Raw genomic sequence first — 140,635 nt, 5'->3', positions numbered from 1 at the left:
AAAACGATCTAAAATGACAGAAAACATCTTTGGAAAATTTTTTATTATAAGTGCAATTTGATTGTGTAGTTTCCATCTCGTCTTCATGGGTAGGCGGGCTTTATGAGCTATACTGGGACCAGCCACCAGGGGGCGATCGAGACGCTTTGGCTTCACTTTTCAGCACTTGTGCGTGCCAAGAGAGGGACTAATGAGATAATTAAAACAGGTGGACTGAATATAATGCTAACAAAGGAACAAACTAGAAACTAGGTCAAAGGACAAGAAGACGAGAAAACAAAGCACACAAGTTACAATGCTGTCATTTTGGTTGTTTAGTTTTTCATTTCATTGTCATTATTATATATTTTTATTATTACTGTTCATTTTTGTATATGTTGTGCCTGTTTGTTTTGTGGTTAATATAAGTTCAAAATGAAAAAGCTTAATGACAAAAAATACTGTATTTTTAATACTCCAAAGGGAGTTATTCCCTATATAAGTAAGCACTGATTCTGTATGGAGCCAGAGCAGCCTAAAAAAGAATACATTTACAAAACAAAATTCATAAATGCACAGCACAATTCATAAATACACAAGTAAAAGCATAAATATTTCCCCAAATGCACACACAAAAGCATCTTACCTAAATAAATTTAAAATGTTAACACAAATATGTATCAAGTTCTTGAATTAATTTTCATCACACATTTATGAATGATGTGACATGTATAATGGATCGTTGAATCTGCATTTGCAAATCATCACAAGTGCGTGGACTGCTTTGAATTTGTGTGTGGTATTTTTGAGACCTTCCTGACAGGTTAAGATTCATAAATATATATTTTTGGAGGATGTCCTGTTTAGCCAATCGCGGTGAGCAAAACGCTCCTTACTGAACAGACTCAAGAAGCTCAACCAGAGGGAGATGAGAGGGTCTGTATCTCTTACCATTAAAGAAAGTGTAACGGCTTGAAAGTGACAACTTACGTTATGAAATGATTCAGTGCCGGAGAGAGTAACAGCATGTGTACTTTAAAAGCATAACATGAAGTGTAAAAATGTTTTCTAAAGGTTATGAAACAAATGAGGATTCAGTCACTGCAGGATAAACGATTTAACCATTCCCCTTTAACCATATTCATTAAAGTGCATAATATCAGCGTCATATCATAATGCATACATGCAGTTATAATAGTTATCACAATTCAAGTCTTATCCTAACTGGTAAAACCTGAAAGCCAAAGAAAGAAAACATTGGTATTTTTTACTTTCTTTAGACAATATACAATATCACTCAATATTACTATTACCGGTAAATACTATGGTAATGCCGTAAATGAGTCCCTGACATTCCCTTCTCTGCCTTCCCTTATAAAACAACCTTTTTATCATAGTAAAATCTACATATCGTTCACAAAAAAAGTATTGTTTCACAGAAAAAAATGTTGAAGAATAACGTACAGGCTTGTCATCTAGTGGCTTTGATACAGACCCTCTCATCTCCCTCTGGTTGAGCTTTCTTCAGTCTGTTCAGTAAGGCCCGTTTTGACTGGTGGATTAAAAGCTCACTGCGATTGGCTAACCAGAACATCCTCCAAACAAAGATATTTATGAATCTTAACCTGTCAGGAAGGTCTCAAAAATACAGCACACAAATTCAAAGCAGTCCACGCACGTGTGATGATTTGCAAATGCAGATTCAACGATCCATGAATACATGTAACATCATTCATAAATGTGTGATGAAAATGAATTCAAGAACTTGATATATACATATTTGTGTACACGTTTTAAATGTATTTAGGTAAGATGCATTTGGGAAAATATTTATGCTTTTACTTGTGTATTTATGAATTGTTTTATGAATTTACGAATCGGATTTTGTAAATGTGAACTGTGCTGCGCATTTATGAATTTTATTTTGTAAATGTATAATTTTTTAGGCTGATCTGACTCTAAAATTCTGAACTCTGTGAAACGCCTCGATTGTAGTCTTGATTTTCTTTCGAGAACGTACACGTCACAATGTTCCTCAATCAAATAAATTCCCACAAAATTTGGTATAGGTATACACAAAAAAGAGGGGGGCTAGGCCGGGTTGAGTTGCATTAGTAGTGTGTTGAAATTTGCAGTTAATGTAAAGGGCGTGAGATTTCCAAAACATGCTCAAAGCAGTTGACAAATCACAACACACTGGTCCAGCCGACCAATCAGAGCACAGTTGAAGCTCTTTGGAAGGAAGAATATTTTTTTCCTAAAACATTATGTTCATTTCTATGTTCAAATTTTGAATCCCAGATTTTCAATGTGCTCTCAGACTTCTGGACCACAACATATAGGTTGATAACAAGCGTTCTTGAGCAAAAGAGAACGAAAAAGGTTAAGATTTGCAGACCCTCAGGGATGGCGGCTACAGCCAGAGCCACGGCGATCTTAAAGTAGTACACAGCTCCACGCAGCCAGCTGCCTCCGTGCACTGGGTCGCTGAAGTGACCGATGTTAATGCCCCACACCGCCACACAGATCACTGTGATCACCTTCAGACAGAGAGAGACAGAAAGAAAGAATGACTCAAAACAGCTACTTCAAACTCAACCTCTGAAACTCGATAATGCTGACAAGTTCTGTTACAGAGTGAATGCTGACTGTTACGTGGCGGATGAGAGGGTCTGTCAATGAAATGCTGCTGTAAAAAACATAAATTAACCTGCTTTAATTCTCCTGTAAATGTATTTTAATGTTCATTTATTTATCACAGACGCTTTTGTAGGGGAATACTAGACATTAGATTACACTAATTCTGATTGTCATTGGGCAAAGTACAAGTACACAGCCAATAAAATGCAGTTATATATTATTCAAATAATGGTGTAAGTGAAAATGGTGTGAGGTATAGATAGCAAGAGATCAGTTCAATGCAAATTACTAGGAATAAAAATAGAGAGGGTGCAATGTACAGTGATAATGTGGTATAAACTATAAACGACAGATGACAATGACAGTGCAAATTACATAGTGTAAATGAAAAAGGTACAGTGAGTTAATGAATAGTAAAAATGTGCAAAAAGGACTGAAATAGTCAAAATAATGAGGTATAAAAATGACAAATGACAAGGTTTAAAAACAAAATGTGCACTGAATTCAAGTATAACAAGAATCAAGAATATTTTATAATGTGGTATTTTTCAATCGGTTGGAAGGGTTTGCATAATTTATAGCTCAGTAGAAAGACAGTTGAAAGGAACACGGTATTTCTACATGCTGCACAGTATATATTAAAGGGGTCATGATGACATGATAAGAAATCAAATTTACCTTAATAAAGCTACATTGTGTAGGATTTTTCTCCCATCTAGCGGTGAAATTGTGTATGACTACCAACTGAATATTACTTTCTAGCCCCTCCCATTCCAATGGCGTTTTAACACCTATAGTGGCCGTATTATTTCAAATCTGCCCGCAGTCGCGAGTAATCTCCCCCTCACATTCGTCACGGTGCAAAAACGCAAAAGGCGAAGCTTGAATTTCCAGGTATGTCCCTCTTTGGCTAATGTATTTTCACTTTGATGCGTCCTGTTTAAACAGCACATTTGCTCATATCTCTAGAGACTTCAGAAGAATGCCAGCATCAAGAACAAGTGGATGGTTTATTTTTAATGTATTTTAAACAAGTGGATGTTTATTGCCGCCCCTTAAAAACAGATCATTTCAGACAGAGGGTCAGAATAAAGGTTGAAAATCCACATATATATTTGGGGTTTTTTTTTTTGCAAAGAAACTATTAACATTATAGGGAAATCTCAAGTAGCATATTAAAATAAAAATAAAAAAGTCCATGTCATGACCCCTTGAAATACTTCCAAACTATTTTTAAAAAGTCATATGCAACATGCAAGAATAAATGTATGCTAAATTGTTCTATGTGGCATATTTCAGAAATAAATATAATTATTTTGTACTTTTTAATTTGTAATTTTTTTTTTAAACTTTGTAATTTGGCAGTTAAATTCAATAATAAATCAAGAAAAAATATGTTTAAAATCCAACTTGTTTCATACATCATCAGATTAAAAAATGGAGAATCATGTTAAGCACATTGCTCTGCTGTATAGGCTACTGCACATTTGCAAATGTACTAGGGTATTGTATATGTATGCACACAAGAAATGTCCATAATGTGCACAGAAAACATAGACAAGGAATATAGTTACTCACCAAAAAAAGGATTAAAGTTCAAATAAAAAAGAGAGAGAACAAAAAAAGAAGAGTGTCCTACCTTAGAGAGTTGCTCTCCAAACTGGTCTAGTTTCTGCTGCAGAGGGGTTCTCTCTGGATCGGTGGCTGCCATCTCATCTCTGATCTTCCCAATCTCTGTGTGTACACCTGTCGCCACCACAACACCAATCGCTCGCCCTGCCGCAATATTCGTCCCCTACATAAACACATTTAAATAATTGTATTTCCATTTTGGAGTAAGGTCACCTACAATGGTTATAACAGGCTTAGTATTTTAACCAGGTCCCAAAATAAACACTCCTCAAGTGCCAAATTGCCTTTGGCAAATGAATAAAACATAGTTACTGGCCAGCTAGAAAGGAATCACGACATTATACATGATTTAAATTTAAATTTATAGATGATAGTTTCATGTAAATTGAACCAGTACAAATGGTCTACTAAAGAGAATTATCTTTTTACCTCAACTTTTACTTCAGTTGGAAATATAATGACATAACTGGCAACATATTTTGTAGCAGATGGCGTTTCTCATGCCATATATGAACGACACAATGGCATGCACTGCTTGACGCATATATACAAAAAAAAATATTATTGTTCGTCGCAGTAGGAACAAATCTATATATTTCAAATAAACAAAATAAAATTTCATAGTGGGCAAGAAAAAAGAAAAATGTATGGCTGGTACTTTAACACACCCACCAATGGCAGCTGAGGCAAAAAGGTCATTTTGTGATATTTAAAGCCATTTAATTTATTGTTTTACTTGATAGAGGCTCCAGGTCACAGTTTTTATTCCTGTCCTTACATGGCCAGACATCCATTAGACCAGGGGTTCTCAACTCTGGCCCTCGAGGTCCACTTTCCTGCAGTGTCTAGCTCCAGCCTTGATCAAACTGACCTTTCTGTAGGTTTCTAGTAATCCTGAAGACTAAACTCTGCAGGAAAGTGGACTCGAGGGCCAGAGTTGAGAACCCCTGCATTAGACTTTCTCAGCAGGAAAAAAAGTAATGAAGGCTTTAGCGTGTGTGGTTGTGGGGGTGGAGTCTTTGAGGCTGGTACTCTCTGGTCATTATCCATCTAAGAGCTCAAAGCCTGTGTGATGTGATGACTCAGTCCATAGCCATGTGGGAGCAAACAATATGAGTGATGTTTTATTCAACACACAGGCTCGCCACTGCCGGACATAATCCACTACACAAACAACAATACACATTCACATCTTGCTGTGTTTTATCTAATGCCTAATCATGTCAAGTGACAAAAACAAAACCTGAAATTCATAAAGAACAGCCAGACAGATGACAAACATTATCTTACAGAAAAGAGCATGTTTTTCTTATCCTGGTTGACGGCACGGGGGTCAGGCACTGGGTCTGTGTGTTTTATTACAGATACAGACTCCCCTGTCAGGATGGACTGGTCCACTCTCAGAGTAGTAGAGCGTATGGAGGTCAGTCGGATATCTGCTGGGACTTTATCACCAACTGGAGAAAAGGAAGGTAAAAAAAGGGAAACATGTAATTTTTGTCAAGGATGTAATGCGATAACCATTTAAGATGTACAGATAACAAGCATAAACGATGTGCATATTTTACATAAACGCAACAAATGAGAAATCAACACTAATGCTTAGAAAATGTATAAAAACACAAGTTGATTAATTAAAACATATTTAGTTATATATCGCTTTTTCATCTTTAATCCTCTTTCTTTGGTATATTATAATATATTTCCCCTTTTCCTGCTTTTTTTGGTGTCACAGATTGGAAAATGTTGCAATAATACTTAATGAGGTAAGAAATGTAAGGTAACAGCATTAAAAAAAAGTGAGGGGTAAATCACATTATGAAATAAATGCTTTTCTCCAAAACACCCTGGTCATAATTATTGGCTCCTTGTTATTAAATACTTTTTGCAATCCTTTTACCAAGATAACAGCTGCGAGTTTTCTTCTATAATTCCTGATGAGTTTGTAGAACAACTGACAAGAGATCAGAGAGCATTCCTCCATACAGAATCTCTCCAGATCCTTCAGATTCACAAGTTCATGATGGTGCTTCTTCTCTTCAGTTCACCCCACTCATTTTCTATAGGGTTCAGTTTAGGGGACATGGCAGAAGCTTCATTTTGTGCTCAGTTACACATTTTTGTGTTGATTATGATGTTTGTTTTGGACCGCTGTCCTGATGGAAGCCCATTTTAAGATTTATAGCAGAGGTAGTCAGGTTTTGATTTTTTTATCTGTTGGTATTTGCTAGAATCCATAATACCATGTATCTGAAAAAGATGTCCAGGACCTTCAGCAAAGAAATAGGCCCACAACAGATCCAGCAGTATATTTAACCGTAGGCATGGGGTACTTTTACAAGCCTCAAGTAATCTCTGCAATTCTCCATCTGTGATCCCTGGAGAGTCTTTGGCCACTCAAACTTTCATCCTCACCGTCCATTAAGGCAATATAGACACGCATCCTCTTCCTGGCAGATTCGTAACATCTTTAGTTGATTGAAACTTCTTAATTATTGCCCTGATGGTCAAAATGGGGATTTTCAATTCTTTAGCTATTTTCTTACAGCTATTTTCTTATTTTGTGATGCTCAAAAATCTTTTGATGCACATCAGAACTGTATTCTTTGGTTTTACTCATTGTGATGGATGATTAAGGGAATTTGGCCTGTGAAACAAGAAGTCATAGCTAGGCAATTTCATGTTCCTAGTCACCCTGGTGTGCAAAAAAAAGGTAAATATTAATGGGAATATACTTCAGAGATATTTTACTCGTAAAAAATGCTAGGGGTGCCAATAATTGTGGCCAACGTGTTTAGGAGAATTTTTTTTATTTCATAATGTGATTTCCCCCCACTTTCAATTATTTTACTTCAATCAAAGGTTAGATTTTTGCTATTTTTTCTTTAATGAAAGATCAAAAGGATAAACAATGCAGATAAATTTTTTTAAAGCCATTTTTGATCATATTTAGCAGGGGTATCATTAATTCTGACCACAGCTGTATCTTTAGAAAACAATGTCAGTCAAGATACAGATCGACACACAAAAGGACCTCAACCTTATTTTTATTCATTAGCTTTGGGACTCTTAGAATAGAACTTTGAGTGGCAGGCCAAGAAAATTCTGAGACTGGGTCTTAACCCTTTCTGTCAAATCTGAAACTAAAGATCCCAAAAAAACAGAAATGGCTTCATATAAAAATACACAGAGTGGGATAAGAAGTCTGAGACCCCTAAAGAAAATGATCCTATTTTTCTAATTTAGTATTTTTTTCCAGTTCAACTTAAAGTTCACATTGTCAATGTCACAAATTTGCTTATTTGATTATTGACATACTTTTATTTATGTAAAAACTGTTTCAAATCCCTGCGACCCTACATTGGATAAGCGCTTTGGAGAATGGATGGATGGATGTTTTTGAATCCCAGATTTTCAATGGGATCTCAGACTTTTGGCCGTCCCTGTGCATGTACATTTATTTAAATGAATAATAGATTTACTTTGAAGTGACCAAATCATAATTACAAATGTAGCTGCAAAGGAGAGCCAAATTAGGTTGATTGCCAATTAGCAACAAGCATCAGCTATAAATGGGGTCAGACAAGTAGGACTTTGATCATGTGAGTTTTCAAAGCAACCGAGTTCCAAAGACATCCCGATTGCAGGTGCATCAGTTAAACAGAACGCAACACAATTCAATGTGTCCAGGGAAATAGTCTACAAAAATAACATTCGAAAATAAATCTGTGAAAACGCAATTGACGGAAAAGGAACAGTGACAGCAAGTCAAAGCACACCAACAATAATGGTAGGACAGCTCTCACAGCACAACTGGCCTAAAGCCCAAGCACATTTTCAAAAATGTAAACAGTATTTGATCAACACAAACTTTATAAACCTGGAATTGGTGGCAGTGCTTTCGATTAGAAACTGTTTTAGTAATGCACAAGGGACCTATAAAACGCTATAAAAAATTTAACCCCTGATTAATGAAAAAAGTTAAATAATCTGATGAGTCATTTTTCATAAAGTTGGGGGAAACCCAACTTTACCACATCTCACGGGAGTCATTACTTCAGATAATCACTCTGCATGATTTTTGGAAAGAATCAAACTATGCCAAAACCGTATTGGACAATCCTTTGCTTAACTGTGGGAACAGTCTGCTATTTTCTTGAGAAACATCCTTACTGCATGTCTGCATCCGTCTGCAGCAGACTGTTCTGGGCAGTTTTCATTGGCTTATCCAAACAATCAAAATAGCCATCTCTATTCAGCAATGTCCTATAATTATCTCCAGGCATATCCTTTGAAAGTGGACCTCTTTTTTCCCCCGGAAACACTGCCACCATTTTATTTTTGACAACTCCAGCTTCTGAGAAACGAATTAGTTGCACACAAATGACTAGGACATAAATTAAATACATCAGTGTACAGATGTACAAACTTCAGAAACCTATCATTAAATGCATTTTACTGTGGCACAAAAAAAAAAAAGATGTAGAAATTTAATTGTCATTCTTACCAGCCACCTCCACAATGTCTCCAGGCACAATGTCCCTGGCTTTGACCCTCTGTACACTCTTCCTGTCCTGTCTGTACACCTTCCCCATCTCCGGCTCATACTGTTTAAGGGCTTCGATGGCATTTTCTGCATTACGCTCCTACAACGCACAGAAACACACACAGACAGTGAGATGTAATTTCTAGTACAACAGAACGGCATTACTGCTTTATCCGCAGGCTTAACATAATTTAATTGATATCCATGTTTTTTAAAAACATTTCACAGGCTATACCTGCCACACTCCTACAATGGCATTGGCAATAAGAATGAGGAGAATGACAAATGGCTCTACGAAGGCTGTGATGGTTCCTTCACCTTCCTCAAACCAGGCCAGAGTCTGTGAGAGAGAGAGAATGTGACGCAAAATATGGTCAGTGCAAACGTTTGTCAAAGCTTTGGTAACAATATAATGTAAATGTTTTTGATTTCTCATTCGTTAATAACTGTGTACAAGTGTACTTTCTTTTGTGGGCAGAAAAGGTTACCATGCAAAATTTCCACCAGATTCACAAAAGATGCATGGAGATACATTGTAACATAAAGATTCAAATGATTCTAAATGAAGCTTTGAGTTGGTTCTAAATTTTAGCTTAAATTTAGTGCAAACATACTTATGAATGATGATTTATGCATGACAACGTTTGTATGCAGGTTAAGCACAAATATGGGTCACACTTTACATAATATATTAAGTGTCTTTAACTACTATGTACTTACATATAGAAAAAAATATATTGTTACTGTATGTACACTTTTGCTGCTGCTATTGACAATGTATACATATTGGTATGAATATGTACAGTAAGTATATATATATATATATACTGTACATGTTGTTGAATGCTTTTCAGAATAACTACATTTGGCAAGTAGTATTTGTATAAATGGAGTTTTGGGATTCTTTGATTGTTCGCTGTAGCTAGAGTTTTATAGCGTTGTCACATGTTTATTTTGAATATGTGAAAAGCTTGTGCTATTGTCCTGTGCCAGCACTACTCTTAATTAGCTACAGTATAAGAGTAAACGCGGCATTTGATTTATACTTACAAAGGAAATACAGGCCGCAAGAAGGAGAATCCGAACTAGCAGATCTTCAAACTGCTCCAGAACAAGTTCCCATAGTGACTTGCCTGTAAACACATGCACAAACAAAGATTATACAGACTTACGGCAGACACAAAGTTTCAAGATCCCTTTCCATTAAGTGACAAATAACTCGTAAAATGTGTAACACGTAAACAATTGAAAACCTTTACAAAAACAACATCTCTAAGAAACATTCAATCAAGATCTGTTCAGCTACAAAGAGAGTGCAAACCTCATCCAACCTCCTCAAGGGAATCCAATAATAACTCTAATTAACTACACAACCAGCATCCCCCATGCAACAAAGAATATGATGAAAGACCTGCTAATAATTACGCAAACCCAAGGGAAGAGCTCACCTTCTTCTGCAGGTAACTCTGTGGCAAAGGTTACAGCAAAATAAAACAAAAATGGGCAGAAGAAAAAATAGATTTATGGTTAAATGGGTATAAGTATAAAGTTAAATGGCATCATGAAATTACGTCTTGTTCATATTGCACAAACACTTGTTTTGCAAGTGATGTAGTACCATTGGGGCCCCATCTTTCCCTGCTTTTCCTTAATTGCTCAGAGCTCAGTCCTGTTGTCTCATTGACACCGAAGTATCCCAGTACCTCCTCAACCGTCTTAGTATGGGCATTGTCCATCCCTGCGAGAGAAGAATATATCTTTAAGGTGCTTTTAAAGGGCCAGCACCATCAAATTAAATTTTTGTCATCATTAACTCAACCTCATGTATGTGTTACCATATCAAGTATGACTTAATTTCTTATGTGAAAAAGTGTGAGATAGATGTCTCAGTCAGCTTTCACATTCACTGTATGGTCAAAATGCGCAATGGAAGTGAACGGTGACTGAGTCTTACTATCTAACATCTTCTACAAATTTGGACCAACATGAGGGTTAAATAATTACAATAATGACTATCCCTTTTATTTTCAATAACTAGAGGGAACTTTCAATATTCACAAAAAACAGTATCCTAACGTAAACGTGATTTACATGCGTTACGTGTACTTACTATAGTAATAACAGTAAATGATGCATAATTAAGTAACTTACCCTAAACCAAACCACCTGGTAAGTGCATGTTGTTAATTAATATTAGGCTACTCAGTAACGTACTTAATTATATTATTATTACACTGTAACAGGCGCACCTTAAAATAAATATTTTCATGTAACGTTACGTTGGCTGTATTGAAACTAGAGCGCACCTGTTACTGTAACGTTACCTGCAAGTTCGGCTATTATGGTGACTTTTGAAGAAAACAATTCAAAATAATTGCATTCAAGAACACTATGAGAAAACGTTTCAGAAAACTATTCACACAGACATTATTATTCAAACACCCGAGACTAAATGTTTCAGCTGCGTAGTTCATTTGATGCCCAAGCAAATGACGATGCAAATGTAAATAATAGCGACTTATTAAAAGCTGTGAATCGTTTATCTTGCTGTCAAGTTTGTCTTTTAGCTGACTGAACAAAATCCGCGCGCACATCAGATTCCCTCTATGACTGATCATGCAGTACAGTGATCGATATTCCCTCAATCTATTGTATTATCAGTTACTTACCAGGTTAACTTTAATTCAGTCCTCTGCGAAACCAACAACTTCCGTTACACTAAACCGTTATACTTAACCGCGACAAGAGAGAATATGCCAGTTATAATAACCCAATGCGGTGAGGTATTGTAGATCGATCTGCTGTTGAAATCCAGTACGACAGACGCAGAGTGATGGCACTGCAGCGCTGCTCAAGGCAAATGATGATTTTCTGCTATGCGTTTTCCTTCTGATTTCAGCATGATCCGGGAAATTATACAAAAGAAATACACTGCAAGATGAATGATTGACTTCTTAAGTGGATTTTTCGACGCTGTCGATTCTTGCTGAATGTGCCGGTAGTATTTAAAATGGCAAAGCCGATGCTATAATCCGCGCTACCACCTAGCTATAACCGTCGCTTTATTTAATACTAGGTCACTGAGCGACATTATTACCGTAGGTGCTTCCAGTCCTAGACATCGATGGGCAGCGCTGCAGCCAATGAGCGACCAAAACATCATCCTGACGGCTGGACTGGACAAATCATCTTTGTTCCTCTACTGATAACCCCGCCTTCTCGTTCTTGCTGCAGGAGGGCGGGGCTTCCACCCGCATTGTGCCTTCTGTTTAACCAGTGACCGTTGCGTGCGACAGTATACGCCACACAATTTAATATTACATTAGCCAATCAGACTAAGTAAATGTTAAGTGACGCAATTGGGAACCAGTGAGAAAGAACTCTAGCTGAAGAGACGGAACAACGTCGTTCGTTCGGGTCAATAATCCAGCCCCTCCCCCGCACCCATCTGTCACTCAGGGGAGGTTTATTGTAGTGTCATGACGCACTAGTGGACAGTGGGGCCACAAGTGTACGAGGTCGAGATGACGAACCTGCACATTTGTTTAAACTGATAATACATACCGACTTGAAGCTATTATAAGGGTATTCCAGTCAAACAAGAAGGCTGATGGGGAAGAAAGGGATCTGACCTATTTCAATTGTTGCCATAATTATCTGCCCCTAATTAATACCATTCTCTAGAGGAGCTGCTGTAATTCATGTAGGGATATATTTTACATATACAGAAGCGTTACTGTAAAACCCCTTTTAACTGTGAGAAATGCTTAAAGTTGTTAATCTCAGTTATTTCTGTGCAAACTATTGAGTGCTCACTATAATGTGTACCATTGAAGTTAAATCAAGGTGGAGTTAAAAAAAAGGAAATATTAGGAAATATTGCAGCTCACAGCACAGGGAGGTATTTAGCCACAAAAGATGCTCTCCGAGCATTACACAAACAAGTGAATGTATGTATTAGAATAAAGTATAAACAATGCATTTGTGTAGCTTACATATTTTCAATTGAAAATAAATTACATTAAAGTCCCCAGTAAAGGCCATTTACATGATCGATAAATTATGCTTCCAACTCTAGAAGCTTCTTTAAAATTGTACAGTTATGTGCATCCCCTTACATATCTTTGAACACCACTGCATACCTGAATGCTAAACTACTCCAGACATTTGCAATGTTGTCAGATGATAATAATTTGTGAGTCTCTACTAATAATATACTAATAAGATGGATTAAATTGAAAAAGTTGAGGATATGAGGACCTGATAGTGTATGCATATGTAGCAGGTGCACTGTAAAATCATGATTGTTTTATAAATGCCCGAGACTCATAGCTTTTGCGTAGAAAAATGTTTAATAAAATGTAGTGTGGTAAACAGCAAAGCAAACATAGTAGAACATATCAAACACTATAAAAGTTTTTTCTTCTTTTCACCCCTTTCTGTCTTTTCTCTATCAATTTTTCAGAGGGGATAGTCACGCCAGAGACTGAAACAGAGGAGGGGAAAGTGAGTGTTAGCGATAAAGGCTTTGGTTTGTGTGGTTTCTGCATGTGTAAAAGGAAGAGAGAATGTGTGAGTAATACCTCTGTGTGTACTCTGGGTCAGTGTACTCTTTCAGAACAATGTCTTTAATCTCATGCGGGGGATTCAGCCCATGCAGTGCTGCCCTCTCCCATCTCTGCAGTCGACTGATCCCTAACACACACACACACGCGCACATACACATAGGGTCACACACACTTTATTTTACAGTACATGCATTTTCAATGAACTTACAGTCTATTTACCCAAGAAAGTGCTAAGTGAGAAGCCCCCCATAAGATGATGCATCAGCCAATGTGTTATTAAAGGAAATAAATATCAACATTTTATATTTATATATATATATTTTTAAAGTGTCATTAATGTAAAATACTAAATCAACTATTCTATTTAACATTTTATTTTGACAATTTAGTTTTTAATTCAAATGATTGAATAACGGATGACAGACAAAGCAGAATCCCAGTAAAAGAGATTCATCTGAAAGGTAAAATGATCCTATGACTTATATACAGGTATATGAATATTTACATATTTAATTGCCCATATTTTATAGGTTTGTCATAATAGAAACACTGTAAAATCAAATTTAATGATTTCACTCAATTAACCTATAGGTTTAAATGAAGGCGAAGAAGATGTCTGAAATGTCTAATTCATAGAAATATTAAATTACCCTATTAATAACAATAAGTATTACGTTTAAAAACAAAAACACTTGTAAAAACATGCCACTCTGGGCCTTCTGTGCCAATTCTGGGGGGTTCATCTTACCCCAAGGGTCTCATTTTATCTTTTTACTTTAAAATAAAAATGATACATTTTACTCCACAAATCCAAAAACATTGATGTGTCCACAAATACCTCATTAACAAATACACACACACAAAAATGTCCGACAAAGCAGACAGGAGAGTTAGTAGATTAACATGGGAGGATTTGAACTTGAAAAGCGGAGTGTACTGACGCCTTTCCACTTTCGTCTTTGCAAACGGTCAATTGCAGGCGCCTCCTAAAGGTAACTTAACTACATGGGTTAAGGGGTATAGGTTCAGGACTACTAGTACCTAGTTTTATTTTTTAAGTAAAGACACTTTAAAATGTGAACAACAAGATACAGACAAAGCTTGCGACAGAAGAATTCAAGACCTTAAAGTGATAAAACCGACAGTTTTCAGGGTTGTATATTAGTGTGCTTCAGAATACAGACGCTACAAAATACAGACATACACAGTATAATAATGTAACGGTCAAATATATTGGTTAATTAAACTGATGTATGTACCTGTGCATGGTCCAAAACTCCAGTCCAGATCAAACTTCTTTAGTTCTTGTAGATCTTTTTCTCTTTCACTCGATTGTGGGGGCTCAGGCTCTGATCAGTAATAACATGTTATAAATACTGTTATTCTACTGGTGCATTTAGATGCTCCTTTAAATAATTTGCATAGTTTAGGACAATGACATTGCAGATCTCTGCTTTTATTTAAATATACACATACACACAGATAAACAAACTGTCCTCCTACCTGCTTTTGGCGGGGAAGGAGACTTGTTTCTCTTGACCCCTCTCTTTGCCTTCTTTACAACCTTAAAGGTGTCGGTGATGAGGCCACGCTTAGGTGTCATATCTAAAATTAAAGATTTTACACCGTAAGGTCCCATTATTAAACGTTGTGAAATGTTGACAGTATGTATTAATTTTTGTTAACGTTAGTTAATCAAAAAACAACTGTTGGTAACACTTTATTTTAAAGTGTCCTTGTTACAGGTTACATGCGTTTATTAGTAATAATTATAAATAACATGCAACTCACCCTAAACCAAACCCTAATCCTACCCTAACCCTATAGTGAGTACATGCAGTTACTTAATATGTATAATTTTATATGTAGATTGAGTGTTTCAAAAAATAGTATTATTAGGGTCTTAAATGACATTACATTGAGTGATACAAGGTATTTTTCTTGTTTTTGGAAGCATTGGAAAGAAAGCTTGTATGTCTTTTAAATTGTATTTGGTGTTTGTTTGTTAATTTATGATGTATGTTTATATGGACCCATGGGTCTGGAATAAAGACATAATAAATAATAATAATTATATTACTCAGTACTTAAATGTATTATTACACTGCAACAGTGACACATGTAACCCAACTTTTCATTTCACGTTCATATGTTAGAGCACAGTGCTTATTGAGGTGATGATTGATATTCAATTTATTTCAACAAGCTAATTCGATAAGTAGTGTTAAAGGCATAATGTTGTTTTGTGAATAACATTGGGGTTTTATAAAAAAAAATTAATAACACTATATCGAATGCTCTAGCCCATTCGACCAAGAAACCAATGTATGCATTATAAGTAAGTATAAACAATCTATTTTTGTGTAGCATTCCAATTTTCGATTAAGAAATGCATTAAACGCGATGTTTATTTATCGATCGATTGAACAACAATGCTTCCATCTCGAGTATAAAGCTTCTGCAAAAGTGCATGTGCATCCCCATATATTTGAAATTTACGGCATACCTGAATGCTGCTATAACGTTGTTAGATGATTAAATATTTGCTAATGTTGACAGCTGTATCTCCGTCAAATCCTTTTAACTTTCGCTTTGTGGTTCGGTCGTTTACAAAACAGACTGACATTCAATAGGAAGGGCGGGGCCACGCACAGAGCGTGATGGCGTCACGATGACGAACGCGTGGCTCTGCGCTCCGCACATCTACGCACACAGGACTCGAGTCGGCCTTGATCCTCTCGCCGAATTACAGTAATACTGATTAAAATATCTTACGTTTCATTTTCTGTGCAATAAAATTGTTTGAAATAAACTATTAGTGCTTGAAATTTACTGTACATTTAAAATTAGTCGTTCGTAACAAAACAGAAAAAAACACTAGCCGCTATTGTATGGTCGAATATGGTTGCTTTGCTAGCTCTGTTTATTTGTTTATAGTTAGAAAACAATTTACAGTGTGCACCTGCAAAATATTTAGTTTCGCAAAGTTTTATTTTACAGCTCAAAGCTAACTGTTTACATCCAAATCAACCTGCAAGAAAAAGTTGTCATTTAGGAGCTTTCCTTTATTGCTGAATTCATAATGCCACAGGCAGTGAAAAACAAAGAAGCAATATGAATACGGGATTATGTTTGTATTTATGATTTTACCCCTGCTGTCGCAGCTTTTTAACGTCACAGGTCCACTCTGTCTAAGCTGGAGTGGCTGACATGAGTGACACTCTGGAATTCAATGAAATTTATCAGGAGGTCAAGGGCACCTGGGTGAGTAGAGGCTCCAGCAGTTTGGTGTCTAATCTGAGATGTTATTCTATCAAACACTGGGCAAAAACGACTGACTTACCTCTCTCTGTAGAACGATGGCCGTCTGCGCTTCAGTAAGCAGACAGTGGTGTTTAAAAACAGTAAGACTGGGAAGGTGGACAGCATTGGGGTCTCCGAGCTCACTCAGGCCCAGTGGAGGAGAGTCTGTCTGGGTCACGGCATCAAACTGTGCACCACCACTGGTCACATCTACAAATATGATGGCTTCAAAGACACTGTGAGTCAGAGATACAAAATTCAATCAATCGAAATACCTCCCACCCTCCACCCTTTCATTCCACGCCTTAAATTTTCATCCATCTCTTTATGTACAGGACCTTGACAAGATCTCAGAGTACTTCAAAGCCAACTACAAAGTGGAGCTGATGGAGAAAGATATGTGTGTGAAGGGCTGGAATTGGGGCACTGCTAAATTTAATGGTCAGTCCACTCCTGATGCAACACTATTTCTAAGATATGTACAGTAGCATCTTGTATAGTGACCTTAAATTCAACACTCTTAAAAATAAAGGTTCCAAATAGGGTATTTTGCAGCAATGCCTTCGAAAAAAAGAAAAGTTGGTTCCTAAAAGAACCTTTCTGTGAACAGTGTGTTTTTAACCTTTCTTAAAAAAGTGTGAAAAACATTTTAATAATCTAAAGAACTATAAAGAACCTTTTGTGCAATGAAAACGTTCCATGGATGTTAAATGTTCTTCATGGAACAATAGATGCCAAAAAAGAACCTTTATTTTTAAGAATGAAGTTTCTATGGTCTATAATAGAAAGATAGATTAATAGTATATATATCATACAGGCAGATATTTGCCATTGTTTAATCATCAGCATCGGGCGATAAGTTTTTCTTTATGACTAATTGCCGGAAGCAATTAGTTTTCATTAGTTTACTTTGTTTAACAATTCTGTCTAATAGATTATTAGAACTGTTAAACAAAGAATGTAAATGGTACATCAAAAGTATTACAGTGTTATTAATGTATTATTAGCGAAATAGAAAGGCAAATACTATGATACTTTCTCATACACCAACTTTAAATCCTTGATTTCAAAATGTGCTGTGCAATATTAATTTAGCTGCTGTCATATTCACTGTGTACTTTGTCACAAATTGCACTTTGACCAGTGCTACCTGGTCTTTATTTGAGAAAATATGATTCCCAGTGCACACAGACTTACCAGATGACTGAGTGCACTGTTGGTTACAGTGTTTACTTCCTTTTTATTTTTTAACTATTTATTTGTGAAAAAAATATATACCGGTAATAGGATTATAGAATCATGCACTAACTAAGTATAAATCTTTTTATTTTATAGGTTATTATTTTTTCATATTGATTAATTAATTTCCAAATTATTTGTTTTTATTTAGTAATTATTATTTAAAATAAATATAAATATCATTACAGCATGGGTTATTTACAATCTTTAAATACAATTCTGTGATATCATAAAAAAATAGATATCAGTCAACTGCTATAAATAATGAAAAAACTGTTGAAATCTAAACCAACTGCATGTTCCAGCATTGCATTTTTAATAAACTCAGCTTGAAAATGTCTTTTCACTGCCATTTCAAGGTATTAAACTCTTTGCCCCTCTGTGGCTTTACAGGGCCGTTGCTTTCATTTGAGGTGAATGACAGTTCTGCATTTGAGATTCCACTCTCCAGTGTATCCCAGTGTGCAACGGGAAAGAATGAGGTCACTGTGGAGTTTCATCAGAATGATGACACAGAGGTATCCCTCATGGAGGTGCGCTTCTACGTCCCCCCCAGCACAGGAGATGAGGGTTCAGACCCTGTGGAGGTAAGTGTGTGTGTGTGTGTGTGTGTGTGTGTGTGTGTGTGTGTGTGTGTGTGTGTGTGTGTGTGTGTGTGTGTCCACCCCTACCTAACACTGACCAGCAGATGGCGTAGTTTACCAAGCAACAATCATAACATGCCCCTAAACAAAGGGTTTCAATCTTTTAGATGCCATGACGGACCCCCAAATATGATCATCCTCATGCAAGGTACCCCAATCCTAAAATTTAAAAGACAGCTATACATTTTTGTGTAGAAAAACCCAATTTATACTGTAAAAAATTAATACTATAAATATGTGTAAAACATTATTTGGAAAAAATGTAGTTTTCTTTCATGTTTAAAATGGTTTTAAAAAATGGTTTTAGTACTATTCAATTTAATTCACGTATATTTGTTTAGCGCTTTTCACAATGCGTATCATTTCAGCAGCTTTGTGTTTGTACATTACAATTTTAGAGGGATCTGTTTTCAGACATGACTGTCAAAGTAATGTCCATATTTAAAAAATATACAGTTCTAAGATAATATAAATCAATCAGTTAGCTAATAGTATGTAATAATTTAGGCAGAAACAATGATCTCATTTAAGCAAATATTACAAGTTGTGATCATAATGATTCCAATATAGAGAAAATTCATACTATTGTAAGCTGAATAATTATACTTTATAAATAATGTATTGTTAGATGTATTATTTATAATTTAGAATGTATTTATTTAACTATTTATTTGAATCATTTTATTATTTGTTTAGTTTAATCTTTTATTATTATTATGCATTTATTTTTATATTTTTACATGGGTTTTTCTCTCTCTTCATTCCTTTGTGGCCCCCTGGGGTTCCCCAGATCCCAGTTTAAAAACCCCTAACCTAAAGTACAACATTTACATCCTTAAAGCCAACTTAAACTGAAATGCTAATCGAGGTCACATTACTCCTCTCCGCTGTTTAGGCATTTGCTCAGAACGTTCTGTCCAAAGCAGATGTCATCCAGGCCACAGGAGATGCTGTGTGTATCTTCAGAGAGTTGCAGTGCCTCACACCTAGGGGCAGGTACATACACCTACACACCAAGATATTTACCTCACAATTTTTCAGGTTTCCTCTTTAAAATAAAAAAGTGTAAAGTAGCAGAACATGATTTTTATTCTCTCTCTCTCTCTCTCTAGGTACGATATCCGTATTTATCCGTCATTCCTCCATCTGCATGGTAAGACGTTTGACTACAAGATCCCGTACACCACAGTGCTCCGCCTTTTCCTGTTGCCTCATAAAGACCAGCGGCAGATGTTTTTTGTGGTAAGTGGGGCATCATAGTCTCTGATCCATCTTTAGGGCTAGTATTAGAGAGTTTTGCTGTGTCTGATTGTCTGATATAAGACCTGCAACCTCCCTTCTCTTTCAGATCAGTCTGGACCCGCCCATTAAACAGGGTCAAACCCGCTACCATTTTCTCATTCTTCTGTTCTCCAAGGAAGAGGACATCAGCCTCACTCTCAACATGAACGAGTGAGTGAGAGCAAGAGAGACAGAGAATGAGTAAGACCGGTGAAGGGTGTGATGAGTGTCAGAAATAAACTGTTTACATTTTCTGCCAAGACTAAAGGGAGAAACCAAAGATAAATTAATTTTGTGTGTGCAGTTATGTTTAGCTATATATGTCAGGGAAAAAAAACTCTTCCGTAGCAGCTGTTTCACTTCAACAAGGTCGATTACACTATTTCATTTAGCAGATGTTTTATCCTAGGCAATTTACACTTATTACAGGAACTTAAACCTTGGAGCAACATGGAGTTAAAGGAATTGTTCACTTGAACAATTGAAAAATGAAAATATTGCTGTCGTTTGCTAATTCATTCACTATGTGTTGCCATCCTGCAGTATTATTTCTCTCTCTTATTTTCTGCAGGGAAGAGGTGGAGAGACGTTTTGAAGGGAAACTTAATAAAAACATGTCTGGCTCTCTCTATGAGATGGTAAGCAGAGTCATGAAGGCCCTGGTCAACAGGAAGATCACAGTGCCGGGAAATTTCCAAGGGTAAAGCACATATACAAAACATATAAATATTAATATACCAAAATTAACTACAGTAAATGACTGTAAAATAAAATTATATTATATTTTAAAAAACGTGTAATTTTATTATAATATTAATAAAATGAACATTATTTTATAAATAAATGTATGAATTATCAAAATTTACGTTGACAGTTTTATCTAACAAAACAATATATAGCTTCTTTTACACAGTAAGTTTAAAGAGTATAGAAAATGCATAAATATAATGAAATATACACCTAAAGGCCCTTCCTGAATGACCGAAACATTGCCATTGAACCAAATCTTTCTGATTAATTTCTTATTTTTAATATTAATTTGATAAAAATACTGTAAAAATGGCAATATTGTGATATATTATTTCAATAAAAAGATATCTGATTTCTATTTTAATATATTTGAATTTATTCTCGTGATGTAAAGCAGAATTTTAGCAGCAATTACGCCGATGTTCAGTGTCACATGATCCTTCAGAAATCATTCTAACATGCTGATGAATAAAAAAATATATTTTTTTTTTACTATTTAAATACTAATCTTTTGTAACATTATAAATGTCTTTACTGTCACTTTTGGTCAATTTAATGCATATTTGCTGCATAAAAATGTATGAATTTCTTTTTTTTTTTAATCTTACTGACCCCAAGGTTTTCAACATTACTGTATGTCGTACAACATAATATCAATACAAATTTTGTGAAGTCTGATCACTTCCAGTATCATTATGTCTCCCTCTCTTCTCTGTAGTCACTCAGGAGCTCAATGTATAACATGTTCATATAAGGCCACTTCAGGGCTGTTGTATCCTTTGGAAAGAGGCTTTATCTATGTGCACAAGCCCCCGGTGCACCTGCGCTTCGAAGAGATCGCCTGCGTGAACTTCGCCCGTGGAACCACCACCACTCGCTCTTTCGATTTTGAGATTGAGACCAAGCAGGGCAATCAGTACACCTTCAGCAGCATCGAGAGGTACCCATAAGCCCAATGTTATTCTTGTCCACTTGTCGGGAACATAGCTTTGTGGGAACTAGACCACACCAGTAATGAAAAGACCAGTGTCCAATATCCTCTTTAAGGCACTTCCTGCCATTATGTCCTTGAGCACTTAACCCCCATCTGCCATAGAAAGTCTATGCTGCTTCTTTGTGGTGATTCTTTCTGCTTTGTCTTATACTGGACTACACTCTTTTAGTGACCTGACCCCTTCTACATTAGATGTTAAGGGGAAAAAACAAAGCTACTTTAGGCACATTACAGTATTTTCAGTCGGGTCCATATTATGACTGAATCAATACACCAACACATCACATGAATGTGGCAGAAGCAACAGTTTCTTGAAAACGGTTCATCCTCGTGTCGTTCAAAACCTGTTTGACTTTCTGTTTCATGCAAGTCCAAAACACTTTACATTTTTCAAATGATCTTCTTCCATGTTCCACAGAAGAAAGTCATACAGGTTTGGACTGACATGAGAGTGAGTAAATGATGACAGAAATGTCATTCTTTGAGTGAACTATCCCTTTAACACATTCTTCAACCATTCTGGTACGTTCTTTTTGTAAAAACGATACACACAACAAACATACTGCGCTTCAAATCTAAAACACACAATGAGCTAATATAGAAAAACATATCTCACTTAACAAGCTTTCCCTATTTAACATAATAAAGATACTTTTTCAATTGACAAATACTGCACCAGGCCGTTTACACCAATGACAATAACTGTAACTATAAAGTTTTCATTTTCGCTCTAGTTTTATATGAATAGGGAAGTCCACACCAGGCTATAATGATAATGACACAGAGAAATTATTTCCAGCTGATGAATGATAAAAACATCGACAGCCAATCAGAATCCACCCAACTTTAAAGAGCTTGAGCATTTTAAGGTGCAGTAAGCAATTTCTGAGAAACACTTGGTATTTGAAATTAACACCCAAACAAACACACCCCTACCCTCATTGCTCCACCCCCAAAAATAACAAACACGCTATGCAACACATGCAATGACTAACAGCTGGCGCATCCGATTGCCCCGTTACTATAGCTAATATTACAAAAACAGCATATCTTGGAAACCTATCAAAACCAATGTTACTCACATATCGAGCAGGAAAAATGCGACCTCAATGTCCGTTCTCAGGCCTTCATGCTCTCTAACGCAACTCCAGCACTGGAAAGCTTTTCCAATATTAACTTGGGTGCCTAATCGTAACCTTTCTTCAATTATATTCCTCTGCGGTAATATATCAGCCATCTCTTTCTCTACAGTCTTTCAAATGTCCCGCTTGCTCACTCTCTCTCCTCCCCCATCACGAGTGTATACACCCCCTACTGCTGATTGGCTACAAGAGTATTGTGGTGCTCAGTCTGATCCACTTTTTTCTCCTATTTACACAGCCAGGACTATGTACAAACACAATTTTCTGTTTTGCAGAAATTGCTTACTCCACCTATAAAGCAACAGACAACATAACTGCAGTGCTCTTAGAAAAAAACAATGTTATCGTCCATTGTTGTGGACGCTAATATAGTTATTGTTGTAGTTATCGTTCTTGGTGTGAACGGGCCTTAACTCATAAAAGAGCCTTCATCCTCTCTTTGTTTTTATATATTATTCAATCTATCTCTACCTTCTTCTTCAGGGAAGAATATGGGAAACTCTTTGACTTCGTCAATGCTAAGAAGTTAAGCATCAAGAACAGAGGCTTTAAAGAGGTACACCTACAGTCCTTTTCTGTCCTATCAAGCACCACATAATTTTCATCTGCATAGACATGTCCATATAGAGCCCTCACACAGTGGACGGACACTTATTCTACTCTTTGTGTTTGTGCTGTATGTCTGTATTGTGTTCATGTAGAAAAAGGTTGGTATTGTCCTGCGGTTTGGTGTCGGTGCTCCAATAACTTGCTTGCATGGTGTTTGTTTGCGTGTCACAATCACAACCCGAGTGTCGAAAGCGTTCTCTTATATCTTTGAAGGCTTAAAGCAGATGTCTCATCCACCAAAAGGTGGCAAGGCTCACTGGTTTATGATTTGACCAGGTGAACGCTGTGTTCAGATCACTCAGACATCATTATAAGACTGCAACAGTATTTCATCTGAAATCTGTATTTAATGTTGTGGTCACTTTACAAAAAAACATGTGTTCTAGACAATTCTGTGTGCTATGAACACAGCGTTGCTCAAGGGCGTGCTTTTGAATGAGTTAACACTGATTGCTTATATGAAAGTACTGTATGTGTGTGTGTGAGAGAGAGAGAGAGGCCGGTGAGGATGGGAAATCTATGCTTGGAGAGGGTTTCCTGTGTCCGCTTTGTTACAAATACTAACTTTGCAATGACATGATGTTGATATTGCATTGATATCATTTTGATTTGTATTCTATCAGGGTATGAAAGGCAATGACAACATGTACAGCGACTCGGACGACGACCAGCATGATGCGTACCTGGAGCGCATGAAAGAAGAGGGCAAGATCCGTGAGGAGGCCAATGACAGTGACGACTCAGAGGGCGAGAGTGGTGAGTGGCAGTTCTCTGAGCCAATCATTCTTATTTTATTAATGACTGTTTACTTGTTTTCTATAAGCTTGACGACTTATGCTAGTTAGGCTGGAATTGTTTTTTGCTGTGATATCGAAATTGGTGTGGAGAATTGTGAAATGTCAGTAGTATCTAAAATGTTGGTATCAAAACAACCTTATTTCCAGGAAAATAACTATATTGCGATATATATTGTTCTCATGAAATAAAATTACTCACATTCAGATAAGAATTTGTTCATATTAGCCACACCTCGCTGCAACTGTATTTGGGTGTCAATAACAACAACTGTCTTGGCTGAAAAGAATATATGTTGAGTGAGATAAATTAACATTTGAATTGACATTTTTCTCCCCCCAGATGAATCTTTTAATCCTGGAGAAGAAGATGATGATATTGCAGAGGAGTAAGAGGCTTTGCATTGATCTGTTTGCGACAGCTTCAATTAGTGGTGCTTGCTAAGGAAAACATCACTATTACTACACTATTACCTATAAAAGTACCTTAGTATCAATGACATTTGATACTAAAAACCACACATAACGCCTAGTGTTAAGGGGGCAAACACACTTACACTTTCTTCATAAAATACCTAAAAAAGTCATATTTGTATGTGTCAGGTACGACAGTAAGGCGTCTGCCAGTGAAAGCAGCGCTGATGGCGGGGACAGTGATGAAGACCGAAAGAAGAAACCAGCCAAGAAAGCTAAAATTGTAAAAGAAAGAAAACCACGCAAGAAAGAGGTGAGAAAAGAGAGAAGAGTGAATGATAAAATGACCGTTAGGGTTTCTATAAACTGTTTACCTAGCATTTATTGCAAGTACAAGTACTTACAAATTCAGTGCTACTTTGTGTGTTCTCGTGTGTAGAAAAAGGTAAAGGATGTTAACGCCCCCAAGAGGCCAATGAGTGCCTACATGCTCTGGCTGAACTCTAGCAGAGACCGCATTAAATCAGAGAACCCAGGCATCTCTGTCACAGAGATCTCGAAAAAAGCTGGGGAAATGTGGAAACAAATCAGCAAAGAAAAGAAAGAGGTGACTCTCCCACATTCACTTGGATCTTCCACAATGTTAAAGGGATAGTTCACCCAAAAATGAAAATTAGCTCATGATTTACTCACCCTCAAGTCATCCTTGGTGTATATGACTTTCTTCTTTTAGACGAGTACAATCGGAGTTATATTAAAAATGTCCTGGTTCTTCCAAGCTTTATAATGGCAGTGAATGGCTGTTTCTGTTTTGAAATCCATAAAAGTGCATCTATCCATCATAAAAGTGCTCCACACGGCTATTCACTGCCATTATAAAGCTTGGAAGAGCCAGAACATTTTTTAATATAACTCTGATTGTATTCGTCTGAAAGAAGAAAGTCATATACACCTATGATGACTTGACGGTGAGTAAATCATGGGCTAATTTTCATTTTTGGGTGAACCATCCCTTTCATCCCTCAGATTGTTTTCTCCGTCTAACTGTCTTGGTATACTTTAAACTTGAACTGATACCTGTGTCTTGTTCTTTCCACCAGGAGTGGGAAGGAAAAGCAGAGGAAGCAAAGAAAGACTATGAGCGAGCGATGAGAGAGTACAAGGAGAGTGGTGGAGGATCCTCAAGCAACTCAAAAAAGTACTCAAAATGTTCAAATAGCCTAGTCCTGCGGTTTACTGCTTCAGCCAAAAAAATTTATTCTGTCATTTACTAATTCGCAATCACCATTGTTCCAAACTATGATGTCAGCATTAATAATTGGCTATGTCTCACTCTTTCCCCACATTTTATTCCTGAAGGGAGAAGAAAAAGAAAGGAGGGAAGAATGAAGAAAAGAAGAAAAAGAAGTCAGGTGGCGGGAAGGAGAAAGAGAAGGAACGAGCAACAGGCAACGACAGCTTTAAGAGTCGAGAGTTCATATCCAGTGAAGAGAGCTCGTCAGAGTCAGAAAAAGGGAAGGGACGCAAGCGCAAGGTAACACTAACACACACTTAACAAAATTGTCTATGCAATGGAAACAGTTTCACTCAACAACATAGTTACAACAGCGTAACATAGTACATAGTTTAGAAGGTGGGTAACTTAATAGTTCAGAAATGTACGTTTTTAAAACCACATCATGTTATGTACATCACATCCTGAGAAGTAAGGTTGTCAAACAAACAACTTCAAAGTATTGCCCAAATGTCAGGAATTATGTCATAAATATATACACACAATTTTAGTTTTGTTTCAGCAGACCTAAAAAACTACAAACTAAAACAAAGTCCTACAAACAGCAAATAACAAATTATCAAGCCATTAAAAAAAAAATCAGTCACCTTTCATTACTATGAGCTGTTGAATAAAAAATAAAGCATAAAGCAAATGATGTCCAATTTTTAGGAACAAAACTAATTAATTATTTCAAGATTTACCTCAAGAAGAATAAAAAAATAGAGCAGTATGACTTTTAATAGTAAAAGTTTACAATGAGGTTGATGTTCCATTAGTTAACATTGGTTAATGTAGTAGCTAACATTAACTAACAATGAGCTATGTTATAGTATTTATTCATCTTTGTTAAATTTAGTTCATAAATATGCAACTGTTTATTGTTATTTCAAGTTAGCTCAGGCACCTTAAATAATATAAACAGATAATACTTTTTGATTTGAATAATGTATTAGTAAATGTTCAAATGAACCAACTTAGATTAATAAATGCTTTAGAAGTGTTCTTCATTACTTCATAACTAACATAGGTAACTAATGGTAACAAATGGAACATTATTGTAAAGCGTTACCAATTTAATAAATAAAATAAAATGTTTTTAAATGCTAAATTTATTAATTATTAATTCTAAATTTAGTTTGCTATTAAAATAAAATGATTCATTTAAATTTTGATTTAAACTTTTACAATCAAAATTTTGATTTATATTTATTTATTAAAACTAGTTTTAGTCTTAATACGAAACATACATATGTGTCCCTCTGTGTCCAATTGAACAATTTGTTTGGATTTATCTGTGACACTGATTTTTTTGTTGTTGTCATTTTGTTTTTGATGACCGCTTTGATGCTCTCTTCTCTGCTATGATCAATTCTAAATTTGGTCCCATACATATTCTGATTTATGCTGTGCCTGGTTTATGCGTCCAGAATTCCTGACACTTTTTTGAATTATATCATTTTATAGATTTTATTTTCCTTTTTTAGATTTGATCTTATACCAGTGGGTATTAGGGGGAAAATGTATTCACTGTATTCATTGCCTCCCTGACGTTCTCTGTTCCTGCTACTTTTTATACAGGGGTCTGATGATGAAGAGGAAGCGGTCAGCACACCGCCAAGCTCTGAGGAGTCCGGCTCAGACTGAAAGACACTAATGAAAGACATAAAGAAAAGTGGAATAAAACCCTTTCTTATACTTCTTTCATCATTTCAGTGTACATGACCTGATGAAATCCGGATAGTACATGCATTCAAAAACACTTGTGTATTTACCTTTGGTATTGTTGACTTCGGAGGAATAGCTCACAAAAAAATGAAAATTCTGTCATTTACTGACCCTTATGTCATTTTAAACCTGTATGACTTTTTCTTCCTGAATGAAGACTGGAGATTTCAAAGATGCCATAAAAGTATAATTAAAGTAGCCCATGCAACCAGAACATTATATTCCAATCTTGCAGAGCAATACAATAGCTTTGTGTGAGGAACAGAGAAAATGTTGTTCACTGAATTCCCCCTAGCTTTGGCTCATTCAGGAGAATTCAACAAATCATTCTTTTGAGCTATTTTTAATAAATCGGTCGATCCAGTTCATAAATAGGTTTTGTGAATCGGAATTGGCATTTCATACATGTTTGGAACAACACAAGGGTAAACTATTCCTTTAAATTAGAGTGTATTAACTTTATCTTGTCCTGTACTTGTTTTGATCACTATGTTTATCTGTTTTGTACAGAGATATTTTACATTGCTGCTTTCCAAACAGAATAGAAATTGCATCTTTGACACATCTATTGAGCTTGCTCTATGTATTTGCATTGAATTACAGTTATGAAACACAAAAAATACCTTAAATGTAAAAAAAAATGTTTTTTTACATTTGTATTCAATCACCTTGAAACATACCGGTATTTGATTTTGATCAGAGCTCAACATTTATTTTATACAGTATTTTGAAAAGTTGTTTAGCGCACACATTACTAATTGTGCACATATGTTGATGAATTAAATAATCTACATTTTAAAAAATATTTTATTGTTACGAATTTTTTTCTAATCATCTATAAGTAATCATATTAATTTATGACATATATCATGAAAACAACAACCATTTTCTCATTCACGTGCTCATCATCCTCTGAAATGTAAGCGGAAATATTGTGGTTTTTAAGATAATGTGTTTGTAGAGCCAGTAAAAGGATTTAAGACTAGTAAAAGCCAACAAACCCATCAACTGGCAGCCTGCAATGTAAAAATTTCTGGAAAGTGTTTTCCTTTCACTTTCAGTGAGTTGTAAAGCATAAGAATTACTATGTGAATATCAACATCAGCACAACATGTTCACATGCATATTTTGTGATGTAACTGAGTAAAAAGAAAACAACAAATTGATTAATGGTCAGACAACCCATTAGGCGACTACCAAGGGCGCCACCTTTTTGTGGGAGCAAATTGTCCAAGCTAATTTCACTTGGGAATCATTAAATCAATGCCCTTTTTCAACATTTACTCAACGTTGCCACCATTATGTATCGAATTTGATGTTGTTTAGAAAGAATCAGAAGTGATGTCTGAGGCCTGTTGCATAAATTACTTTTATTATTATTATTAAGAATGAGTCATATGACTTTTATTTAATTAGTTGCATAAAAACTTTGGTTTGAGTTTGTTCTTTTTTGAGAACGAAAAGTAAGACTTTAATGAATATCTCTTTGCTATGCTGTTTGGTCAGATTAAAAAATGAAATACAGTCAGTATTTGTTTATAACCGGAACCTAATTCTTGAATGAATCACCTGAGTCGGTTCTTTTCCATGAATTTGTCAAAAAGGTCTGAGTTTATTTACTCAGAACGGTGAATCGTTTAGGTCGGTTTCTCAACTAACAAAACAGAAAGAACGCTGAAATAAGTGAATATGAACATACAGCCAAATCAAACATGCGAAAATGCTCTAGCACAAGCAGCTTGTGAACGACTCTACTGCAGGTAAAGACCGTTTCTGAATCCGTGATAAAACATGAAAACACTAAAACTACAGAAGTAGGGGTGCGTCTCGTCAAGGATTCTATTTAGATTTATATTAGATTTTTTTTTTTTATCATATTCTTTCCTTAGGATGTATATATTCCCAGGCCAAGGTAACAACATTCTAAGAATGTTTTGCTAATGTTTCCATTAAGTTATGAAAACAATATTTCTGAACGTTCTTGACTTACCTTTTGTTTTAGATAGACGTATAGCCTATACCGTTTTTTCAGGAAGCATTCAATTTTATAATTCTGCAGACATTTTTGGAACAAAACTTTTAAATGTTCTCTGAATATTCTGAGACAAGTAAAACTTAGAACATTTCAGATAAACAAACATTTCTGTAATATTTTGAGAGCCCTATTACAGACAAGAGAACTTTGAACAAACATTCTATTAACACCATAAATATTTGCTGATTACTTTGAGAGAATCATGACAGAACGTTAGCCAAAGTTCTGAAAACGATCATGTTAGCTGGGAGACCGATTTAATGTCTATGCTGTTCATATAGAAGAAATATTCTATAAACATTTCTTTAGGATCTACTTCTTTCTTCCGCTTTTGAGGGAACTCACGCTGTGATGATGGCGCTTTAGAAACGCCTCCGCGTGTTTGCTCTGAAGCACGGATGTCAACTAGTCCAATGGCGAGAGGGAATGTCACGGGCGGGTGACGTCACGACCAGGAAAGGATAAAAGCACATCCGTAATGACCGGAGTTAGCTTCTGTACCTCAGCCAGTGCTCTATGTCAAACTGTGTGTCTTAGTTATTGTTGTCTGTCCCGAGATTTTGCAGTCACTAGGCCTATATCACATACGGTGAACCAAACATTCAAGCAGTGTGCTTCTCCCTGCCCGCACTTGTCCGCCACGGCGTCAAAATAAAAGTCACAACAACAAGCACGGCTTACGTCACTTCAGAGTTCCTACTGGCCGTGCGAATGCAACCAGTAAAAATGTTCCTATAGGGGAACCATTAGTTCTCGAGGAACCACTCTGGTGGCTAGTTCCTAGAACTAAGTTCCTAGAACTACCCTGTGTGAAAACCCCTAATGCAAACTGGCGCGTCAGATCCTCCTGTGGTCCCCAGGGAAGATGCTCTCCCTGAGAGCAGTATACATCCCGGGGTACCAAAACATTGGAGCAGACATCCTGTCGAGACGGGCTGAGGCCAGGGGATTGGAGAATTCACCCCGAGGCAGTGGAGCAGCCCTTTTGAGCTGAAAGCTATGGTACAGACGTGGCCGAGGTTACACCTGTATGCTTTTCCCCCAATTGCTCTGCTCCCAGGAGTTCGACAAAATAAGTTTACTGATAGTAGCACCATACTGGCCAAGCCAGATTTGGTTCTCTGGCCTAGTCTCCCTCCTCGGCAGGTCTCCCTCCTCGGCAGGTCTCCCTTGGAGATTCCACTATCTCAGGCAGGAGGAGCGATTTTTCACCCTCGCCCGGAAATATGGAACCTGTGGATTTGGCCTCTGAGGGGGCCCATAGACGCTGGTCTCTCAACCGAGGTTGTAGATGCCATACCTTACTCCAGAGCTCCGTCCACAAGGAAACTTTACGCCCTGAAGTGGAAAGAATTCACTTCTTGGTGCAGTATGCGAAATAGCAATAGGATCCAGTTAACTGCCCGGTTGGTTTCTACAAGATCGTTTTTTGGCAGGGCTATCCCCTTCTACCTTAAAGGGTTATGTGGCAGGCATAGCAGCTTACCTTGCCCCTGTGGATAAGGCATCTTAGGGGAGGAACCCTCTAATAACTTGGTACTTTGAGGCTGAGGCCAGCAATTCGAACCAGGGTTCCTACATGGGACCTGGCTGTTATTTTAGAAGGCTTATCTGTGGCTCCATTCGAGCCCCTTACAGTTTCAGAAAAGTTTCTGACGTTAAAAACAGTTTTCCTTCTAGCTATTTCTTCTCTAGGAGATCTTCAGGCCTTATCGGTATCCCCCACTTGCCTTGACTTTGGAATGGTCAAGGCATTTCTTTACCCTAAACCGGGCTATGCCCCTAAGGTGCCGACCAATGTACCACGGCCTACGGTTTTGCAAGCCTTCTGCCGTCCTCCTTTCAGAGATCAGGACCAGTAAAAGCTGAACCTTCTCTGTCCAGTAAGAGCGCTGGATACATATATCCAGAACTGACCCTGTGGAGGAATTCGGATCAGCTGTTTGTCTGTTTTGGAACACCTAAGAAAGGTCTTCCTGCTTCTAAGCAGACAGTCAGCAAGTGGATAGTCGAGGCTATCTCTCTTGCTTATGAGGTCTCTGGTCACCTTTGGCTGTCAGAACTTATTCTACCAGGAGTATGGCGGCATCTAAGGCCTTAATTTCGGGTGTATCCCTTCAAGAGGTTTGTGATGTGGCGGGTTGGTCTTCCTCACTCACATTCGTGAGGTTTTATAGCCTGGACCTGGACGCTACCCCGGTTCTCAGGTGCTTATGTCTTAGTTGTGCCACAGTTTCACACAGACAGGCACTTGTAAGTACAGCGTTTGGGTATTATCGTTCCCAAAGCGCCATCGACGCAGGGCGAGTTCCCTCGTAAGGGAACTTTTCAGGTTACGACTGTAACCCTAGTTCGCTGAGAAGGGAACGAGACGCTGCGTTGCCCTGCCATACTTCCTTAATCCCTGTGATAGACTTGCTTCGGCTAATAGAAGCTAACACCTGTCATCCCTGATGTGCTTTAATCCTTTCTTGGTCATGACGTCACCTGCCCGTGACGTTCCCTCTCGCCATTGGATTAGTGGACATCTGACGCAATCACGCGGAGGTTCCCCTCTCATGGAACTAGGGTTACAGTCGTAACCTGAAAATTTGTGTTACTTATCCAATTATTTTGATCTTGTTTCTCCCTTACAAAAATTAACCATGGTTTTACTAAAAATACAACCAAAACACCATATTCTAGTTAAACCATGCAATTTAACCATGTTTTTTTTTTTGAAAACTTAAAACTGTGGTTATACAATTGGTAATCAATCCGGCAAAAAACATGGTTACTACACTTTTACTATAATAAAACCATGGTTAACTTTCATAAGGGCTGGTTACTGGTATATGCATGTAACGTTAATTCCAATATCTCTCCCCTTCTCTTTCCTCGTGCTATCATTTCCATTTTGTCTGCTTTTTTTGTATCACTCCCCCTATTCATATCTGTTACGTTTCTGTGAATTTTGTCTCTCTCTCAATCATGGCTCTCAAACCACTTTGCTCATTATTGCATTTGGTGCATTGATGACTTTGTTCACCAATTTGTATTGAGTCCCATCCATTTCCTCACTCTCTCCTCAGTCTCTTTCTCTCTCCCCCCCTTTTCACTATGTACCTTCCCTTCATCTCAAGATCCTGTTTCAAGACAATCAAATCAGCTTGAGACATCTAACACTTAACATTATCCTTGACTGATAGACATCTTCATATACTCCAGCAGTGCTTGAGCGTAGCCCCACTCTGCTGCCTCTCATTCGATTTGGACCTCTGTCATGCGTTACTCCTTCATTGTGTGTGTTTTTGTGGGGAAGCAAGTCCCAGATGTAGAGAGAGAGAGAACCGCAGATTAATGTTTCCACTCTCGACCCTGTCAAGAAATGTTGCCTCTTAGTTGTGGTTAAAGTGTATGTGTTAGTAAGTGCTGGTTGTGGGATGCAGCCTAAATTTTTTCTATTTGCATAATTGAGATTGGAGTTAATGGTAGTCTGGCAGGGCACCCTCATCCACTTGGACGCTTCAGTGTTAATGACTGATAAATTGAAATATTAATTATAATATAAAATAAATAAATAAAAAGTTCAGCTTGCCAAAGGGTTGTTTTTGTTTTGCTTTAATTTTGGGAAATAATAAATTAATACTTTTATTCAGCAATCAAAAGTTAGTTTTATGATGTTACAGGGGTGGGAGGGGGGTTAACGTATCATGTTTTCCACAAAAATATTAAGCAGCACAACTGTTTTCAGCATTGATATTAATAATTTAATAAGGATCATGTGAAACTATGGCTGCTGAAAATTCAGCTTTGCCATCGCAGGAATAAATTGCATTTTAACATTGTAAAACAGTTACTTAATTGACTTAAATATGATTAATTGTCATTGCTGTTTTTATTGTTATTTTGATTAAATAAATGCAACCTTTGTGAGCATAAGAGATGTTACAATGTTAAAAACTACTAATAACTTTTGAATGGTAAAAGAGTAAAGGTTAATAAAAACATTTATATAATATTAGTTAAAAAACAACTAATGATAATAGTAATAGTGTACCTTGAAATGCAATGTTAGTCGCTTTGGATAAAAGCGTCTGCCAAAAGCTTAAATGTAAATTAATACAACTAATATTATTTCTGATAATATTATTCATATTATTTTTTACACAAACAACATTAGGGATTCTGGGCCTCCAAGCATAAAATTGTCTGTTAAATGCATAAATGTAAAAAACATCCAGCCAATCTTATTAGAACATGAGAGTTTAAATAACTAACTGATATTTCTAATGACTATATGGTCCATCAGCTGGGAAAAGATCGCAAAGATGTAATCTTTAATGCTACTCTAATGAGATGCCATTTACTGCATGGAGCTTTCAAGGTGACATGATATAATGGTAAGAGAACATCTGCTAAGAATGTCAAATGTATTTTATATCTGGATAACGGACAGAATAATTGAAGGACCAAGAAAAAGAAAAGAGGGAGGAGAGAGGGAGGGACTAGGAGGAAGAGAAATATGTTTCTTCTGTGAAAGCATCTGATCTCAAGATGTGGAGACTTTTTATCAGGGAAACAAATAAGGAACATTACTGAAGAGTTTTTTTTTTACTTTTATTGACAAAACGCAGGATAAAGCATTTGGACAGAATTATCACCAGCGTTAACTAAACATTCATGCAAATACGTTGATACACTTGAAGTGTAATTTTTGTGAATGCAGCAGTGTTCTGGAAAAATGTGGACCTGTGTAACAGATTTCTTTACCTATGAGACGACCAAGTCCGTGGTGGTAAAGAGCTGGACCATCGGCATCATCAACCGTGTTGTCCAACTCCTCATCATAACGTACTTCATTGGGTGAGTGTTCTGACTCGTTTTTACAATGGTAGCCTAAAAAACAAAAACAAAAACAAAAACATGTTTGTGTTTAAGAACTTTGTTAAAAATGTATTAAGTATTTATTCATCTTAATGTTGATTTCAACATTTACAAATACATTATCTGTTCTTATTTAATGGACCTGAGCAAACATGAACAACGAACAGGTGTATTATAATTAACTAACATAAACAAAGATTAATAAAGACTGTAACAAATAAAATGCTGATTGATAGTTAATGGTAGTTAATGCATTAACTAAGGGGACCTTATAAGTGTTAAAGAAATGTATTGCAGTTAATTTGAATAATTATTTTTGGACAATTAAATTATTTGTTTTTTAGTCTTTTGACTTGGTGACATAATTGATGTAAAGTACAACGCAGTTGTATGAGACTAAAAAATTTTGTTCTTAGTATATACGTGCATGAAAGTTTTACATTTTAAATGCAGTTTTATATATATATATATGTGAGCATTTTACATTAAATAAAGCAAAAATGGCTCTGTATTTCCTGTTTTCCTAACTCTCTATCTCCCCCTCCCTCAGCTGGGTGTTTTTGTATGAGAAAGCATATCAAGTGCGAGACACATCTATCGAGTCATCAGTGATGACTAAAGTGAAAGGTTTCGGAGAGTATAACAACCGGATCATGGATGTAGCCGATTATGTCACACCAACTCAAGTAAATCTCAAGTTTCATAATACTTAAAAGAATATGTATACTTTAGTGAACAATTTTTATTACAAGTGTGTGTGATCTATAACATAGCATGTTATGCGTGTTACAGTTTGATGTCAAAATTGTAAACATAATTAAATCTCCCTTTGGAGACATGTGAGGACCCAGCAAAAAAAAAAAAAAAAAGTTCTAAGAGTGTTTTGCTAATGTTCTCATAAAGTTATAAAAACGTTATTTCTGAATGTTCTCTGATCATTCAAAATGTCCCGTTTTTCAAAAACTTTTTTCTTTTTTTTTATGCAAACATTTTATAGTTTTCCAAACATTAAAGAGATTGTTCACTCAAAAATCAAAATTATGTCATTAATTAGGATTACTTACCCTCATGTCATTCGAAAACCGTAAGACTTGTGTTCATCTTCAGAACACCAATTAAGATCTTTTTGAGGAAATCTGAGACCTTTCTGGCCCTCCATAGACAGCTACATAATTACATTAACGCTTCAAAAAGTTTATAAAGAGATCGTCAAACTAATCCATATTAATTGAGCGGGTTTAGTCCAAATTTTCTGAAGAGACAAGATTACTTTATATGATGAACAGATTGAGTTTAGTCTTTTATTCAAATATACATTCATCGCCTCACACATTGGTTGTGGTAAACGGAAGATCAAGCATGTTCGCTTGATGTGCGAGAACCAATGAGGTTCATTCTCCTGTTACGCAGCACGTTTGAGTTTCAGCAAGAACCAATTAAATGTATTCTCGTGTTACGCAGCACATTTGAGCTTTACACATTCGGATGAGCTTCTGTTTATGTTTGCTGATCAATGTTTATATGCGAATAAAAGCCTAAATTAAATCTGTTCATCATATGAAGAGATCGAGTCTCTTCAGTAAATTTGGACTAAACCGCACAATTAGTATATTTTTTAAGCATTAAGGTTGCAGTTGAGTCGCTGTCAATGGAGGGACAGAAATCTCTCAGACTTAATCAATAAGACCTTAATTTGTGTTAGAAGATGAACGGAAGTCTTACGGGTTTGGAACGACATGCGGGTAATTAATAACAGAATTTTTATTTTTGGGTGAACTATCCCTTAAACATTATTTAATGTTCTCTGAATGTTCTGAAGCAAGTACTAAGATTTTAAAATGCTAAAATGTTTTAAAACTAAAATGTTTCAGAAAAAAAGTTCCACAAATGATGTATAATGTTTTTGGGCTAATGTTTTGAGAAAACATGAAACAAAGTAATCATTTACTCACCCTGGTGTTGTTCGAATGCTGTATGCCCTTCTTTCTTTTTCGAACCACAAAGAAATGAAAGTTAAAAAATATTTTCCTGCTTGCACTCGCATATATATTGGCAGTGAATAGAGTGGCGCCCGGGATGACTTCAGAAACCAGAAGACTTAATTCTAACTTGACGATACCATCGTTTTACCATATAAACTGCACACACTCACATCCCAAACAGTCTTATCTTAGAAACACTTTCAAAAATAAACATAACTGCTTCAAAATTTGCGTTTTCAGTATAGGTGTTTATCAGTTTACACTGTAAAAACAAAATGTCAAAGTATCATCAAGTTATGTTTACCACAGTCTTTTTAAAACTCCAAAGGAGCATCTTAAGGGAACCCGCGGCGAATTAGTCTTTCAGGTTTTGATGTCATCCCTGCACCACTTGACCACCATTAAACTTTAAAAAAGACACAAAATTATCACAGAATGGTCCAGTCAAGCCTTGATTAGTCTTAATTTCTCACAACTTTTGCACTTTTTCTGGCCGAACTGCGGCACAGAGTATCACGAATGGGCCGTGCACAGAAGTTCAATGGCCAAAGTCAGGATTTTGGTTAAATAATACATTACTTCCAGAACACTTGGAATATACGACACGTTATGCATTGGACCATTCTGGGATACGTTTGCATCTTTTTTAAAAGCTTGATCCTGGACACTATTCACTATGGAAGCTTGTTTCCGCCACTGAATAAAACCTTTTAAAAGACTTTTTATCTCACCAATGCGAGTTTACATTCATGCAATTCTGACTTTATTTCTCAGAATTGCGAGATATAAAGTCAGAATTGCGAGATATAAACTCACAATTGCGAGAAATAAACTCACAATTCTGAGAAGAAAAAATCTTGCAATTGCAAGTTTATATCTGTCACAGGTCTGGTTGCAGCAAAGGAGAAACAGGATCTATATGCAGCAGTCTTTATTAATCATAAACTCAAACTTACAGAGATCGTCAAGATACTTAGGACAGAACAACCATGCCAACAGCGATGACGACAGACAACTAGACAGCTCGAAACTCTTAAATACACAGAAAAACAAGAGGAACTAATTAGACTGATTAACAAGACACACCTGAACTCAACTAACACAATCAGTAACCATAGAAACAAACAGGGAGAAACTTAAACATTAACAGAACTCAAAATGTGACAATATAATCACAATTCTGGCTTTATAACACTTGCGACTTTATATCACTCAATATATATATTTATATTGTGAGATAAAAAGTCCCAATTACCTTTTTAATGTTTTATTATGTGGCGGAAACAAGCTTTCATAATTCACTGCCATTATACACTGCAAAAAAAATTTTTTTTTGCAAATTGTGGTAGCTGACAATTACATATTGGCTCAATAAATGACTTCCAAATAATTATCCCCATGCAAAAAGATGCATTGTATTAATCATAGCTTGAGGTCTTCACTTAAAATAAAAAATATATATTCACAAACATATTTAATTGTGTTCATTCAATCTATCAAGTCAAAGTGAAAAACTGTGTTGGCTGAACAAGTCCTAGAATTCAAACGTAGACACGTGGGAGAGCGAGCAGAGCCGAACCAGCCAGTGCAGTGCCAGTGAAGACCGAAACAAACATTCCCAAGATAATACAAATATTCATTGTCAAAAGTTTCAAGTCGTTATGGACAAACGCGGGTGGGTCATTTTAAAAACAAAATTGCCTTTTGTGGTCCGAAAAAGAAAGAAGGGCATACGGCATTAGATCAACACCAGGGTGAGTAAATGATGACTTAATTGTCGTTTTAGGGTGACAGGATATCTCTGAATGGACATTATATTAACATTACTGAAAGAATACTTGCTCATGACTTTGAGAGAACCTTGCCAGAACGTCGTTGGACAAAGTTCTGAGAACGTTCCTTGTTGGGATGTTCTTACATGGAAAATCTATTCATAAAAACAGTAAATACTTTATACTAATTTCAATTCTAAAAAAGCTCATTAAGGGTGTGGGTTAGTTTATAGTAATTGTGAATAAAAACAATAGCAGTTTATTATTATACAGTATGTCTTTTTTACGTGCATGTGTCCACCAGGGGGCGTCAGTTTTCTGCATCATAACAAAGCTCATCACAACCGAGAACCAAGTTCAAGGAAACTGTCCAGAGGTGAGTTGTCCAGAGAAACACTGCTTTGAATTATGTTAGTTTTTTTTTTTTTTTGAAGTACTGAAATGTGTCAAAGGTTATACACTAATTTCATTGATTCTTTTGTGTGTGTGTGTGTGTCTATGTAACTCTTCAGAGTGAGATGAAATTCAAATGTGACAATGACAGTACTTGTAAGAAGCTGATGTCAAAACCATCAAGCAATGGTAAAATTCTAATGTTCTTTATATCCTTTGTGAGATAAATATTTTTTATTGAAGGATCAGGTTATTGGTTTTTCCTTGATCATTTCAAGATAACAAAAAATCCACAATGAAACACTCAAACTGTTAGAGTTCCCCTGCCGTCAAAAATTTTATCCCTTAAAACGCATCTTTGATAATCACAATGACATATTAAACGTTTTCCTGTAAAACTGTTTTTGAAATGTTGAAGCCTTGAAATGTAACTTTACACCCTTTCTTCATTTAGCATACTCGGAGCCATGAATATGCCTCCACTCAAGAGCACCCTCAGTTGACACAGTAATAATATCATATTGACGAAACCGATTTAGTAAATGCTCAGACATGTTTGTATTGAACGCAGTGGCCAATCAGGGGCATCTAATTTAGTCAGAATTCACACACCGGTTAAAACGTGCACACTCATAAATAAATCTCTCAAGTGGATCAAGTACATCGCATGATGTAAATAAGAGACTCATTGTGCAATGTAGACAACTTTATTGATTATAACGTAACTTTGTGAAATCAGATGAGTGACAGGATTTTAGTTATTCTAAAGGGATTATAAAAGGGTCTTTGCGTGCTTTCTAGACTATATAATCCATTCAGAATTGTAATAAAAGTTGACACATAATGGTAACTGATATGTTTAGCTTTTGGCTTATACGTTTTTGTGGACAAATAATGTGTTGCTAACACAAATTATGTTCCCGTTCGCCATCTCAAAGTCAGACATCTGACTTCTAACGATCAGCATCCCTAGAAATAATAGGTGTGTTTGACTTGAAGCGGCACTGCGCTATGGAAGCTCGTTTCAGCCACTGAATAAAAAAATAAAAAAGGTATTTGCGACTTTTTATTTCACAATTCTGCCTTTTACTCTCAATTATGAGATTAAATCGATTTTGACTTTTTTTCCACAATCGAGTTAAACTTAAAGCCGCAATTGTGAGTTATAAAGTCAGAATTGTGAGATATAAACTTGCAATTCTGAGAAAAAAAGTGGAATAAAAATTTGCGACTTTTTGTAATTTACAGTCTATACAGTCTTGTGACTTTTTATCTCACAATTTCCGACAATAACTCACAATTCTGACTTTTCTCCTCTTAATTGCGTGATATAAAGTCAGAATTGTGAGATATAAACGTGCAATTCTGAGAAAAAAGGTCCATTACCATTATTTTTCCCCTCAGAGTTAGACTTTCTAGTGAGTTAGTCAAAATAGCGAGTTTATATCCCTCTATTCTGACTTTTTAACTCGCAATTGTGAAAAACTCATATCTTATATCTTGCAATTCTGACATAACTTTAAAAAAGTCAAAATTGTTAGATAAAAAGTCACAATTATCTGTTAGTGTTACAATTTTTTATTCTGTGGTGGAAACAAGCTTCCATACTGCGTAAACCGATAACATCAAAGTACCGCGAGAGTAATTCGTACAAAGTACTCGCGGTACTTTGAGGTCATAGACCGATCGGTCTGCAGCACCGAGTCAATTTGAACACACCTATGATAGAAAAATCTCCGCCCCACACATTGACGGGATTGGTTACAGAGGGGCAGTTTCAAACTGCATATTTTAGACTGTCTTTGGTACACTGCCGTTTTAAAATACTCAGCATTGGCGTTGACTGATGAATTTGCCCATGGTTTGTCTTAAAGTAGGCTATATTAAAAACACCACATATACATTAACATTAAAAACGTCATTTTCACCACAGGGGATCTAACCAATTTTAACCTTAACCTTTATTATTATTCATTATTTGTTGTAAAAAAAAAAAAATATTCTTCTTACTAACATTATAACAAATTTTACTGTCTATATGTTATGCTTTGATCTACTGGTTGTATCTCGAAGGGTTGCTGACAGGACGATGTGTGAACTTCAATACTACCCATAAAACCTGTGAGATCAAAGGATGGTGTCCTGCAGAGATTGATGAAATTCAACCGTGAGTCCACTTTTGAATAAACAAATTAATAGATGTGTGAATTTTGAATAAAAAAAGGACTGATTGAGTGTTTTTTTCTTATTAAGAAACCCCATGATGGAGGTGGAGAACTTTACCATTTTCATCAAGAACAGCATTCGCTTCCCACGTTTTAACTTCACAAAGTAAATGCAATCAAAATCTCATCATTATCATATTTTTTTTTTAACACAATCTACTAGTAAACCTTTTTGGATTATTATTATTTTAAATAATGACCCTCATTGTTTCATAATTAGATCTCATATTCTGTAAATTATGGTTTTCATTAAATATTTCTCTTTTCCTTTCAGGGGAAACTTTTTGCCCAACATCAATAGTACCTATATAAAGAAATGTAACTTTGACTCTGAGAGTAACATGTATTGTCCAATATTCAAAGTGGGTGATGTGATCCGATTTGCACAACAAAACTTCACCACTCTTGCTATAAAAGTGAGTGTTTATTTAATTATGTTTAATATTTGCCTTTTTTGTTACTTTGTTACTACCTTGCTTTCTTCCTTTTATCATCTAGTTTTACATATGTAAGAAATATTTCACAAGCACAACTTTGTTCAACAGTTCTATATATAAGTATAAATATATAAACTAATGCAATTAACTCATATTAACAAATAAACCTTATTGTAAAATGTGTTACAACTAAATTAATATCAATAAACAGAAGTAGTTTGGCCACTTAGTTCAAATGTTTTCATCCACCAATGGAAATAGTTTCAAAAGAGGCCAAAGAAATACCTGTTGTATAAAATAACAACCGTTTCATAAAAGTATCTAATAACTGTTAGCAAACATTACATTAGTAAACATTACATTTCAGACTCTTTTTTTTTAAATTCTCAACACTGTAAAAAGTGATCAGATGACTTAAAAAAGTGAGGATACCCATTGCCTTAAAATTATTAAGTTAATAAATTTCATGCATAATTGAAAAAAATAAGTTGTCATGTTCACATAACTTAATTTTTTCAATTATACATGAAGTTTATTACTTATTCATTTTAAGGCAACTGGTTTCCTCACTTTGGTTAAGTCAACTGATCACTTTTTACAGTGAAAAGAAAATGGCACCATCGTTATTTCTCTTTAAGTGCAAAGTCAAATTGGATTTGTGTAAGTAATCTCTGTCTCTTTCTCTCAGGGAGGAGTGATAGGGATAAAAATAGCGTGGGTATGTGATTTAGACAAGGCAGATGATGAGTGTAAGCCCGCCTACTCCTTCACTCGTCTGGACGCCATGTCAGAGAAGACGACTGTGTCTCCGGGATACAACTTCAGGTTCTAGAACCTTTTCTTTCCACCTTAAAGTTTAATCAAGAGTGTTGCAGTCTGCAGGCCTCTAATGATATGCACATGTAAATGCATCTGTCCACATACTTCATCCACATGTTTATCAGACTTTTTGTAGTGGCCACATACTATAAAACATTACAAAAAGGCACCAAATCATTCGAAGTTGATAGCTCGGATAATCCTTTTTGAAACTGTATCAGCTAAAATGCCTAAATCTTTGTCCTTAGGTACGCAAAGTATTTTCAAATGGAGAACGGAACTGAGTATCGCACTCTGCTGAAAGCCTACGCCATCAGATTCGATGTGCTGGTTAATGGAGATGTGAGTTCATTTTAAATTGTTTGTGTGTTTTTTCGAGCATTTTCTGCATCTGGACATATAGTTGCTCATTACATTTTCTCTTTAAAGGCTGGGAAATTTGACATGATACCAACTCTAATCAACATGGTTGCCGCCTTCACCTCTGTTGGTGTGGTATGTGTCTTCATTAATTTGCATAAACATAAAACGGCTCATTTTTCACAAAATGGATAATATAAATGGGTCACTTTTTGGGTAATTCTTAGTTGAAAATCAACTCTACATGTCAGTTAAAACATAATAACAACAACAAACTAGAAAATAGTAAAATGGTGCAACCATAATAATTAGAGATCCGTTATTATGTGTGTGACACTAGCACCAAACATAAACAGTGGCTTACTCAAAATCACCATTTGCTTCAACTATTTAAGATGTAATTTGTTATTTAATATTAAAGCATAATTCCGGTATTTAACACCTTGAGTCTATATTGTAGTTTGTTTTGGATGAACAAGAGTGGTGGACAACATTTTTTTGACAATGGTTCCTCTCTCTCGAGTTTTTGACTATAGTAGAATTGGCCATGGACCCATTTAACATCGGAGTCAATGGGCATGTCCGAAAATGTCATTAAAACAGCCAATAATGTTCGTTTACAAAACTGTTAAACTCACCGAGTGGTTAGTGGTGTTCGTTGATGATTATAAACAATATATCGTCGCAATATATGATTCCAATCCGTTTATTTTGCTATAGTGGAACTATTTTTTCAGACACTTTACAACTGTGTAACTTCCGCTCAATATTTGAATCTGAAGCGTTAGCACGCCACACTCCCGACCACTTGATGGCGATAACTGATGTTTATGTCTCGCGGGACACTCACGGTCACAGTCGAGTTCAACTTCATATTACAAGAAACAATTAATGAAGGTTTTGTTTGTTTATTTCGCTTACTCTCCCGGAGCACAGTTGCTCTGCTCGCTAGCCTTATGAGAAACGGAAGCGAGCAAAAAGACTACATCGACCAAATGTAAACAGCCCCCTTTCCGTTTCCGGTAGCGCATTTATATTAACGAGCACTCAGTCCTTCAACAGAATTCAATGGGATTTTACAAAATGACGAATAAAACACGACAGAAACTGTATTTCGCAACACTTTTTGTTTCTGGAACATCAACTAACATCACTAATCACTCGGTGAGTTGCACAGTTTTGAAAACTAATGTTAAAGGTTGTTTTAATGACATTTTCGGACATGCCCATTTACTCCAATGTTAAATGGGTCCATGGCCAATTCTATTATAGTCAAAAACTCGAGAGAGGAACCATTGTCAAAAAAAATTTGTCCACCACTCTTGTTCATCCAAAACAAACTACAATATAAACTCAAGGTGTTAAATACCGGAATTATCCTTTAATGAGATGGTCACTTCACATTGCATTGCACAAAAACATTCATTCCATATTGTCTTAAAGTTAAGATTATACTTGATAGTTATATCTGTGAACTTTATTAAAATCTGCAAATAAATGTAAATGTTTATAACATATATTTATATCTGAATCAATACACGACTCATTGTAAATATAATGAACAATCCAAAGTAATATAAGTATCAGTTATATCTTTGATTTCTACTTGGATGAATCAAGTACAAATGTAATATTTGTTACATATTTTTAAGTTCACGTTTAGCCAGGCAAGTTTTTTTATATAGCATATTTCATGGCAATTCAAAGTGCTTTACACAGAAAGGCATTAAAATAATCACAAAATAAAAGCAAGGAAAATTAAAACAGTTATAAAAGGAATTAAAAAAGTAAAAAGGTGATACATAGATACATTTTTCATCTGGTAAAACACCGGAGTATCATATTTTTCACAACTCCCAGTTTTACTCTTGAGATTTTTAGATTTTAGTTAAACTTACAAGTTAACTAACTTATTCAATGTAGAAAGTGCTTTTTTGCTTTATTTACTATAATACTGAAATATACTATAATTTAGCTATATATATATTATATATTTATTAAAATAATTGTGTACAACGTTCTAAAAAATCATTAAGATATCATTAAATTCAAGCAAAACGCTTTCACTCATTGTCTGTCCTGGCCTGTCCTGCCACTAAGCACAAAACTTTTACCATAGTTCTGACCAGTGTAAGTCAAATAATGAAGATTTGTTTATTTTAAGTATGTGAAATATGACCCAAGTGAGAAGTGAGCAAACCGCCCGGCTGGCCCCAGAACGATCGATCAGTATAGACATAATATACCCCTGTAAAAAAAATAATATAATCAACTTGTATGTTTAAGTCGTTTCAACTTAAATTACATTAAACTGACTTAAAAAAAATGGTTGAATCTTGTAAAAACATATGTTAACTTATTGATCACATTATTTTAACATAATTTTTGTGCAATATATATTTACCTTTGTACATGCATGTAACTATTTTGTCTCCATCCTCATCTTGAACTTGGACTGTTTAATCATTAATCAGTGCCAGACAGAAACTTTCTTCTTAATATAATATTTTAAAGCATTAGCATCTAAAGCTTGGCAGCATGGATGCATATGTATTCGTAATGTATTCATAATTTATTGTTTATTTATTGTTCATGTTTAATAATGAAATTAATTCATAGTAGAAAATAATGAATACCTGTTAACCTCTTCAAGTAGACAAAACTGAGACTTTTCCTTTATTTTAGGGTACAGTGCTTTGTGATATAATTCTGCTGAACTTCTTGAAAGGAGCTGACCAGTACAAGGCCAAGAAATTCGAAGAGGTTTGCAAGTCGCCAACAAGATTACATCTATCCAGTTTTGATGACAATGAATGCCTCACTGCCTCTCTCTTGCTCTGTTTCTAGGTATCAGATTCACATATGCAGAGCACTAGTTCATTCTACAGGTCCAGAGACCACAGCCTGCATTCAATCAAACCTGAGGAGAAGTTCTCAACCGACTCCGGAGCATTTTCCATTGAACGCTATAGTTAATAGTGCCCACCACAGCGCTTGGGAAGGATGGCAAAAAAGCATTACATTTTTTTTCCCATTAATTCAGTAATTTTTTATATATATACACATATTTAAATTTCCCCCCATTAGCCATTAGGAATATTTTAGAATCATCTTCAAATCAAATTAAACTTCAAAATTTGCCTGACTGATCAAAAACCAAAAATATTAGTATTTTTTGTAAATAATAGTATTAAGTAAATACTCAAAGTAAGTCAAATGTATGCTCACAGTGTTAGCATGGCCTTTACACAACTATTAATAAGTTAAAAATATGTAATAATTCATGTGATTGTTTAGTAGACTCCCAAAATGTAGCTATGCAACTGTATGTGTTTTTTATTTTGTGAATATAAAGTTATTGTAAAAGAGCATCACCCTCACTTTTGGCCAAGTGTAGATGAAAATGTTTTTGCTTGATCAAATGTTTCTGAACTTTTCCAACACTGTCAGGAGTATTTTTGGTTCATCCTGTTCCCTGTTACGGTTTGCACGACACAGTTTTCAATAAAAACTGAAAACTTTAAGCGTTTTGGCTGATCCATTTACATGGCAACAGCGTTTTGGGGGCCTAAAAATACAAACTTTTGAAAACGAATTTTAAAGTGCAAGTTTTTGCAAGCAATACCGTTATCTCTGTGTAAACTACAAAAATGCTAAATTGTGAAAAAGGTGAATTCATGTGTATTACGTGTTCAGCTTATAGGCGCGTAGTTTTTCTTTACAAAGTGACCTCGCCAACTACTGGCCAGTCATTCATAATACACCATTTTTAAACAACATTGTCGCCTGTGCGCAAAAAAATGCAAAGGGAAAACGTTTCCATTTTTAGTTCATCAGTGTCGTGTAGATGTACCCTGATTTCATTCTGCTAGCTTGTTTCCATGGTTAATCATTAGCACACCTGTTCTTAGTTCTGTAAATGTTTCTGTATATTTTAGCCCTTAGTTCTCCTCAGTTCTGTGTTCGGTCTCATTTTTGTATTATATGGTTGTTTTCCATTTTGATGCCTGAGTTCTCCTGCATTTTCGGAGTTATATTGTAATAAATAGTTTTTCTCTTATTTTCCTATCGTTATGCACACATTGTTAATACTTTATTTATACCACCAATTCTAATTTGCTTGTAAATATTGATGCTCATGGGGAGGCTCAGGGCAATAAAAATTTAATTTTTCTGATATAAATTGTCTTATCTGAACTAATGGTTTACGACAGAGAAACGAGACTGACAAGATATCACCATCAATGACTGAAAATCGGATTTAAAAGTAAAATAATGTCCCTGGTTAACTTTACTACAAGGTACCTTAACATTTCTTTTTTTTTTTGACAGCATAAGTTACCAAGCAAATGTTCTTAAGAGCGTGTTTGGTTTTTGCATGTGAAGACTGCTGAATAAGTATTACAGTTTAAAAGCAGCAACAAAAAGTGAGAAGTAGGAGTTGTAAAAAAAAAAAAAAAAAGTGTTATACCACTAGCACTTTATTTTACAGTCCTGTTCCACATGTACATACTATGTACTTATTATTGTGATGACAATAACAGTAATAACTAGGCATTAACCCTGAACCTACTCTTAACCAATGTAGTTGTATATTACCCAGTACTTTAGTTAAGAATGCTGTAAGTGCATGTACTTTAAAATAAAGTGTAACCGTTATACTAATATTGTCATGTGTGGCTGCACAAAGCGCACGACAACAAAAGAGATCAGCAAAAACAGTCTTTAAATCCAACAGGCAAGGAAAACTCAGGAAATAATACTGCAACCACGTAAAACTGACAAGACAGGACAAAGAACTGAACAAAACAGGGAATATACCAGACAAAATGAGGGAACTGATGAGCTAATTAATTGAATAAAAGGTGAATAGAATAATTAATCAAGGGAACAAACTGGAAAAGAGAACTAAAACACACAAAACATAATACTGATATATATATAAGGAGAAACGTTTACTACGCTAAAAAAGAATATAATATGCTTTGCATTCATTTTCTTTCATAACATTATAGTCTTGAGTCAGACTAACAGTACAGCCATTCAGCATGTGATTTCCATCATCTGTAGCTGCAATGTGAAATGTAGAAGTTCAAATTTAAAGAGATCAGCAACAGTTTCTGTAACCACATGGCACAGTGGTATAACGGTCTATAGTGTGCTAAAGGAGCAAGCTAGTTAGTAGATCAGAAGCATTAGGCCCATTCAAGTTGGGATCAGATGTTTGAGCCAACTGCATTTTGATTGCAACTTCAACAAACACAAAGTTTTTATCTTTCACAATTATGTTGCATATTATATGTTAAAGGTGCTTTCCCAAACCAAAATAATGCATCCCCATATTTGGTCAATCTGCTCCACAGATCATTTGTAGGCTATTCATGTTGGCATAAAACGAAAGTTGCGATCGTCTATCCCTATTGTGACGTGTATCTGAGTGAAACGGCTTCTCAAACTAGAAAAAATGTAGGGTGGGACTTGATTTTGTCCATAGGGAATTGGTTGGATGTTTGTGGTTTTCTATTGCTGTGACCTCCTGTGAACTAAAGTAAAATCATCAGAGAAGAGATGTCATTGCAAGAGGGAGGGAAAGTTATTCTGAGTAAAGATTTGGAGGGAACAAGTTTTTTTTTTATATATATAATGATGTACACCGATAAATCATTTATAATAAATACTGCAATATTCCATAAAAAGGAAAATTCAAATTTGATTTCATGGTGACAAATCATTCTTTTTTTTTTTATTCAACAAAACTCATGCTATGAGCTTTCATGTGGAACTCCATATAAACACACTGAATGCTGATGAAGAGAAAGGGAGGAGTTGTAAAGAAAAAAAGTGACGGATTTTAAGACAGACTAAATGTTATGAGGAGACACGGAAGACGAGTGGAAGGAGTGGTAAGTCCATTTTAGTACCATTTGGTAACCATGTGTTATTTTTAAATGATTAAAAAAAGGAAAAAAAGGAATTTTTCTTTTAAATTACCATTTTATAAAAACATTATTGTACGCTTCCACCGATCATGTTCTCTCCTTCACAGTGTGCAGCAGGAATGGAGATTTTTAGCTTTTTGTTGATGACTTTTCTTTTTGGAAGTGGTAGCTTCCTAACCATGGAGAGAGGTGCTGTTTAAAATTAGGCTATTTCATTTATTTAAATATTTCATGCATACAAAGAGTATTTTTAAAAGAAAGTTTTTAACCCCCAAGGGTAAATTGTAGTGTGATGTTCACATTTAGATGAGGCTGCCGGCCGTATAAATCCCTCATTTGGCTGTATTTTGCCTAAAGCCTGTCCAATGACTGGCTATGAGAGTTGGTTCAGAGTGGGATCACGCTGTGTCAAATACTTTGGCAATGCTCTCAACTTCACTTCAGCTGAGGTAAGTAGTGTCAGTGTGGGACAAAATAGACAACACATATTAAAAAGAAACTGACTTATGTAATTCTCCAAATGATTCTTTCCTCATTTTCTATTTCTTATTGATGTTGTTCATCTTTCCCGCACACAGTTCAGCTGCAGAAGCAAAGCCCCTGGTGGACACCTGGTGTCAATGCACAACACAAAGGCTAATGGTGACGTGCTCTGCATTGTGATCAAGTATAGTCCCCATAACCTGCGCATCTGGATCGGAGCCTTTGAGTTTTATCAGGTAAATGAGACAGAAGTGATTTAAAAAGTAAATATATAATTTACCTATAACCTTTACCCTAAAATGTTTGATCTTTCTCAGTCTGGTAGATTTGTCTGGACTGACGGTTCCTCTTGGAACTATCAAATCTGGACACCTGGTGAGCCTAACCACAAATTCAGTTACAGGGAGGACTGCGTGGAAATGAACTGGAATCGTAAGCAAAAGGGTTTCTTTTTTAAAATATGCAATTTTAAAAAGCCTAAAATTCACTTTTCATTATATCAAGTAACTTTGCATATCAGGAAGATACCACTGTCCCAATAATTGTTTCTATTTATTGGTAAAATCACATAAGTTGCATGATTGGTATAAAATGTAACTTAGAATCTATCATGATTATTTTATTCTCACATTCTATGTTGGTTTGACCTTTTTCTGATTTCTTTTAGATGTTGGCAAGTGGAATGATGATGCTTGTTATGTGCAGAAAAACTACGTGTGCGCCTTCAAAGTGATGACAGCTTTGACTTAGACTTGCAGAAGGCTTAGACTGAACTGTTGTATCTGTCAATGAACCTTAAACATAACTTTGTGTTCAAAATTGTGAAAACAACATATTTTCAAATTAATAATAAAAAAGATATAATATAAATGAGTTATTTCGAGTTTTTTAATTGTATTGCATGGACTGTACCAGTGGAGATTGTCTTCAAATACAGTATAAATATATTTGGGGTACCGGTACATAATTTGGTGCAAGGATGATGTTAAAACCCTGAAGACAAATTTGCCACCTTGAGATTTTCCTATTAGGTTTTATAACGTTTTTTTTTTTTAATTATTAGTAAAATAAGGTCTGTGGTAAACATAACGTGATACTTGGAAGTTTTGTTCTACAATATAAATTGCACACACTTACACCCCAAACGTTATTTTGTTTTTAATAATATAATAGCTTCACAATTCATGTTTTCAATATGGGTGTGTGTAAGTTATGTTGTAGAGCAAAAATTCAAGTATTGTCAAGTTATGTTCCAACTTATGTTTAGCACCAGAGACCTTAGCCTATTTTACTATTAAAGGTTGTATCAGCAATTTCAGGTCCAAAAATAAATGATCACATTCATCTAATCTTTCCTAACGATCCGCTAGCTGCCCGCCCCATAAGCAGGCCGTCAAAAAAAAACGCTTCTCTTTAGGCAGCCTAGGCTCTGAGATCTGCACACAAAAACAATTGGTTTCACCAACCACTCAAAACCAAAATAAATAGTGTTCCAACCTACTTTTTTACAGTCTATGGATCCAACCAATCACCGACAGGGGCTGGGTGTTTTGAGGTTTTGCGCTCGTGCACGGCTGTACGCGAAGTCGGAGCTGAAGAAGTGTCACCTGTCGGTGATTGGTTGGAACCATAGACTGTAAAAAAGTAGGTTGGAACACTATTTATTTGGGTTTTTAGTGGTTGGTGAAACCAATTGTTTTTGTGTGCAGATCTCAGAGCCTAGGATTCACTCCTCCCCTCACTGTGATCGGATTTGAATCCGATCACTCAAACCACTTCAGGAGGAGATCTGGGCCGCATTCCAGACGAAACTGGACAAGTGTAAATGATATGCACATATGTCCATTTTACTCCTCCCAAAAACGCTTAAAAAATAAACGTGTGAGAGCATGTTATAGGCTATATGTCATGTTATAGTCAGATATGACGACGCTACTGCAGCACACATCGCCGCAGATGAGCATCTATTCATCAAATCAACGCGCAAACTATCACAAATCAAAGTGAAAGTAAGTCGCAGAGGCTTAACACAATCATCTTCATTAAAAGTAGAGAACCGAAATGATCTTACCAGGGCTGTTGCCGCTCTCTCCTATCGCGATCTTTGATTCAGAAATTTTAGCTGATGATCAATAAAATGCAGCTCATAACTGTTGTTTAACTTGCTTTTGGTGACGTGGACTCCATTAAATCTAGCATGGCTCCGCCCTCCTACGTACTTCTGCTCAATTTTCATTTTTCTTCAGTACTACGTCTGGGATTGTGGTATGTTCTTGGGTTTTCTCCGATCAATTTTTTACCGGTCCAATCAGCGAACAGAGGGATTGGTTGAGAACGATGACGTTGAGGTTGTGCGCTAGTTTGAGTCGTCATACGTCACGACCAAACGTTAGCGATTGGTTATGGCAGATCCAGAGTGACTCTGGGCATATCCAATAGTGTACCGCCTTCAAGGAAGTTAACGCGTGTCTATAGGCCCTATGCACAGCTGCACTACTTCCTGAACTTGTGCAGGTTCCTTTGTTTCCTGTCTGCCAGGATTGGCCAAACTGATTAATCCAGGTGTGTCTGATTATTGTTGTTGGTCAGACACACCTGGATTAATCAGTTTGGCCAATCCTGGCAGACAGGAAACAAAGGAGCCTGCACAAGTTCAGGAAGTAGTGCAGCTGTGCATAGGGCCTATGGAGAGAGGCCAGACTCTCTGTATGAAATGTACGAGAGTCTGGTAGAACCATAGACAGTATATAAACGGGTAGAACCAGGCTACATTCAATCTGCATATAGCGCGGGAATTGAAGATCGGATTTATATCCGTTTTGCACAAACACATGTGACCAGGTGTAAATGAAATCGTTTTGATAAATCAGATAGCTATCCGATCTGAGAAAACGCATGAAGTGGTGTAAACAGAAGCTAATAAAACAATTTCAACTCAAATTAATGTTTCATTTATTTGACAAGTAATTTTCTATTGTAATTGATCAATGACCAATAATGATAACACATTTTAGCATCTAAGCACATCTAGGCACTTTTTACATCTGTAAACTATGACACATATACGTATACAAAAACCAAACATATCCACAAATCAACTTAGGCAGTCATCTGAAAATGTGTTTATGATAATCTTCTCTAACATTATCATGTATTCATAAAAGCTCTTCTGCGTTTTTTGTGATTCCTTGCAAGCACATCAACAAATATATCAAGATTATTTGAGTGAATTTTTAATTTTGATAAGGTTATTCCTTTAAATCTAAATTCTGGACTTATAAAACCTCATTCATTGAGTGATTGACAAATCATTTGTAATTAATAAATAGTTTTATAAAGTCTAATATAAGCAACAGCGGACACTTGGATAGTTTAATAGTATTTCTCACTACGTGAACATGACTGAAAGTTAATATTTTCATTACTAGTATCTTTTTTTTTTGGTGTAACGTTAGCTTGCCTCTGATGAGCATGTGAAGCTCCTTCTCGACTAAAGTGCGCGATCTCGCGTTGAGTAATTTCTTCTTGACATAAAACTAAAAGTTACGGCACAACTAATTATTTTCCCATTACTGCCACCCACAGGACAAATTGCGCATTGCACCTAACGTATGTTTTGAACTGCTGTAGGCCTACAGCTGTGTTTTGCTGTGTGTTTGTTATGAAAATCAAAAATGTGTTAATTTTTATATGTAAAAGTTAATAATTGTATTTTATTGAGAAAATATTTTAGTTTGTCTTGTATATTTTTGGATTAAATCAGATAACATTTTAAGATGTCACATGGTCATGTTACAATGTGCCCCATATGGTGTATGTTGTCACATTTCACTTCCATTCTTTCGGGGTAAATAAAAAAAAAAAGTATGCACTGTATTAAGACGTGTGAAATTAATGTGGAAAAATACTCTGAACCCCAAGTGAATTTACACGAACTGAGAAAGTCAAAAAGTGTTAGGTTGTCACCCGCTCTCCCCTACAACATGGTCTAACATGTTTTAACTTGCTCTGCCTAAATACATTATTGATGCATCTGCAAACGACATAAATAAGAGGGGTTTTTTTGTAATTTTTTGTCTATTTTTTGTCTACCTTATAGTGAATGAGAAATATGATGAACAAATTCTTCTTGCAGCATAATGATGTATAATAAAAGCAGCTATTTGTTATCATGAGAGTGCATTTGTTTTAAAGGAGTTTCATGTGTGAAAAAGTTAAATGTGTGATTAAAACTTAAAAAAATGTGAGAGAGGAGTTGTGAAAATAAAAAAGATACAGAGTGACTGGCATAAAGTGAAAAATTAACAAAATGTATGTTAAAAATTAAGTTAAAAGAAACATTTTCACTGGCCGTTTTATCATGCCTTTCATGTAATTTGAGTCTTAAGTCATTAGGATGCAGTGAATTACTTTAGTCATGCTTAATGTCTCTTATAGGGGCTATTTACAATTTATACATGATAATCGATCGGATTGCTTAAATGACTCTCATACAGTGCATTCAGAATGTATTCAGACCCCTTCATTTTTTAACATTTTGCTATATTGCTGCCTTGTGCTAAAAGGCAGCAAATCTGAATTTACCCTCCTGAACAAATCCAGTGGTCAAAGTATAAGGCATGTTTTGCATGCTGGGACCAGCATGGGAAGCGGGAAAGCTGGTGGACATGGGATTCACACGGGTTAATGCTGGATTTTTCAGCAGGGTAAAACCCCATAATGACAAGAAAACCAATTTATGTAGCTAACTGATTAGTATAAATGTAAAAAGGGACCACGTGAAGCATTCACACACTGTGAGCTGCAGCAACTTTGACTGGCAGAGTTAAGTTGAGGTTGACACTGAGAGATCACAACTGTATCCGTGACTAAGATCTAGCTGTTTTATTATTTATACAAGACAATCCAACTTAGATTACAGTTATACCGTTTTAGATACATCATTTTATACAATGCTATTTTGAACCAATAATCGGAACAAAAAGCAGTTGAAGTATTTATAATTCAAGTATTTATCTTACTCCAATATAATTAATCTGACTCTATTAAAGTTTGTATAGTCTTTAACCTCTTATTCTTTAAAGGTAAAACGTCTTCATTAGAACTGATTGGAAAACATAAGATTTAACCTGAACATTTAGATAACGAAAGTTATACAATCACTTTCAACATTTATCAGTGATAAAGGAAAGATTCTCAAAGCCTTTATTAAAGTAGTCAATGTTATTTATTAAGTTACATGTTTAACTATAGCTTAAAGACAATAAGGAACATACTATAGAGAAAAACTTATCTGTAACAAATAATGCACTGCTGTGCAGAAGAGGCCATACAAGCCTTTCTTGTAGTATGAGTTACACACTGGTGTGTGTTAAGGGTTAAAGCCTTTCTCACAGATCAACCATTGCCTTTCCTTCCTATACCCTGAGCAAAGCATTGTTAAACATGAGTGGAATACCAACACAAAAACCAACAGGAAACCAAAAGCTATTGCAAATGGGTGGTGATCAAGAGGGGGAGAAGTACATTAACATATTCTCCTCAATGCATGTTTGAACATTAGTACCTAGATTGTACATTAGGATACTTTAATATCACTATCAAGTTCACCACCTTTCAGTTCAGTTTATAAGCTGTCAGATGCAGTGGAAACATGCAGTGGAAAGCAGATGTGTCCTGTGATGTGAAGGGTGTAAACGACACTATCTCGCCAGATAGAACCATCCTGTGCCAGGAGTGTCCCAACAGTCCTTAATAAGTATGAATGCCTTGCACTAGAGCATTAGCATACTGTGATGATGAAGGACATTGTGCCAAGTTTCATTCACATGTATACTTTTAAAGGGATTTCTTCCTAAGTATTAGGCCAGGGCAGTAAAGGGTACTACCCATATTCACTCAGCCCTATATTCAACCAAAATGAAAGTCGCTTTTTTTTCACAAGAGCTCATGTGCTAAAAAAACACATAAATGGTAATTAGATAAATAGTCCACAAGGGTAGATAACACAAGGTAACTGGTGTAAACAAAGGTACACAGAACACAAGATGATCCAGGAAACGTACATACAACGACTGACAAACAAACTAGTGACAACCAGGGCTATAAATGCTGAGCAAAACCAATGAACCAATGCGTTTCTATGGAAACTGATAAGGAGATGGGTGTGGTCAAATGAGTGTCCTTGGCAACAAACAAGGGAACAGAGAAGCAGTGAAACATGAGAAGAACAAAGCAATAATGAAAACACAGAACTTTAAAATAAGAGGCCATGATAACAATCACAGGAAACACAGGCAAGGATCGTGACAGCAGAGCCGACAGGACTGGTGACAACTACAGGGGAGCTGGTGGGACTGAAGACCACCAAAGTGTAGCTAAAGACCACCATGTCGGAGCCGGCACAACTGGTAACCACCAGGGCAGATTACGTGGCTCAGATTAGCTCACAGGCGACCTCCGTGGTCGTAACTAGGCAGACAGGAAATTCGGGGACAACCTCCGTGGTCGTATAAGGGCAGAGAGGGAGCACACAGACTGGACCCAACACAAGACTGAGCTCTGGGACAGGAGCGGGCCCTGGAGTGGACTCATAGGCTGGAGAGTAGTGTGCGGCTCAAACACACAAAATGGCTGTTGCAGTTACAGAGAGTACTGAGGACAAGGGGACGACCTCTGGGATAGGCAGTGCAGAAACCGGTGTTGGCCATGACGGCTGGAGACTCTGGTGTGTCGGCCCTGACGCGAACAGGCTCTGGCATGGCGGCCATGACGTGAAGAGGCTTAATGTACTTAACATACATCCCCCTCCCAAAAAAAAAGCCACTCAGCATTAATGCATTGTCCAGAAATTCAACCAGTGGCCCTCGAGAACCATCACAGAGGAGTTTGGATTGGAAAATATTATTAAGTCTATAGTAGTAAAAGTCAACTAGAGCGAGGTCCGGGAAGTCTGTGAGACATACAATGTCCACAAAGTCACTGGTGTTGTCCTGGAAGGCACGGTTGCCCAGACGGAGCTGGATTAGCTAGTCTGACGCCAGGCCTAATACTCGTAAGTACACCCAATGGTTGACCCCTGTGCTAGGTTAGGTGCCATATTTTGTGATCCTTACGGTGATACCATGTGTATTCTACCATGGTACGGCTCCCAGACACAGCCTGTGTCTTTCCCTTGGCAGAGTCCACTCTGCCGTCCCTGCTGGTGTTGACTCCAAGGCCGGAGACATTCCATATGTTTCACTGCCCTAATGGTCTGTCCTTATGTGTAATTTCCATATGATACCTCCGTACGAGCAGGATATTCCGCAACGTCCCTTTCTGCCTGGAAAAGGCATGCATTCCCATGTTATACAATAATCTACCTGGTCATGTGGAACAGCATTGATCGACTTTCTCTGCATAAAGCCCCGTCCCATCTTCCACCCCAGTAGGTGCGGGGGCATCAGGTGGCTTATATGTGAGGTGGAAGGGTCAGCAATAGGGGCGCTCTGATCCCAATTCGTCAGATCACGTCTGACGTAATGGCGAACGTTACTGACTAGGGAATGCCTCAGTGTTACTATGTAACCCTCATTCCCTGAAGGAGTGAATGGAGATCTTAGGTCCCGTCGCCACAATTATTCTACCACCGCTGGTGGCCGGGTCACTGCCTCGGCTCGGCTCGTCAGCGAAAACCTGAATGTGCTTTACATCCACTTCTGTATTTATCCCCCCACTACTGGGCGGAGATGCAAATCTTGCACACCAATGTGCATTGGCTCGTTTAGTTTACACTCGAAGGTTATTGTGCTTTTAGGCGAGATACCAATTCGTAAGATGACGTCTGACGTAACGTCTCCGTTCCCTCTTTTAAGCGAGACGTTCTATGTCTTGTTTAGTAAATTCAAAACTGCATTATGACCCAGATTGCAATGAGAAGCTTGCATATTATCAAGTCTTGAGGAAATAATACGAGTAATCATGTTTGAACCCAATGGGACACTTATCCTTTCTTCTCAATCATTGCATTATTTGTTTATTCATTGAAACTTGGATGCACAGGTTGATCTGTTAAGTTTACAGACATTTTACTTTAACTCTAAAAAACACAACGCAATACACGGTAACACAAATGGAAAATCTGTATAAAAATGCCCTGGTTAACATCCTTTTAGTTCGGCATCTCTTGAGTGCAAGTTTTAAATTAATTATTATAATTAACATAATAGACAATACTATTATTGTTCAAGGTTAACATTTAGATGTAATGGAGGTACTTTGTAGCAATGCACCAGTAAATTAATTAGTAATTTGGGCACTATAAATGTGTGAAACGCTTTCTTGTGTGATGATGAAGAATAAAAAAACTGAAGATGTTAAGATTGACAGAAGGGGAGGAGTTGTGAAAATGAATGGAATAATATAAAATAAGGTGAGACAATGATTACTGTGAGGACAGAAGACAAAAGTGCAAGAACAACAATGGTAAGTAATGACCTTATTAACACTTTTGATCCAATATAGGATAACATGGGGTAAGATGACCCTCTCCCACCACATAATTTTTTTCTCCTGACCATCATCTCAGCACTTTTGATGAATTGCTACGCTATTTTTCATTTTGTTATTTCATCTGAATATCGACATTTGTGAGATTTAGTCAGCCGAAACAGTTTTGAGGTTAACTGATTTTGTGTCCCTGGAAAATAGTGACCTATAACAGAGTATTTTGTTGAATATCAAAGTTTTTCTGTCTATTTGTTAATGAGGGACTTGTGGACACAACAATGTTTTTGGATTTGTGTTGTAGTTAAAGTGATTTTATTTATTCAGTTTTTATTTTGAAGTGAAAATATAAATGTATTTATTTAAATAAATATATATTTGACCTTTGGAGTAAGATATTACACATATATCAAAAAAAGCTGTTATAGGTTATGCTCATTTCCCTTATTATGTTGTTGTTTTTTCGCAGTGGAAATCGGGATTTGTTAGCTTTCTGTTGATGTCTCTTCTTTTTGGGGGTGGTAACTTCTTAACATTGGAGAGAGGTAACATATGATTTAATTCATACAATAATATATTTATGTTGAAATTTCCGAATTCTACCTTACTTAAAACCCATTAAGAAAGTCTCATATGAAACATGAATAGTTAACAAGTTAAGTGTTAACTTGCATGTGCAAAATTCTTATTTAAATGAATGTGCAATTTGTACAAATAGAGAAATTGTTTGTGAATACAAATGTTTTATTTTCTAATAGTGTATCATTCGCTTTGGATTTTAAGACTTTATTTTTGCGGTTTCACAAAGCATTTCACAACCCACACAAAAACAATTACAAAATATAGCTGCAAGCAGCAATCACCGGGGCCAAGCGCAAGCAAGACGACAACACATGCCAAAGTGGCTAGGAGCGTGAGACCAACTGCAGCAAGAAGCAATTGAAGACATTTAAAGATGAATTTTGGCAAAATTGTTGAAAAATCACATACAGTAACTAAAAATATGATTTAATGGATTATCACTTTCGACCAATAGGTGGCGCAATTACGAAACTAATGTGATGTGGTCAGAGTGAAGTGACAATGACACTTACAAAGTTTGGTGTCAATATGTCAAGGCATTGCAGATATAAAGCCTGAATAGTCATTTTGGCATCATGCCTCAAATTTGCCACTGCGGTATACGAAAACGGTTTCGTCTATCGACACGAAATCCATAACTTTCACTCGGCACGGTCTGGAGATGACACGATCCGATTTTGGTGAAAATCGGACGTTCGGTCTAGGAGGAGTTCGAAAAAGTAGGTTTTAAAAGAAAATAAAGATGGCGGACAGGAAGTTTGGCTGACTATGGCAAAATTGGTATCTATGTTTTCAGCATAACCCAAGGAATCTATTGAGACCAGTGTCATTACTATAGGCAAATTTATTCAAAAGTTATTAGCATTTTTGGAAATTTCATTATAACTTTTGACCAAAAGGTGGCGCTGTCTCATAAATTTTTGAGTACCTTTAGGGCGTTGTACTGATGACCCATACTGAGTTTCGTAACAATACGTTCATGCGTTCATAAAATACAGCATTTTAGCACATAATTCAAAATGGCCGACAGACAAAATGGCCGATATGGGAAAATTGGATATCAGTCAACTCAACACGACGCCCTGAATCTAACGAGACCACTTTTGTGATTTTTGGACAAACCGTTCAGAAGTTATAAGCAAAAACATAAATTCTTCATATCTCCGGACCAGTAGGTGGCGCTGCGCCGAAACGCAGCATGTAGCCTCAGGTCATGCTTGTGATGACATGTACCAAATTTGGTCTGAATCCGATAAAGCGTTGTGGAGATACGGCCTTACGTCTGTTTTCGCAAGCGCTACGTAAAATTTATTTGCGCGGTATTCGAGAACGGTAATTCGAATCGACTTGAATTCCATAACTTTTGGTCGTCAAGGTCTGGAGATGATCTGGTTCATTTTTCGTGAAATTCGGAGCAACGGCCTAGGAGGAGTTCGAAAAAGTAGTTTTTTCGGAAAATTCAAAATGGCGGGAAAACTATTATGACGGAAAATGACGTCATAGGGTGCAGTCGAATCGTCGTGAGCTCAGGAATCAGAGGAAAAAAGAATTTTGTTTCTAGCCCTTGTGGTTCAAAAGTTATTAGCATAAACATGAGTGAAACTTTGGACAGCTGGTGGCGCTAGAGGGAATGAGTTGGAGACTCTACATTCGCTATGGTGATAGTTCAGGCTGTCCTCTATCACTGTGCCAATTTGTATAAGTTTCCCGCAAACGGTTCTATAGGCTGCCATAGACGCCCAGTCGGAAGAAAAAGAAAAAGAAAAAGAAAAAGAAGAATATAGCTGCAAGCAGCAATCACCGGGGCCAAGCGCAAGCAAGACGACAAGACATGCCAAAGTGGCTGGGAGTGTGAGACCCACTGCAGCAAGGAGCAATTAAAGACATTTGAAGATGAATTTGGGCAAAATGGTTGAAAAATCACATACAATAACTAAAAATATGATTATCACTTTCGACCAATAGGTGGCGCAGTTACGAAACTGATGTGATGTGGTCAGAGTGAAGTGACAATGACACATACAAAGTTTGGTGTCAATATGTCAAGGCATTGCAGATATAAAGCCTGAATAGTCATTTTGGCATCATGCCTCAATTTTGCCACTGCGGTATACGAAAACGGTTTCGTCTATCGACACGAAATCCATAACTTTTACTCGGCACGGTCTGGAGATGACACGATCCGATTTTGGTGAAAATCGGACGTTCGGTCTAGGAGGAGTTCGAAAAAGTAGGTTTTAAAAGAAAATAAAGATGGCGGACAGGAAGTTTGGCTGACTATGGCAAAATTGGTATCTATGTTTTCAGCATAACCCAAGGAATCTATTGAGATCAGTGTCATTACTATAGGCAAATTTATTCAAAAGTTATTAGCATTTTTGGAAATTTCATTATAACTTTTGACCAAAAGGTGGCGCTGTCTCATAATCTTTTGAGTACCTTTAGGGCTTTGTACTGATGACCCATACTGAGTTTCGTAACGATACGTTCATGCGTTCATAAAATACAGCATTTTAGCACATAATTCAAAATGGCCGACAGCCAAAATGGCCGATATGGAAAAATTGGATATCAGTCAACTCAACATGACGCCCTGAATCTATCGAGACCACTTTTGTGATTTTTGGACAAACCGTTCAGAAGTTATAAGCAAAAATAGCCTTTTTTCATATCTCCAGACCAGTAGGTGGCGCTGCGCCGAAACGCAGCATGTAGCCTCAGGTCATGCTTGTGATGACATGTAGGAAGTTTGGTTTGAATACGATTAAGCGATGCGGAGATACAGCCTTATGTCTGTTTTCGCAAGCGCTACGTAAAATTTGTTTGCGCGTTTATCGAAAACGGTTTGACGAATCAACTTGAATTCCATAACTTTTTGTCCCCACAGCCTGAAGATGATCTGGTGCAATTTTGGTGCAAATCGGACAAACCGTCTAGGACGAGTTCGCAAAAGAAGGTTTTTTGGACAATTCAAAATGGCGGCCATATTTTTATGACGGAAAATGACGTCATAGGGTCCAGTCGAATCGCCGTGAGCTCAGGAATCAGAGGAAAAAAGAATTTTGTTGATAGGCCTTACGGTTTAAAAGTTATTAGCATAATATAAGTGAAACTTTGGACAGGTGGTGGCGCTAGAGGGAATGAGTTAGAGACACCAAAATTGGTGCAATTACTGTTGGGAATGTCCTCTATCAGAATGTCAAACCGGAACAACTTTCCCGCATACGCTTCTATGGGCTGCCATAGACGCCCAGTCGGAAGAAGCAGAATAATAATAATAATAATAATAATAATAAGAACCGGAACGAAAACAATAGGTGCCTCCGCACTTTCAGTGCTTGGCCCCTAAATAAGAACGGGAACAGATACAATAGGTGCCCGCACCTTCAGTGCTTGGCCCCTAATGAATAGGCCTGGGGCTAGTTCCCATTCAAAAGGGAAACACATTTTTGAAGGATTGATGATGGATTGCCTCATTATTATAGTGATATCATATCAGAAATAATGATGCAAAAAAATTATAAAGTTTTGATATAAAGTTTCATAATTAAGCTAAATTCAGTTGCGACGATTCAGTTCACTTCAAAAAATGAACAACTACTTTAACAACTTCAATGACTGTGTAAATTCATTGTCTGCTTTACATTTACTTGGCACTCGCAATACGTTTGCAGTCTTGTTCATACTTAGTGCACTGCAGAATAAAGCATTCATTTATAATTTCACACGCCTCCCACTCAATTCTGATTCTTCAATCACGCCATCTAGTGGTATGTTATTCCATGATAACAAACTCTACAACTGATAACAAATTGCTCAAGCAGAGTCATTTTCAGGTAATAAAATAAATGTCAAATTAATATTTTGTGTTCAATTATTTAGGCTACTTATGTGGCAAGTAGCCACATAAGCTGGATACTTTTGCAATGGGGTCATTAGGGATTTGCATGACAATGATGACACTATCCCTTAGCTTTGCCCCACCATCTTTTAATAACTCCTTTCTATTACAGTCAATAACTCACTGTAAGGCAGATATTGTTTGAAAAAAAAAACATGTGACCACTACATATTTTGTGTATATTGTTTTTAAAGTATTTTCGATGCTCACTGATATGACCTGTTTTGATTAGGCCTATCGATAGCATCGTTTTAACAGAGTGATATATTAAGTTTACCCTTCAAATAGACAAATAAAAAATACCAACCTATGTTTTTAAAATGCCATGACCTCAAAGTAATAGTCATGTGTGTGTCAAATTTAGGTTTTGATGTTGACCATACTAATGTCACTTCGTGGTGCAGTATGCCTAAAGCCTGTGATGTGGATGGCTTCACTGATTGGTTCAAAGTGGGCCGCTTTTGTGTCAAATACTTCTACGGCCGTACTAACTTCACTGAAGCCGAGGTAGGTTATAGCACTGTTAAAACATTTTTTTTTATTTATTTAAATTTATATTCTATTATAATTTAAAATTATATTGTATTAATCTCCACATTATTACCTGCCCCATAAAAAAAAAAAAAAAAACGTTCACGTTCACGTAAATGTTCTTGTTTCATACCCAGTTCAGGTGTAGGATCAAAGCCCCTGGTGCACATCTGGTGTCACTGCATAGTAAAGAGGATAATAATTACTTGCTCTGCCTTGTGAAAAAAATGAACCCAAGTAACCTGCGCTTCTGGCTCGGAGGCTTTGAATTCTTCAAGGTAAAAAGACAGAAGTCTGAAGAGGTTCACAAATGGGCAGAGCAAAATGAAATGATTAAGTTGTTATTTTCATGTGGGATTGACAGGCATCCACTAGTTTCTTACTACCCAAACAAACAACTTCTGACTTTCTTTCTTCAGTTTTCTTTTTGTTTTGAACTTCTTTCTCACTTTTTCAGTCTGGTAAATTTCTTTGGGTTGATGGTTCCTACTGGAATTATCAAATTTGGACAAGTGGTGAACCCAACCACATGTACACCGGCACAGAGGAATGCGTGGAGATGAACTGGAAAGGTAAGATGGAAAACAGAGGAATCCTATAATGGGTTATGGGATAATCACATTTGATGTTTGGCTAAATGATTTATTATAGTGATATTGATGCTGTGATGACAATAGGATGTTTGGTAAAACACAATGATAGGTCAAGGTACATTTCACTTTCCCTCACATTTTCAGAGGTTGGCAGGTGGAACGACGACTCTTGTAGTGTCAAGAAAAACTACATCTGTGCCTTCAAACGACATGCCATGCTGAAAGTAGACCAGGAGTAGATGGAGCAGTTTTATCTGAGCATCATCCCATAAAACTTTCTGAATAAAATGATTTTCTCTGCATCAAAAAAATAAAAATAAAAATCTTAAAATGATAATAAAAACTTTTGCAATCAAAGCAAGCCCTTGATTTTATTTATTTAGTGTTTGACAATAAATAAGTCTGATTAAGAACCGCTAATTAAGAATACTTGAATACTTCAAAGTCATCACCTTTAGCCAGGTTTTAAATACTGCAGAATTTTATTAGGTTTCTCACATTAAGCAAAAAAACTGAATTCAGGAAGTATATAAAAGGTATGGATGGGGGAAAAAACAATCATAGTTGATTTACAGTTCATGAGCGAAATCGAAAAGCAAGCAAAGCACACACAAAATCTAAAATGACATGATATTTCATATAATAAATCACATTATAATATGGAAAAATTATATTTACTGTGCTTTGAAAAATTATATGTGCTTTACAGTTCATCAGTAGTTATGAATGAACAGTTGTATTACTAACATCAATAATACAAAAGTCCATTTTGCCTATATTAACATGATAAATCAATTATCTAATTATCAAAATGAAATAATGGAATTGTTTTAATACAAAATGGTCTTTCTCTATTTGTGCTTTGCTGTGGTTTTTATAGATTAATGTCTACTGTATGCATTCATTGACCCGACAACAGCAGATGATAGAGCAGTCATGGAGTGACTGTTCAGGTGTGATCTAGAAACAGTGGTGAATGAGGAGGAGACTTGGGAAAGGGGATGCTGTTAAATGGTAGAGATGCACGAACAGGGGATTCATTTAGGAGGACTCCGGGAATCTCGTAGAATTTGGTCTTTGACTTTTCTTCTTTTACTGAGAGAAAAAACGAGAGCAACATATCTGTCAGAGGTTTGCCCATGTTCATTTCTCTCATTTAGTACATTCACTCCACCCAATCCCTCCAGAGCGTTTTCTCACCTTTTTTGGGTGGTTTGTGGCCTCTCTTATTGCTGAGACGAATTCGACTTTTGAGAGCAGAGTTGTCCAGCAATTCAAGTGACTGAGAGAGAAAAAATCGTATTTGTAATTTATTCCACTTTATAACAGTTAAAATCCAGGTAAAATAATTAACAGTCTCTCACAACATAACCTAGTTATTTTAATGACAGAAATACAGAAGTATTCCCCACCTTGACTGCTGAAAAGTCCATCGGCAGAGCATCCCATGACTTTCTTTTCATTAATAATAAATCCTTTTTGGGTATAATAAACAAGTTCAAACAGTCATAGATGTCATTTGGTTTCTTTGACATACAGTCTATCCCAGATGCCATTTGTTTTACTGCATTACTTTGTAGCAGTGCCTTAGGAATAGCAAAAGTATTTGCTTCCTGCAAATTCAAGTCACTGTTTACTTCTGCTACATTGTCCTGTTGAGCATCACTAACATCATCTTGACTGTTCTTTATGTCCTCTGATTTGTCCAGTGGAATATTGAGCTGAGTATCTTTTTCCGTTTGGAGAACATCATATGTCATTGGTTGATCACTAGTGTCTTTCTCTGCTGGACTGGTTTTGCTGGGCAGGTAATTGAGCCATTCGATTCCTGTGAATATCTCCTCCATTAAGTTGATCGGTTCAAGATTGAGTTTGAAGTCCTTTAAGGTAAATGTTCTGCTCAGAAAGACAAGAGATATTAGATTGTATTTTTATTATCTAAAGTTAACAAAGATTAATGCAACATATATATTTTTCATTGCATGTTAATTAATGCATTAACGATATCATTAACAAATGGGACCGCATTGTAAAGTGTTACCAAACCTTTGTTGGGTTACACTTTATTTTGATCAAGCTCGCATCAGCTGACTCTTAGCTGATCCACGTCTACCTATAGGAATATGACGCCTATCACCGTATAAATATATAAGCTCCTTCAGTATTATCAGCAGCTGTCGCGTTTCTCAGGAGCTAATTACCCTCCTCCGTCCCCAGCTCCTCCTCTCATCAGTCAGGATTTGGCATTCTGATTCCCCTTGAATCAGAATAAATTCTCGAATTATGTTGTACTTAAAATCTTGAGTCAATGCTATCTGCAATACATTCATGTTGGTTCTGTTCTGTTTACCCTAAGGGGGGTTATTTCTGCTCTCCTTGCTCCATGCGCAGGGAGTTCTCGCCCAGAACGAAACCATACCACCAATCCTAACTATATGCTAATTGTCAATCGTATTTGACGATAGTGGTCCTGACAGAAATGAATTCGGGCACTGGTAAGGACAGTATAAGGACCCTGCACTCACTACACATTGGGACACTGATAACTCTATTTCTGGTGACATGACAACGTCCGCATTGTACAACATCACTATGAACAATTGCAGAACTGATATATGAAATTATTTTTTAATGTAAAGTACATTATTATAAAAACTTTGCTTGTTACATATTAGTGCAAGTGCAGCATTTCAGCCATAAATTATTTATAAATGTTAGCTATTTTGTTCATTACCTGTGATGTATGTTTATGCTGAAATAAATTTAAATAATGGTTCTTAAAAAACATCAGTCGCGTGTCATTATGTGTTGTGAGTTGGCTCACCCGTGTGATTTATGTTTTTTAAAATTTGCGATTGAGACAGACAGACTAAACCCTAAAACAACTTGTTTTAGTTAATGATCTGTAAGACTGGGGCTTTAATGCTGTTCATTGATTCAAGTACATTTTTTGACATTTGGGTATAAAGTGTTTTAATTCTACAATATATGGTGTAAAAACGTCTGAGTGCTGCCCTCTTCAGGTTGAACGATGGCTACTGCAGTTGATTTTTCCTATTGGATGTTGTGGTACTGCGTGACATAAGCAGGTACCAGCTCACCACACCCTTGCCTACAGAGAGACTTTGCAACGCCTCCCCCCTTTTTTTAAGGATACAACAAACGTCTGGTAGGGACTACACGACATTCCTCTCAGGTTAGTGGCATCACCAACCCTAAAATTTACATAAACCCCGCCCCCGGGAACGCGATTTATAGATTATAATGACAGAATATGCTAATCAATGACTAGAAGATAGTTAACTCTACATCAGCTACATAAATTCTTCAACTAGAAATGTCCTGTTGCTTTCTACATCTTATCACCTCTTCTTGAATCTCTCCATCATTGTCTGACTTGGTTTGAACATAAAAGGCTAAAAGTTTTGACATTTTCAGTGCATGTCTGTGTGAGGTAAAAGGACACAAGCTGTTGAAGCTCTGCCCTCTGTTCCAGGAGCAGCAGCTCATTTGCATTTAAAAGGCCAGACACAAAAAACGGTGCGTTTTTGCTCACCCTCAAAAAGTGACAATTTTACCATGCTATATAAAAATATTTGTGGGGCATTTTGAGCTTAAACTTCACATACACACTCTGGGGACATCAAAGACTTATTTTACATCTTGTGAAAAAGGCATTATACCACCCCTTTAAAATGGCAGACTCCCTGAAAAGTTCCCTGACTACTGACCTAGGGAGCTGATTGAAATTGACTATCGAAATAAAGTGTTACCATTTGTTGTTCCCTTACAATATGATACAGTGATTTTAACTAACAGTGGACTTAGTGTGCAACTTGAGGTATTACCAGTGGCTATGTATTTCCACCATTTATCCTTTAAGATGTTTTTTTCCTGTACATTTTTAAAGGTTTTTCATGTTTAGGAGGTTCTATTTATGTGGACTTAGTCATTCAGCAGTTTTTAAGGGGCAGCCGTAGCAGATCTATAGTACAATGAACATACCGGTACATGTTTTGTGTTTGATTTGTACCATCACTTCACAAAAAAGGAATGTCACAGAACTAGAAATGAGTTATAAATAGGTACACTTGATAATGCTACACAATAAGGAAGTGCTTTAAAAAAAAGAAAAGAAAAAAAAGTTTCAATTGGGAAAAAAAAGGAACGTGCATATAACATTTAAACAAGTAGGGTTCTCAACTCTGGCCCTTGAGGTCCACTTTCCTGCAGAGTTTATGCAGCATTCACTCCATGTCGTAATTACCGTAGTCTCAAGATGACAACATGCAACGTTATATTCTGGACTGGGCATTATGCATTTCTATGGCACCACTATCAATGCCTAAATTAATATTATGCAGTTAGTAGATCTCGAAAAATTCACATCTTACAAGCAGTATGAGCTCTACAAGGATGACGACATGGCCTAAAAGCACCTTTTGTTAAACTCTAATCAAAAACACCTGAACAAGTTAATCAAGGTTTTCAGGGTTACTAGAAAGATACAGGCAGGTGATTTTGATCAAGGTTGGAACTAAACTCTGCAGGAAGGTGGACCTAGAGGGCCAGAGTTGCGAACCCCGGGTCTATATGTGTCAAACTCAGCTCCTGGAAGGCCACTGTCATAGTTTAGCTCCAAAATACCTGGACGTTTCTAGTAATCCTGAAGTCCTTGATTACCTGGTTCAGGTGTGTTTAATTGGGGTTAGAGCTCAACTCTGCAGGACAGTGGCCCGAACTGAGGTTGAGAGTGAGACCCTTGCACTGAAAAAAAGGTGTGTTGGATTTACACGATTTAACCATGTACATCGGTCCCACATGAATCATAAGGGTTCACTCAAAAATGAAAATTCTGTTATTAAAGGTTCTTAAACTGTGTTCCGAAGATGAACGGAGGTCTTACGGGCTTAGAACGACATGAGGGTGAGTCATTAATGACATTATTTTCATTTTTGGGTGAACTAACCCTTTAAGCTATTATTTCACAAATCATCGGAACAGTGTACTGTGATGATGTTTTTATTACCTTTATGGACATGGACAGTATACTGTATTTACATTTTTAATGGAGGGACAGAAAGCTCTCGGACTAAATCTAAAATATCTTAAACTGTGTTCCGAAGATGAACGGAGGTCTTACGGGCTTAGAACGACATGAGGGTGAGTCATTAATGACATTATTTTCATTTTTGGGTGAACTAACCCTTTAATTACACTCATGTCGTTCCAAACCCGTAAGACTTTCATTCATCTTTGGAACACAAATAAGGATCTTTTTGATAAAATTTGAGAAATTTCTGCCCCACCGTTGACAGCTACACAACTGACACTTTAACGCTTCAAAAAGTTCATAAAGAGATCGTAAAAATAATCCATATGAATTGAGGGGTTTAGTCCAAATTTTCCGAAAAGACTATTAGCCTATTTTATATGATGAACAGATTGAATTTAGGCTTTTATTTTCATATATTCAGAGGCGACAGAGTACTCAGCTTCATTACTTGAGTAAAAGTACAGATACCCCTTGCTAAATTTTACTCAAGTACAAGTAAAAGTACTACAGTCAGATGTCTACTTAAGTAAAAGTACTGAAGTACTTGTTTTTAAAAGTACTTGAGTATCAAGAGTACAAAAGTACATAAATCTAAATATTGCATTACTACTGCCACAGTGCTTACATTTATGTGCAGAAACGTCCTACATGGAGTTATGAAAAATGTTAATGTTAATACTGGAGAATGTAAAAGGAATTGAAAGTAAAATCAAGTAATTTTAATATTTTTACCATGTTACTTTATTTAACATTAATATTATTATTTAACATTAACAAGGCAATATCACAATGCAACGCTCTGACAAACCTCTGCTCGAGTTTTAATGGGTTTTTTGCACCCACATTTGAACCTGACTGTGTTAAACACACCGCATACTCAAGAACATCAAAGCAAATGCTCAGCTTACATTAATGTGTAATATCAGAAAAGAAAATTCAGCTAACAATTGTGTGTACATGTGTTTCTCTGTTTTTTCATCAATCGAATCAATGAACCTAAACCAGCAAAGAAAGGCAATATAGCAATGTTCTGAGTCTGACACACCTCTAAACCTGAACCTGAAAGGTGATTGCTGATAGGCTGTCCCAATCAGTGGCGCCTGCAGAATCCAGTCACGTTTTAGAGGGAAACAACAAATTGATGGAGTCCGAGATTTTTTTTTTTTAGAAGAAGTAACGGGTACTCAGTACTCACGGTTATGGATAGAAATGTAGTGGAGTAAAGAGTACAATATTTGTAGAGTACATATAGTCATGAGTAAAAGTCTTGAGTATCCCCAAAAATGATACTCAAGTAAAGTACAGATCCCTCAAAATTGTACTTAAGTACTGTACTCAAGTAAATGTACTCCGTTACTGTCCGGCTCTGCATATATTATATCATATATTTCAACATTCATCAACTCGCACATCAGATCTGGTAACGGACGCTCAAGCATGTAAGATTAAAATTAAAACCTAAACATCAATAAAAGTGAATTCACAAAATATGAATAAATACAATAGTACATAAACAATATAAAAATAACACTGTTAAATATGTTTAGCATATCCCACCTGTGTAAGAAAACATATTTCCCCTTTTTGGGTGGAAGTGGTGGTGGAACCTCAACCTCCATCTCCATGGAATGGCGCTGCATGGTGATTCATTGCGATTTAAGTTTGAAAAAAGAGCACAGGGGAAAGTTAAATAGTTAAAACGCAGCTACCAAAAAAGTTAATTATCAGTTCCAACATTCATTGAAATTAAAGATCTGTCATACTTTAAGATGTATGAATAGAAGTATGATAAAGAAAACATACACATTGTGCCTCTTGTTCCCCACTGTCTTGGATGCTCTTGCTGTCGGCGTGCTCAAAATCGCGTTTTTCTTTCAACTTTGCCATCAATTTATGAGTAAGATCCTTCATCTTGTTTTTAACTCCCTTCTTTTGCATTTTGACAAGAGAGTTCTCCTGTTCCATCCCACCGGAACTCATATCTGAATCCTCCCTTCCCAAAATATTAGCAGCATTGCTGAACTCTTTCATTATATCTGCAATGTTTTCATATTCCTGGAGGTTTGGCATACTTGGATCTGAGAGGGTTTTATTCTCCCTGCGCTTCTGGGCTACTGGATCTGAAGCGGATCTTGCTGTCCTTCTTGTAACGTTCACAGCAGTTTGATAGGTTAGAACACTGCTTGTGTCAATACCAACTGCTTTTGAGGGACCACCACAAGCCTCATTTAGTTGTTCATGCTTAAACTCCATCTGTGCAGTGTCACATCTCTCTGAGGAAATCGAGAGGAGAGACATGTATGCAGATGATTGTTGAGACGGATTGTTCAGCGGTGATGCAGCTCCAGCCATGTCATCCTCCACGCTTGGCTCTTTGTTGTTGTTGTCCTCCAACAAATCACTTTCTTTTGGCCCCTGACTTGATTCTTCTGCCTGTGTTTGTATGGATAAAGAGATAGGAGGAAAACTCTTTCTCTCGCATTCATGAAACTCATCTGGAGGCCCGCTGAACTCTTCAACCCCTTCATTTCCAGCTTCTGTTTTAGAACTCATTGTTGGTTGTTTCTCCTCACCACCAGATCTGACTGTGGTATCCAAATCGTTCCTGTCTTCATTTGCTATACGTTCTTCCGACTCCAGAGATCGGCAAAACACACTTTGGGAGGTTGTATCTGGATATGTATCTGATTTAAAAGAACTTCTATTTGGATGGTCAACACGATTTTCTGGACTCATAAGTTTCAGCAGCATAGACTCCAGCAATGGGATGTCATTCTGATGACCATCCCTCACATCACTCTGCATGGGAAAAGAAAATTAATGATTTTATGTGACTATTTACCTTTTGAAGCACTATTTCTTTAAACGTACTACTGGTACTAAAATATTGTACAATAGCGACAGAGCATATTTACTCTAATATATTATACAAACCTTATAACATATTTTATATTTTTGCGCTCTTTAAGAACTTAAATGCGTTTTTGCAAATCTTATCTTCTTTAACAATCTTGTCATACCTTTGCTGTTTGTTCCTCCATAGTCTCTCATTTTTGGTTATCCTTTACATATCCTGCATTGCTTAATCATTTTAAAGAGTGTAAGACATTTTCTCTTTTCTTTAATCCAGAATCTAAACAGTTGTGCAACCTGTGCAGCACCTTGTTTCTGTGCTTCCCTCTTAGTCACTGCCTTCTCTGTCTTTGAACTTCCTTTTATAGTCTAGCATTTCTGTACTGCCAAAACCTGTTTTCTAAATCTTCTTAAAATAACCACCCTCCCTCCCTCCCTCCCTCCCTTTAATCTTTACTGGACTGCATGTAAGCAGGAATTTTTTATTTATTTTTTCAAGAAAAATATCCTGACTGGAAATGTTACAGATTATTTCTGTATTTGGAGGAGGATCTTGCCAGCTAGGATGCACATTGATCAGACAAACTAGACAAACAGGAAAGTCTAGTGATCTGAGAAATTCCTTCCGGGACTTTCCACTTCATCTTTGAAAAACATCACTGATTGTAAATGATGTCCCTAATTAATGACTTCCACACATAGATATGTGCTCAATCATACACACACCCACACCAGTGAAAACACATGCTTGCAAAGTAAACTGCAGAGGTTCTCAACCTTTTTGACACCAAAGTCCCCCATTGTCCACAACAATATTCAAAGGCCCAATGACTTTTGTTGTGATTTATAAGGATTTAAAAATTATTTTGTGTTTTTGTACATTTCAACTTTATTAAGATATTTATGAGTTTGTCAATATTATAAAAATGTATCTTCATCACAATTTTAAAATAGGCTTCCTTGTTCAAGACCGTTTTGACAGTTTTAATTAAAAGTCACCTTGAGACCCCCTGGGAATGGAAAACTGTTCTATGCAATTTTGTCATGACCACATCAACTGGGATGTGTAATTTCAGAGATAAACATGATTTCACCAAGTACAACGTTCTGGAACAACTTTCCAATCAACCAAAAATAAAGAGGATAGACGCTCATTTCCATTTTCAATCCAAATTTTTGTAAATGTCTTTATCATCTTTTTGGAAAGTATACCTGGAATATAGGCTACTACAGTGTTCTTGGCTGCATATTTTGGCAAATGCAGTAAGTCAGACTAATCAGAGTAAAGGCGAAAATGTGCATTCTGTGTGTACACAGTAGCCTATAGCCCATATACATAATAAATACATTTATTTATTATGTATAGAGCCTACATGAAAAATAGTAGAATGGTTGTATGCTAATTCAGAGAGTTCCAAGGTCACTGTGGCAACCAATGAAAGCCTACAGTGGTCGTCACGTGATCTAGATTGCGGAAAACAACCACTGTTTTGTACTTTGCACACAATATATCCCACATGTTTTCTTGTCGTCGCTTTAAACGGAATTGTATTTCTTTTAAAAAATGACGATGTCAGCGGTCGCCCACCTTCTCGTGCCCTTCCTGCTTTGCATAGCGCTTGCAAACACTCACATTTTCGACAAAGTTTTGGTGGATGTCACTTATGATCACTATGCGGAGAAGAAAGTTGACGATCTCCCTGCCTTCTTGGCCATGCCGTTTAACTGTCTGATAAATTCAGGATACACAATATTGGGAATCTATTGGATCTTGCAACGGATGTCAGACAGTAAAAACAGCAGTGGAGCCGCTTACACCAAAGACGTGTTTGCGCTCATGGCAGTCGCATATGGACCGGTGCAGTGGGTCCGCTTGGCCACCTTGCGGCGCGCGCCCTCTGTTTTGGACCAGTGGTTCACTTTACCTATTTTTGCGTGGGTACTGGTGTGGTGTAATGTCATTGAGCAAGGCTGGTCATCTCGTTACGCTTTAATGGTCGAATCGTGCTCTATCCTCAGCTATGGCCTGGCGCTCTTTCACGACCGAGGGTTTGAGGTAGCTCTGGGTTTTCACGTCTCCTGCGCCGTGTTCAAAGGGGTCCGAGCGCAGATGAGCCATGGAGATACGCAGTCCATGCGCTACCTGTGGTTGGCGGTGCTGTCCTGCGCTGGTTTCGTGGTTCTGAAGCTTTTGGATCATTCTCTTGCAGAGTACTGGGTGTTTCAAAATCTCACGGGACATTTCTGGTCCAAAGTTTGCGACATTCTGCAGTTTCATTACAGTTTTTGTTTTCTCACTCGCCTTAGTGAAAATGCACAAAAACGCTCTTTATAAATGCTCATACATGTCATTTAATAAGTAGAATAGGCTACTGTGAACACAATACAACCGAATAATAAGACATATGCTATATTTTGTTGTAACATATCACACTGACAGCCTACAGATTGTACCAATGTCTAATGATTTTAATGTGATCAACGATTTTGTGAATGCACACTGATGATCTTCTTTGACCAGTTTCATCCTCCTGAATCATTTTAGCAATCTTTTTTTTTTGTGGCGGCACATTTTTCCTAACATATAAAAACATGAGCCATTTTATGTATAGGCTATTTTGACTGAATCCCTATAAAACAGTATTTTATTACCAAATCTCTCTCTCTCTCTCTCTCTCTATATATATATATATAGGTTATACATTTTGGTAACACTTTGACTTTGTGTTAAGGTTGAATTATCCGCAATACATTTGTTACTGTATTTGTCCATCTTTCTTTGTTAACGTTAGTTAAGCTGTTCATTATTTGTTAGTTACTTAAGTGCATTAACTAACAAATACAACTTTTAATTTTAATAATGTATTAGTAAATGATTAACAAAGATTAATCAATGCTGTAGAAGTACAATTAATGTTAAAGTAGAAGTGTTATCAATGTCAACTAATTTAGGCCTTTACGTTAACTAATGAAACCTTATTTAAAAGTGTCTATATAGTTAATTTCTATTTATATATATATATTTAGTAACTATCTCTTCATATATATATATATATATATATATATACAGTACGTCTTACTGCTAAAAGTTTATGTTAGTTCCTAATATCCTTAAGTCTCATTTTCCAGTTTTTAAGATGAAGACTAAAAATGTATGTAAATGCACAATATACAAATGAACAGTATTATATACTATATATACAATAATATAAACAATAATAAGCCAAGTATTATTATTGTCTTAACTTAACTTGACTTAAAACAACGAGCAAAAACACTGCAATATTGGTGTCTCAGCACATGTAGTCATAGAAAAGTGTCATTTGTTACAATTAAAAATCATAATATGATGCATTACAAAGTGTTGCAGAAGAAACTTTCTTATCATCTTTTTGCTTTAAATGAATCTTCATATTTCAAGCCTTGTAATCCCAGTCAGAACTGGCTCTGAAAAAGTTGATCTCCTTTTATTCCAAAACAGTATGAATACTGCTTCTCGGAAGTCTTTATTTGTGCAGTAGATGAATGGGTTTAAACAACAGTCCAGATACGCCATTACTGATGATAGTGATCTCAGCCATTCAGGAGAAGGGGACAGATCAAGCCTTCCAAGGAGAACCAACTATAGGACAACAAGAATGAGCAGAATTTTTATCATGGACAAACACATTCAAATCGATCCATCCTTTGACAGAGAGGCCAGTGAAAAACACACAGAACAGAAGATTTTTCCATTCTTTTCTCACCTCAGATGCAGCAAATGGAGCATAGCAGAACAGATAACAGATCACCAGTAGTGGCGTGATAGAGGACAGGTCATCCTGGCTATACAAACAGATAAAACGTGCAAACTGATATCACAGGAAATTACCTTAAAACCCTTATGAAAACCTCTGTGTTCACCACTTCCAACTCTACAAACCTGGAACACTCTTTCCCAAAGCCTACATAAGTCAGGATGGAGCAGCAGAGTATGAGGAGGAATGGGATGGCGATGGAGATGAAGAAGGCACAGAGGATGTAAACCAGCATGTCAGAGTAACTGCTCTCCCAGAACACTGCACACAGCATTTCAGCTGAATCATACCTGAACATGGGACGCAGAGTGAGAAGTTATGCAGATGCATATACAGTATTTGGAGTATCTCTGAGCATCTTTACCCACCTTATCCAGTCATAGACTACTGGCACTGCTCCAAATATAACTCCAATGCACCATGATGCCACACACGCAACTGCCATGACAATAGACAGTCTTTTACCTTTGGAAGGAATGCCCATACATCTCTGAACACAGAGAATAGCTGTGGACAAAGAAGAAAAGAATGCTATAATTGTGACATAACACTTTTTTTTATAGATAACTTGGAGTTTAGCTCTCAGAATATTCACCTTAATTAAAAATATAAATATTTTGAAAACTTTGAAATTTAAAGTTAAAATACTTGCTTCAATCATATTACATTTTTTATCCCTTTTAAATAACTAAATATTTAAATAATAATTAAACATTTTATTATTAATTATAACAAATGAAGAAAAATTCCAAGCTAAGGACAAAGAACTGTTGTAATTTTGACATTATTTTTTTTTATAGATAATTTAGATTTTTTTAAAGGCTAAAACAATGAGTTTAGTTCTTAGAATAACTTCAGTTTCTAATTCAATTTAATTTTTTTCATATTTGAAAATAAAGGTCAAAGACTTGCCTTAATCATTTAAGAATTTTACCCTTTTTAAATAACCAAATAAATAACAATGAAAGAAGAAACAATCCCAAGCCGAGGACAGAGGAAAATAATTTAATAAATGTAACATAACTGTTTTATAAAGATAATTAAATCAAATGTAAAGTCTCAAACAAGGAGTTTAGTTCTCAGAATAATTTTGTTTTCTATGTTCTTCTAAGAATTTTACCCTTTTAACATCTCTAGCATAACTCTTTTTATAGAAAACTTGTTTTAATAGATATAGATGAAAGAAAATAAGGCTCAAACAGGAGTTTAGTTCCCAGAACAACTCTAATTTGTTTTAATTTAAACAATTTTCTTTGAAACTAAAGTACCCTTTAAATAACCAAATAATAATAATAAACATTTTATTATTAATTATAATGAAAGAAGAAAAATCTCAAACACTGGTATTGCTAGAAATTAAAACATCAACTTTTCTTAGATAAAAGGTCACACGACTTTTGTTAGATAAATACTTGGTTTCATGAAAGCTATGGTTGTGTGCAAGATTATTTCTTCTTTCCACATAATATATCCTGTGTCCAACGCACCTGTCTGCACCCATTCAGATGCACAAAGGGCTGTTTATATATTGTCCTTTATTACTAATGACAATGGAAGCAGTATTTGTAAAGATACCCCATAGAGCTATAATTAACTCCATCAATTGTTCAATGTCAGCCATACCTACACTTCCAATGGAAGAGGTGATGAAGGTGAACTTTAGCAGGCTCACCACCTCACACCACGGTGAAATCTGACCATCGCCCAGTACAGCTAAGAGGGAGCCACCGATTATGAGGATGGAGCAGAACAAATCTGACAGCGTGAGACTGAAAAGTGGCAGCCAGTAAAGACACTGATAATGGTCTTTACACTGTGAGAAAATAAATGGCATGAGATAGGTCATTGTATTTTAAAAGGTTATAGATTAAAAATAAAAAACATAAAATGATACATTATTCTTACCACTATTTTAACTATTAAAACCAGTCCATTTCCCAAAACACCCAGTATCATCTCAGTTGTGAGAATGGGAGCGAGAACAGACTTCTCAATTCTGGACCAATAATTCTCCTCTGATTCCGTTATATTATTTGAAGTGTTCACTGAAAGGAATAAGATACATATTTTCACATATTCTAGGAGTCAAGAATCAATTTAGCAATAAAAATGACACTTATATCCAGGGCTTGACATTAACTTTTTTGCTCACCAACGACTGTGGCTATAGTTGTTTTCCAAAGTTATTTGCCACTCTGCATTTTCACTGGCCACAATTTTGACGTCGATACAATGTGGGGAAACTACCATATATATATTTTTAATATTGTCTGGGACTATTTGGCAGTAGGTATAAGCTGCTGTCACTTTAAGACCTGATACACAGACCCATTATACTGTTACACATGCGTTTTCTTTCTCAACTGTTTACATTCACTTGAAAGTTGAAACGCAACTGACTGAATACTCGCCAAAACTGGCATTTTGTTGTTCTTTTGTGAGTATTTGGACTGTTTGAATGCAATAAGTAGCAAAAAATAAAACAAAAATGTTATTATTACTCAGAAGGTACCTTTACGTGCACACACAAAATCTGCGGGAATTATAAATATTATGTGCTATCCCACACAGAAATTCAAGCCATGTAACACCAGCAATATTAATCTGGAGCACATTAAACGAGTGAGTAAAGGGACACAGGTTTGTGTGTTAACTTGTCCGGGAGATGATAGAGCATCTATTCTGTGGGAAACTAGTATTGGAAGTAGCTCAGATATTTCAGGATGGATAGATATTTATATTTCTGTATCACATTTTTTTGACAACACTATACATTGCACTTAGTTTATTATTACAGATGCCTTTTAAAAAGACTACAATTGAAAAAAGTATATTATATTTAAAATTCAACCCGCCAAGGTGGCTAGCCGAAGTGACTGCTGTCCCACTTTGGCTGAATGTGGTGTAGGTATGACTCAAAAACGAAGATAAAAGTGAACAGACTTTAAAGAGAAATACACCAAACTGAACATACCGGTATAAGCAAGAACACGACAAATGAGAACTAAAACACAGGCATATGCTAAGTGAAGATAAAGATGTTTGATTAACACAGATGATACAAATGAGGGAACTGATGAATATAGAAATAAACTAGAATGCGATAAGTAACCTAGGAGACAAACAATTGGCGGGAAACTGAGAACAAATGAGGCATGTGACTGAAGGATACAATCTAAAAGTCCATGAGAGTGAAACTACCGTAATAATCACGACAACTACAACTGTTACACGCCACTGCTGACATCCACCCTCATTTAGCCATTTAGCAGGTGTTGTTGTTAAAAGTCAAGCCCTGCTTATATAGTCTACATCAACCTGAGTAGGCTAAATAAAAATAAAAGTTTCAAAATGAGACTTTCACAGTGATTTTGAGTTTGCCAAAGAAACTTAAAAGCTTCTTTAAAAAAAAAAAAAAAAGCTTAGTGTGAAGAACATTTTATAATCTAAATAAACTTTTTTAACGCTAAATAACATTTTGTGCAATAGGTTGGATGTTATGCTAATAAAAAAAAAAAGTTTATTTTTAAGTGTATAAAACAGCATAATTTGTATTTATCCTTCACAGAACATTAGGGTACAGATAAGCTAATTTTGTTTAAAGGTGGTTGACTTACTTTGTCATCGAAGCAGAGACCTGTAGGCTACGGATAAACCCAACAATTAGCCTAGAAAAAGGAAAGCTTCACACTCGGCTGTTTTCTGGATGTGATACGAGAGCACTGAACACCGTGATTAGGCTTCATGAGGACAGACGTCACAGCTTTCTTTAATTAAACTTAGCCTGCTTCATTAAGCTTTTACCATTGAACACTTATTCAGCCGTTTTCACAGTGACAGCACTAATGGATGTGTGCAACAGAGCATTATAAGATAAATCGTTCAATCCTTAGACAGAAATCTTAATTTTAGGACTTTAAACACCTGCAGAACCCAAAATGTAGTGTAGCCTAACTCGTCTGTCTGATCTGAACATATTTTCAAAACTATAGTCATTATCATTGTGCAATGCTGAAACAATGTTGACCAAAAACATTTATAATGTTTGAGTGAAGGATGGATCTGTTAAGACATTTTACTAAAATATCATATATTTTTTTTAAATATGACAAATCCTGAACTACATTATTGCATACTTTTATGATAGTGGAACAATACAAATCTGATTATAAATGCCGTTTTATTGATTGTATTATTTTTTATTTAATATAATATTTTAATTTTGTATCCTGTAATTTGTAATTCTGTTCTGTCTTGTATTATGTAAGAAAAGCTCACTTCCGGCGTTCTCCGTGTGCATTTCCTCAATCGTCCGCTGTTCTGGTTGAGAAGGCCAAATAGCGACTGTCCGGTGAGTACGAACCGATTTTCAACCTCGACTGTATTTTTTTGTCTTTTTTGAGTGAGCACGCAAAGCATTTTGTGCAACCGATATAATTAATTAAGTACCACGAAGTCAAATATTGGTTTAAAGGTTATACGAATAATAACAGTATTATAGTCATTGAAAGTCCTTGAGAAATCAGCGTGTGGTTAAGCTAACTTACTGCAAACACTGCACGGGCAACATTTGCCTTCGAATAAATAACACACAGTTACAGATAATTATGGAAAGAATAAATATGTTAATACACATTGATGTCTTAATGAAACTGTGACGTTAAATGTGTCGAAAGCTAGTCTGCTTGACTTGCTTGAGTTTGCTGCAGTCCAAACAGTGCTTAATGCATTATTATGGACGTATTACATGCTGTCTAAAGTTTAATTAGTGACAATTGATGTGTGGTTCTCAAATTAACCATATTTATGTAACTTATCCACTGCCTCGCGATATGAGCGGAACCAATGGTCTTGGGTTTTTGTTTACGTTCTGTAAGGGGAAGTAAATCATGGCACACTATTTTGTGTAACAGCCAAATTGTTATACATTTTTTACTTAGATGTTTAAAAATTGTCAGTAAATGTTCGCCAGAATGTTTAGTGCTGTCAGCTGAGCAAATACACATGACAAACCCGATTCTACCTCATTATTGTCCCTATTACCCACAGTGCACTTCACTGAGATGTCTGCTGCGTTACGTGTGGTCTACACCGTATCAAGGCCAGGTGGGGTTATGAAATAGAAGCATACGAATACAGTGGCATTTATGTATATCTTAATATGTGGTGATCAAAATAAAGTCTTGTCTCACAACATAACCGTGTGATGTTATGCTTATGTATTTATTCCTTAGGGTCATTTCTGGCCAGTCAATGTCTTGCACGTCCTCTCAGCCTATCTGCACACAGAGCAGGGATAAGTAAGTATCTCATAGTACAAAAACATGAGCCACTCTAATATGTTATTAATAATAAAACATTTTCCTATCACATCACGGTTTTATGGAACCATGTTTCCGCATAAAATAAAAAAAGTTAATAGTGACTTTTTCACATTTTTTTTTTCCTCACAGTTGCGAGTTTATATCTCATAATTTAAATTGTATCACTCACCTTTTCTATATGCAGAGTATGTCAATAATCAGGAAGATGCCACAGATATGAGGTCCATCACGGACCGTGCAGCACAGACTCTTCTGTGGACAGAGCTGTTCAGAGGTCAGTAACAACATAAGCCTTTTATCTTCCATAAAGTCTTCATACAAATTATCCCCATAACTCGAAAAAGTAGGAACCACCTGATATTTGTGTGGATGCAGGTTTGGGAATGACCATGAGCTATCTTTTCCGTGAACCTGCCACAATCAACTACCCATTTGAGAAGGGACCTCTGTCTCCCCGTTTCCGTGGCGAACATGCTCTGCGCAGGTACCCCTCTGGAGAGGAGCGATGCATTGCATGTAAACTTTGTGAGGCCATTTGCCCAGCCCAGGTACACTCTCTTTCCAACTGCCCTTGTTCATCCTGATATATCATGACACTGTAACGAGCAGTAATTGCATGCATTTTTATTTATTTGCACATGTGAATAGGAAGAGTAATTACAGGAAAATAAAAGTAATGTATGCAAGGGGACACCCTAATTCTCTCACTCAGGCTATTACAATTGAGGCAGAACCTCGTGCTGACGGCAGCAGGAGAACAACGCGCTATGACATAGACATGACCAAATGCATCTACTGTGGCTTTTGCCAGGAGGCCTGTCCTGTGGATGCTATTGTAGAGGTGAGCATCTAGCAGCACATATTTCAACTGCTCATCCTGTCACTTAGTTGGTGGTTTAATGGGTTTTCAGACAACATGCCTTAAAGCAGAAGTGTTCAAACTGGTTTCTAGGAGATCTGTGGAAAAAAGTTTACAAAATGTATTTTTAGAGCTGTCAGAGAGATACTACAGCACAGCACAATATAAAAAATAAAGTAAGAAAAAACTAATAGGATATACATTACCATTCAGAAGTTTAGGGTCAGTAAGATTTTTGTAATGTGATCTCTTGTGTTCACCATGGGCGTTTATTTGATCAAAAATACAGTGAAAACAGTATTGTGAAATACTATTACAATTGAAATTACTTTCTATTTGGATATATTTTAAAATCTAATTTATTCCTTTGATGTTAAAGCAGAATTTTCAGCAGACTTTTTCCAGTCTTCAGTGTCACATGATTCTTCAGAAATTATTATAATATGCTAATTTGCTGCTCAAGAAACATTTCTTAATTATTCAATTAAGAATTTCTTAATTATTCAAATTATTTACTCAATTATTTGGAGAAGTATTGTGCAAATATTGCAGAAAATAAGCAGTGTACATGCTTAGGATGAAGCATGAATTAATTTGACTTATTACATTGTACATGACCAGATTCAGTGTTGGGGTAGTTACTCAAAAAAAGTAACTAGTTACTAGTTACTAGTTACTTCTGTAAATTGTAATGAGATTACTTTACTAGTTACTGCATTTGAAAAGTAACTTCACTACTTATTACTTTACTTTCCCGTTTCTTAATTTACCGTGTAGATACATGGACAAACATCATAGCCCTATCATCATTTAGCCTGCATGTCCGCATAGTGTTTATAAATGTAGCCGATAAAAATGGCATGTAAAACCATATAAAATAACAATATCCCTGTCTGCACAAAGAAATATGCCTCACTGTAAAATCTACAAACAACAGGATTATGTCCGTGGTGGTAGACACATGATCAGGGCTGGACAGAGATAAACGTTATATTTTATTTTGACGGAAACTGCAAAACTGAAACTTTCTTCTCCATCTGTATTTTGACCATAGACCGTATATAAGAGATTTTGACAGATACACTGACACTGCACGCTCGCTCAAAGCCCAAAGGGGGAGGCATTTAAAGATGTGATTGGGCCAGTCCAGTGTCAATCAAGAAAATAACCAATGGGCCAATCTACGTGTTTCATGGGCCGGTCTGTCAGAAAAAAAACTAACGCTGACTTTCTTTAACCAATGCATTACACCGGCACTTACCCAGCGCCGCCAATTAAGCAAAACAAAACGAATGGGCCGCCGATGTACGAGTTTTATGAGCCGTTAAGACAAACGAACAAAACAGTTTTAGATGCATCGGATCGGCCCTAAAAGCCGTGAATCTCCCGGTAGTCCCGATGGCCAGTACTTGCCTGCCAGGGCATAGAGTGAATTTCTGGCAAATATTTTTGTCCTTTCGAGCAATAAACTGAAAGTAATGTGAATATCGCCACTGGCCGAAACTCGCGTCTCCGTCTCCATCTCCATTCCTCTCTGTCCTTCGCACCAGCAGCTACGTCACTCAAATCGATCTCTATGGCAACGGTGCCCAGGCAAGCACACACACACACAGGCGTGCACGCACCACTTCGACAGATCAGAGCTTTACACACATGAAAACACGGCTTGGGTAACGCAGGAAAGCGCGTTCCTATAGTCTAGTAAAGTAGTATAGTTACTGATATTTTTAGTGTAATGCGTTACTTTACTTCGTTACCCAAAAAAGTAATATCGTTACTGTAATCCGTTATTTTGTAACTCGTTACCCCCAACACTGACCAGATTCCCTGAAGTTAATGTTTACCTCTTCTCCTCTGTCTTTTCAGGGCCCCAACTTTGAGTTCTCCACAGAGACTCATGAGGAACTGCTTTATAATAAGGAGAAGCTCCTCAACAATGGAGATAAGTGGGAGGCTGAGATCGCTGCCAACATTCAAGCAGACTATCTCTACAGATAAACATGCTTCATGGACTGTCTCATCTCAACACAGTGACAATATAGTCTTCAACATGCTCTCTTACCAATAATCACAGTTTCAATTGCATAAGGAAGAATTGGTTTTAGACCGTTACAGTTGTGCTAAGTGCACCTTTTCAATGCCCAGGGTCTGAATTCTGTTTTGAAGATGCACATACTTTTTCGATTTCTTTCAATTTGGGCATACATATAGATGCTCAGTTCTGATACTATTCAGTTCACACATTCAAAAATAATAATACAGCAGCCTTGAAGTGGTGCCTCACATTAAAACATTTCTCTGTTCATCTACAGCTGTCATTTTGTACATCTACAGTTGTCATTTTGACATTGAACATGTGCCGTGTGCACAACCTCACACAGAACCTGAGGTCAGTTGTGTAATAAAGTAATAAAGTGTCTAATGGCAGGAGAACCAAGTTGTTCTCGAACACCACAAAGGATGACGCACTACTTTGAGGCCAATGTTATGTTCTCATTTTGCAGCAGTCGACCTATCCTCCCCATTTTCTTCCTCCTCCTTTTCATATTTTTACCATCCAGTGGGTTTAAATGACGAAGGAGTTGTAACAAACAAAAGCACTTCAGCAAGTGTTGAGTTTCTCACATTGTATCCTTACAGGTAAAACATTTTATTTGTCCTTGTGAGAACTGTACAAAGACTAAATACTTGTGTACCGTATATAATAAATTAATGCTCTGTCCAAAATCTTTCACAATCTCCTGCCTCTTCTTATATTGCAATGTTTTGGACAGCTTCATAAAAAGTATGCATATTTAAGATGGAAGTTTTCATATATCTTTATTTTGCTTCTTTGAATGTCTTTTTAAAGGGATGTGAACTCTTTGTTGTTGTCTTATAAAACCATAAAAAAAATGGTTATTTATATGTAGTAACAGTTCTATTTAGAGCCATGTCATCTTGAAGAACCGTTTGATAATAAATAGAGTTTAGGGTTCTTGATTCCGCCGTTTTCTTTTCAAATCATTAACTGTCAAAGCCACCTCATTACTGGTTTTCTGGAGCTCAAAGATCCAACTATACACAGTTAACACAGTCTCAACAGGTAAATTATTTATTTCATTAAATGTCTATAGATTTTAACTTTCAAATTGTAACTTGTTTCCTTCCAATAATGACTTTTTCTCTTTTTAGTTAAACAGAACATGTGGCCAGCTCTGTTTAGTTAGTGGAGAGAAGTGAGTAAGAGGTGTCGTGTGTAAACATGATGGTTACTGTAGTTCTAGACTAAATGTGGGAAGTACCACTTTATGTTTCAGCATTGTAACTCACTGGATTTTTGAGCTTGAGTGCTCAAACTTTCATAAAAAGTACAGACATTTGTTCACCATAAAAGGCGCCAATGTGTGAGTGAGTTTGTGTCTATGGTGGATATTATCAATCAGAGCCACAAAAATGATCACGAATGCCAGGGTGGTGTGTCCTGCATAAGGCACATTTTACCCACACTTCCTTTGGCTTTTAGCTACCAAATGTCTCCATACAGACATTCAGCAGGCCTACTTCAAAAGTCCCTCAACTTGCCCCAACCCACCTCGACTTTTTTGTTGGATGGAATTAAATAGTTGTATTTAATTAATATATTAAGTTTTTGTTCAATTAGAAAAAGATTTAGACTTATTTAACTACGTTTTAAAACCTGAATTAAACCGTTAATATATTATTTGTTAAAAAAAAGTATTCATTTATTTATATTTTTATGTTTGAATTGATAACTCGATTGATAATTTTATTTTTAAGTGTCAGTCTGCTTGCGACCTGAGTGTCAAGCGCTGTTTGCATCGCTCTGTGTTAATGGAGATACTGAAGCACCTCAGCAGAGGAAGATTAGCTACCCGGCATACAACTGTTGCTCTAATCCGCTTTGAGAGGATAGACTTAGGACAACTACAAGACAGAAGCTATACTGCCATATTGTTAGTTTTTTTTGCAATAAAAAAAAGAATATTTTTGAGTTAAAATAGGATATTTTTTTGTCTATATCACTAATTCCTAACGATTCTATTGGAACTCTTAACTGGGAGTAGGCTATTCATGCTGTAGTTAACATGTTTCCTAGTTGTCCAGTCTGAAAACAGCGTCGCTGGAATCTTTTAGCTTCTATATTGACCATTACAGCTATTTGAAGTCTAATATTACATTGAACCGAAGATGAAGGATCGACTGGAACAACTAAAATCGGTAAGAGGATTTTTTTTATGAGTTATTATTTCAAACGGCGGTCTGGGGACTGAATTGCTACTGTTTGACCTTTACCTGGGAGGTCCTGAGCTCAATATTGACTAACTGGGTCTTTGTAGGAGTTATGGTTAATTAGGCGTAGATTATCTAGCTGCCAGTAATTACACTCGTGATGATAAATAGGTTAAAAGGGTAAAGAACATATTAACTGCCATCACGATAAATTTAAACCGCGTCTGACGTTGATAGTTGAGATTCGCTAGCATCCACGTCATCCTGACTTGTCATAGGTGCCAAATCTGTTTAAAATATCTGTGGATATGTCAAATTTTGTAATGTTCCCTTTCTGTTGAAATTTTGAAGATAAGCTGCAATGGATTCTATCTATAAGTTTACTGACACAAAATAAAGGTTGCTGAAAAAAACCTTAAACCAGACTAATGTAGTTTGCTAATCTAAGTCGGTCTCCCATCTGACTTGACCAGCCTGGAAGACCAGCTTAAACCATTTAAGACCATCCTTAACTGGTTTAATGTTTTTACACAGAGAAAACACTGTTTCTGCCAAGTTAATAAACGTTCTGCTTTGTTCCTCTTTGTCAAAATAGAAGTCGGATCAAGCTCCTGATGATGTGGAAATTCCAATGGAAAATAAAGAATTTATGGATGAGTTCTTCACTCAGGTATATGTGAATCAACTCCATTGTAAGAAAATGAAATCGGACATTTGAAGGTCACATTTGGGTAATTTCTGTATATGTTCTACAGATTGAGGATATCCGCAGCAGTATAGACAAGATTGATGAAAATATAGGCGAGATAAAGCGACTGTATTCTGTCATCCTCTCTGCACCTACATCAGACCAGAGTTAGTCTAATAATTTTTTACCTTTTGTTTTTAAGATATTTATAATTTTTCGCTGTCGTCTCCCCACCATGTTCAGGTTTTAAATATCTCTCATCTCATTTTTCAACTAGAGACGCAGGACGAATTGGAGGCAGTTACTAATGAGATCAAGAAACTGGCCAACAATGCTCGCAACAAACTCAAAAGTCATTTTTCAGCTCTTACGTTGCTTGTTCATCATAATTGGACAATAGGTTACAGCACTCTTGTCTATAAATTCTGATCTTTTGACAGGTATTGAGCAGAACTTGGCCTCTAACACCGAGGAGAGGGCTTCAGCAGATATACGGATAAAGAAATCTCAGGTAACCACTAGCTCCACCACAAGCCCACAAGGATTTCAACTAGTTCGTTTTTTATTCATACAGTGTTTATCTCCTACATTTTAGCATGCCATTCTTGCTAAGAAGTTTGTAGAAGTGATGACCAAATACAATGAAGCCCAAATGGAGTTTAAAGACAAGAGCAAAGGGCGCATCCAAAGACAGCTGGAGATCAGTGAGTGACAAGCAGATACACAAATCTTTTTTTTTCTTTTCTTTTCTTTTTAAAAATCAGTGTTTGCAATGTTATATGCATGTTTAAGGCTAATGTTGGCTTCTGTCTTACAGCTGGCAAAGTCACTACTGATGAGGAACTGGAGGAAATGCTGGAAGGAGGTAACGCTGCAGTATTCACAGCAGGAGTGAGTGCTATTCTATATACTTCTCTGTGATGTTTTGTTTAAAGAACATAACTTGTCTGTATGTTTTTGAGCTAAAATATACATTTCTTACACTGCCGTTTAAAAAAGGGTTGGGTTGAATAAAAGTAAATTAATACTTTTATTCAACAAGGATGCATTAAAGAGGTGGTATAATTCCCTTTTCGCAAGATTTAAAATAAGTCTCTGATGTCCCCAGGGTGTGTATGTGAAGTTTTAGCTTAAAATGCCCCACAAATATTTTATATAGCATGTTAAAATTGTCACTTTTTGAGGGTGAGCAAAAACGGACCGTTTTTGTGTCTGTCCCTTTAAATGCAAATGACCCGGCACAGAGGGCTGAGCTACAACAGCTTGTGTCCTTTTACCTCATACAGACATGCACTGAAAATTTCAAAAACTTTTAGCCTTTTATGTTCAAACCGGAGTCAGACAAAGATGGAGAGACTCAAGAAGAAGTGACGACATGTAGACAACATTTCTGAATGGTTAGTTGATGAATTTATGTAGCTTATGTGTAGTTATCTTCTAGTCATTGATTAGCATATTCTGTCTTGATAATCTATAAATCGTGTTCCCCGGGGGCGGGGTTTATGTAAATTTTAGGGTTTGTGATGTCACTAACCCGGGAGGAAGCTCGTGTAGTCCCTACCAGCCATTTGTTGTAGTCCTTAAAAAAATTATTTCTGTAAAAGCAAATATCTCCCTTTGTTTTGAACTTTGAGCGTTGTAACTTTACAGATTTTGTTTATGCTCAAACAGCAACATTACACACTAACTAAAGTTAGAAAAGTGAAATCATAATCAGCCACCCCTTTAAATTGATCAAAAGTGGCAGTAAAGACAAGAAATATCTATTTCAAATAAATGTTGTTCTTTTGAACTTTCCATTCATAAAATAATACTGAAAAACTATATTACGTTTTCCAAAAAAACATTAAGCAGCACAACTGTTTTCAAAATTTAAAATAAAAAGAAATGTTTCTTGAGCATCAAATCAGCATATCAGAATGATTTCTGAAGGATCATGTGACACTGAAGACTGGAGTAATGATGCTGAAAATTCTACTTTGCCATCACAGGAATAAATTACATTTTAAAATATAGAAATATTGAAACAACTTTCTCCTTTTCTATAGATTATGGACTCTGGAATATCAAAACAGGCTCTAAGTGAGATTGAGGCGCGACACAAAGATATTATGCGACTGGAGAGCAGCATAAAAGAGTTGCATGACATGTTCGTGGACATTGCAATGCTGGTGGAGAATCAGGTACATGCGTTTGTCTTTTCTGGAGAATAAAGCAGAGATATAGCCCCATTTCAGAGGCCTTATGATCACAGCTGCTGTTTGATTCAGGTTGAACACCGGTCTATTATATATCCTCAGCATTTTATTCTAATCTGTCAACAGGGAACTATGATTGACAGAATTGAGAGCAACATGGACCAGTCAGTGGGTTTTGTGGAAAGAGCTGTGGCTGACACTAAAAAGGCTGCCAAGTTCCAACAGGAAGCACGCAGGGTGAGCTTGGAAATTATGAGCTTGGAAACAACACTTTCACTTTATAGTTTATTTTCATTTTTTAAAATGCAGACTACCATTTGTATGATTCTCAAATAGTGTTTTATGTTTCTTGCAGCAATTTTTTTTATGTTCAGCAGGTTTTGTTTTTCATCATCCTTTGAGTTTCTTCTGTTTTCCTTCTCTCTATACTTCTTTTGGGATTCTCCCTCATCCCCATCTCTATATGTCTGTTCTCTACACCTTCTAAACCTCTCCTTCCCAATCATCCTTTCCCCTGCTTTCCTCTGATATTATTATATCATTATCATGCTGTCACTGTCCACTCACTTCCAACTTTGTAGAAGAAGATGATGATCATGCTGTGCTGCACGATTCTTGCGGTCATCGGTGGTTCTGTGGTGTATAGCTGGCTGACATAAACTTCAAGGTAAGCATTCATAAACTTCAAGGTTAGCATTCATAAAGCTAAATTCATAAAACTCTATGTTAACCAATTTTGAGTAACATCCTGCCTTTTCCAGGTGAAGACGTTGTCTAATCTACCAAGTCCAGAGTCTCTATCAAGAATCAAGAGAAGCATCTTAGTGTCAGCGAACCATAAGCATCTCTACTGACACATAACATGTTTTCCCGTGCTGGTTTATCTTATATGGTCTTTTACATTCTTCCTGTCTTATCAGTTGGCCTTGCATTGTTAGAGGCATCATAGTATAATGTGATGTAAAAAATGTTTAGGGCTGTGGTATGAAAAATAGCTATAAAGGGACAGTGCACCCAAAAATGTTGTCGTCATTTACTCACCCTCCTGTTGTTCCAAACCTGTATGAATTTCTTTCTTCTGTTGAACACAAAAGAAGATATTTTTGAAGAGGGTTGGTAACAAGACAGTTGATGGTAGGCATTGACTTCCATAGTATTTTTCCTACTATGGAAGTTATGGAAGTCAACTGTCTTGTTACCAACATTCTTCAAAATCATCTTCTTTTGTGTTGAAAGAAATTAGTACAGGTTTGGAACAACACAAGGGTGAGTAAATTACACATTTTTAATTTTTGGGCAAACCATCCCTTTAATTTATTTAATTGTTTTATGGGAATTTATGATAAAGCCTATTTATGATGATAAAAGATAAATAAGAGGTTACGTTTTGTTTTTGAGGCCTCAATTTTTTTTAAACTGACAGGTGAAACATTTTACACTACCAATGTCAAATATGTTGTGCCCAATTAGTCCTTACTAGAAAAAATCTTAAACATTTAAATCATGTTTTTAATTTAGTATTTGTCAAAATATTTGTGAGATTTTCAATGAGAGTGGTTGTTACTGACCATTTACTTATTTAATGCAGATGAGTAGCACTTAGTTTATTTCTTCAGTTTAGTAAGTATTTTTCTTATATGTAAGTAATAATAGTACTATTGTATATTTTGGAGACACCTGAGTTTAATTATACAGTAGTCTTAATTGAGTTATTGTCTAGACTGAGTAGTCGTGATTAAAAGACAGAGGTGTCTAAAAGTATGTGTTGTTCGTTCTTTCATCAAGGCTTAAAAACAATAAATGATTAGTAATGTTTATTTATGCGATAAACTTTTCTGGAGTTGATTGTGACGTTGTGGTTATCGACAGACGTTTAGTCCAATGAGTCGCTGCGCGTAAGATGACTGCTGACCAATCAGCAACTACTTCCTGATCGATTGGGTTAAACGAAAAGTTTTACCATGCGGAGTTACCTGGGGTCGATTACGGAGGAAAATTCAATGTTTACAATTATTCAGAGTATTTCAAAACGGTTTATTGGACTCAAAGGAATGTCGAGGACTTCATGATGACCTTATGTGAAGTTACACTGGGCTAATTCGACAGAAAATGTAGATTTATTTCACCAGACACCACAACCCAGAGCTTGTTATATGCAGTCATGGACTGGACGTCCGCCGGCGATGGGACGCCAAGCCACGTAAGATCTAAGGTACTTAAACGCTATGAATTACTAATCACATTACGCATATAAAAAAAAAACAATTTGGTAGCAGACATTTTGCTAAGACGGAATGAGTGTGTTGATATTTTCTATTTGATTGGTTGGCAACGCGAAGCTTACAGCACATGTAAGCCAATCTTTGTGTAGCTGTTTTGATCGGCGTGCAACTCCAGCCAATGAGAGCATGGCTCGTCTAGTTTCTTGTACTATTATTTGTCTCTTAGTACCGCCTCCCTGTGAAGTGACAGCGGCATTAACCAATGGGAGTCAAATCGATGGCGTCGCATGTGTCTGTGATTGGATGCCAAGTCTGTAGCGGGCGGGGCTTACTTCGTGGTGTTTTTGTGACGATGTGAAAATGGCGGCGAATGATCTATTCTACTACATTAACTTTGTCCTGAATTCACACAGTGGAGCTGTCTGAATAAGGCTTACTTTCACTTAACGTTAGAATATAAAAGTTTCTAGACGAGTCTAGTCGGAGTGCACATTTTATAAGTAAACAATATACGAGGAATATTTTGACCGCTGGATTTACCCCACTGTGAGCCCGAGTTTAAATTTTGTGGAAATGTGTTTTTATTTTAAACATGAACCGAGATTAGCGTATGTTAACGTTACTCGATAAATATACGCTCTTAATTTCTCGCCTCACTCTTCATGGGTGACTGCAATAGTATACGTTGTACATATAAGCCGTATGTATAAGCAAACCCCATATCTCTTTGTATTTTAAACAATTTGTACCACCCGCGTAACGTTAATGTTTGTAGGCTGGTTAACGTTAGCTGGTGCTGATGCTCGTCCACTCTTCCCTCAGCAGCGCTTAGCTTGACAACCTAGCTTTCATGATTTTATTATGACCTGCTGTTTTATTCTTTTTGGTGTAAAACATAATACAATAATTTTGTAGCGTGATGGTCCGTTTTTATGTGAAAAAAGCTGCGGACGAGTTTTCAACTATTTGAAAACAGTGATTCTTTTATCTAGGCAGTATTCATGTAAAGTGTCGTTATTTCGATTAGACGGACACTAACAAAGTGTCCACCGAGAACATTTGAACTTGTGGCAGTTAATTCTAACGGGATAAACTGACAGAAGCGCGCTCGCGACTTGCCCGTTCACTTGCGGGCTGCGCGTGAATCTTTATTCTGACAATGGACGATCCCAAACCGCGTTACAGCAAGCGACTGGTAAGTACAGCACAGTAGATATAAAATGTTTTGCTGCTCTGGATGGTAGTCTACAATGGAGTTTCTGAATTGAGAGCAGTTGGCTAATAAATTCCATTGCTGTTGAAATGTTTGCAGCAATGCTCACTAGTGCTGTCATTTGAGTGGGAAAAAGAACCTGCAAGGTGTGACTGAAGAAGACTTTTATTTTCATTTTATGTTCTCCGTATCGTCCAGATGTTTGGACATAGCAGATGTTATAACGTCATTTAAATATTTCTTGAAAGCTTTGACAAGTTTTGCACTTTCATGGAAAGGATGCATTCAGTAGAATTCTTGGCTGGCTTCTGACAGAAGGTCCACGTGACCAGCAAATATGCAAGCAACCACTGACCATTACAGGTGCATGATCTGTAAACATTTCCATTTTTACATAACAAAATCTGTAAAATTAACAGAATAATCTGAGTAAATTCACAAAGTGTACTTGCAATAAATGATGGTGATTAAAAACACCTAGAGCTTTACTAGTTGACACGGCTATTTCGTTGGAGATCTTGCACATATCTAAATTTCCTTTGCCTCATCAAGAAGTTAAATATATTTATTCTCTAGACTATATTCTTATGCATTAAAGTCCTTATGGAGTTTACTTGTGATTAAACCTGCCAGTTATGAATGCCAGCAGCTTGCTGCTGATTGTGTAATCGTCATGATTGTGTAAAACTTGTTTTTTTTCCTTCTACACCACAAAATAATAAAATTGTTTATTAATTCTATGTTCTTATACATTTTTTTTTTTACCCATCTTATCTTCAATTAAAGTGGTTTATTTCTCTCGATCCAAACTGACATGTCGCTTTAGCGTTTAGCTCCATACACTTTTTAATATTCATTTATGTTTTGGATTACCCCAACAATACCCCAGTTGTAAAGATTCTGAATGTTAAATGTTGATAGGATGGTTGCATACTCTATTGAGTAGATACTTATTTTACTGCTAAAAAGTATGTTCTTTATAGTATGAGTGTGTGTAGTATGAATGTAATCCGGACGTACCACATTCGCCATGTTGTCATTCTCACATGTGACCTACCAATGCTTCACTGCCATTCACAAATCCTCTCCCGTGGCTTCATGAGATAGTAAAGTGTTCATCGTATGCATCCACACTTCAGATTCTAGCCGAAAGAAGTAGGTCATCCAGGTATTTTTCGCCTACTCTTGAGTAATGTGAAATCGGACATACTTATTTTGTCACATACTGTTTTTTGCCTACTATATAGTAGGGAAGGATGCAATTTCGGATGGAGCCAGACACGTGTGCACGCAGAACATGATTAATGTGCAGTTGGTGCTATTATTTAAGGTTGGGATTTAGAGAATTTGTAGCACATAAATTAAAATATCTCGATCAATGCGTTAGAATTGATCTCTATAAGATTAAAATGGTCTGAAATCATATTGGTGGTTTGGTTGTAACACTTGCCCACGATAGCTTTCTGAAGAGCAGGATGGAGAAGTGAGCAGGATTTGAGAGATGGTTGTGTGCAGACTGTTTTTGTAGAGACTGGTGAAGTGGAGGACGAATGATTAGATTGGTTTAGCAGACCATGTGATCAGACATGCGGAAACGGGGGGAGGAGTGGGCGGGGGCACTGCAGAGGCGAAAGGATGACAGAGGAGAACAGACAGCAGATTTTCTCATTTTGAAAGAAGGGAAGAAATGCTGGGATGGAGAACGGACAGGAGATCCTTACGCTTGTTGACGGAGGGATGTTGTTGATGAGACGGAGAGGCAGGAAGAGGAAAAGCCAGCAGGAAGATGTGACACTGAAGGTGCGAGGTGTGTAGTGTCTCATTGCCCTCCACAAGGGCTTCCTCCTAGCGCACTGCGGTCTAGGGAAAGCTGCATGTGGAAGGGCACAGAAAAGGTTTTAATTCTGCCATCAGTTGCATTTTTTTTTTTCATTCCTCTCCTTTTATACTCCACTTCATCTTGATTGATTTCATCTCCCTCCAGTGTGGGGACACGTTGCTGTACAGGTTGTACTGTTTCACCGTGGCGTAAATTCATATTTGCTGCTTTCGTCACTGACAGTTTCTAGATCTTTGTTGTGAATGGAAGAGATTGAAAGGTGCAACGACGCAGCGTAAGAGAGTGACAGATTGGCAGGGTTTGCCCTCAGGCCCAGAAAACTGGGAAGACTGCAGCATCATTGACTAGGGATGGGCACAAGTGCCTACTACGTACTCGGAAATGACAGCATTGATTGATCTTGATGACAATTGCATCTTTAAAAATGTCTGTTCTTAATATTGTGATGGTTTACAATTGCATTTTGAGCAGTACCACACCATCTGATTGGTTAGAATAGGAACATTGTGTACATGGTGACATTTGTTTGTGACAGCAATTTTCAAAAGCGACTGGACAGGACATAATTGATGTACTGGAACAGAATACAGGTCCTGAGGCACGGTTTTAAGAGTTGAACTGTTTTTAACTTGATACAGTGCCTTAAAGTAGAGTTATGAGACCAATAATTGGCTGGTGTGTTTGGACTTTTGTGTGCTATTACAAAGGGTCTTGATTGCATGTTCATAGAGGTGCACATGGTTCAATCAGGATATGTGAATGGTTTGGACTTTGGAGAAAATGTCCTAAGATATTGCACAGTCATGCCCAATTCATTTAATTGATTTTCTTTCTACCCCCTCTTTTTTTTCTTCTTCTTGTCGTTGAGAGGGTGTGATGAAAGGGCTTTAGGAAGCGTGTGATTGGCTCGTGGTTCCACATCACCATAGAGACATTGAGGGCAGATGCAAGGGCGAGCAGAGGAGGGTCTTATTGTTTTGTTCATTGTGTGCCCTCCTGTATGTGTTAGTCAGTCACCTGCTCTTGGTGAGCAGTCGTGCATCACAGCATCATTAAAACTGCAAACTACTGTTCAAAAGTTTGGGGTTAGTAAGATTTTAAAAAATAAATTATAATATAATATAATATATAATATAATATAATCATATTATCATATATAGTATTATTCATATTAATATTATTGATATATTATAAATATAATAATATTATAGTAAGATGCATTAAATGTATCCAAACTAAGTAGGCTAAACATAAAGGTTTCTATTTAGAATAGAAATAAAGATGTATGTAAGAGGTGTGCAAATTTGACAAAAAAGATATCTCTATTTACTGGGATTTTGTCAATAATGATATTTAGATGATATTTTGCATTTTTTCTTAATTAAATGTAACCTATGCATCATTTACTATGTCAAATTATTACATTTAATCAAACTAAATTAGAACAATAAGATACTAAAGGGCTGTTACCAATCAAATGAAATCCGTATCAACTCAATCTGTCATTGCAAAGGAAGAAGCAGCTGCATCTGAAGTGGCATTTAGATGTATTTACATCTATGACTGTTTAATGCAGCTCGGATGTGATATAAATGCATAAATGTTTTTGTTTTAAAAATAAAATGTTGATATATTAAATTATTTTAAAAATGAATGCTTTAAAGGGTACATAAAACACAGTTTCTGCCAATCTCATGTTAATCTTGAGTACCTAGTATAGAGAGTCTTTAGTTCTTTATTTTTCAGACAGATACTGCTGTACTTTCCGGAAACAGTCAAGCTCCTGGAAGGCGTACCGTGGGCGGAGATAAAGAGTCACAAGCACAGAGTGGTTTTAGAATAAACAAATGGACACTTATGGTGGTCAGCTAAACAAATGTATTTAAACATACACAATACATCATTGCATTATCACTGGATAACTTTTGATTCACTACACGTTCGTGTTAAATTATATGCACTTGCATGCCATTTGCCAACAGAACTCAGACATTTGCTGCAGCTTTACTTACTGCCTACTTACTACTTTACTTACTTTTTATTAATTGACTTTCAGTTTCAATTGATCTGCAAATCCAGCGTCGAACTAGGCCTTGTTTATAAAACATTCGTCACCAAAATGCTGGGAACACAAACAAACCCACTTGCACAACTCTGTTGATTCCCTGGAAAAGCAGTTACCAAATCAGCATATTAGAATGATATCTGAAGGATCGTGTGACACTGATTCACTATATTACTATATTTCTGGATCAAGTAAATTTATTTTATTTTTTTACATTTATTTTATAAATGTATTATTTATTACATTTATTTGTGCTGCAGTGCCATTCTTGAAAACATCACTTCTTGTTTTAAATACAATCCTAAATGCAACTTCCTTAACTGTGAAGGATACATTTTTTGAACAGAGCTTGTTAAAGAAACTTCCTGAACTGTACTGCAACTCACCTGTACTCTAAAGCCGGGGACACACTTAACGAATAACTGAAACATTCTAAGACTACATTTACATTTATACATTTGGCAGACGCTTTTATCCAAAGTGACTTGCATTGCATTTCAAGGTACACATTTACATTCTTATCAGTTCTGTAAGTACAGAACACACTCACAGACTGTTTCCAATGACTGGCGCAGATTTTAAACACCAACTATCGCTGACTCGGTGCGTTTGGGCATGATCAGTTGTAAATATCAAATTACATTCATAATCGGCAGCACAGTTGTTAAGTGTGTCTCCGGCTTAAGGATATAAACATGCTATATTATACAGAAAGAGAATGTGGCCAAACTGGCCATTAGATGTTTTCTGCTGAAACCACACCAGCAGTTCTGCTCCAAGACTTTCAACAGTGAATCCTTGTGCATCAGCATGATTTATGATATTGTATTAATAGTTGCTGTGTGTGGGCTAGCGCTAATGATGGAAGTGAGTTATTTAGTGTACCGTAGTATATGTATGTGTGAGATTGTGGGCAAGTGCATCTCTGTCAGCCCAGTGTAGGTGTGTGCTCACATAGCCCAACAATTTGATGCTGTGGTGATTTATATAATATTTCAACAGTTGGAGGGAAATAGTGTTGTTCTGGCAACGGTTTTTCATTGTTTGATTCTCTTGTCTTACAGCGGTCTGGCACACGGCGGCGTTACCAAGACGATGGCATTTCCGACGACGAGATCGATGGAAAGAGGACTTTCGATCTGGAGGAGAAGCTGCACAGCAGCCGCTTCAGCTCTGACCGAGTCAAACGCATGGAGGGCAAAGGTGATAAAGAGTTGCAGTTCTTATGGAACTCATCAAAGATACACATCTTTATGGAGTGTGCAATTTAACTTTGCCTGTTTTTTGTTTTTTTTAGACCTCTCATACGAGTACGTGCAGAGATGTGGGCTCCGGGACCCCATCATCTTTGAGAGACCTGATGGACTTGGTATTAAGTAAGAGATTGTCCTTTTTAATAACATTTTTAATGTAATTTGCTTTACTCTCTTATTTAAAAACCTCCCTTTTGTGTTTCACTTATGACTTTGTTTTTACTGTTGCTGTTTTGTGTCTTTTTCCTTTTCATATTTCAGGATCTTTATTTGAATCTAATCTACATTTGCTATGTTTCCTTTTCAGAATGCCGGATTCAGACTTCAGTGTGAATGATGTGAAGTTGTTTGTAGGTAAGTGTTTTTGTGTTGGAAATGCTGAATGTGCTGATAAGGTGAATGAATCAGTGGTGCTGCTTTGGGATGCTTCAGCCTCTCCTCCCTGCTCATCTTTGTTAACAGGAAGTCGGCGTATGATTGACGTGATGGATGTGTCTACTCAAAAGGGCACAGAGATGTCAATGGCCCAGTGGAGGCGCTACTATGAGACTCCTCCCTCTCAGAGAGAGAAGCTTTATAATGTTATCAGCCTTGAATTTAGCCACACTAAACTAGAGAGCCTCGTCAAAAGACCTACCACGGTAGGTACCTTAACGCTTAGACGTGCCAAAAAAAAAATATATATAGACCAGTCTTTGATAGACAAATGTTTTTCCTTGTCACAGGTGGACATGATTGACTGGGTGGACAACATGTGGCCAAGGCACTTAAAAGAAAGGCAAAGAGATGCCACAAACTCGATCATGGAGATGCAATACCCCAAAGTGCAGAAGTGAGCATTTCTTAGATCTTTCAATATCTTTCAATATTTATTCATGCTTGATTTCATTTCACACAGCTTGTGAAGGCTTTATAACAAAAAGGGTCTGTTCACCTATGGAGTTACCTTTATGTCTTTTTTTTGTATGCAATCAAACATAATGTTTGAGAGCAAAAATAATTATGTAATTAAAATAACTAAATCTTTGTTTTTCTTTGTGCAGTTTTCATCACGCATGCACAAATTTGCTTCCTATTCTGCTGGCATTGTTTTCGTGTCTAAAAACTACTAGCGAGTTGAAAAGTTTTGAATTCAGGTGAAGCTGAATTCCAGTGGGCGGTATCTAAGCACCAGAATGAAAGACCTGTTTCTATTGGTCTCTCTCGTTTAGCGCAGTAATTCGGCCACACCCACTACCCTATCCCTCTGAGAGTGAGAACAGGATTATGTCAGCCATCTGGCATCACAGTGCATTAGATATAACTCGGGGTCTTAATATACATTGTAAGGCCGGTGACACACTGGATGCGTGGCGTGAGCGTGGCGTTTCTGTTGCGTGTCAGCTGCGTGGCGGCTGCGTCGCATTTTCTCTGTCTTTACACACCAGAACCGTGCTTGACGCGGAGCTGCTGTAGGTGACAGAGAGGGACAGAGTAGGTGACAGAGTTTCTCCACCTCTTCAATTAACCTGCCGTCGTCCATCGTTGCAAACTCGAAGTGTAGCCTACTTGAAAGTGTCAAGTCGCGTGATTTGGATCACCCTTGTTCACATATGGGGAGAGAGTTGTGGAAAGCTATACTTCATGTTAAGCATACATACATATAAAGCCTACTGATAAAGGACACCGTCAGCAGTATTGACGGCAAAATAGACTATGTTTGACAGGTGCAATATTTGAAAATCGATAATAATTATTTTTATTTTTTTTAAATTACATTTAGATCTGAATTTATGTCAACCTATAGACTTTCAAACATCAAAATGTCATTAATTAATATGTATTTGTGTACAAAATGACATGTAAACATATTTTCCTATTATATTTTGCATGGAAACGCTTCCAACACGCTTGCGTGTCGCGTGAAAAATAGCCGTTGGTTCTATTTCTAGCATGCACGCGTTTTGTCACGCAAGCAGTGTGCAAGCTCTAACCTGTTAACATGGGAGCCGAAATAAAAACGGACACGCCACGCAGCTGAGACGCTTCACTGTGTCACCGGCCTAATGCTCTAACGAAAAATACATTTTGATCATTTACAGTAACAATTTAATGGAACTTTTATATAACTTAGCATAATGCAGCTGAATGAGCCAAGTCATTTCGGAGCAGTCTTTCTCAGCCATGTTCAAGGTAGCGTTAAATATGGCAGTGGCTGATGACACACTAATGGCCTAACAAAATCCAAAGTTTTATTATATTTGACTGTACCAAGCTGTTTCTATGAGTTCTTGAACTCTACACAGGTGATGGTATAATCAGCTGCTATATTGCACTTTCTGCCCAGTAGGCGCAGACTTTCTCAGCCGTGTCCGTTTGATCCTAATATACATTTGCCCACATTATTAAATGTATTTCTCCAAAACAAAACTTTTTTTGTTATGACCTGAATTTATTTTTTCAAATTTCATCATGTAATATAATTGCACCTGGTAACAAATTCAAAACTCACTTTAAAACATCTAAGAGGTTTTTAGAGCTTTGCAATAACGTCCGTTTTTGATCTGAAGTGGAGTTAGAATGAAATGAGCAGAAATATATTAGAGCCTTTTGTACTGGCTATTAAACCAAAGATCATAACACTGGACCTTCAGCATTTCTCATAAGCATTATTTATTCTTATAAAAATACCCCAAATCACATGGAGAAAAAAAGCATTTTTGTAATCGTCTATTAGCTTCATGTTTAACCTGTACAAACGTTTCTTTCTGGTATTTATGTATAGAGACAGAATTTAGAGGTTTACAAGATTTTTGTCATAAAAGGGTTACGCTATGACCACATAAAATGAGTGGAAGATCAGTAGTGAATCCTCATTTGACCCGGAACAGATTCAGAGCGAGTGAGCGCTCATCAGATCTAGTGATGATCTGGTAATCAAATTAATAGAAATTACATTTAATTTTAAATGCATATCAAGGAAACCTAGGAATGCATGAATATTTTTACCCAAATGTGCACACTTTTGGACTAAATAATCAAATAAAATTCACAAATAAAATGGAGCAGATGCAATTGAATATTTAGGTTATTTCCTTTGAAATGACAATAACCAGTGGTTTGGTTTTGCATGTTTGATGTGCTCTTCAGACAGTGAATAAAATTAATGTCACTAACTTTTTTTTTTTCTTTTCTTCTTCATAAATCAAGGTCAATATGGAGTCTAAAGTAAACAGGCCAAGAATAAAAAAGATTGTCATAGTAATAGCCTGAATGTAAACAACAACAATTGTTTAAAAGTTATCTGGGTGTCTAGCTACATGCACTTCAGAGTGTTTTTACATGGTTCATGGTATTGGGCAATGAATTGTTGTCCTCCACGACACAACCCTGCTATGTCAGACTCGCAGTGGGACCCGTTAGTGGGTGTGGCCAAAATATTGCACCAAGTGAGAGAGACTGGTGCTAAGATACTGCCCACTGGAATGATTGTAAATTGAACACCTTTTAGCAAAGCTGTTAGACTCCCAATGAATGACAGCAGAACAGATGGCAAATTTGTGCATGAGGATAAACTGCACAAAGAAAAACAAAGATTTACTCGCACAGCGAAAAGTTAAGAAGCCTTTTTATTTGTAATCTATGTTTTTAATTGCAATTTAGTCATTTTTTCTTTCAAAATCATTTTGTTTTATTGCATAAAAGACACAAAGGTAATTCTATATTCACCAGGAAATTAAGTCCTCTGTGTTGTTCCATTTTCTATCCTAATTATCTTCACGTCCCATTTCTCACACAGCTCTCTTTGTTCATTATTATATTTTAACAAAACAGTCCTCTTCCCCTATTTCAAATTTGCCTGTTCTGTGTGCAGGTACTGCCTAATGAGTGTGCAGGGCTGTTACACAGATTTCCACATAGACTTTGGAGGCACATCTGTGTGGTACCACATACTGCGGGGCTGCAAGGTCAGAAAACTGTGCACATACACTACTGTTTAAAAGTTTGGGGTCAGTAAGATTTTAAAAATATTTTTAAAAGAATTGTATTATACTCATTAAGGCTGAATTTATTTGATTCAATAAAATAGCTGTTTTCTATTATAAAATGTCATTTATTTACTCCAGTCTTCAGTCACATGATCCTTCAGAAATCATTCTAATATGCTGATTTGCTGCTCAATAAACATTTCCTATTATCATCATTGAAAACAGTTGTGCTGCTTAATATATGTGGAAAAGGTGATAGTTTTTTTTCAGGATTCTTTGATGAATAGAACGTTCAACTGCATTTATTTGATGAATGGAACATTTTGTAACAGTGTGAAAGTCGTTACTGTCACTTTTGCTCGAATGTATGCTTCCTTGCTGAATAAAATAATTAATGGTAAAATCTTACAATAAGGTTCTGTTTACTTATTTAGTTATTTTTTTTTACATGAACTAACATTGATAAATACCGGCACTTTCACCTAAATGTTAATTTCAACTTTTTCTATTTATTAAAATCAAAAGTTGTATATGTTTTATATGAAGTAAAATGAATTGGTCCTGAACTAAAAAACTTAAAACTAGAAACTTGTGTTCTTGCAAGTGAACGGCGCCTTGTGGTGCCATCCCAAAGAGGCAAAAAATCACTTTCACGGACCTTTACCTTGATTGTTCCCTGCTGGTGGAATGACCTGCCTATCTCAACCCGAGCCGCCATCTATGCTATATCAATTATATATAAAAAATCCTTGCTACGTGTGCTGCGCTGGTCTAGCTGGGACTGGTCTCTACATTTGCATATTGTTGATTTGACTGCTTCTATTGCTCTCTTCATTTGTAAGTCGCTTTGGATAAAAGTAATCTGCCAAATGATTCAATGTAAATGTAACACGAACTAACAATAAACAGTTGTATTTGATTAACTAACATTAACAAAGATTAATAAATAACTGTTTCAAATTATTGGTCATTGTTAATGCATTAACTAATGTTAACTAATGGGAACTTATTGTGAAGTTATTGAATTATTATTATTTATTTTTTTATAAATAAATCTCACTGACCCCAATGGTAGTGTACATGTGGAAATCATTGGGATACGAGTTTAGCGTAGACACTTCAGCTCATTGATAATGCCAAATGAACTGTTGCGCTTTTATATCTGATAATCAGTTTGCTGTCAAAATGCCCAAAATGTTTTTGTGTCTTCTACAGGTGTTTTGGCTAATCCCCCCAACGCCACAAAACCTGGAGCTTTATGAGAACTGGGTGTTGTCAGGGAAACAAGGCGACATCTTCCTTGGTGACAAGGCCACTGATTGTCAGAGGATTGAGCTCAAGCAGGGCTACACGTTCATTATTCCATCGGGTAAGCATGCACGCGCACGCACGCACGCACGCACGCACGCACACACACACACACACACACACGTGGCTTGGGCGTGACCTCGTAGGGCTGCGAAGCAAGTGCATTCTGGGAGTTGTTGTCTTTCATCCACATGAGCCACAGATACATTTTCTGGCTTTTCTCAGTCTAGAAGGCTCCAAATTCAAAAATAATTCCACATTTCTACTACATAAATTACCCATTTTAAATACACACTCATCTCTATTATGCTAACAAAGGTGGAGTGTTTATTAATAAATTAGGATATTTCCCGGTAGTGAGGTAAAAACATAGTCTAATAATTTGTGTATCTGACTCTTGAGTATTCCATTTATTATGTCTGTCCATCCATCCATCTTCTTCCGCTTATCCGGAGCCGGGTCGCGGGGGCAGCAGTCTAAGCAGAGACAACCAAACTTCCCTCTCCCTAGACACTTCCTCCAGCTCTTCCGGGGGGACACCGAGGCGTTCCCAGGCCAGCCGGGAGACATAGTCTCTCCAGCGTGTCCTAGGTCTTCCTCGGGGTCTCCTCCCGGTGGGACGTGCCCGGAACACCTTCCCAGGAAGGCGTTCAGGAGGCATCCGGAACAGATGCCCGAGCCACCTCAGCTGACCCCTCTCGATGTGGAGGAGCAGCGACTCTACTCTGAGCTCCTCCCGAGTGACCGAGCTCCTCACCCTATCTCTAAGGGATCGCCCAGCCACTCTGCGGAGAAAGCTCATTTCGGCCGCCTGTATCCGGGATCTTGTTCTTTCGGTCATGACCCAAAGCTCATGACCATAGGTGAGAGTAGGAACGTAGATTGACCGGTAAATCGAGAGCTTCGCCTTGCGGCTCAGCTCTTTCTTCACCACGACAGACCGGTACAACGACCGCATTACTGCAGCAGCTGCACCGATCCGTCTGTCAATCTCCCGTTCCATCCTTCCCTCACTCGTGAACAAGACCCCAAGATACTTAAACTCCTCCACTTGAGGCAGGAACTCTCCACCAACCTGAAGTGAGCAAGCCACCCTTTTCCGACTGAGGACCATGGCCTCGGATTTGGAGGTGCTGATTCTCATCCCAGCCGCTTCACACTCGGCTGCAAACCGTCCCAGTGCATGCTGAAGGTCCTGGTCTGTAGGGGCCAACACGACAACATCATCCGCAAAGAGCAGAGATGAAATCGTGTGGTCCCCGAACCTGACACCCTCCGGCCCCTGGCTGCGCCTAGAAATTCTGTCCATAAATATTATGAACAGAACCGGCGACAAAGGGCAGCCCTGCCGAAGTCCAACATGCACCGGGAACAAGTCTGACTTACTGCCGGCAATGCGAACCAAGCTCCTGCTCCGGTCGTATAGGGACCGGACAGCCCTTAGCAAAGGACCCCGGACCCCATACTCCCGGAGCACCCTCCACAGGCCGCCTCGAGGGACACAGTCGAATGCCTTCTCCAAATCCACAAAGCACATGTGGATTGGTTGGGCAAACTCCCATGAACCCTCCAGCACCCTGTAGAGGGTATAGAGCTGGTCCAGTGTTCCACGGCCGGGACGAAAACCGCACTGTTCCTCCTGAATCCGAGGTTCTACTATCGGCCGTAATCTCCTCTCCAGTACCCTAGCATAGACTTTCCCGGGGAGGCTGAGAAGTGTGATCCCCCTGTAGTTGGAACACACTCTCCGGTCCCCCTTCTTAAAAAGAGGGACCACCACCCCAGTCTGCCATCCCAGAGGTACTGTCCCCGACCGCCACGCGATGCTGCAGAGGCGTGTCAGCCAAGACAGCCCCGCAACATCCAGAGACTTGAGGTACTCAGGGCGGATCTCATCCACCCCCGGTGCCTTGCCACCGAGGAGTTTCTTGACTACCTCGGTGACTTCAGCTTGGGAGATGGACGAGTCAACCTCCGAGCCCTCAGCCTCTGCTTCCTCAATGGAAGACGTGACGGCGGGATTGAGGAGATCCTCGAAGTATTCCTTCCACCGTCCGACGACATCCCCAGTTGAGGTCAACAGCTGCCCACCTCCACTGTAAACAGGGTTGGTGGGGCACTGCTTCCCTCTCCTGAGTCGCCGGACGGTTTGCCAGAATCTCTTCGAGGCCAGCCGATAGTCATTTTCCATGGCCTCTCCGAACTCCTCCCAGGCCCGAGTTTTTGCCTCCACAACCACCCGGGCTGCAGTTCGCTTGGCCTGCCGGTACCCGTCAGCTGCCTCAGGAGTCCCACAAGCCAACCAGGCCTGATAGGACTCCTTCTTCAGCTTGACGGCATCCCTTACTTCCGGTGTCCACCACCGGGTTCGGGGATTGCCGCCTCGACAGGCACCGGAGACCTTACGGCCACAGCTCCGAGTGGCTGCTTCGACAATGGAGGTGGAGAACATGGTCCACTCGGACTCAATATCTCCAGCCTCCCTCGGGATCCGGTCGAAGCTCCGCCGGAGGTGGGAGTTGAAGATCTCTCTGACAGGAGACTCGGCCAAACGTTCCCAGCAGACCCTTACAGTACGCTTGGGTCTGCCGAGTCTGTCCAGCTTCCTCTTCCGCCATCGGATCCAACTCACCACCAGGTGGTGATCAGTTGACAGCTCCGCCCCTCTCTTTACCCGAGTGTCCAAGACATACGGCCGCAGGTCAGATGAAACGACCACAAAGTCGATCATCGACCTACGGCCTAGGGTGTCCTGGTGCCACGTGTACTGATGGACACCCTTATGCTTGAACATGGTGTTCGTTATGGACAAACTGTAACTAGCACAGAAGTCCAATAACTGAACACCGCTCGGGTTCAGATCAGGGGGGCCGTTCCTCCCAATCACGCCCCTCCAGGTTACACTGTCGTTGCCCACGTGAGCATTGAAGTCCCCCAGTAGAACGACGGAGTCTCCAGTCGGAGCACTTTCTAGCACCCCTCCCAGAGACTCCAAGAAGGCCGGGTACTCTGCACTGCCGTTTGGCCCGTAGGCACACACAACAGTGAGAGACCTATCCCCGACCCGTAGGCGCAGGGAAACGACCCTCTCGTTCACCGGGGTAAACTCCAACACATGGGGGCTGAGCTGGGGGGCTATAAGCAAACCCACACCAGCCCGCCGCCTCTCACCATGGGCAACTCCAGAGTGGTGAAGAGTCCATCCTCTATCAAGGAGTGTGGTTCCAGAGCCTAAGCCGTGCGTAGAGGTGATACCAACTATCTCTAGTTGGAACCTCTCAACCTCACGCACAATCTCAGGCTCCTTCCCCGCCAGCGAGGTGACGTTCCACGTCCCTAGAGCTAGTTTCCGTGTCCAGGGATCGGGTTGTCGAGGCCCCCGCCTTCGACTGCCGCCCGATCCTCTCAGCACCGGCCCCTTATGGCCCCTCCTGCAGATGGTGAGCCCACGGGAAGTATTATGTCTGTTGTGATGTTAAATAAAGCATTAAAAAACTGAAGAGTATAAAGCCTATCACATATGCCCTCTTCATTAATCCAAAAGATCACAGGTTAATATGTTTAGATGCCGGGAGAAATCAGGGTAAAGGGCAGAAACTTAGCGAAGTCGATCAGTTTATGCTTAAGCAGTTTACGACTTTACTCCAAAAAAAGGAAAATGGGTTAATGCGTTTACAAGACCACATGCATTGTCGGGTTAAGAACGAGCATGTGAACGAGCTCACTTATTCCCTGAAATCGAAAGCAAAAAAAAACTGACCGAGCTCAACAAAAGCTGATAACGGTAACCTATATCAACATTTTCATTTAAGATAAACATCAATATTTCTTGTTGAATTTTTTTAAGTCTTTGTTTGAAGCTGCTTTTGATTTTCACATATGACTGATGTCTGGACTTAAAGACTGTTATTAGGCCTATATAATTTTAGTGATATTATTATTATTAATTTGTAATTGTATGGAAACCCAAACAAACTGCACATTCAGAGCCTGAGTTCATGTAAAGCAGCTATTACTGTGAACAGAGCCGCTCTGATCCACTGGATGAAACGTGTAACCTGCACGCATGTAAACAGCCTTAGTGATTTCATAATAGCACTATGCTATATTATGATTTTGAAATAGTGTAATATATCGAGCAGTCTAATAATGCGGGTTCATGGATTCTCATACGTGGAATGCGTCACTTCCGGTATTTTGCTGGTTAATCAATCTGGGTAAACTGCAATCAAGGATTTTTTTTTAAATCGAGTACTTGAATTTAATCAAGGAATCATGACAGCCCTAGTTTGTTTTCTTAAATTACTTTTGTTTTGTATCAGGTTGGATTCATGCAGTGTACACACCAGTGGACGCGCTTGTGTTTGGTGGGAATTTTCTTCATAGTTTTAACATCCCCACGCAACTGCACATCTCCAGCATTGAGGACAGGACAAGGGTGAGCCCGACATTTCACTGCAGTGGTTGCCATTTTTCAGTTCTTTTATCATCTCAAAAAGAACACGTCTGGGTCATATTTGATCCCAAATTTAAAAGGTTAATAAGAAAATACATAATGCATTAGAAAAATTAAGCTGCATTTTTGCATTATTTTGCTTTGTTAAATTATCTTGATAACAGTAATCACTAATTTCCTCAATTATCATTATAAAAAGGGAAAATGCATAATTTTGTTTCTTCAATCAAATTAATTGATATATTTAAATACTACAAATAATCATGGCAGTATTTCTTGTACTGAAGTTTTTTTTTTTTTTTTTTTCTGATTTTAATAAAAACAAAACCTTTGTGTCCGGACAGGATGATTTTCCTTACTGCTTTACGGTAATGAGAATGTGATGTTTTTCTCATAATTATTGGAAATTTGGTAGGAATATATGTAAAATTTTGATGAAAATAATGAAACTGAAAATTGTAATGGTCTCTGGTTGTCCTCAGGTGCCTGCTAAGTTCCGGTATCCATTCTATTATGAGATGGGCTGGTACGTGTTGGAGCGTTATCTGTACAGCATGACCAACACCTCACACCTCATCCCTGAGTTCCAGAAATACTCTTTGGGCATCGGTCAGTACATTAACAACATATTCACATCCACATAGATTTGCTTGTAATGAGCACAGGTAAGTTAAACTCTTTCTCTCTGATACTAATACACAGGTTTGAAGCAGGAAAGCTCTGGCTCCGAGGTACTAAACGGCCACACTAAAGAGGAAAGAGATGACAACAATGCCCCCTCTCCACCTAGTGGGCCAGGGGTGAAGCTTCACTTGACTCCCTTTGAGCTGGAGGGGTTGTGGAACCTGATAGGGAAGTTGGAGTCACTGCCTTCACATAAGAAGTGTGTGCCTTCAGGAATACACAATGCTGCTGCCCTGCTACACGACATACGGGTCAGAACTCACGCTCATAGTTTATTATGCTTTTGTTTTTTGAAATGGTTGGTTATACTAATGCACTTGCTCCCAGTGTTATTTGTAAAGCTGTATCACACGATAGTTTATAAAAGTGACTTTAGATACAGGATGTTATTGGAATTAGTTAATTTTAGGTATTGTTGCTATAAGCTGCATTCACACTGCTACTTTGTCACTGCATGTCGCCAGTGGCTGGCAGTTAGGTCTCCAGTGGGCGTTCCCACTACTGGTTGCCTAGTAAAATGTATGAATGACAGTCATGGAAGTTATTCCATGTTTAGTTTTAGCTGCAAAAAAACTGATTCCTTTTTTACAACATTTTGGAGGCATATAAATGAGTGGCTATTTATCTTTGGGGAAATCACAAGCGCCAGTCTAACAGAGTTCACGAAGTTCACCATTCATATCAACGTATGTACACAGAGACATATCATAAATTATAGGAAAGTTGCTGACAGCTAAATTAACTTTCCATAAGTAATGTTAAATAATGGAACCTTAATGTAAAGTGTGACAGAACAATAAAGAATCAGAACATATTCAAACAATATCTAGGGCATGTAGTAGTCCAGATTAAAATATTAAAAGGTTTAAGTTTGAAAATCTTTTAAGTCTTTGGTGCTGTGATGAACAACATAGCAAATACCAAAATCTGAATTGCTTTATGAAACATTTAAATTCTGTTCAGTAGCCCAGCTGCTGTGTTTACGGGGTTACCGGGGTAACTGCTGCATTTCTGCTGTTCCGTCAGCGCCATGTGCTGTCAGAGAATGAATGTGCATTTTCATTCAGCACATCTTTCACTCGTTCCACCCAAGGTTATTTTCGTAAATGAAAACTGAAACTAAGACTAAAACTATTGCAAAAAACATTTGTGTAAACTGAAATGAAATAGAAATTTCAACATAAATGTAAAACTTAACGAAACTAACAACTGTTACTGAAAAACTAACTGAAACAAAATAATAATTAAGCTCTTATCCTGTACCGGAAAATCACTTTTTTCCATTCCACTGCGCTACTTTATTTTTCAATGCATGACCGTTGCGCTCGAGTCTCGCGCCTTTTGCAGCATCAAGTGCATGACACGACGTTCTAAAAACGCGGCACACTAAATAAAGCAATAAAATAAAGCACTCAACTTTTAAAAAACACGTATCGAGACCTTGCGCTTTTTCCCCATTCCATTGCCTGCATCTTTTTTCCGTTTTTAAATCAAAACCGCTTTCTGTGTGAACCAGCCCTAAGGAGCAGAAATGGCCAAATAAGTATTTCCATCATGTCTAGACCTTATGCAAATACAGCTGTAGGCCCCTACCTTAATTCCAGGTAAGATTAACCATCTCATGTGAAACTAGCCTCAACAAAATAGGCCTACCACACTGAGCAGAAAACGGAAAAAACAAATAGCATGTCTGTAGCCTAGAAATAGACGTACATTTGTCAGAGTAGAAGTATACTAAATGTCTGGTCTGAATAGAACATTATTTTGAATACGAGTATATTATTTCAAACGATGCAATAGACAAAAAGCATAGCTGGATCAATACAAGAATAATGTTTGAAAGGATTAATCATAGAAATAATCTTAAAGGGGTGGTAAAATGCCCTTTTCACAAGATGTAAAATAAATCTCTTATGTCCCCAGAGTGTGTGTGTGAAGTTTTAGCACAAAATACCCCACATATATTTTTATATAGCATGTTGTCACTTGTCACTTTTTGAGGGTTTGCAAAAACGCACAGTTTTGTGCTTGGCCCTTTAAATGCAAATGAGCTGCTGCAGAGGGCGGGGTTTCAAGAGCTCGTGTGTTAGCAGCTGCGATTACCTCACGCAGACACACACTAAAATGACAGAAACTGCTCTGCCTTTAATGTTAAAACGAGTCAGACAAAGATGGAGAGACTCAAGAAGAAGTGACAACATGTAGAATGCATCAGGACGTCCCTGAATGGTTAGTTGATGAATTTATGTTGCTGATGTTTATGTTCCTATCTTCAATTAGGATATTCTGTCATAATCTATAAATCGCTCGTATAGGAACTGTTGTGAGATGCACACAGAGTGACTTTCTAAGTCTCTATTGCATGAGAAAAGACGGCTTTTCAACTTTTTCTCTTCTCAACATGGACTGCGTGTTTATGGGGTGTTTATGTACACCGGGGTTAAGTCCGGGGTTTATGTACATTTTAGGGTTGGTGATGTCACTAACCTGTGAGGAATGTCGTGTAGTCCTTACCAGCCGTTTGTTGTCCTTTTCTTTAAAAGCAAATATCTCCCTTTGCTTTGAACTTTGAGCGTTGTAACTTTGCAGATGTTGTTTTTGCTCAAACAGCAACATGTCACACTAACTAAAGTTAGAAAAGTGAAATCATACTCAACCACCCCTTTAAAGAATAATCATGCACTTTTCTTTTTCTTATAAATCATGCTTAACAAGATTTTATTTTTAATATGAATGAATAGTTTTTGCTTTTTAGTTCCATTTGTTTGGTTCTTTGTCCTCAATTATTTTACAATTATTTTATTTTTATTATTAAGAGGTTTTCACAAGAGTTAACTGTACACTGCAAACATTAAACTTTGCTTAAATTAAATGTCTTTAACTGGAAGTGTTCTGTTAACTCTGCAAAACTATAATTACTAAAACTGAAACTAAATATATAAAAACTAAACTAAAACTAACAAAACCATTAATGAAACTAACTAAAACTAAACTGACATTTATAGGAATTTTGAAAAACTAATACAAAAATGCAAAACTATAATAACCTTGGTTCCACCATGCAGAATCATATCATTATATTACCGGATACCGGCACATGTCTAGCGCTGACACTCAACTGCAAGACGTAGTGACGGATCATGTGCACTGCGCTCCACTGACTTCACTCCTGTCTGTTGTCGCTCCTGAAAATCGCTATTAATTTGCATAAAGCCTTTTCTCAGCCTGTGTCACGCCTACATCCTGTCGCAAACGGTCACTGTCATTCGTGTTGCCGGAAATCACCAGCTCTCCATTAAAAATGAATGGAATCATGACGCTTTGTCGCTGGCCGTGTGAGCACCGCTTAAGGAGTCATTTTGAAATATGATGGTTGAAATTAGTTAGTGATATAAATAGTTTTTCTTTCACTTTCAGGCGTTATTGAAAGAACATGCCAATGACATCCCTAAACTCTCTTACACGGGAAAACCCATTGTCAGATGGCCGAAGAGGGTAAGATCACAGAATTAGTTTCTTTAAATATTTTTAATTGACTTTACAGAAAACCCTTTAAGTGAATCATGCAACTTAAAGAGTTTTTCTTTTCGTTCAGTTTTTGTTATTTGTTTTTTTATGCCATGAAGTGGAATAATGAATTTGATTAAAAATAGGAATTTCTTATTGTATTATCTGTTTTAATCATTCAATTTGTCTTGATTATAACTTAATATATGCTGGAACAAAATCATTTTTGATTACCATATGAAATTAATTGCTCAACACAATGTTATTGGTCCTTTTTGATTTTGGTGCGCGTCTATATGACCAGAACATTTTCTTTGTTGCTTGGACAATTGTGACTACCTAAATAGTAAATAGGTCAAGCTTGATTTAACTGCTGTTATTTTTGATGCATAATGATTTTGATAATGAAAACAAAACCTTTAAATCTGCAGTTTCCCTTTTTTTATTCTGTTTGAATACTCTATTCTAAACCCACCACACTGCAGTGCTTACTTCTCATTTCTTTTGTCTCTCCCAAGCCCCCCTGGTACCAGCCCCCTCCTCCCCCTCCACCTGTCATTCGTCCCAAGCTCTCAACCACACCCGTTATTTCACGGCCAGTGAAACCAGCCTCCAATATGTCGGTCCTGCGACGGCGCCGCGTGCGCTGCAAGCGCTGTGAGGCCTGTCTACGCACAGAATGTGGAGACTGCAACTTCTGCAGAGACATGAAGAAATTTGGTGGCCCTGGCAAACTCAAACAGACCTGTGTACTGCGCCAGTGTCTCGCTGTGAGTGTCTACACATTGAGCATGGTTTATGTAGTCTTCCTTTGTTTGCTTGTATTTATTAATATCTCTTTCTCTCTATGTGTGTTCTCTCAATAGCCTGGTCTGCCACTCTCTGCTGTATGTGAGATCTGTGAGGAAGGCAACCAGGAGACTAGTGAAGAGCTCATGGAGTGCTCCAACTGTGCTCAGATAGCTCATCCTAGCTGTTTGAAGGTACAAACATTATTACCACAGCAATTCTTTATTCAGATTAATTTGTCTGGTGAGCATAGTGACTGGAGGCTTGGTTCAGCTATGTTGGCTCTTGTTGATATAAGTACATTGCCTATCTATAGTTTTTCCCTCTGTAATTTAATTTGTTTTACTGTTGAAAAATCAGTTTTCTTCTGTCTCTGTAGACATCTGGGGAGGGAGTGGTGAACAAAGACCTACCGAGCTGCTGGGAGTGTCCCAAATGTGTTTTCGGCAAAGAAACAGATTCTGAGGTAAGATTTTCTCACACCCAGATGTAATGTTTTTTTTTTTTTAATGAGGGTTTGAGTGTTTGTTCTAATGCTACTAGCTTATGCAGGCCTGCATACATACACAAACAATCACACCATGTAGAAAAATGCATGCCGAGAGCTTACTGTGTTGTACACACTCCGATGTGCGTGTGTAACAGTAACGCCTGTTTTCCTGTGTGCCAGTCGTCAGGCAGCGGTGATGACATCACGGCACAGGATGGGTCAGGGGGGCGTGGGGGCGAGGGCGGGGCATGGCACGGGGTCGGGCGGCCCCCCTCTTCTCTCTCTCACGGGTCGCTCCAGAAACGGGCAGCAGCCCCTGAGCAGCGGCTCAGAAAGAGGGTGAGAGGCTCCGCCTTACTCACGCCACTGCTGCCGCATGCACAGCCGCTCAAATCTGCATTCTCTTCTCTGCTCTCTCTCTACCTCTTGCAGTCAATTCCCTCTAATTTGTTCCACCTTTTTTGTGTCTTCTCTCGCTCTCTCTTTGGCCCACCCAGCCCTCATCATCATCGTGCCCAATCACTGCTTTGACTTGCTGAGGGTTTCAGAGTCAGCTTTGTGTTTGCAGCTTGTGTGATTCCATTCAGTGATCCTGATACGTTCATCACTGTTCGTTCTTTTCAAATTCATATTTACCACAGTGTGCTATTATTATTCTGTTTTGCAGCTAAAATTGGAGGGTGGTAAAACACATGTAAGTTATTTGTTTTTTTGGAAGATTGTGATTATCAGTGCTTGAATGATTTTCTAAACTTCCAATGAAAGTAACATTAAAAACACAAAATGTTAAACTTAGTGAAATTTAGTAACATTTAAATAATTTTATACTGACATGTTGCTTATATGACAAGTTAGCAGACTTTTGTTGTGATAAATATATATATATAAAAAAAAAAGTATTGGCTAGTTTTTAGGCCCAATTTCTGGATGGCGGTTCAGTAAGTGCCTAGCATTGGAAAAATATTTGATCATATATGAAATGGTCCCACCCTCATTATCGTATGATTGTCACATTCCCCCATCGGGCACAACTTTCATATTGGTCGTGAAGCAGCTGCCTGTCACCCTCTGCTTATTCACCACATCTGAAAGAAAAAACAGTAGGTTTTCTAGGGCGAACAAGTAATTATTTTGCGCATAATTATTTATAACTGCCTATTTGACAGAAACCGTCTTTAAATAATAACATTTTACTGCATAAATAACGGTAATTCTCACACTTTTTGTTACATTGACTTCCATTCATACGTGAGACCGGTAACCCAAGCTCATGCAGGTGTTCAGACCTGCAAATTTGTGAAAACGTGATCAATATAAAATGTATCATTCGCAGCATGACATCTCTGAAATAAAAGAATGTGAACTTTAAACCTGCACATTTGTAGTAAAGTGTAATTTTTAGATGTATTATATACTGAATTATATTTTTAGAAAAGACACTGATCTTTGATATATTACAACCACTGCATTGTCCTCAAATTGTGTGTGCTCAAAGTCTAGTGTGACCATGACATTAGTTTTGATTAGAATTAATTACATTTGGTGATCATTGAAATAAAAAATTCCACATATGCATATGATTGGGACTTCCTGTCTGTCGTTTATTGGAGATTGTGAAAAGGTGGATTTATTGTGGGGTTTTTTTCTTTTATTTATTTAGTCTCTTACATAGTCTTTTCTGTCTTTCAGAAACGCAAGTCTTCATCTCTTGATCCTCGCGTGGCTAAGATCTACCGGCGACATGGAATGGAACATGATGATGATTCAGGCAGCGATGACGATGGAGATAGTGGCAAGATGTCATCAGTCCGGGGTGGGGTCTCTTCATCCCGCCGAGGTTATGGAGCTGGGAGGCGAGGTGTTTGGAGAGGCTCTTCACATCGAGGAAGTCGAGGGGGAGGCAGCTTGGCAACAAGTTCGCTAAAAATGAGGCGAGGACTCGGGGCAAGAGGTGGGCGGGTTAGGTTACGAGGAGGATCCCAGATGAGGCGACGACGCTATGAAACGGAGGATGAAGATGATGATGATGACGACGATGATGATGATGAGGGTGATGATGATGATGAGGATGACAGTGATGAAGAGAGGCACCTTGGCCGGTCAGATAAGGAGCATCGTTCAAAGAGACGGAGACAAAGAGGTGATGACTACGATGATGATGACGACGAGGATGATGATGATGATGAGGAAGACAGTGATGAACAGGACTTTGATGGAGAGGATGATGAGATGGAAGACTTAGATGATGGAGAGGAAGATGAGGATGGAGAGAACCAATCAGACTCTGATGCTGACCCACCTGTCTTACTTGTCTCAGACTTGAATGATGATCTGCTGAACGATTCCTACCTGACTGTGACCCTCCAGCGTCCTCCAAAGGCCAAACGTGACCCTGGCTCCATTGTACCCAAATTAGAGGCGGCTATGTCTCCCCGCACACCTAGCGGTCCTGGCTTCATCCAGCGCAAAACTCTACCCAGGACCCGACTCAGGAACAGTACCTCGACCCCTGCCGGGAATGGCCTCTCTCAGTCCAAAAGCCGCCACACTAGGCGGAACTCCAACCAAGATGGTCGAGACAGAGACACACCGTCACCTTCCTCTATGTCTTCTCGCTCCTCTGTTTCTCCACCACCTCCTCCTCCAGCCGTCACCACATCTTCTCCTCCTTCTCTCCTCTCTCATCCCTCATTCCGTGATGTTGGAAATGAGCGTGGCTGTGAAAAAGACATTTGGGTATCAGTGTTCCGCTACTTGGGTCGGACAGACTTGGCTGTGTGTATGAGAGTCTGCAAGGCTTGGTACAAGTGGTAAGTGTACTACAGTTTTCTTTTTAATTCAGCGTTTGTTTGTTTTATCAGACAAAAGGCCTGTTCTCTGAACATTTGCACCAAAGAAAGTGTTTATAAATTGCTTTGCGCTACATCAAGCTAAATGAATTAATTTTAATGCATGTTGGAATATAGCTGCATTCCAAACAAAAACAGGGTTGATTATTAGAAAGTGCATGCTCATATTTCTTAAAATAAAAGTAATCTATGGTTATCTTGATCACTGGGTGTGTTTTGCTCTGATCAGTTGATCCTCTCCTCTCCTGCTGCAGGTGTTGTGATAAGCGCTTATGGACACGAATAGATCTGAGTCGCTGTCGGGCACTTACCCCCCAGGCTCTGTCAGCTGTCATTAAACGACAACCCGTGACACTTGACCTGTCCTGGACGCCTGTATCAAAGAAACAGATTGCCTGGCTTATTCATCACCTCCCAAGTACAGTTTACTTTTACAGTCTCAACTCTGAAATTGCCTGATGCTTTAATATGTACAGGAAACTGCTTAAAAATAAAAAGTGCACCACGATAAAGACTAAAATACTCTTTTTCTCTGTTTTTCACAGGTTTAAAAGATTTAATAATGTCAGGTTGTTCTTCATTATGCGTGTCAGCGTTAAGTTCGCAGAGCTGTCCGGGTTTGCGAACACTTGACTTGTGTTGGGCCGTGGGCGTCAAAGATTCACAAATAAAAGACCTTATTGTGCTGCCAGGTGAGGCACTCATAATTGTTATTACTGGGACTGTGTACAGCCGGCGTGAGTTGAAGTGAATCATTCACTCTTTCACCTTTACTTTCTCCTGTCAACACAGGCAGTGAAAGTCGCAGTCGACTGAGAGGTTTGCTCACTCTGCGCCTGTCTGGTCTGGATATGAGTGACTCTACCCTTAAGATGATCGTCAGACATATGCCTTCACTGCGCCGGTTAGATTTGTCCCACTGCCAGGGGCTCACAGACCAGTCCATCAACCTGCTCACCGCTACTGGCTGTAACACTCGCAACACACTCAGACAGCTCAATCTTTCAGGTACCCCTGATCTTCTCATATTTGATTCCACATTTTTGTTTAGGTTTTCCTTGTGGTGCCAATACAACACAACTGATTACTTGTAACTTGTGGTGCAAAAACAAAGTCTTATAATGTCTTAAATTCAGTTTCAGATCAAATTAAGGTAAAAAAGTTGTACATTTAATTTTAATCAAATAAATGTCAGCGCTACAGATGTCACAATATTCCCTTTATTGCCATTCTACAAATTATGGCATCAGCAAAAAAACCAAAAAATTTTTGTATTGCTGTATTTGCACATAAACCAATTTTTTAAATGGGTTCCATATGGATATATACAATATAAATTGAATGTGTCAATTTAATCTGTCTTTAATTAGATTTTTTTTAAAGATACCCTGCAAACAGTAATTACAAGTCTTAATTTGTCTGGTTCTCACTGATTGGTGGTTTTACTTTTCTCTAGGTTGTAATAAGTTGACAGATGCGTGTCTGTCCTATATGAAGCGATTATCGGCTCTGGCTCTGTTGGATCTGCGAGGCTGTAGGAATGTGACTCGGCACGGCTGTGAAAACTTCATCTCTGACCTGTCCTACTGCACCTTATTCTGTCTGACAGAGGACAAACTCATTCAGAGAATATCGTAACGTGCACACAAATACACTCACACACACACACACATACATACACACACAGTCTCCGCACAGCTCTGCTTAGAGAGCTCACGAGTGCTCCATCCCACTCAATACAGGCTGATCTAGCCTGAACAAGAGGATGAGGCTGAAGACAAGAGACGGGTGGAAGGATATGGCCGCTGTTTTACAAGAAGGGTAAAAACAGGCTGACAGGGAAGAGGACATTTTCAGTGAGGATTTAATTCCCACAACCCATGAGACCGATCCTGGCACATCCAGTGTGTGGCTCTTTCTTCTTCTCTGGGCATTCAGCCTTATCCAAAGCGACTTCTTCAGAAGATGTTACTGATATGCTTGAAGCTGAACTTCATAATCCAGTCTAAGTGGGATTTGGTGAACGAGGAATTGAAGGTTTGATCAGAGAATTCTATCTTGGTGTGACCACTGATGTTTTGACATGGATCTGTTGGCACGGATGAGTTGGTGTCAATGATAAGCTGCGAGGAGGAGGAAAATGACAGGCATGGCACATCCTGTTAGTTCTCATCCGCCACAACTTGTTGATCAAAGAATGTAGTGGCAGCACAGGATGAATCTGAATCATAAAGACTCCAGCATATGGATCCAGATCGTTCACTCATGCTTTCTTAGTGACTGAACGCAATTTTTGGTAGTTCAACCTCTGAAGGTTTTGCTGCCTGGATGTTTGTTGACACTTAACCCACCACACTAAGTTTTTACTCACTCGTACCAAACTAAAATCACTCTTTATTTGTTTTCTTTCATCTGATGGTTTGTTCTTCTGCTTGCTGTCATCTCAAATGGCCAATTCACCTGCATTCTCCTGTCCTGGGAAGGGTTGCTCATAGTTTAGGCTAAAATGTTCATTTACCCTTGGAAAGCTATAATTTAAGTGCAACTTGTAGCAACACAATAGCAAATATTTTCTGAGGACTTTTTTTTTTTTTAAAATTGATGTTCGTTTAGTTCAGGTTTTTTTCATGAAAAAGATGGAAAAATAAAAAGTGGAAAGCAAACAAGGTGTTTGATTTTTGTTTATACTGCCTTTCATCAGAATGCATAATTGTTACATCATTAATGTATCAAGCTTAGACCTAATTTTCACTGATGCGTAAAGTTTATCATTCAGCATAAAAGCTTTTCAAGATAGAAGTAAAGCCACAATATTGGTCAACTGATTTGGATTTTTAATGGCCAGAGAACAGGGTGGCTGATCTACAATAGGGTCCAAAAATCTGCAACCATGTTGAAAGTCTTGTATTTTGTTCCTGGTAATATAGGGTTTTGAAAAAATGTAAAGTGTTCATTTATTATATAAAATGTGTAGTGTTATTTCTAGGTCACAAATCAAATACCGGTAAGTAAATTTGTCAAATTGACCGTGAGACCACCTTTGTACAGATTTCCTTGCCTCCATTTGAAGCATACACGATTTTGTATTAAGGAAAGAAAATGAAATCATTTTCACAGGTCGTCTTAGACTTTTGGATTCTTCTGTCCAAAAAGATGTGCACAAAATGGTACATTTAAAATGTATGCCTTTAATCCAATAAATTGCATTCAATGTATAAACTTTTATCTCACAATATCAGTTGACTTGATATATGGCTAATATATTACTCTTTTTTTTTAGCTCTTTGGTATTTAATCTTTCTTTTCTCAGTGAGCATGTACAGATTTAAATATTCGCTTCAAATTTGTCCTCCATAGGATCTTCCTAATGTCTTAATGTTTACTCTGCACAGCACCTTCACAGGCAAGAGTGCATTTGTTTTACTTTATTCTGGAGTTTTCTTTTGCATTCAGACAAAGAAAAAAGTTCAAACTTGATGTGAAGGGGTTGTGAATAACCACGATCTTGAGAAATGTGAATATTGTAATTTCTTAGTTACAAAAACCTTTATTAGTAATTGTGCATTTTGTAATTCATACATGTGCTCATCATTAAGACCCCTGCAATGCTTAAAACAAACCTTGAGACAAAAGTTCACAAAAGGATTTCACCCAAGAATGAACATTTTGGAGCATGTCTGCCTGTGACATGCTGTCATTGAATTAAAAAAGAGTCAAGTAAACATTCTTCAAAACAAAGACATACAGATTTGGAACAACATGAGGGTGAGTAGATGACAGACTTTTAATTTTAGTGAGTTGAAACCACCTTTTATTACTTAAGCGATAATACATTCAGTTCCAAAATGAAGTATAAAACCTTTTTTACAGGGAATATTTACATTTCCTCTAGATGCTGAATTGTGGCAAAGGAGAAAGGGTTGAACTTATATCCAGATCCGCTGTAGAATTTGTTCTGAAACTCCACCCTGCATAAAAGGGAAATTAAATTGAAAAAATGACTCCTAATGAATTTAATTTCTCTCTCTCTCTGTCAACCGCGCACACACATCTCTGTGATAGGCTTCATTTGAAAAATAATTTCCATATTTGCATGGCAGAAACCATAGTTTAGAGTTTAACACAAGGATCATTCAGTTTCAGCTCGGAGTTTATTGCCTCGTTCCAATATGATGAGTAAAATATAAATATGTAATGTGCATATATTTAGCAAAATAATCCTGGTTAGTTTTTCTATCCAATTAACATGCTGGGGCTTTCGTTACATGGCACTGTTTACAAGCTGTATTATTGACCTCTCTTACTGCAGTTGAAACACTTATTGAGCGATTGATTACATGAGTTGTACTGTATCTTTCAACATACCTTCTGATGTTCATTCGTGTTTATTTAATATTAACTAGTAGTAAAGATCAGTTCACGTGGAGCTTGAACTGAGGCGCTACAGTGATCTGTCACATCACATTTAAGCGCACCAAAACTTTTCCACATCAAAATAATCTGTTCTGTCTTGTCTGACGGTGCAGTGTCATCTTTGCTTCGTGGTTTTTCACTGTGTGAACAATGCAATTGCGTGAGTCTCATAAGTAACATTGTATGTTTGTTTTTATCACTTAGAAGATTAACTTATTTGGCATCATTAAGGTTTATAGCAGGTGTCACTGATTGACAACTATTAAATAGAGGTCGGGGTGGGTTTCTATTAACCAGTACGGTTCATTTAATTAGAGAGACTATAGACCCCGCGCCCTTCTTGTCAATCACTGTGTCACATCCTCAACAACTAATGGCTTTCTGGGAAATTAAGTTTGTCTACACAAAGTGTTTATCTTGCAACACAGCCTGATTTGAGAACTGCACTGCCCTCAATCATAAAGCCCTGCAGAGAGTAGTGAGATCGGCCCACAGCATCATCGGAACCAAACTCCCTTCTCTTCAGGACGTTTACACAGAGCGCTGCCTTTGGAAGACGAGGAAAATCCTCAAGGACCGAAGCCATCCAAGCCACATAATATTTGAACTGCTTCTCTCACGGAAAATTGTACCGTTGTAGACTAATTGACTAGTCTGTGCAACCTTTAGTTTAGTGGTTCTCAACCTTTTTGACTCCAAGGCCTGTCATTGTCCAAGACAATATTCGAAGGCCCTCCCATCTAAGCTGATATGTACCTCTGGTACTTTTGTTGTAATTCAAATAAATAAAATCAAAATATAACGTCAGTTTAATGCTGTTTTTTTTTTTTTTTTTTTACATTTTAATGATGTTAATAAAACTAAATTAAAATAATTTTAAGACCCTAGTGGGTCCCGACCCCCTGGTTGAGAACCACTACAACAATATTACGTTTATTTGTGTGTGATTGTCTCACCAGTGCAGACGCAGGGCGTGCAGGAAGGCTGACAGTCCCTCCATGACGAGCAAGATGGAGACCGTGAGCATGGCGAAGATGGAGAAGATGATTGACAGCACCACTGATCCCGCATAGCCTTGCCACGAGAGTGAAATTCTCATCACCATCACCCAGAGAACCTCCGACAGCTCTAACACACACAAATACAGAACTAACTAAGCACAACAATTTAACCTATAAGTGAACATGTAATGCGTAATGAAGCTTGTGAGTGTTTGCATACGTGCATGCGCGAGGCTGAGGGCCCAAAGTCGAAGGTACGATGCAGTGTTGGAGATGCAGCCCAGGCAGTACTCAATGGTGTGGATGGCCTGGTGCATAACAACCTCTGTCCAATCAAACTCCTGTAAAGTAAAAAAAGACAAGCATACAGTATTTCAGTAGTTCTGCTATAGAGGAATGGAAAAAGAATGCTTTCAACTCTGAATCTACCGGAATGTTACTCTTTCACTTCTCTCTGACACTTCTATTGTTTAGCTTCATTTGAGGAATAGTGTTATGATCTTTTCTTTTTCTGACCTGTTCCTCTGTTCCCCCTCCTCCCTCTAGGTCAACCAGCTGAGCGTTTATAGAGCTGGTGTCTGTGACTAGGGGGTGCTGCTCCTCCTGTAACTGAAAAACAGGGTCAAGACCTTTCATCAGACACAGTAAGGGAGAAACTGCAAGAACACTCACGTTTCAGCTAAAAGAGCCACATGCCGCGTTGGTAAGTACATCACCTAGTCTTTTTTGCTCCAGAATATGCTCATGCATCAGCTAAACCAACCTGAATTTTTTTTTTTACACTACCGTTTAAAAGTTCGGAATTGGTAAGAATGTTATTTTGAAAGAAGGTCTCATATGATCACCCAGGCTGCATTTGATTTAAAAAAAAATACAGTAAAATATTATAACAATTTAAGATAAATGTTTTCTATAAATATATTTTAAAATGTAATCCTGTGATGGAAAAGCTGCTGAATTTTTAGTCTTCAGTGTCACATGATCCTTCAGGGTCACATGATCCTTCAGGCATCATTCTACTATGATACAATTTAGGGTACATTTCACATCCACTGATAATAACAACTTTCTTTACAAAAAACATTTTATTCATTAATGGAAAGCATAATCTCACAAATATTTTTGTGATGTTTGAATTCGCTTTGATTACAGTTTTTGCAGTGTCTGCAACCCCCTGCAACTAAAAATGTTTTACCACAACACCACATGACCAAAGTCCTATGGTTATTTTCTTTTGTAGTGGACATTTTTAACACAACATTGTAAAACCCCATTACATTTTTTCAGTATTTTATCTACAATAACCATTTGCCAGAGAGCATATTAATGGACCGTCAACTCTGTTACATTGTATGGTATGTTATTATAGTTTGCTATATTTTTATGATTTCAATTCAAATATATATTAAAATTTTAGGTTAACCTGATCAAGAAAAGAACGTGGTTGGTCAGACAAAGCCTGGCATTAAAATGAAGAGTCAAAATTGTGAAGTTGTCAACAAAGTTACCTGTCAACAAAGTTACCTGTCAACTAAGGGTGTACTCACACTAGGCACGGTTGCCATGAACCGAGCCCGAGTACGATTGTCCCCCCTCCCCACTCCCCCTCTGGCCTGCACTCACATAGGGTTTCAGCATTCGTGCCGGAGCACGCTTACGTCATTATGGTGCATAATGAAGAGAAGTGTCACACCATGAAATGTAAACAGAAAAAAACAGCAATGCATTCGGCAGTTTAGCTTATCGCACAAGATTTGTCAACACAGAAAACATTTAATCACTGGAGTTTTTTTTTTCTCGACACCATCGTATCAATTGATTTTGATTAATATGCGCGAGGGAGAGAGAGAGAGCAGACAGCGCTCGGGTGAGTGCGCGCGCGGCCGGGGCTCTCTCTCTCTCTCTCTGCTATGCCCTGTCAAGCGCGCCCTGTTAAACTGACAGGACTTAGTTTGCATTCTATGTTTGCATTGCACCTCTGCCATAGACCAAAGCGACCCTTTCCCCGACATTTTGGTTTTGGAGCGTCGCAAAACCGTGACGCCACGCGTCCTGTTCCGTGCTCCAGCACGGTTATCGCTCACACTGCATGCGAACCGCGCCCGAGTCCAACTGAACCGTGCTCTGGCCCACCTCTTCCAAGCGGGCCAGGGCCGGCTAATCGAGCCGCGCCCGGGCACGGTTCGGAGCACTCACACTAGTCAAACGAACCGCGCTTTGGTGGTCAAACGCACTCGGGCACGGTTCAAACTGGCTAGTGTGAGTACACCCTTAGTTACCTGTCAACTAAGTTACCTGTCAACTAAGTTACCTGTCAACTAAGTTACCTGTCAACTAAGTTACTCTGTAAAGCCAAAGTATTAACTCTTTAAAATATATATTTATATATATATATATATACACACAGAACAGCCGAATTTCACCCCTGCTTACCGTTCTCCTGTTATTCCTGTACTTGAAGTACAGGTAGAGCGGTTTTCCAAGTAACAGCACTGGAACTGCTAGCAGCGCCAAACACAATAATACTCTCTGCACTGTCACCTAAAGAGAGGGACAGGATATGTGTGTATTTGTCACAGCAGTAAAACTGTAGTACGATATGAAACATGTTACAAGAATCAGTGTATATTGAATGAATCTTTCACCTGTCCTGGGTAAAGTGGTGGGTTGTCTGGGTTCTCACCAAACACGAACATGTCAATGAAGTGGATCAGGATGCTGGGAGCGCGGTCTGAATCCTGAGGTCCAAATGCAATCCATTTATACACCACCATGAAGACAAGGTACCCAAAAAGACACAGCATGAACACTAGCTCTGGAATCAACACCAGAAACATACTGCTCACATCCCCTGTGTACCTGAGGAGAAAGTGTAACATTAAAAGGATAAAAAAACATAAAGGAATACGTTTTTTTTAATCCACATAAAACCAGAACAGATCACAAATATAAGGCAAGTAATGGTAAACCAAAATTGATCCCTACTCACATGTAGTTGAAGAAGGATAAGCAGATTCCAAAAGTCATATGGATGACCCCGATGATGACGGACATCTTCATCTTATAGGAGTTGAGGAAGGTGAGGTGATTACTGGCAAGGCTCCAGATCTAAGAACCAGGGAACGAGATACAGTCAGACCCAAACCTCAGTAAGCTAGGCACAAGCGGGATTTGATTAAAGGCCTGATTACCGGGTCAATGCCGAATGGATATGGTCCCTGGAATACTCCAGTTACGTTTGGATCCAAAGTGAGGTACTGGTTGCTCCTCAGAGTTTCATCACTGAACCAGCCCAGAAGAAAGAAGACAAAAGTGAGTGTAAAATGAGAGCACATAGGCAAGCTGAAATGATGGATAATTGATCAGGTTCACAGAGTCAAAGTGCACAGTTCACGGGCAAAAAAGGTCCATTGTTTACTGTCAAATGTGTAGAGCTGTACAGCAAGTTTTTCAAACCAATCAGCTTTCTGTTTGTTAACGTGGTGAATCTTTGTATCTAACTTGAACTGTTTGCGAAATCTGTGTGGGGAAATCTTTCACCCTCCTGTGAAATTTCCAATCGCACTGATTCATACCAAGTTCTGTCTTGAAACTCTAGATGGCGCAGGCTGATAGGTCCTTAACTCAATCTGATTGCAATCACATCACTTTCTATATGGCACAGCTGATTGGTTCCTGCTGTATCAGTATCCAATGAGTTCACTGATCAACCTTTAAATACTTGGTCAGCATTTGCTGTTGCAGTTGCAGCGCACTTTAAAGGGGACATAGGAAGGAAATCCTGACAAATATTTCTACATTCTCTCTTGGTTCTTCTGTGGTTTGATGTACTCTATGCATTTTTGGGGTGATCAAGACATACATGGAGCTTAATGCTTTTATTAACGTTTTTGGTTGAGAGGACTTTCGGGGGAGGGACAGATGGTCTTATGGGTTTGGAACGACATTAGTGCGAGTAAATAACGAATTAGGAAACTAACAAGTAACTAACCCATTATAGTCTTTCTCTACAAAAAAAGCTATTGAACATGTCCACCATAATTGCCCAGGAAAGATACCCTAGTCCTTAGAGCACAGTTACAATTTTTAGTTAAAATCTACCTTAATATTTAACCTTTGCCGTGGATGTAATAGTGTGTGTGTACCTCCAGTTATAGTGCTGAATCATGGGTTTGAGGTGCCAGCCAGAGGAAAGAGGACTGAGTCCCTTACTGAAGCACTCATTATAAACAGCACCAGTATAGATGGAGAACAACCCCATCAGAAGGATCAGATACCTCCCACCAAACATCATACGCCAAATCTAAAAGAGACGCACAGGAAAAAATAACAAACTAGTTCTGTACAAACCTAAAGTACATTACAGAAAATGACGGATAAAAATAATTCAGACAAATACACTACTATTTAAATTTTGGGGTCAATAAAAATATATATTTTTTAACTAAACATTTTTTTAATGTTTAATCTAATTTGATGCTCTTCTTTTGAACTTTCTATTCATCAAAAAAATAAATAATAATTTCCACAAAAAAAAAATTAAGCAGCACATCTGTAATAATGATAACAAGAAAAGTTTCTTGAGCACCAAATCTACATATTAGAATGATTTCTGAACGTTCTCTTAAATTGTAATAATATTTCAGAATATTACTGTTTTTACTGTAGTTTTGATCAAATAAATGCAGCCTTAGTGAGCACAAGATGACTAACTTTTAGTGTGTAAAATCTTAAAGCTGAAGAAAGGTAACTTGTGTTGATACTTGTATTGAACCTAGAAAGTTATTTTAAAATAAAGAGATTCGTATAGTATGTTCTATTTAAATGCCTTTTTCAGTCTTGATGGCAGCTGTAAAGATTATGATATGTAGCCTACTGTATAAAATGAAAGAAACCTCATTAGTGCTATTCCTCATCTTAGGGTCTCTCTCCTCCAGCACCATCCACAGGGCAGCCATTGTCATGAGTAAACCATGACCAACATCTCCAAACATCACCGCAAAGAGGAAGGGAAAAGTAATGATGGTGTACACAGCTGAGAAGGGAACACACACACACACAATACATTTACCGTGATAAGTTTATGTATTTTTACAGGTTGTTTATCGCAAGCAACAACCTCTCTCAGATGGACCTTTCCACCAACAACAATAATACTCAACTGTAGGTAACAATGTCCATGTGGCGGTGTGCGTGTGTTACCTGGATTAACCTCTCTGTAACTGGCCACACCATAAGCATCCACAATGTTCTGGAAGCTGGACGTGAATGCGTTGGTGTTAAAGAGTGTTGGAGGAGATGTGGGTGCAGGTAAACGATTGTAGAAGGAGTCTACACTGCTACCGCTTTTTCTCTAAGAAATAAAAAAAAGATGCTATTGTGAGATTCGCTGCTTTGAATGAGCGACCTTCGGTCCACTATTATATTACCTCGTCATCTATAAAAGTATGACAACTGTGTGCACCACAATACTTCTTTAATACCTAAAAATCAACATTTGACATCTGTGTGATGTATTTCGTGTGAAACAGTTTTCTATATTTCTCACCGTTCCTTCTATCAGAGCGCTCTGGAGCAGAAGCAGTTTGGCCACAGGGCACCAGGCTTCTGCGATGAGACACTTGTCCGTGACTGAAGGGCTGCAGAGGTTAAGGACCGTCTGCACAGCTTTACACTTCTGCACTCGTATCTTCCACTGTGGCATCTGACACACGCAGCGAGACAGCAGCTGCTGCATATACTGCTCCGTCTGAGACAGCACCTGCAGACAGATATAGGTGAAGTTAGAGAGTGGACCTGAAACTATTTTAATAACATTTTATTATTATTTTGGTCACACTTTAGATTAGAGTCCATTTCTCACTATTAACTACAACCTTTGACTCAACAAACTCCTATATAATGCTTATTAATAGTTAGTAGGGTAGTTGTTAAAGCTACACTGTGTAGGGTTTACACCCATCTAGCGGTGAAATTGTATATGACTACCAACTGAATATTACTTTCTAGCCGAATTTTTTTCCGGAATTATACATTTTTAAGGCCTAACAAGTAGTTTGTTGAGGGTTGATTTGTGAAGGACTACACGCCTGCGCACATATATATTTAAACGCGCATACCTATCGACCGAGCGCATGTGCACGCCGTCTGCGTTTTCGCGGGTTTGCGCAGAGAAAACGGATAATCGTTTGCACCTTCAAACCTATTTCAGGGACTGGGTTCTCGAGACACCAGGGACTTTTTGTGCGGATGGGCGGCCAGATCGCGTTAAGGGTTTTCTGTTAGAACGGTGTTGTGTTAGCGGCCCCCAAGTTAATGACTAATGATCTTCGCAACTTCACTGTTATGCTAATTTATATTATCACTGTAAATCTGCTTTGAAACAATCCATACTGTTGGCGTTTTAACTCCTACGCTGTCCGTATTATCTGCCGGCAGTCGCGAGTAATCTCCCCGTGACATTCGTCACGGTGCCACTGAGTGTAAAAGCGTGAAAGGTGAAGCTTGAATCCCAGGTTTGTCCCTCTTTGGCTAATGTATTTTCAAGATGTAGGCGCAACATGGCTTCCGCCATTCGAGTGATTCGCTCGTATGTATTCTGAATAGCAGATTCTACGCTTACGAGAATACTTGATTAGTTGGTGGAAGTAATTATACATTAATGAGCACATATACCAGTAATTTTGAAAGAACAAAGTGTTTTTTGCTAAGAATCAACTTAAAAAATGACACAGTGTAGCTTTAAGTTTAGGTATTAGGTAGGATTAAGTGATGTCGAATATGGTCATGCACAATAAGGCATTAATATGTGCTTTATAACACTTAATAAAAGCCAATATCCTAGTAATATGCATGCTAATAAGCAACTAGTTAATAGTTAGAATTGGATCCTAAACTAAAGTGTTACCATTATTTCTTTACTTTTTTTTAATGAACTGTGCACGATTCATCAGTTTTATTTAATGTTTTATTAAAGTTTTTTTAATGTTTGTGTAAGACAGAGTTTCTTATAAGAAGTATTTATTTTATAAAAAAATACAGTAATATTGTGAAATAATGAATTATAAAATATTATTATTATTATTATAAAAATAATTGAAAACTGTTTTCTATTTTAATATTTTTTTTAATGCAATTTATTCCTGTGATGCAAAGCTGAATTTTCAGCAGCCATTACTCAACTATTTAGTGTCACATGATCTTTTAGAAATCACAAAAAAAAGTACAAAAGAACAGCATTTATTTGAAATATGTACTTTTGTAATAATGTAAAAGTCTTAACTGTTACTTTGGATCAATTAAATACATCCTTGCTGAATAAAAGTATCACTTGGAAATACATCAGATCATGAAAGATAAGTTAACTTATAATGTGCAATGTTTGATTTAAAAAATTGTGTGCTTGTGCCATTTTCTTAAAATTTAGTACCACTTGATATTTTGTTATCTCATGTAATGGAGTTCATACATTTCAAGTATGAACTATCTAAATACTTTACTGTATGCTCGTATTTCAAAGAGAATGTAATTATACAAAATAAAAGGATAAAGGGAACATTTCAGTCACCGTTTTGATATCTACTATCCTGCTTTCCAGTCCCTGAAGTATTACTTCTCTCTCCTCCAAGCCCTCTGGATACACAAAGGTTTGAGTGTGGAAACTATGAATAGAGAGATCCAGAATAGATATTACTCATGTATAAATGGAAAAGAGGGGGAGGGGAGATATAATGTGATGATATGAAAGTGATAAGCTATAATTAAATTTATATAAGCTATGAATGTACCAATCACAGATCTTCTTTACTTTCTGTCCAATCTGCTCTCCCCAAAAAGAGATCACAAAGACAGTCCACTGAACCATCTCTCCCTGTGAGCGGGAAAAACACATCATGTTTATGTCCAATTGACATTTTCATCAAAATGAGTTATCTGATTCATTTTAATGTAACACTCTCTTACAGTGTCTGGCACTTCCAGCCTCTCCTCCATCTCCCAGAAGTCTACAATGATATAACCACGACAGGCCCGCCACAGCAGCCGCTCAAACGATGGAACCTTCCATGGATGAACCACGCCAGCGACAAAGCTTTGCAGGAAAAATGTGAATATAGTGTCTTTATTAGTGTCTTGTTATATGTGAAAATAACATTACAACTTATTGTCAATTGTCAAAAGATGCACTCACATTTACGTTGATTGTGAAATTTTGCAGGCAAATTCGAATAATTTAAATTGGAATCCATGCGATCGGGTGTTTCCCGCAAGAGTGAAAGATTTCCCCGTGCAGATTTCTGACCAACAGAAAGCTACTTGTTTTAGAAAGTGACTTCTGTGCAAGCTGTGCTTCACACATCACTGACAATGGACCTTTTTGCCTACAAAATGTCGCTAATGCCATGTCACTTTACTCCAGTCACATTTACTGTTGTTTAATGAAGTTTCGCTGGGCTAAATACAGTAATACCAATAGCAATTCATGTATTTTGAAGTGTCTTGTGAGGGCGAAAAAGTTCCTCACGCAGATTGCACTCATGTTCCGGTTGGTCACCCAACTTCACCGTGCTGACCAACAGAAAGCTACCTGTTTGAAAGTGACTTCTGTGTGAGCAGTGCTTCATAAATCTTTAGGCTATTTACAACAGACAGTTGACAGTTTTTGCGCACAAAATTTTGCTAATATGACTGTCTTAACACAGTGTTTCCCAACCTTGTTCCTGGAGGCATACCAACACTCCACATTTTCAAACTCTTCCTAATCAAACACACCTGATTCTACTCATCAGCTCAGTAGTAGAGACTCCAAGACCAGAAATATATGAGACATCCAAAATGTGTACTTTTAATGTGCCCCCAAGAGTTTTACATTTTCATCTCTGACTAGATTGCTAAGGCAGGCATCACTATTAGTATGATGATATCTGCCCTCTCTATTATGTTAAGATGTGGTCACAATAGTGTAGAGATGTATAAAACACAGCTCACTTTTAAACCAAACAGCTTTGTGTTGGCCAACATGGTGAGTTCACGTGACCAACTTGAACGTGAGTGAAATCTGCATGGGGAAATTTTCACCCTTGCGTGAAATTCCTAAACATGCGGATTCCTATTGAAATTACTGGATTTCGCTCAAGAAATGATACCGAGCAACAGTAAATGTGACTGCACCTTTATATGGATATTGTCCTCACCTCAAGCGCATATCTTGTCTGCTGTCCAATAGCGCTGTGGTCTCAAGAGTTGGAGGTGGAACCTTTAAAGACATGATGAGAAGGAGAGATCTCTTGTAGGTAAGCATGCTAAAAGCTGGAGGATTTTTTTTTTTTACCTGTGAGGTTGGTAGTAAAATGCTCTGCTTCAGGACCCCTCTGTACTGGCTGAGCTGGATCAGCTGGTTACGTAGACTATCCCTGTTCCTTGACACCTAAATGCAAACTGGGTCAGGATCACCACTTGCAATAGATGTTTATCATGGAACACAAGATATTCATGATTTCTTTCTCTTTCCTCCTCTCACCTCTTTGAGTTCTCTGGCTAGTCTCTCGCTCTCCTCCTCAATGGAGAGCAGCTCTCTTGGCTGTGGGGCTGATGGGATTGGCGTGGCCGTGGGTAGAAGCCCTTTCAGAGGAGGATAGAGAGAACGACTGATCTCTTGCTCCAGATATTCTGAGGAATAAGGGTAGGGGACACGTGTTGAGTGAGCACAATCAGGCTACAATGATTATCCTACAACTTAGTGGTAGCTGGTCACTGAAAGGTAAATATTTACTGGTACATACTGAAAGTTTTCTCCAGCTCCTCGGATCTTCTCACTTCTGAAACAAACTTCCTCTGAAAGGCATTCACATTTGGGTTCAACTGAGAAAATTGGGTTTAAGAGAGACAGAACAAGAGGGATAAATAGTTTATTGTAATATTGTGAAATTGCTATTACAAAGTTGAAAACATTTGTACTGCTTAATATTTTTGTGGAAACCTTGACCTTTTTTCAGGATTCTTTGATGAAAATAAAGTAAAAAAAGAGCAGCATTTATTTAAAATAGAAATCTTTTGTAATAAAATACTTTAATTTAATGCATCCAAGCTGATTAAAAGTATTAATTAAAAAGATATCTTACTGACCTCAAACTTTTGAATGCTATAATGTATCCATTACACTCACATCTCTGAATTCGACTAAGCCCAACTCCCCAAGCTCACTGACGCAGTTGTAAGCCGAACCTGCCTGGAGGAAAAGCTGGACCAGACACATCTCTTCACTTCGGAAGAGGCTTCCCATGGTAGCCTGAAATAATGCATACAAATCTCAACAATAATGTAAGTACAAACATGTAAGTAACAGAGATAAGCATTTCGATATCTTGCACATTTAAGAACAAATGATAAGTGTGCTTATACAGTGTGACAATGAAAATAAAGGCCAACATAGCGGCTACTTGTTTACCGTTTTTTCCAACTGCTTACACGCGTTTTCAAAACTGTCACCTTTTTTCAAAACTCTACACACAATTCCCAAAACTGCACACACAAAATGCAAAATGCCTCACATCTCCTTCGAAATGTAACACTGCATTCAAAATGTCATAAACACAAGTCAGAATGAAGCATTTGCATCAAATGGCAAACACTTCTTTCATAATAGTAATTTTTTGGATATACCATGCATGTAAACACTTGTTGCTCTGAATCTAAAGGTCTTTGGTCTTTCATGTTTATATCTACATTTCAAAACAATGTTCTACAGTGAAAGTAATCTGATGCAATGTAGAAACACAAAATATTTATCAGGCCAAACATTACTGTTGTATACAGTAGCATACAACAAAACCATAAGCATGTAAACCAAAAGTATATTCTTTAGATAACAGTAAAGAACACTGGGGTGTGTGGGGGGTCTGTCCATTGTTGACATCCATTGTTCAAAACAGGTAATTTGACCTTTGACCTATGTATAGGCCTATACTAGTAAAGCAGTGATTGGTTAGGCTGAGAAATAGCTTATGGTTTTGGAGATGTGGTGTGTACTTTTGCACTTTGAGTGAGAGGTTTCAAAAATCGTGTGACATGAAAAGATTTTGTGTGTAAGCAGTTGGATAAAAATGTCATAGGGTAGCTTGTGCTTTTCTTAATTTTGATCCAAAAAAAGGATTGTACACTGAAGGTTTGCATGTGACAGTAGTTAGATGTAATCTAATTGAGATTTCATAGGGGATGCACCCGTACCCATGTGATGAATACTCTCATGAAAGGGAAACAGAGACACAATTAGAGTCATCTGAAACTCATCTGAGATAAGGCCCATGTGATCAGTACTTTATTACACATTATAAGAAAAATAGCAGAATTAAATGGATCTGTATTATTGACAGAACCAGGAGAACGCATATTAAAAAAACGAGTATTTTGATTGTTTCAGCAATTCATATATAAAACTATACTAAATGCTATGAAAATATGAATGCTTATAAAGATTTGTTTAGCATTGAATGATTATTACAGTTACACGCGCTGTTAAAGAACACAACGGTATAGCAGAAAAGGCATTTCCTCGCTTTTACCAGACAAAGCTGTACAAAGAGACTTGTTTTCCAGCAGGACAGTGTAAACAGTGGTAGGCTATAAGTATTTGCAGTGACCATTTTACACATTTAATCAAAATATGGTGTGGCTTTGTGATTGGAATTATTCGAGTCTGTCGAAAAACACGTAATGCAGTCTGGTGGCAGTGTCCCGTTACTGCAGTATATGGCGTAACAACATAAACAAAACCCGCCGACAGAAATGGGACATGGGTGAACTGAACAAACTCGATTCATTTGCCTTTGAATATGTTTAAATAATAGGCAATATTTACACTTTATGATTTCAATGAGGAGCTGTGTTTTACACATTAGTTCAATTCAAATGCGCATTAAAACTGCCGATCTCTTACCGTATATGAGAGACAAGGATCGATAAATCCAAGGCGATCGATGTTGGGAAAATGAATTATCCACACTTCGATCTCATGGTCGGTTGTATTGAGAGGCTCTGCGATGTAAACAGCGGATCTTTGAGCTCGTGGCCGCTCATTACTCCAGCTCTAGTCATTGCCATGTGATTATCAGCCAATGAATTAGAACTGCTACAGTAACAGCACACAAGCCAAGAGCACATGCACGCTATATTTTACCTCTAAAACCCAATGAGAAGCTAAATAATGATGGAAATAAGGACGTTCATATGGCATAGTGAAAGTAACAAATAAATAATCTCTTAATGTTTATTTATGTTTCTCTGCATGAGATACTGGGATGCACAACGGCAATGTTTGAATAAATATATTTTCATATTTTACAAGTTCAATAAAATTAAGTAAAGATCATAAAAATAATATTTGAATTGTATAAATTACCAGCCTGGAAAAATCCAAATCCAAAATCCCAAATAATTTCAATTTACATTATTGCATTTCTATCATTAGCATTCTGAAACTAAAAATGGTTAATCAAATAATTACTAATAGGGCCCCAGTCTATTTTAAGTCCTATTTCTCTCGGACTATGGTAAGACATGGACATTATTCTAGACAATTATTATGGATGTATATACAGGTGAGCAGGAGTGGAATACGTTTCCATTGGACATTAAGGTTTTAATGGATAATGTTGGTCATAGTATAAGAGTGAAGAGATTATTTTTAGATGGGGTGTGTGTGTGTGTGTGTGTGTGTGTGTGTGTGTGTGTGTGTGTGTGTGTGTGTGTGTGTGTGTGTGTGTGTGTGTGTGTGTGTGTGTGTGTGTGTGTGTGTGTGTGTGTGTGTGTGTGTCATGAAAATGTCCCGTTAAAAGAAAATCAAGGACCACAATGGAAATAAGTTAATGCAACTTTATTGTGTTATCCTTGAAAAAGAAGTTGTTACAATGTTGTATTGCTACTTTTATGTCAAATAAACTCACACCTTTTATTTTCATTTACATAAAATAAATCATCAACCTTGACGAAGGTCCGTAAATGAACGTGTTTCTTGAAACATCAACTGGTGCTTTTTGGACGTCATCAGGCTTTTATTTGAGCTTATGTCCTTTTTGAGTAAGAGTGGATTTTTGAGTGCACTGTCATCACAGTATGACGCACCAGTAATACCCACAGGCCAAAGTTCTCGCAGGCTTTTCAAGGGCCAACTAAGACATTTCTGAATTATTTTTTATTTATTTTTTTTACCATCCTGTAGAGTATCCAAGTGATCCAATAATGTTACTTTCTGTTTTAACTTTAGCTTTGCTTTTCATGAATACATTGTCATTTAGGCATCTAAAAATGGGCATAAACAAGACTCAAGAGTTGATAGTGAACTATTTCTAGCATGAATGAGAAATTAGACGCGCTTAATGAGTCCACAACAAGGAACCCAATATATCCCAATGTATGTCTCCATATATAGGTAAGGCAAAGGGGAAAACCCTCTGTGCCGGATCCAGTCTTAACAACACTCTCCACACATTGCTCTTTCTCATCCTCGTCCTCTTCCTCCTTGTTCACCTCCTCTTACACACAATCTTCCTCTTCTCCCTCTTGTTTCCATCCATTGTTGGTATCAACATCCAGTGCAACATTTTGGCACTCTGAACTGACTTGTATTATGTACAGATGGTTTGGTCACATCATTAGAAATATGTGTGAACAATTTTGTGTGCAAACAATGACAAGTGTGTTGTAGTTGTGTTTAACTTTTGCCACTTGTGTTTTGCATTTTGAAGCGTAAGTGCATCACAGTGCAAAATGTGTTTGTGAGTGAGAATGTGTTAAGAGTTTTGCAAAAAGAGCGCATGATATTTGCAAATCGCGTCTTGAACTTGTTTAATGTCTTACAGAAAGAGTGATTTATTCGACAAATTGGTTTAGGCTATTAAGAATGTGGTTCAGAGAATGGGCATTAGTGTTTTAGCAATTCAGAAAAACTGTATGCATTGTGACATTTTTTTAGCCCAAACAACCTGCGCTTCTCTGAGGCTTTCAACTTATTAAGGGTAAAAGAGACAGAAGCGTGAAGAGGTTCCTTCTGATGATCAAATTTGGGCAACTGGTGAACCCAACCACATCTTCAATAAGGAGGAATGTGTGATGAACTGGAAATGTAAGGACAGAGAGAACTTGTGAAAAAAACTAATGGTTTAGGATTATTACACTGAGTTTTAACTAAATGTTTAGCTAAAGCTGCGAGTTATAAACAAGCTCTCGGCTCTTCCTGGAAGTCAAGGGAGCATAAGGTCAATACTTTCAAGTATGAGGATATGAGATGGTTAATTCAGACAGAATCTCTTCAGAAAAAAGGACACATTTAAGTGTTAACAATCAGTTAACATGTATTTCATTTTATTTGAAGAATAAGAAGTTACACAAATCCCTTAATTTCACTGCCCCTCACATTTTCAAATATATAAACAATTCTATTCAATTCAACTAATTCAATTTTTTTGCCTGATTAATGAAATGAGAAGAACTAATGCTTCTTGCAGAATCAAGTAGCACTTTATCACGAGGCCACATTTGTTTCAAGAGGTTTTAATGTGTGATGAAGAGTGATGAATAAATGAGAACGAGGTTTGAAAAAGGGAGGGGAAGTGGAAATAAAAGCGATACAAAGTGACAAATGTAAATGCATCATGTTAAAGGTGAAGTTGAAAAAAAAGGTGGTAAAAAAAAAAAGAGTCTTGGGTCAGAGTATGTCTAATGCAGTGAATTTGATGACAACACCCAAATGTTGAGATTAAAGTTTAAGTAATTACAATAATGAATGTCTCTACAGAAGATCTTGCAAGTCAACTTGATGAATTATGATCAGATTAAGTGACAAAGCCATTCTGAGTGTGAGTTGCTGCTACTTTGGCTGGCAGCGTCAAGTGGAGACACTGAGAGATCACAACTCTGTCAGTAACCACACAATCTCACGTTTTTTGTTGTTGTCTCGTGTGGTAAACTACTTTCAGATGCTTGTCGTATAGACACCTCTGTCCAACAAATGTACTGTCTACAAAAATAGTTTTCACTTGGTGAGCAAGCACAATGCCGATATGGGTTAGAAATGAAATAGGAGAAGGGTCATGCAAATTAACAGAATAAGTTGCAGAATTTTTTTTTTTTACATTAGTGAAAAAACCATGTCAAAAGTGCATTACGACCCAGATTGCAATGAAAGAGCGCAGAGGGAATGATTTAGCAAGACTTCATTAAGTCTTATTATAATTGGACCATGAGTCTGGAATAAAGTTGAATTGAATAGAAGTGAATACACATAACCGTGTTTAGTCCATTGGGACAATCCTCCAGCTTATTATGGTTATTCACTGAAATTTGAATTTATATGTTGATCTCTGGACACTGTAAGAAAAACAATTTTAAAGGTAAAAGGCAAAAATGTAAAAGGTACTGGTAATTATCCACTACGGACATTTCTTTTAACCCTAAAACACAACACAATCCGTAATACAGGTGCAAAAAACCCTGTGAAATTATTATGGAAAATTCCCTCATTAACACAGTATTGTGCTGTATTTTACAGACTTCTGTTTTTCTTGATTAGTTGTAAATTAATTATTATATTTTAGCCTACATACTATGATTGTTCAAGGTTAACATTAGTATTAATGTTACTTTAGTAGCAATGGACCTATACATGTGTAAAAAAAAAAAAAACCCACTTTCCTGTGTCATGATTCTGAATAATAAAAAAACTGAAGATGTTAAGATTGAAAGAAGGGAGGAGTTGTGAAAATGAGTGGAATGGAATAAAATAAAATAAGGTGAAACAGTTACTGTGAGGACAGATAAGACAGCAAGAACAGCAATGGTAAGTCATTTTCTTGAATGAACACTTTGTATCAATTTTTATATATTATTTATATGGGCTTTTTTTCGCAGTGGACATCGGGATCTATAAGATTTGTTCTGCTGATGACTCTTCTCTTTGAGAGTGGCAGCTTCTTAACAATGGAGAGAGGTAATGTTTAATTCAACAATATTTTTATGTTGAAATTTCCAAATTTTACACATTTTAAGGTTTTATATAGAAATCAACCCCATTGAACCTTTTTTTCTAAGAGTGAAATTACGTAAGCCCCATTAATGTACCCCAACAATAAAATATAAGGCAGATGTTAAAACAAAACACGTGGCCAGAATATATATTGTGTATAATGTTTATATGACCAGTTTTGAGTAAACATTGACAGCATTAGTATATTAACAGATATTACCAGACTTATATATTACAAGTTACACTTCAAACAGACAAGGACAACTATCCACCTGTATTTTTAAAGTGCCATATAGCTTAAAATAGTCATGTGTGTGACTCTGTCATTTAGGTTTTGATGTTGACCATACTAATGTTACTTCGTGGTGCAATATGCCTAAAGCCTGTGATGAGCATGGCTTCACTGATTGGTTCAAAGTGGGCCGCTTCTGTGTCAAATACTTCAAAAACCCTGTTAACTTCACTGAAGCCGAGGTAAGTTGTAGCACTTTAAAAAAAATAGATTATTACATTGTTACACTAAAGATATTTAGTTTCTATTATCCTTCACATTATTACCTCCACCATTTAAAACAAACAAAAGCAATGTTGTGTATATATTAAATGTTCTTGTTTTATACCCAGTTCAAGTGTAGGTCCAAAGCCCCTGGTGCACATCTGGTGTCAGTGCATAAAAAAAAGGAGAATGATTACTTGCTCTGCCTTGTGAAAAAATTTAACCCAAGTAGCCTGCGCTTCTGGCTCGGAGGCTTTGAATTCTTCAAGGTAAAAAGACAGAAGTCTGAAGAGGTTCACAAATGGGGAGAGCAAAGAGAAATTATTGAGATGTTGTTATTTTCTGCTTTATATCGACATGCATCCACTAGTTTCTTACTACCAAACAAATACCCTCTGGCTTTCTTTCTTTCTTATGATTATTATAATTTTTTAAACTTCTTTCTCACTTTTGCAGTCTGGTAAATTTTTTTGGATGGATGGTTCCTACTGGAATTATCAAATTTGGACAAGTGGTGAACCCAACAACATGTACACCGGCACAGAGGAATGCGTGGAGATGAACTGGAAAGGTAAGGATGGAAAGAAACTAAAAAAAAAACGAATGAGTTAAATTCAAACTTGATGTTTGGCTAAATTATTTATTATAGTGATATTGATGCTGTGATGACAATGGGATGTTTGGTAAAATACAATGATAGATGAAGGTACATTTCACTTTCCCTCACATTTTCAGAGATTGGCAGGTGGAACGACGACTCTTGTAGTGTCAAGAAAAACTACATCTGTGCCTTCAAACGAAATGACATGCTGAAAGTAGACCAGGAGTAGATGGAGCAGTTTTATCTGAGCATCATCCCATAAAACTTTCTGAATAAAATTATTTTCTCTGCATCAAAAAAACTAAAAAAAACTAAATAAAAACAATTCTTCCTTAAAATGATAATAAAGAACTTTTGCAATCAAAATGATCATTTGATTTGATTTATTTATTGTATGTCATATATAATTTTGAAAAATATGCATTAAAGGAAAAGATTACTTTAAATTCACTAACCTTAATCTAACTATAGTTTATATCCTTGTGTTGGAAAATAAAAGTGGTTTATATCAAATTTGTTATAAATAGGTAACTCAAGGAAAACTTGAATACTTCAGTCATCACCTTTAGTCAAGTTTTAAATAAGTTGAGGTTTCATTAGATAGAATTCTAATGAATTCACAGTCCCCCTGTGGTGAAAATCACCTTTTTAACGTTGTTTATGTCTATGTGGTGTTTTTATTATGCTTTAAGACACAAATCCCTTAATTTCACTGCCCCTCACATTTTCAAATAATATAAACAATTATTCAAATTTAAACTTTAAATGATAATAATAAAAATGGCCAGTTGATTTTTTTTGCCTAATTAATGAAATGAGAAGAACTAATGCTTCTTGCAGAATCAAGTAGCACTTTATCACAAGGCCACATTTGTTTCAAGCGGTTTTAATGTGTGATGAAGAGTGATGAATAAATGAGAACGAGGTTTGAAAAAAATGGAGGGGTAGTTGAAATAAAAGCGATTCAAAGTGACAAATGTAAATGCATCATGTTAAAGGTGAAGTGGGGGGAAAAAAAGAGTCTTGAGTCAGAGTATGTCTAATGCAGTGAATTTGATGACAACACCCAAATGTTGAGATTAAAGTTTAAGTAATTACAAATAATGAATGTCTCTACAGAAGATCTTGCAAGTCAACTTGATGAATTATGATCAGATTAATCTGAGTGTGAGTTGCTGCAACTTTTGCTGGCAGCGTCAAGTGGAGACATTGAGAGATCACAACTCTGTCAGTAACCACACAATCTCAAGGTTTTTTTTTTTTTTTTTTTTTGTCTCGTGTGGTAAACTACTTTCAGATGCTTGTCGTATAGACACCTCTGTCCAACAAATGTACTGTCTACAAAAATAGTTTTCACTTGGTGAGCAAGCACAATGCCGATATGGGTTAGAAATGAAATAGGAGAAGGGTCATGCAAATTAACAGAATAAGTTGCAGATTTTTTTTTTTTTTTTTACATTAGTGAAAAAACCATGTCAAAAGTGCATTACGACCCAGATTGCAATTAAAAGAGTGCAGAGGGAATGATTTAGCAAGACTTAAGTATTATTATTGAGTTTGGAATAAGTATTGAATAGAATAGAATACACATAATCGTGTTTAGTCCATTGGGACAATCCTCCTGCTATCTTCTTATTCATTGCATTATGGTTATCCACTGAAATTAGAATTTATATGTTGATCTCTGGACACTGTAAGAAAAACAATGTAAAAGGTAAAAGGCAAAAATGTAAAAGGTACTGGTAATTATCCACTACGGACATTTCTTTTAACCCTAAAACACAACACAAACCGTAATACAGGTACAAAAAACCCTGTGAAATTATTTTGGAAAATTCCCTCATTAACACAGTATTGTGCTGTATTTTACAGACTTCTGTTTTTCTTGATTAGTTGTAAATTAATTATTATATTTTATACGCTATTTCCAAATTTGGGAGGTGCGCAAACGGCGTTTACATGCGTTTAGCCTCCACTACATCCCTGGTTATAATCTATTTATTCACTTTTTGAGCATAGACCTGAACATTTTATAAAATCCAATTATATATTAGAAATAAATCTTGAATGCTTTGGGGCACAGTCCAATCTATTTTTAAAGATGACACTTGGAAGATTATTGCTGAAGTGAAAAAAAAAGTGAACTTGAAAAAAAGTTACCACTTTCAATTCTTAAAAATATATAGGCTATATTTAAAAAAAAAAAACATTTGACTAAAACTGTGAGAAAATCACAGCCATGAATCTAGATGTGTTCCAAATTTGAGGTTGATATATCGAACAGTAAGATTTTGTGAAATGAAAAATGACTGAACCATATCAAAGGTTTAAATAAAGACTTAAAGAGTTGTTGGAAGCTTAATGGTGCATGAGACGGTGATGTAGTTTGTTTATGACCTATGTTTACCTTTTTTTTTTTTTTTTTTTACTTCTGCCGCTTATTTAGGCTTGAAATTTCATAAAAGTTGAGTTCATTTGATTATCATAATGTACAAAATCTGTAAAAATCAAACTTCTGTTGGTCACAGAGCTTATTTTCTCCAATTGTTCAAAAACCAATGGACAATTCCTATTGGAGCAAGAGTGATGCTAAACTTCTGGGTTAAGTTTCAAAAATATGTCATCTCTGCACTTGTCATCAGCCTTGTCACAAAGTCTGCATTATATGTTGACACATTTTTTAAACAAATTGCAGAAAATTAATGGGAGACCATGTAAAGTCTTTGTGATTTTTAACTTATTTCCTAGATTATGCATTTATGTGGTTGAATTAATGATTTGATAAGAAAACTACCACTTAAAGGGGTGGTTGAGTATGATTTCACTTTTCTAACTTTTAGTTAGTGTGTAATGTTGCTGTTTGAGCAAAAACAACATCTGCAAAGTTACAACGCTCAAAGTTGAAAGCAAATAAAGAGATTTGCTTTTAAAGAAAAGGACTACAACAAACGGTAGGGACTACACGACATTCCTCCCGGGTTAGTGACATCACCAACCCTAAAATGTACATTTTGTACAAAATGTACAAACCCCGGGAAATCTGCGAATCCACTTTGCTGCACTTCCAAAGAATGAGGACTTGCGACGCATCGTTACTGTTCGTATCAATACAAGTGCTGAGGAAGACTCCGGAGCTCAAAAAAGGGGTTACACTTTATTTTTAGGTGTCTTTGTTACACTGTAATTATACATTTAAGTATTGAGTAATATTAAGTAACATGTTGTTACGGCCCTGCCCCGGCTTTTAACTTCAGTTTCTTTTGTGAGACTTTTAGGACTGATTCCTCCTGGTCTCTCTCATATTTGTTTTGTGTCTTTGTTTGGAGAGTGGGTTCTTGAGTTTGTGTTCCCATATGATTTCCACGACTCTACAAACCCCATTTCCAACAGTTTATTGATTTGATGTTGTATTGATATTTACTATTATTACCTTGTGTTTTGACCCTAGACATTATTTGTTTAACTTTAAATAAACCTATATCTTCTCTATTTAAACCCATCTTGTGAATTGTCCTC

The 140,635-nt window shown here is 37.3% G+C and overlaps 14 protein-coding genes across 30 annotated transcripts in view; 9 read left to right on the top strand and 5 right to left on the bottom strand.

The window, feature by feature from the left end:
* LOC306999805 (sarcoplasmic/endoplasmic reticulum calcium ATPase 2) overlaps positions 1-11,930 on the bottom strand; it is a 30,127-nt gene extending 18,197 nt beyond the window's left edge. Inside the window, exons 1-9 of one of the 2 annotated variants that reach the window (XM_079614791.1) lie at positions 11,467-11,602; positions 10,416-10,535; positions 10,246-10,263; positions 9,848-9,930; positions 9,033-9,137; positions 8,759-8,897; positions 5,542-5,708; positions 4,259-4,414; positions 2,378-2,519 (exon numbers count right to left, since the gene is read on the bottom strand). In XM_079614791.1, the coding sequence (XP_079470917.1) occupies positions 2,378-2,519; positions 4,259-4,414; positions 5,542-5,708; positions 8,759-8,897; positions 9,033-9,137; positions 9,848-9,930; positions 10,246-10,263; positions 10,416-10,533 (928 nt within the window). In that variant the 5' untranslated portion in view covers positions 10,534-10,535; positions 11,467-11,602. Of the gene's footprint in view, positions 1-2,377; positions 2,520-4,258; positions 4,415-5,541; positions 5,709-8,758; positions 8,898-9,032; positions 9,138-9,847; positions 9,931-10,245; positions 10,264-10,392; positions 10,536-11,466 lie in introns of both variants that reach the window. The other variant, XM_079614792.1, reaches the window with a different exon arrangement.
* Positions 11,931-13,131: 1,201 nt separating this feature from the next.
* Positions 13,132-16,015, bottom strand: pold4 (DNA polymerase delta 4, accessory subunit). The gene is made up of 5 exons (XM_079615602.1): positions 15,872-16,015; positions 14,869-14,970; positions 14,625-14,714; positions 13,381-13,492; positions 13,132-13,283 (listed from the first exon to the last, which is right to left on the bottom strand). Exons 2-5 carry the CDS (start codon positions 14,966-14,968, stop codon positions 13,259-13,261), a joined length of 327 nt encoding a protein of 108 aa, XP_079471728.1. The 5' UTR covers positions 14,969-14,970; positions 15,872-16,015; the 3' UTR covers positions 13,132-13,258.
* ssrp1b (structure specific recognition protein 1b) lies at positions 15,993-27,474 on the top strand. The gene is made up of 18 exons (XM_079615601.1): positions 15,993-16,116; positions 16,530-16,629; positions 16,721-16,906; positions 17,004-17,109; positions 18,301-18,494; positions 19,447-19,547; positions 19,664-19,793; positions 19,900-20,003; positions 20,404-20,532; positions 21,301-21,522; positions 23,202-23,274; positions 23,951-24,083; positions 24,465-24,510; positions 24,725-24,848; positions 24,975-25,142; positions 25,636-25,733; positions 25,895-26,069; positions 27,390-27,474. Exons 2-18 carry the CDS (start codon positions 16,576-16,578, stop codon positions 27,453-27,455), a joined length of 2,109 nt encoding a protein of 702 aa, XP_079471727.1. The 5' UTR covers positions 15,993-16,116; positions 16,530-16,575; the 3' UTR covers positions 27,456-27,474.
* Positions 27,475-29,142: 1,668 nt separating this feature from the next.
* p2rx3b (purinergic receptor P2X, ligand-gated ion channel, 3b) lies at positions 29,143-46,482 on the top strand. 3 transcript variants are annotated; one of them, XM_079616794.1, is made up of 13 exons: positions 29,143-29,296; positions 34,331-34,416; positions 34,988-35,123; positions 38,496-38,567; positions 38,704-38,773; positions 40,658-40,751; positions 40,838-40,915; positions 41,084-41,225; positions 41,935-42,071; positions 42,314-42,407; positions 42,495-42,560; positions 45,111-45,188; positions 45,273-46,482. In XM_079616794.1, exons 3-13 carry the CDS (start codon positions 35,049-35,051, stop codon positions 45,399-45,401), a joined length of 1,035 nt encoding a protein of 344 aa, XP_079472920.1. In that variant the 5' UTR covers positions 29,143-29,296; positions 34,331-34,416; positions 34,988-35,048; the 3' UTR covers positions 45,402-46,482. The 3 variants fall into 3 exon arrangements, with proteins under 3 accessions (XP_079472920.1, XP_079472919.1, XP_079472918.1); XM_079616793.1 differs by having other exon boundaries at positions 34,314-34,416; XM_079616792.1 differs by lacking the exon at positions 29,143-29,296 and having other exon boundaries at positions 34,108-34,416.
* Positions 46,483-48,271: 1,789 nt separating this feature from the next.
* LOC307000697 (galactose-specific lectin nattectin-like) lies at positions 48,272-49,692 on the top strand. 2 transcript variants are annotated; one of them, XM_079616480.1, is made up of 6 exons: positions 48,272-48,328; positions 48,472-48,553; positions 48,671-48,813; positions 48,943-49,083; positions 49,165-49,279; positions 49,515-49,692. In XM_079616480.1, exons 1-6 carry the CDS (start codon positions 48,296-48,298, stop codon positions 49,595-49,597), a joined length of 597 nt encoding a protein of 198 aa, XP_079472606.1. In that variant the 5' UTR covers positions 48,272-48,295; the 3' UTR covers positions 49,598-49,692. The 2 variants fall into 2 exon arrangements, with proteins under 2 accessions (XP_079472606.1, XP_079472605.1); XM_079616479.1 differs by having other exon boundaries at positions 48,282-48,328; positions 49,165-49,531.
* Positions 49,693-57,240: 7,548 nt separating this feature from the next.
* On the top strand, positions 57,241-63,295 carry LOC307000658 (lectin-like). The gene is made up of 6 exons (XM_079616422.1): positions 57,241-57,313; positions 57,804-57,879; positions 62,182-62,324; positions 62,486-62,626; positions 62,806-62,920; positions 63,086-63,295. Exons 1-6 carry the CDS (start codon positions 57,269-57,271, stop codon positions 63,178-63,180), a joined length of 615 nt encoding a protein of 204 aa, XP_079472548.1. The 5' UTR covers positions 57,241-57,268; the 3' UTR covers positions 63,181-63,295.
* LOC307000657 (uncharacterized protein) lies at positions 63,290-71,187 on the bottom strand. Its single transcript, XM_079616421.1, has 6 exons — positions 71,018-71,187; positions 69,801-70,796; positions 69,555-69,631; positions 64,354-64,837; positions 64,142-64,223; positions 63,290-64,036 (listed from the first exon to the last, which is right to left on the bottom strand). Exons 1-6 carry the CDS (start codon positions 71,036-71,038, stop codon positions 63,891-63,893), a joined length of 1,806 nt encoding a protein of 601 aa, XP_079472547.1. The 5' UTR covers positions 71,039-71,187; the 3' UTR covers positions 63,290-63,890.
* A 1,141-nt stretch (positions 71,188-72,328) lies between these two features.
* tmem187 (transmembrane protein 187) lies at positions 72,329-73,324 on the top strand. Its single transcript, XM_079616419.1, has one exon. The coding sequence runs from the start codon at positions 72,415-72,417 to the stop codon at positions 73,183-73,185; it is 771 nt and encodes a 256-aa protein (XP_079472545.1). The 5' UTR covers positions 72,329-72,414; the 3' UTR covers positions 73,186-73,324.
* Positions 73,325-73,951: 627 nt separating this feature from the next.
* Positions 73,952-78,657, bottom strand: LOC307000654 (type-1 angiotensin II receptor A). The gene is made up of 7 exons (XM_079616418.1): positions 78,265-78,657; positions 76,553-76,692; positions 76,271-76,460; positions 75,016-75,154; positions 74,773-74,937; positions 74,597-74,675; positions 73,952-74,472 (listed from the first exon to the last, which is right to left on the bottom strand). Coding segments are annotated over exons 1-7 (927 nt in total). The 5' UTR covers positions 78,266-78,657; the 3' UTR covers positions 73,952-74,259.
* A 245-nt stretch (positions 78,658-78,902) lies between these two features.
* On the top strand, positions 78,903-83,561 carry ndufs8a (NADH:ubiquinone oxidoreductase core subunit S8a). The gene is made up of 7 exons (XM_079616420.1): positions 78,903-78,998; positions 79,697-79,753; positions 79,882-79,947; positions 80,156-80,245; positions 80,347-80,519; positions 80,684-80,812; positions 82,697-83,561. The coding sequence occupies exons 2-7, from the start codon at positions 79,711-79,713 to the stop codon at positions 82,826-82,828; spliced, it is 633 nt and encodes a 210-aa protein (XP_079472546.1). The 5' UTR covers positions 78,903-78,998; positions 79,697-79,710; the 3' UTR covers positions 82,829-83,561.
* A 1,099-nt stretch (positions 83,562-84,660) lies between these two features.
* stx3a (syntaxin 3a) lies at positions 84,661-89,775 on the top strand. Its single transcript, XM_079614765.1, has 11 exons — positions 84,661-85,051; positions 85,659-85,733; positions 85,819-85,918; positions 86,029-86,103; positions 86,192-86,262; positions 86,347-86,455; positions 86,569-86,642; positions 87,800-87,934; positions 88,076-88,186; positions 88,531-88,616; positions 88,711-89,775. The coding sequence occupies exons 1-10, from the start codon at positions 85,022-85,024 to the stop codon at positions 88,606-88,608; spliced, it is 858 nt and encodes a 285-aa protein (XP_079470891.1). The 5' UTR covers positions 84,661-85,021; the 3' UTR covers positions 88,609-88,616; positions 88,711-89,775.
* A 38-nt stretch (positions 89,776-89,813) lies between these two features.
* Positions 89,814-116,932, top strand: kdm2aa (lysine (K)-specific demethylase 2Aa). Of its 12 annotated transcripts, none has more exons than XM_079616541.1 (23): positions 89,879-90,161; positions 96,354-96,492; positions 96,587-96,665; positions 96,850-96,896; positions 97,005-97,183; positions 97,268-97,374; positions 100,396-100,489; positions 101,726-101,879; positions 106,141-106,256; positions 106,619-106,642; positions 106,757-106,883; positions 106,977-107,209; positions 110,376-110,453; positions 110,984-111,235; positions 111,332-111,448; positions 111,634-111,720; positions 111,925-112,083; positions 112,412-112,438; positions 113,434-114,554; positions 114,848-115,011; positions 115,139-115,285; positions 115,386-115,601; positions 116,050-116,932. In XM_079616541.1, exons 1-23 carry the CDS (start codon positions 90,111-90,113, stop codon positions 116,229-116,231), a joined length of 3,900 nt encoding a protein of 1,299 aa, XP_079472667.1. In that variant the 5' UTR covers positions 89,879-90,110; the 3' UTR covers positions 116,232-116,932. The 12 variants fall into 12 exon arrangements, with proteins under 12 accessions (XP_079472669.1, XP_079472668.1, XP_079472670.1 ...); XM_079616545.1 differs by having other exon boundaries at positions 89,889-90,149; XM_079616546.1 differs by lacking the exon at positions 89,879-90,161 and adding an exon at positions 91,213-91,366.
* Positions 116,933-118,109: 1,177 nt separating this feature from the next.
* Positions 118,110-132,112, bottom strand: tcirg1a (T cell immune regulator 1, ATPase H+ transporting V0 subunit a3a). Of its 2 annotated transcripts, none has more exons than XM_079616555.1 (21): positions 131,940-132,112; positions 130,170-130,292; positions 129,787-129,865; positions 129,525-129,673; positions 129,336-129,431; positions 129,199-129,260; positions 127,970-128,096; positions 127,795-127,877; positions 127,575-127,668; positions 125,556-125,768; positions 125,210-125,360; positions 124,903-125,042; positions 124,153-124,310; positions 123,199-123,289; positions 122,997-123,115; positions 122,653-122,866; positions 122,441-122,548; positions 120,524-120,616; positions 120,228-120,348; positions 119,963-120,134; positions 118,110-118,561 (listed from the first exon to the last, which is right to left on the bottom strand). In XM_079616555.1, the coding sequence occupies exons 2-21, from the start codon at positions 130,284-130,286 to the stop codon at positions 118,471-118,473; spliced, it is 2,478 nt and encodes an 825-aa protein (XP_079472681.1). In that variant the 5' UTR covers positions 130,287-130,292; positions 131,940-132,112; the 3' UTR covers positions 118,110-118,470. The 2 variants fall into 2 exon arrangements, with proteins under 2 accessions (XP_079472681.1, XP_079472682.1); XM_079616556.1 differs by having other exon boundaries at positions 118,117-118,561; positions 120,524-120,610; positions 131,940-132,103.
* Positions 132,113-135,722: 3,610 nt separating this feature from the next.
* On the top strand, positions 135,723-137,476 carry LOC307000753 (lectin-like). The gene is made up of 6 exons (XM_079616574.1): positions 135,723-135,836; positions 135,908-135,986; positions 136,354-136,496; positions 136,647-136,787; positions 136,975-137,089; positions 137,254-137,476. Exons 1-6 carry the CDS (start codon positions 135,834-135,836, stop codon positions 137,346-137,348), a joined length of 576 nt encoding a protein of 191 aa, XP_079472700.1. The 5' UTR covers positions 135,723-135,833; the 3' UTR covers positions 137,349-137,476.
* The last annotated feature ends 3,159 nt before the right edge of the window (positions 137,477-140,635 follow it).

The sequence above is a fragment of the Phoxinus phoxinus genome (genome assembly GCF_949152265.1).
Source record: "Phoxinus phoxinus genome assembly, chromosome: 6".
Classification (NCBI taxonomy): Eukaryota; Metazoa; Chordata; class Actinopteri; order Cypriniformes; family Leuciscidae; genus Phoxinus; species Phoxinus phoxinus.
Note: the sequence above shows the minus strand (reverse complement) of the source record. Positions and strands in the feature narration are given on the sequence as shown.

Excerpts from the sequence above, each read along its gene's own strand:
- pold4 (XM_079615602.1), bottom strand. The coding sequence starts at position 14,968 with ATGACACCTAAGCGTGGCCTCATCACCGACACCTTTAAGGTTGTAAAG. Across the intron at positions 14,715-14,868 it reads TCCTTCCCCGCCAAAAGCAG|AGCCTGAGCCCCCACAATCG; the intron begins GTAGGAGGACAG and ends ATTACTGATCAG. Across the intron at positions 13,284-13,380 it reads GACCCAGAGTACACACAGAG|TCTCTGGCGTGACTATCCCC; the intron begins GTATTACTCACA and ends CCTCTGTTTCAG.
- ssrp1b (XM_079615601.1), top strand. The coding sequence starts at position 16,576 with ATGAGTGACACTCTGGAATTCAATGAAATTTATCAGGAGGTCAAGGGC. Across the intron at positions 23,275-23,950 it reads AGAACAGAGGCTTTAAAGAG|GGTATGAAAGGCAATGACAA; the intron begins GTACACCTACAG and ends GTATTCTATCAG. Across the intron at positions 25,734-25,894 it reads TCCTCAAGCAACTCAAAAAA|GGAGAAGAAAAAGAAAGGAG; the intron begins GTACTCAAAATG and ends TTATTCCTGAAG.
- p2rx3b (XM_079616792.1), top strand. The coding sequence starts at position 34,274 with ATGCAGCAGTGTTCTGGAAAAATGTGGACCTGTGTAACAGATTTCTTT. Across the intron at positions 34,417-34,987 it reads ATCATAACGTACTTCATTGG|CTGGGTGTTTTTGTATGAGA; the intron begins GTGAGTGTTCTG and ends CCCCTCCCTCAG. Across the intron at positions 42,408-42,494 it reads ATGTGCTGGTTAATGGAGAT|GCTGGGAAATTTGACATGAT; the intron begins GTGAGTTCATTT and ends TTCTCTTTAAAG.
- LOC307000697 (XM_079616479.1), top strand. The coding sequence starts at position 48,296 with ATGAGGAGACACGGAAGACGAGTGGAAGGAGTG. Across the intron at positions 48,554-48,670 it reads CTTCCTAACCATGGAGAGAG|ATGAGGCTGCCGGCCGTATA; the intron begins GTGCTGTTTAAA and ends GTTCACATTTAG. Across the intron at positions 48,814-48,942 it reads TCAACTTCACTTCAGCTGAG|TTCAGCTGCAGAAGCAAAGC; the intron begins GTAAGTAGTGTC and ends TCCCGCACACAG.
- LOC307000658 (XM_079616422.1), top strand. The coding sequence starts at position 57,269 with ATGATTACTGTGAGGACAGAAGACAAAAGTGCAAGAACAACAATG. Across the intron at positions 62,325-62,485 it reads CTAACTTCACTGAAGCCGAG|TTCAGGTGTAGGATCAAAGC; the intron begins GTAGGTTATAGC and ends TTTCATACCCAG. Across the intron at positions 62,921-63,085 it reads CGTGGAGATGAACTGGAAAG|AGGTTGGCAGGTGGAACGAC; the intron begins GTAAGATGGAAA and ends TCACATTTTCAG.
- LOC307000657 (XM_079616421.1), bottom strand. The coding sequence starts at position 71,038 with ATGGAGGAACAAACAGCAAAG. Across the intron at positions 70,797-71,017 it reads TGGAGGAACAAACAGCAAAG|AGTGATGTGAGGGATGGTCA; the intron begins GTATGACAAGAT and ends TTTCCCATGCAG. Across the intron at positions 64,037-64,141 it reads CCACAAACCACCCAAAAAAG|TAAAAGAAGAAAAGTCAAAG; the intron begins GTGAGAAAACGC and ends TTTTTCTCTCAG.
- tmem187 (XM_079616419.1), top strand. The coding sequence starts at position 72,415 with ATGACGATGTCAGCGGTCGCCCACCTTCTCGTGCCCTTCCTGCTTTGC.
- LOC307000654 (XM_079616418.1), bottom strand. Across the intron at positions 76,461-76,552 it reads TTTTAATAGTTAAAATAGTG|TGTAAAGACCATTATCAGTG; the intron begins GTAAGAATAATG and ends ATTTTCTCACAG. Across the intron at positions 74,938-75,015 it reads GTAGTCTATGACTGGATAAG|GTATGATTCAGCTGAAATGC; the intron begins GTGGGTAAAGAT and ends TCCCATGTTCAG.
- ndufs8a (XM_079616420.1), top strand. The coding sequence starts at position 79,711 with ATGTCTGCTGCGTTACGTGTGGTCTACACCGTATCAAGGCCAG. Across the intron at positions 79,948-80,155 it reads TGCACACAGAGCAGGGATAA|AGTATGTCAATAATCAGGAA; the intron begins GTAAGTATCTCA and ends TTCTATATGCAG. Across the intron at positions 80,813-82,696 it reads CTGTGGATGCTATTGTAGAG|GGCCCCAACTTTGAGTTCTC; the intron begins GTGAGCATCTAG and ends CTGTCTTTTCAG.
- stx3a (XM_079614765.1), top strand. The coding sequence starts at position 85,022 with ATGAAGGATCGACTGGAACAACTAAAATCG. Across the intron at positions 85,052-85,658 it reads GACTGGAACAACTAAAATCG|AAGTCGGATCAAGCTCCTGA; the intron begins GTAAGAGGATTT and ends TTGTCAAAATAG. Across the intron at positions 86,104-86,191 it reads TGCTCGCAACAAACTCAAAA|GTATTGAGCAGAACTTGGCC; the intron begins GTCATTTTTCAG and ends ATCTTTTGACAG.
- kdm2aa (XM_079616541.1), top strand. The coding sequence starts at position 90,111 with ATGGACTGGACGTCCGCCGGCGATGGGACGCCAAGCCACGTAAGATCT. Across the intron at positions 96,666-96,849 it reads CCTGATGGACTTGGTATTAA|AATGCCGGATTCAGACTTCA; the intron begins GTAAGAGATTGT and ends TTTCCTTTTCAG. Across the intron at positions 97,375-100,395 it reads CAATACCCCAAAGTGCAGAA|GTACTGCCTAATGAGTGTGC; the intron begins GTGAGCATTTCT and ends TTCTGTGTGCAG.
- tcirg1a (XM_079616555.1), bottom strand. The coding sequence starts at position 130,286 with ATGGGAAGCCTCTTCCGAAGTGAAGAGATGTGTCTGGTCCAGCTTTTC. Across the intron at positions 127,669-127,794 it reads GTAAAGAAGATCTGTGATTG|TTTCCACACTCAAACCTTTG; the intron begins GTACATTCATAG and ends CTCTATTCATAG. Across the intron at positions 125,043-125,209 it reads TTACAGAGAGGTTAATCCAG|CTGTGTACACCATCATTACT; the intron begins GTAACACACGCA and ends TTCCCTTCTCAG.
- LOC307000753 (XM_079616574.1), top strand. Across the intron at positions 136,788-136,974 it reads GAGGCTTTGAATTCTTCAAG|TCTGGTAAATTTTTTTGGAT; the intron begins GTAAAAAGACAG and ends TCACTTTTGCAG. Across the intron at positions 137,090-137,253 it reads CGTGGAGATGAACTGGAAAG|AGATTGGCAGGTGGAACGAC; the intron begins GTAAGGATGGAA and ends TCACATTTTCAG.